Source organism: Trachypithecus francoisi, unplaced genomic scaffold, assembly GCF_009764315.1.
Source record: "Trachypithecus francoisi isolate TF-2019V2 unplaced genomic scaffold, Tfra_2.0 Lachesis_group2, whole genome shotgun sequence".
Classification (NCBI taxonomy): domain Eukaryota; kingdom Metazoa; phylum Chordata; class Mammalia; order Primates; family Cercopithecidae; genus Trachypithecus; species Trachypithecus francoisi.
The window spans coordinates 38563191-38707369 of NW_022681465.1; the positions used below are offsets into that span (position 1 = coordinate 38563191).

At 36.9% G+C, this 144179-nt stretch overlaps 1 pseudogene; it reads right to left on the reverse strand.

Annotated features, from left to right (window-relative positions):
* Nucleotides 1-40551: 40551 nt before the first annotated feature.
* LOC117066032 lies at nucleotides 40552-107578 on the reverse strand (annotated as a pseudogene).
* Between the last annotated feature and the right edge of the window lie 36601 nt (nucleotides 107579-144179).

The following is a 144179-nucleotide window of genomic DNA, read 5'->3' on the forward strand; positions in this document are numbered from 1 at the left end:
CTAGAAGAAAACCTAGGTAATATCATTCAGGACATAGGCACGGGCAAGGACTTCATGTCTAAAACACCAAAAGCATCGGCAACAATAGCCAAAATTGACAAGTGGGATCTCATTAAACTAAAGAGCTTCTGCACAGCAAAAGAAACTACCATCAGAGTGAATAGGCAACCTACAGAACGGGAGAATATTTTTGCAATCTACTCATCTGACAAAGGGCTAATATCCAGTACATACAAAGAACTCAAACAAATTTACAAGAAAAAAACAAACAACCCCATCAAAAAGTGGGCAAAGGATATGAACAGACATTTCTCAAAAGAAGACATTCATACAGCCAACAGACACATGAAAAAATGCTCATCATCACTCGCCATCAGAGAAATGCAAATCAAAACCACAATGAGATACCATCTCACACCAGTTAGAATGGCAATCATTCAAAAGTCAGCAAACAACAGGTGCTGGAGAGGATGTGGAGAAATAGGAACACTTTTACACTGTTGGTGGGATTGTAAACTAGTTCAACCATTATGGAAAACAGTATGTCGATTCCTCAAGGATCTAGAACTAGATGTACCATATGACCCAGCCATCCCACTACTGGGTATATACCCAAAGGATTATAAATCATGCTGTTATAAAGACACATGCACACGTAAGTTTATTTTGGCACTATTCACAATGGCAAAGACTTGGAATCAACCCAAATGTCCATCTGTGACAGACTGGATTAAGAAAATGTGGCACATATACATCACGGAATACTATGCAGCCATAAAAAAGGATGAGTTTGTGTCCTTTGTAGGGACATGGATGCAGCTGGAAACCATCATTCTCAGCAAACTATCGCAAGAACAGAAAACCAAACATTGCATGTCCTCACTCATAGGTGGGAACTGAACAATAAGATCACTTGGACTCGGGAAGGGGAACATCACACACCGGGGCCTATCATGGGGAGGGGGGAGGGGGGAGGGATGGCACTTGGAGTTATACCTGATGTAAATGACGTGTTGATGGGTGCTGATGTGTTGATGGGTGCAGCACACCAACATGGCACAAGTATACATATGTAACAAACCTGCACGTTATGCACATGTACCCTAGAACTTAAAGTATAATAATAATAATAATAATAATAATAATGAAAAAGAAAAAAAAAAGAAACCAGTTAGTCATCCAAAAAATATTTTTCAAGCACTGTGGCACTGAGCTGGGATGTGAATTGTAACAGAGTGGAAGGTAAGAAAATACCAAGCTAAAATAAAAAGAATGCCATCAGTCAAGTGCCACAAATACTTAAGTAATTCAGGGATTCTTATTTGACTGATTTTACAATATATAACAGAGAAGAGTCTATCAAGTGAGTTGGTTTGAATCCCAGTCCAGACCTGGTTTTCTTAATATACCAACCTAAGGAGCATGGACTTGATTTTATAAGCACCAGGAGAAGGATTACTTTTGCACAGGGGTACTACATGCTGGGTCTTGTCTGTGCTCCCAGATCACTCTGGCAGTTGGTAATGATAGATTTTGAATGGAAGAGGTGGTGAAGTCAGTGGAGAAGCTATTGTGGTGGTTGAGGTGAGAGTCAATAAGGACATGGACAAGCAGGGTAAAAATAGGAATAAAAAGAAGTCAAGACATAGGCCATTATCAAATTTCTACAGCAACACAATTGTTTTATTGATATGCCTCATTTAAATGTTTAGTGTGTATTCAAATCTTGATATTAAATTACAACTTCCAGTTACAATGAACTGGAAGATAAGATCAATCAAAAAAAGTAATTTGATAATATATGTTTATGATCCATTTGTTGTGAGCCTCAGAAATAAAAGAATAACCTGCCATTGTGGATATAATTAGGTAATAGATCAGTAATCTTATCTGTTTTTAAAACACATAACTTTAATAAAATTGACTTCTCTCTCTTAACTGAGAAAGTTACTGACAATTAAAATACCTAGTCTTTCAGAACAGAGGAATAGAAAGAGCTAAATGTAACTAATATAGAGACAGTAGAAAGGAAAATAAAGCTAATAAGATAGGAAGGAGTTGTAAATGTGCGGGCTTTTACATGTGGCATAGTACAGGATTAGAACCTCATTAAAGGAAGAGGTCATAAAGGGCTTTAAATGAGGGGTGATAAAATCTTAGCAGCTCTGCATTGAAAAAAAAGAATCAAACCTTACTCTCCCCAAATTCAGCTCAACTTCAGTAATATATGTATCATACCAAAATTCCCAAAGGGAATCTCCACATTCCAAAAATTCTCATGTTTTATTAAAGAACAATAAAATATCCTCATATTTAAATAGTAGGACTTTATGCTTCTTATGCTAATACTGTAAGTTGATTTCTCTAAGAATTTAAAATAGGTATGTAGCTAAGAAATATTAATTTTTTAATGTTATAGTAAGAAATGTATCTAGTTATATTACATATCTAAATTTATTGTTTAATTAAAATTTGACAAAAGTAATCATTATTAAAACATTGCATACTTAAGGAATAAAGATGAAAACATCATCCTTTTCTATAGTGTATTGGTAGTTTGGTTACTTGCTTTAACCCAGTAAAAGAAAAAGGCACCATACAGAGTGCCACCTACTCCTTTGCTCTTTTCCCTTGATCCCAAAAATTTATCATCAGTCGTTTTCTGCATGGTTATTTGGGAGAAAAGATACCCGTTTTTGTTTTTAGAACTCTCTCTAGACTTTCTTTTCTTAGTAGTAAGTTGCTTCAAATATATTGGTTGGTATTTAATGCTACATTAAATAAAGTCCAAATGTGTGTGTTTAAGTGACTCATCATATTCAGTGGAAAAGGTTTAATTTCTGTCTCTAGAGAATATTGCTGAAGAGTTTGTCTTCCTTACTATTGTATCTAAATGGTTTTTCTTTTTTTTAATTGTATTTTTAATTGACAAGTAATAATTGCACACATTCTTGGGATGCATAGTGATGTTTTGATACAATAATATATAGGAATCAGATTAGGCTAATTATCATATCCATCATTTCAAACATTTATCATTTATTTGTATTGGGAGTATTCAATATCTTCCGTCTGGCTATTTGAAGCTATATATTAATAGTATTGTCTCCTATAGTCATCTTACAATAGTATAGAACACTAGAACTTATGCCTTCTATCTAGCTGTAATTTTGCATCCTTTAACAAAGGCAAAGAAGTGTTTGAGAATGCTAATATGGAAAATTTTGTAATCAAAATTGTAGTGTTGAACTATTTCTAGTGTTCATGTAGCATAACATCCCATTTTTTTGCAGCTAAAGGTAAATTGAGGCTCAGAGTATTTAAATGGCCTACAAGTTTATGCAATCAGTTTTTTCATGAACTAGGAATCAAACTCAGGTCTCAAAGTATAGTGGTTTTTTTTTAGTTTTGCAATTTGCTGATGGGTTCTACTTTATAGTATCACATAACTGTTTGACCAAAATTTGGCATGGCTCAGCAATTGTCTATTCCTCCTTCTGTAGCTCTCATCTTGAATGAAACTATTGTCTACATTGCCAGCACTTTTTTATTTCACAAAACTAACTGGCTACCATACTCTGTTAATTCTGTCTTCAAATAAAATTTTGAAGCTGCTACTTCCTCATTACCCTAAATGATGCTGATATAATTTAGGCAGCTACCATATCCTACTTTGATTACTATTATTGATGATGGCGGCAGCCTGTCTGGAGAGGCCGCTGTGAGGACACCAGCTGCAGCTGGGGAGGCACAGCTGGGGCTGCATGCTCCGTGGAGCCAGTGGAGGCGGGAACAGGTGACCCCAGCAGGAACCCCGTGCCTTACCAAGTTAGTGGGGTGGCAGCCGAAGCTCCCGGGTGCAACTGCAGCCACCCACCCGTGGCTCTGGACCTGGGCATCTCTGTGCTCTTGGGGGTCCGAGAAGCCCCCTACTCCCCGCGCTTAGAAGTGCCTGCTCCACTCCCTGGCCTCTCCCTGTTTCCAGCGCCCACTTCAGTGTGGAGCAAAGTTGTGGCTGAACCTGGGTGCTATCGCGACCCGGCCAGACGTGTGTGCACTTGGGGTGGTGCTGACACACCAACACCCTGCCACTTCAGCCCCCTGGGGACTCTGAACACCAACAAGTGCGGGAGGGAGGCCAGGGTGGCTGAGGGTGGCTTGGTACGGGCCTGCGGGCGCCCCTCAGAAGGGACAGTGTGGGTGCTGTGAATGGCACGTTAATGGCAGGGGAATGCAGACAGGTTCCCAGGTGGAAAGGGGAGGGTCCTTGGTGAAACCCCACTTTCGAGCCAGGGATTACGTGAAACCTGGGTGCCAGGCTGCCCGTTAGGGTGGAGTCCACAACCGGGAGTGAGAACTTCCTTGATGCCTTTTGGCCAATCAAGTGGTTTCTCTAGGCCCACCCATGGGTGCCCATGGACCAATCAGCACACACTTCCTCCTGCACAGAGACTAATAAGCATGCACTTCTCCCATTCTGAGCCCATAGAAACCCAGGACTCAGCCAGACTCAGATACTCTTAGGATGACCTGCTTGTGAATAGGAGCTAGCCACTTCAGGTCTCCTCTCCACTGAGCGCTATTCTGTTGCTCAGTAAAGCTAGTCTCTGCCTTGCTCACCCTCCAGTTGTCCACATAACTTCATTTTTCCTGGATGCAGGAAAACAAGAACTCAGGACCTGCCAATTAGTGGGAGCTAAATGGGCTGTAACATGTTCGTGGCTGGCTCGCCAAGCTGTGGGCAATGACACGCTCCTGGACTGTGAGAGTGAAGACTGGTGATCCTTCTAGGGGCCCAGACCTTAGGATTCCTCAAGCCAGAGCTGCTGTAACACTATAGCCTTCCTACCCTCTGCCGGAGCCCAGCAGCTGCCCCACACAATAGGAAACAACTCCGGGGCTGGGCCAACCCAGGAGCCATGGGCTGAAGCAGGGCAGCGGGACCGAAAGAGCTGTAAAACAAATGGGCTAGACCACGCACCCACGAAACACATCCCCCAGGCCGCCCCGCTGCAGGCAACAAGAAGAAGAGAAGAGTTGCGGCCCTTCTGGGAGCCCAGACCTAGGATACCCTGAGCCAGGGCTGTGACATGCTGTAACACCTGTTTGGGGGCTCTGAAGTTCCTGGCATCTCTGAGCTTTCAAGCACCACCACTTTCCCTTGTCCAGACGCTGTTGCCCACAGCAGAAGCCGTTTTTGGGAAGTCTGTTCCAGCTGCAGCCTCCCACAGAGCTGGCGCCTATGGGAGCACCTGGAGCAGCTTGTCCCCCTGCAGCAAATGGTGTGCCTGATTGCGCACAGTGGCCAGACCCTGGGCTTTCTTGCTCACACATCCCTCACTGTTCCACACCTGGCTCCTCTTTGGCAGGTGTGTTATCTGGGTCAAGCGCAAGCCAAGTACAGCCTGACAGTCTAAGTGGGCGAAATGAGCCCAGTGGGTGTGAGCAAAGCTCAAGCAGAGGTGCTGCTGGCCACAGAGGTTTCTGGCTGGCGAAGCGACACCCAAATGATCTTGAGACATTTCAATATCCTTATATACAGTTTTCCTCCTCCTTCAACCTAATCCCACACTTGTTCTAGAATGAGCTTTTAAGACTATAATTCTGATCATTATCTGCCATTTTAAAGTCATACAATGGCTGACCGTTGCCTTAAGATAAGTCCAAGAGTACCAGATATGACACAGTCTGGCCCCTGATCATATCCCCCATCATCACCTCCTTTTCCCATGAGTACAATTTCCTGAACGTGATATGCTGTCTCTTGCCTCCTTTGTTAGCTCTCCTTAGAATACATTCCTCCTTATCACATAGCTAACTCATTCTCAAATTTCAAGATACCCTCAAGTGAAACTTTCTCTGGAGCGTCTGTACTGGCATTCCTCCAACATTTGAAGGTGTTAGATGCTTCACTTCTAAGTTCCCAAAGCACCTTGGGCACTAATCAATCATGGCACTTACTCAACTGTAATATAACTGTAAATTTACATGTCTATCTCTTCCATTAATCTTGAGCTTCTAAAAAGTAGGGACCTACTTTCATCTCCACATTACTGGAACCTAGCACAATATTTAAAATTTATTTGCTGAATAAATGAAGAAATAATTTAAGATGACTAAATGAAGAATGAATAAAAGAGTCTATAAAGCAAATAAAACAGAAACCTATATATACAAATACAATTGTTATGTAGACTGCCATCAGATAAGTTAATTTGTTACACAGTCCCCATAGGTAAAAGAAATATGTAAAGTTTGAGTTTATGTTATACCCACTAAAAATAGAAATATATTATAAACAAAAATTATTTTTGTGGGAATATGTTTTGTAGTAAACTTCACCTGCATTTAAAGCATTTTGATCTTTAAACTAAAAAGCCTTTTAAGAGTGCTGAAGTCCTCAACATTAAATGCTCACTTTTTAAACTCCTGACCATGAGATTCTACTTCTACCCTTCTGATCAACTAATAAGATATCCATTAGAACCAGATATTTCATGAATAGAAAATGTTGTATACTACTTTCTGGGACTGTTGCTGTAGGCTATCATCAGTGCAAGTGCTATAAAACTTTGGTGTAGAAGGTATGAATTAATCCTAAGTAATACTAAGAGAACACAAATGCAATAGAGAAGAGCATCAATCAGCAAAAAAGGATGTGTCTCGCTTTCTATCTCTGGCTAAATGCCACAGCAAGTCTTCTCTGATCTTTTCTATGACCTTTCCAAGTACTAATTATTTTTTTAATGTTCTATGAATACAAATACATGTTTGTCATTGCCCTTCCTATGATGCATTATAAGACATTAACAAAGCAAAATAAATTTGATATTGAAGGTTTAACTGCACAGCTTTTGCATACACTTTAATAGGCAATGTAAAACCTTCTCAGCAGGTGCACTATGAGATGAAGTGATTTTTCATGAATAATTCATTTTTATTTTTTTTAAAAAGGTACTTCTGCTAAGATACAAAGTACAGTAATGTTTTTCAAGAGACATCAGTGACAATTCGAAGCTGTCATTGCCAATTTGTTTTAGTTCAAATTCAAAAGGTCACCCACTTGACACAAAGAAAATGAAAAATGCCCGTTTCTTTTTTCAAGTCAACATGCTATGCTCCATATTTTCCATCTAAAATGTTTTTGAAGCCTAAAGAGAAAAGAATTTTATGAGATCTAATAAAAATTTATACTACCACAGAAAAAAAATTTATAGAACTTCCTTCAAAAATCAGTTTCAATAGAATAATAAAAAAATGTGGAAATCATCTCAGGATCCTTTGCTGTAAAATGTCTAGAATTTATATTAAAATGCCATCTTACACTATCACGGACCAGGAAGTTCCATTATTCAAATCATGGCCTGTATAGACTATCATTAAGAATGTTTCCTTTTTTTTTTTCTTGGAAAGATAATAACTTCCCATAGAAGCTTTTACATATATTATACCTTTTCATATCCAAGATTACTGTATAAGGCAGAGCAGGTAATAATGTCATTTTTTAAGATGAGGAAACTGACAACATCAAAAATCCTGAGACAACGCACTCAGAGTCACAAAACTAAGTGGTGAGGTCAAGAACCATGAATACAAAACTTTTATCAAGTGCTACGATTGCCCAGGACACCAGAATTACTATTCCTATGAGATTTTCATTTAATACAGAGCACTTTTGAATTGTAGGTAATAGAGTCCATGCTGTAGGCCAAATGCAATAAGGATATATTCTTTCCAAATTTTAGTTTTAAGAGAGAAAAATAAATGAAAATGTAAGACATTCTGAATAGGTGTATTCTGAATTGTTTACTCCTAAAATATAAAATTTGGATAGATTATATTCTTTATTTAATAATATTAGACTATATTCCTCATGTAAGAGAAATTTTCTCCAAAAACACTTTTGTATCAATACTTTTTATCTCAGGTATTACTTAATAACAACACAAAAAGTAATCTATGCCCTAATGGTTTTCTGCAAAGCATATCTGCATAGGTCAGAGACCAAAAAAGTTAAGGAATCCTTTCCAAGATATGAAAAAGGAAAAACTGACCTTTGTTTTCATCAGAGGAAAAAAAAATGGGATTATCAAGTAATATGGCAAAACAGGTTCATATCATAATGTTCATTATAATCTTACTTAATTGGCTTTATGAAAACAAGGGTATATGAAATCCTGATGACTTGGAAATGATTTAGAAGCTCTGTTCTTCTAGGGATTGGGAGGCTGTGGTGGCCACTGGTGTTGACACCAGTGGAAGCAGCAGGAATTTAACTCAGTTCCATTAATTCTCAGTTCCAAATTAGTTTTCCATTATCAGCAACTTCAAATGATAGTAGTCATCTATCTCCTCCAGAAAGCATTTTCTCCTTTCCTTCAGCTGCAGGTCCTCCATTGAATTACTTTTCTTCATCATTCACATTTCCTACAGCCTCAGAAAGAGAGGATACTTTTCTAACAGTGACCCCCAATTTCCCTCTTCCACTTGTAGGGCACCATCAGAAGTACCATAAACAAGCTTGAAACACACATGCATCACAACATGGCAGAGATCAAAGAGGAAGCAGTCACAGTGAAGAGGAGCAAATTTGAGAGGTATCCTAGCTTAATAACAATGCGCTTTTGGGAACTTATCCATTCCCATGAAAACTAATACAATCAAGAAAGCGAAAACTCATTCATTACTGTGAGAGTAGCACCAAGCCATTCATGAGAGATTTGACCCCGTAACCCAAATACCTTTCACTAGGGCTTACATCCCAATATTCAAGATGAGCCTCGATGGGAACAGATATACCATATGCAAGCCATAACACTGACTAACCATATGCCACCATTAACAACTGACTCTGGTAGTACTTTCTTGTCAATATTTCTGAAACTTAGTGTCAATAGTCTGAAAAGCTATTCTAAGGACACAATCTGAGTTCTAGACTAGAGTGCTAAGAAGGCACTAAGGCCATAATTTTGAACTCCTTAAAGGAGATCCACAAAGTACCAAAATCTCAATTAGTCTTATAAATAAATGTACCAAGAACAAGAAAGACTAAGCAAGAGGGTACAGATATGAAGTATTGTTAACCTTCACTGGACAAACACTATATGCCAGAAACTGCGCCAAGCAATGATGATAGAATGATGAATAGGACAGAAAATGGGAATAACCCCCTCCTTACATAAAGCTTAGAGTCTAGCTGAAAATATAGACTAATAATAAAATGTTTGAAACAATGTGCAATGAGTACCTTGACAAAGAAATTACGGGTGGAACATTTACCAAGATAGGCTATATTATAGATCACAAAACACACCTTAACAAATCTCAAACAATACAAATTATACAAACTATATTCTCAGATCACAGTGTAATTAAACTGGAAATATAACAAAAAGCCAGAAAGTTCCTGAATATTACAAATTAAATGAAACACTTCTAGACAACACATGTGTCAAAGATGAAGTCTTAGAGAAATTTTTAAATATCTGGAACAAAATGAAAATTAAAATACAATTTACGAAAATGTGTAGGAAGAAGTAAAAGGAGTGCTTACAAGGAAATTTATAAAAATGTGTGAGAAGAAGTAAAAGCAGTACTTATAGGGAAATTTATATTATTGAATGCAGCATATATTAGAAAAGAAGAAATATCTATGACCAGTAACCTAAGCCTCCACCTCAGAAAACTAAAGAAAGAAGAGCAATTTATGCCTGAAGCAAGCAGAAGAAAAGAAATAATAAAAATTAGAACAGAAATCTGTTAAATGAAAAAGAAGAAAACAAGAAAAAATTAACAAAAACAAAAGTTTATTTTTGAAAAGATTAATAAAGTTGATTTAAACCTTTAGCCAGAGTAACTTGGTGGGGGGGGGGCGGGAGGCACAAATTACAAATATCAGTAAGGAAAGACAGGTCATTCCTACTCATGCCATGGATATTAAAATGATAATAAAGAAATAATACATACAATTTTATGTCTACAAATTTGGTAATGCAGGGAAGTTTAAATTTTCTTTCTAAAGTTTTGATAATTGAGTCTGCTAAGATACGCTAACAAAAGGCAAATTAACAGAGGAAATGGCAAATAAATTTATTAATGTGTAAGTACATGGGAGTCACACAAAAGATGAAAGTCAAGGAAGAGCTAGATAGTTGAAGCTTAAAAATCCTTTTCTTAGTGGGGAAGAAAGTGTGGAATGCAGGCAATTTTAAAGGAAGAGTAAATGATTTTTAGCGGAGAGGAACGGTCCTGCAGCACAGACAACAGCCTGGGACAAAGTTCCTCCAGGTGTGTGGGAGGTGGTGACAGTTATGAGAAAGTGAGGGGTAGAACTGCACTACAAACAAAGATTGCCAAATTATGCAGATAAAGTCTCTCAGGTAACAGCCTTCAGAAGAATAGATAAAACATCTGCCTAGGCGGACATGACAATAACCTTTAGTTTCATCTTTTGTGATTCATCTTCCCTGGTTAATGAGATTTCACACAGGGGATTGATTGCCATTGTGTTTGTTTTGAAAGAACTTTCCTTAGTCAAATAAAGGGAATTTCAGACAGAGGCTCTGTCTGCACTTGGGGAAAGAAACAAGGGAAGGTCAGAGAGACATTGATTGTGAGGCAGCTTCAACTGTCTTCCAATTTCTTTTCATTCAAGGTCCTCAGCATGCCAAAGCACCAAACTATGGTACTCCTAATAGTAACATAAAGAAAATGAACAAACTCCTTGACAGACACAAAATACCAAAACTTATACCAGAAGAAGAGAAAATCTTAGTAGGCCTATATTTATTTTAAAAATTGAAGCCATCAGCCCCAAATGATTTCACAAATGACTTCTACCAAACATTGAAGGAAGGCAACGTTTCACAATCCCTTCCAAAAATAAAAACAAAGAGAACGAACACATTCTAATTTATTTTTAAGACCAGTGTTACCGCCTACCAAAATTAGATAACATAAGAAATAAGAACTACACATCAATCTCTCTCATAAACATAGATGCAAAACTCCTCAACAAAATATTAGCATATTGAATCCAACAATATAAAAAAGAATGTACACATTTCAGGTAGAGCTGGTTTAACATAACAAAGATTAATCAGTGCAATCCACCACATCAATACACTAAAGAAGAAAACTTGTGTTATCATATTAATTAATGCAAAAAAAGCATTTGATAAAATTCAACACCCGTTCACAATAAACTTAAAAATAAAACTCTCAGCAAATTAGGAATATTAAAAAACTTCCTAAACTTAATAAAGAACGTCAACAAAAAGCCTATTGTGATTGTCCAACAGGTTCTTCCTGGCTGCTGCACAAATGAAATCAATTTACTGAGACTACGGCATTGGAATAAAGGGTTTCATAGACATGAGGCTGGCCCACCTAGGAAAACTAGAGTTATCACTCAAATCAGTCTCCCTAAAGGCTCAGAAGTTAGGGGGTTTTAGGGACAATTTGGTGGGTAGGAAATGGATGTTGCAGATTGATTTGGGATGAAATCATAGGGGTGTGGAAAATGGTCCTCATGCACCAAGTCTCCTCTGTATGGGGCCACAGGATCTGTTGAGTCATGAGCCACAAGTCTGGGTGGAGTCAGTCTGAAAACATCTCAATAAACTCAATCAGGTTCTATAATAGTGATGTTATCTATAGGAGCATTTGAGGAAAGTCACAAATCTTGTGTCCTCTGTCCACATGACTCCTGAGTAGTAATGGGTTATAGAAACTATGCAGAGTTCAAGACCTTCTCATAATCCTAACCTTGTGACTTTTCATTAGTTTTACAAAGGTGTTTAATTTGCGGAAGAGTTATTTTCATCTTTGTTTTAAAGTCAAACTATAAATTCTTCCCAAAGCTAGCTTTGCCTACACCTAGGAATGACCAAGGACAGCTTGGAGGTCAGAAGCAAAATGGAGTCTACTATGTCAGATTCACTTATTGTCAGAATTTTGTAAAGGCAGTTTCACTATAACTAACATTATACTTAATAATGATAAAATAGACCCTTTACCCATATTGTCGAAAATAAAGCAAGGATGTCTGCCTTCATCATTCTGATCTAACATTATACTATAAGTACTAGTTAGTACAATAAGAAAGGGAAGTAAAACAACAAGAAAGGGAAGTAAAAGAAAAACAGATTGGAAAGGAAGAAATAAAATTGTCTTAATTCCTACATGAAATGATTGATTATGAAGAAAATTCCAAAGAATCAACCAAAAAATTCCTGGATATAATAAATGAGTATAACAAAGTATCAGAATAGAAGGTTAATGTACAAAAGTCTATTGCTATTCTATATATCAGCAATGAAAAATGGGAATTTTAATTTTTAAAAAATACCATTTATAATGGCACCCAATAACAGGTAAAATAATCAGGCATATCTAATGGAAATGTACAGAATATATGTGCAGGAAAGAAAATCTGATGAAAGAAATCAAAGGAAGCTCTAATGGACAACTATTCCATGTTCATGGATTGAAAGACTCAATATTGTTAAAATGTTAGTTCTTCCCAATTTGATCTATAGATTAAATGCAATCCCAAGTATAATCTCAATAAGCTCTTTTGTAGTTGTAGATACACTTACTCTAAACTTTAAATGAAGAGAGAAAAGACCCAGAATAAAATGCAATGCTGAAGAAAAATCAAGTGGGAAGACTCACACTACATGTTTCAAGACCTTCTATAAAGCCACAGTAAGAAAGACAGCATGGCACTGGAGGGAGAGTACATTGAATGGAATAGAATAGAAAGCCCAAGAATAGACCTATGCAGGTACAATCAACTGATCTTTGACAAAAGAACAAGGGTAATTCAATGAAGAAAGGAGAGTCTATTCAACAAATGGTGCTGAAAACAATGAGACAAACAAATGCAAACAAAAAGGAGAAAGAATCTAGACACAGACTTTAGCCCTTTCACAAAAATTAACTCCAAGTGAATAATGGATCTAAATGTAAAATGCAAACTATAAAATGTCAAGAAGAAAACATAGGATATATAGAAATCTAGGTGACCTTGGGCTTGATGAAGAGACTTTATATACCATACCAAAAGCATGATCCATTAAAAAAATTAACAAGTTGGTCTTTGTCAAAATTTAAAACATCTACTCTATGATAAAAACTATTATAAGAATGAAAAGAAGAAACACAGACTGGTAAGAAATATTTTCAAAACACGTATCTGTTAAAGGATTTCTATCCAAAATATACAAACAACTCTAAAACTGAATAAGAAAACAAAGAAAGAATTAAAAAATAGAGGAAGAATCTGACTAGACACTTTATCAAAGAGGATGTTGTTGGAGTTCATAAAGATACTCCAAAGTATGGCATTTTTAAATGCTGAGCACTTTGAATTAAAGAGAATTAAAAGGCCTTAAAAGCATCCTCAGAGCCAAGGACTTTTTGACCTTCTCCTGATATTCACCCCCAAGCAAGCAGTAGAACTGTCTCCAAAGTTCACTTATCTGAGGCTCCTCCAGAAGGAAGAGAATTGCCTTTGATCCCCTCCCTAAACTCTTACTAACCAGGGAAGATTAAATTCATGTTGCAGGAAGGATGACTGAGGAATGTCACTATACCTAGGCAGACTTTGTCACAAGCTATTGTCTGTTCTCCAGAACCATTCAATTTCTAAAGAGAATCATTTATAAACTATTGTCTGCTCTTTGAGTCTATTAAACTCTCCTAAAAATCATTTAATACCCCTCAAAATTGCCCACATTCCCCCATGTCACTCTCCTCTATGAAGAGGGTTCTATTTAAGCCTCAGCCATTTGGTCCTTCTTTGTGTCTCATATTTTGGTGGTCTTGTGCATATTAATAAATTTGCATGCCCTTCTCATGTTAATCTATCCTTGTCCATTTATTTCATCAAATTCTAATCTTCAGAGAGAGGAAAACTCTCTTTGCCCCTACAATATAGATGGCAAACAAGCATATGAGAAGATTCTCAACACCATTTGTCATTAGGGACTTGCAAATTAAAACAACATGTGATAGAGTTCAGAACATATTACTCCAAAATATGGCTGTAGGTAACCAGAATATGTCCCTTTGGCATATTGATTATTTTGGACTGGTTATGTTGAGAAACTGCAGACATGGGAGTAGTTATGAAAAATTGCTCTTTTGTAAGAGAAACTTATCTCTAGAAAGAAAATCTCCATTTATATAGGTGCCTTCCTCTCTGCAGCAGGAAGAGAATAATAACTAAATCACTAGAGACTTAACCAATAGAGACGGCATATGCTTACATCTGTACAATAAATCTTACCTTTGTTTTATGGTGCTTTTCCTGGCAATCTCCTCTTAACTGACCCTTTCCTCACAAACTTTTTTGTTTCACAGGAAGTGATATTAAAGTCTAAAGTTTAAATGTACTTTTGAGTTTACTCTGGAAATTTACTCATCTCTCTGGGTTTTCTCCCCTGTATATACAGGCAGTATGTATGTTGATAAAATTCTGTTTTTCTCCTGTTAATCTCTGTTTTGCTACAGTGAGTTCCAGTTAAGAACTATTAAGTGTGGAGAGCAAATTATTTTTCATACAAATGATACCACTACATAATTTTTAGAAGTTAAATCCAAAAATTGACAATACCAATTACTGTCAAGGATGCAGAGCAACAGGAGCTTTCATTCATTGCTGGTGGGGATACAAAATGATATACTTTGGAAGATAGTTTTGATTCAGGGCAGGAGATGCCCAAAATTGGGGTTAAGCCCAGGAAGGTTTCTGGCTTCACTCAGGAAAGAATTCAAGGGTGCTTAGGTAGTAAAAGAAAACAGCTTTTTATTGAGGCAGCAGTGTTACTGTTCTGTGACTGCTCTTGCAGAGAAGGGCTACCCCATAGACAGTATGTCGAGATTAGCAGTTCAGGGGCATTTATACCCACTTATAATTACATGTAAATTAAGGGCCAGATCATTCAGAAATTTCTAGAAAAGGGGCAGCAACTTCCAGGTGTTGCCATGGAAAGGGGTGTTAAGGTCTGGGTGTTGCCATGGCAATGGTAAACTGTCATGGTGCTGGTAGGTGTGTCTTATAGATTCCCTTTGGCCAAGGTACTTAGAACCTAAAGACTTATAGCCAATTAAACATTCTAGGTCAATGGAGGTGAGGAGGCACTCATTATCTCTTAAAATATTTTTAAGAGTCAAAAACTAAAAGGCAAAAATAAGATTATATATCAGTAAAAAACAAGATTACAGAATCAAGCTATATTGGGGAAAAACATTGCTCCCAAAGACCTCTGAGACAAAACACTTTAGCATCAAGCCACAATTTTAGTCAGAATCAGAAGAGAAAAACTCACTGGAGATGATGAAAAAGGAGAGAACCATTATTCCAGGCCTTCTTAAAGGGAGATCAACTTGGAAGTAAAACAATAGTTGAATATGTTAGACATTAATCTAAGAAGTTTTAAAATAAATTGGTTATAGTACCAACAGCAAAATTTCCTCTAATTTAGGAAATCAATACCTTAAGAAAGCCTGGTTCTAATATGGAGACCATTTTCTAGAAAGTCTACCACAAATAGTTTTTCTTTAATCATAGCAAGCTTAATCCTAAACAAAATTACTTTTATAAATTCTCTTTCACAAGCCTTAGCCTCACTTATGCAGACTAGCTACATTATGCTTGGACTTTCTGACTTGTCCTACCTTTTCTACCTTTTTATTAAATAACCAACCATTTTACCTAGGACCAGGATTTACTATTCAAAATCCTTTTTCATATAAAATTACCCTTTCTTTACATTCTTCCTAGTCAAAAAAAAATGCACTTTCTTTCCATAACATTCTTTACATCTCTTTTCTACTAATTGGTTCCCTCATATTTTGAAACTCCCTTTTAATAATTTCCAAACTGACATATATATATCATATATAATACGTATTTATATATATTATATATAATATGTATTATATATATTATATATAATACATATATAACACATATTATATACATAATATATATAATACATATTTTATATATATATTTCTTTTCCCAGAGTATAAAGAGTATAATTTTTGGTATATTTTCTATATTTTCTATAAACCTAGAAAGCAAGAAATCCTGAATTGCCTACCAGACATTGACATTTTATAGATGAGAATCATTTCACAATTTAAGATTTTAACTACACAAAGCTCACTATTTAAAGTCATTTTAACCATTCTAAAGCCTATGGACATCAGTTTATTGTAAAGTTACATTTCAGAAGCCACAACATTATTTTCAAACTAAAACATTTAAACTAGCCTTATTTGTTTAATTTATGAGTTTATAAAGCAATTTGCCAGCATCCTAGACATAACACCCATCACAATACCTGTATATACACATACACAAGCATATCAAACAAAGCGACCTATGCAATACAACTGGATCCAAGTTATTTACAAAATTGGGACCTGTCTACCTGGCCAAATTTAGTTTGCCTCAATAGGTATGGAAAACAGGAAGAGTCAGGGAAGGGGATCCCATAGCATTAAGTAAGGAAGGGAGGGGGCAAAGTGTATTACTCAAAGGGAGATCCTGGAGTCCCTCAACCACTGGAGGGCTCGACAGGCAGTGGAAACACTGAAGAAAAATGTTTGAGTGGCCACCTGTTTGCCACTGCAGAAAGCCGTTCATGGAGTCAAGTGTCTAAGACCCCTAGTAAACTTACTTGAGCAAGGTAGCTTGTTGGGGCTAGTGGAAGAAGGTTGGCTCTAGTATTGATGGGGAGTTTTTTTCTCTCTCACAAGGTATGGTTAAGACAGTCTCATTGTCAATGGCCCTTTTGCTTATAGTATACACACTGATTCTAGCCCAGGGACCAGCAAGTCAGGAACTCTTCTTTGGGCATTTCAGATGCCAATCTTGTGACACTTTCTTGGGACAGGTAACCCTCAGCGGGTAGGGAGCTTAATGAAACTGTTAATAATAGCATTTTTTGGCTATTTTCTTTCTTTTTTTTAACCTCTCTTGCCCTACTCCTATTGTAAACTTTAGAGGTGATGATTAAGAGTTGACTAACAGAGGTTTGGGGTTCCAGTGCTGCTTTCTAAAGCTTCCTTCTAATATCGGGGTAGAGTGAATAATAAAATACATACCAAGGAGAGTTTTCCCTTAGGGGTAGTCTGGGTCTGTATTAGTATATTTCCTAAGTACCTCAACCAAATGACCCTGAAACAGAGCAGGATTTTTGTCTTTTCCCTGACTTATTTCTCTAACCTTGTCATAATTAACTGGCTTAACTTTTTTTCCCACAACACAGTAAGCACATGACAATACTTGCAAGTCTTGACAAAGTAAAGAACATGGTCACCTTAACAAACATCTCTATGAATTTTTTTGGATCCTCTTAAAATTGCCTATATTTTGGCTGGAAAAAGCCAAATCACACTTAGAAAATTGGACATATATTCCAAGTGTTACTTTATTTCCACCAGCTACATCCTGCAATTGACACAGGTTCAATTTTAGAGACTAATGTGGGACCCCACTCCTGGTGGTACTGTTTGAGCTTAATTTCTCAGGCAGTAGGAGCTATAAGCTAGGGCTAGTGGGTAAGGGGAAGGGGTAACCTGATGGCCTTGGGGTGGAATCCTTTATTAGAGAATGAGTGGGATTCTCCCTGACCAGAATTGAGGGAATGAGGAAGATCCAGGGAGCATTAGGGCTTCTAGGGAGAGAAGCTAGGAGGAGATCCCTTAGGGATAGCTTAGGGGTAGCTTCCTGGTGGTGGAAGTAACATAAATCAGTAAAGGACCATAAAAGCCTGTACATAAGGTATCTCCTCACATTGTCTTTATTTACAGCATGAATCTAATTGTAAAATAACATTACAACATAAAGAACCATGCCTAGGCCAGATGTGTTTGTTGGTTTTCTACTGTGTAATGGACCCAAAAAGTGTTGCAATAGAAAATGAGTTTTTCTTTAAGTCAAATTTGAATTTGCTCTAGTAGCCTAAAAGACACCCTAGTGGAGAGTCCTCTGGGATGCTCATCATTGTCCCCACGTCTAACAAGGATTTCTACAGGACACAGAAGACTTTCTAAATCTAGTAAGACAGAAAGCAACTAGGCCCTTGCTATTTTTCCCCTTTTAGTTTCTCACTTCCTGCAAAGAAGGTATAAGTATAATTAGCAAGTTATGAGAGTGGATTATAAGTGTTTTCCAGTGAACAAAATACGACAAAAGAAGTATTTTTTTAACTAAGTGTAGAAGGAAAAGTGTAAATAAAGTGACAAGAAAAAAAAATGCCGTTTTGAAAAATAATAACTTTAGAGCCCAAAACAAGAGAAGGCAAGACCAAGATTCCCCCAGGGTGGGCCTCCAACCTACAATCCTAAAAGAAATGCCAGTGCCAAAAACCCTCGAGAATCCAGGAAGCAACTAAAAATACCAAATGTCTAAAACCCGAGGTACTTGAATATCGGCCAGTGAGGGTATCTACAACTAATGCCAGAAGACCCAGAGTATCTGGGAGACAACCAATGCTGAAAACCCCAGAACATCCTGGGAGCAGCCAACAGATCCCCAAAGGCCTGGTTGGGGTCACAGAACAATGTGACTCTGGCATTTCAGAGTCCTGCAAACAAAACATTAATTTTTGGACTGAAAATAAAATGACTGGTGGGGCAATAAAACGGAGCCAAAAGAAAAAGGACCAGGGAAGGGGTAACAAGGGTGTGTTTCAGGGCATTCAAAGGACGGGACTTTAAACTCACCATTTAGCCAGAAGCTTTTATTCCCTAGCTCACCCAATATTATGGGAAGTGGGGAAGTGAGGACGTTCCTCAATCCACAGGAGCCAAAATGGAGCTGATGAATCTCCCACGTGGGACCCAGTGAGCTTTCTTCAGGTTCCCTAGGTTGGGTGGGCTCAGCTGTTACAGTGGGAGTGGCCAGTACAGGTACCAGTAACCTGCTAGCCTGCTGGTCAGAGTGGCAGGTATTGTACAAGGCAGCAGTACTATGATCGCTTGCCTGTCCACTCACCTCCACCGCCTGTCTGGAAAAATGAGGGCTCTGAAAAGAGCCTTTGCTTAGTGCTGTCACTCTTGCAGCGTCAGCAGCTCTTCAGTGTTACAGCCTCAGTGTTACAACTCTTGCAGCCTCAGTCACTAACCACTTTACCATCTCTCTCCTTCTCTTTGCTCATCATCTCACTGGTCGCTGTCTCTTGCCACAACCTTGCCAACTACTAACCACTGCTTCTCTCACCATCGTCTTCTCTCTTCAGCACCACTTTGGGCACCACTTGATGTAGTGTGAGTAAGCCCTAAAATTGGGGCTTAGCCTTGGAAGTTTCTTGGCTTTGCTCAGTGAAGAATTCAAGACCAAGCTGGTATAGAAGAAAACAGCTATATTGAGGCAGCAGAGTTACAGCTCTGTGACTTCTCCTGCAAAGCAGCACTACCCCATAGGCAGTGTGTTGAGAGCAGCAACTCGGGGACAGTTCTACAGTCATATTTATACCCACTTTTAATTATATGCAAATTAAGGGGAGAGTTATTCAGAAATTTCTAGAAAAGGGGTTGTACCTTCCTTGGAAAGAAAGGAAGGGGCAGTTAAGTTTCGGGTATTGCCATAGCAATGGTAAACTGTCATGGTGCCAATAGGTGTGTCTTATGGAAAAGTGCTTTCAGTGCCTCTTCCTGTTTCAACCAGTCTTCACTCTGGTCCAGAGTTGATTCCCACCTCCTACCTCACTTTGGCAATTTCTTACAAAGCTAAACATTATGTAACATTACTACATAATCCAGCAACTGCACTCCTAGATATTTACGAAGCTAATTTGAAAACAAGTCCCCAAAAAATATGCATATAAATGTTTATAACAGTTTAATTCATAGCTATCAAAAACCAGAAACAACCAAGATGTTTTTCTATATCTGAATTCATAAATACACTCTAGTATATGTTAATACATACAGTGCAATGCCATTGAGTGATAAAAAGAAATGAGCTGATAAGCCACAAAATGGCATTAATAAATCTTAAGTGTATATTACTATGTGAAAGAAGCCAGTTCGAAAAGGCCATGTAATATGTGGCTCCATTTATATGACATCATGGAAAAGACAACATGATAGGGATGATAAACATATCAGTGGTTGGTAGCAGTTCAGGTGGGTGAGGAGAGTTGAATAGGTGAAATTATGCTATATGACATTGTAATGTTGAATACAAGACATTAAGCAGTTGTGCGGTAGCTCACACCTGTAATCCCAGCACTTTGGGAGGCCAAGGCAAGCGGATCACGGAGTCAGGGTTTCAAGACCAGCCCAGCCAACATGGTGAAACCCCATCTCTACTAAGAATACAAAAAATTAGCCGGGTGTGGTGGCAGGCACCTGTAATCCCAGCTACTCAGGAGGCTAAGGAAGGAGAATCGCTTGAACTGGGAGGCGGAGGTTGCAGTGAGCAGAGATCACACCATTGCACTACAGCCTAGGTGACAGGGTGAGACTCCATCTCAAAAAAAAAAAGTGGGGAAAAATGGACAAATTGCCCATGCAGAAGAATTCCAAATAATTTATGTTGCTATTCTGTACCCAAGGAGGTAAAGCATAGCTCCCCACTCTCTTAAGTGTGGGCTGTACATAGTGACCTTCCAAAGAGTATAGTATGTAAGGGAAGCATGGAAAGAGTAACTATACAGTGGAGAAACTTGACAAGCTGATGATATTTAGGCAAAGATGAAGAAACTCAGCCAGCGGATGAAAGTCCACCTCAACAGTGATAAGTCACATTGAAAGCATGTACCCTGAATATGATAGAATGAAAATGGAACATTGCCTCTATGGTTCTGCTCCCAAAAACATTTAACTCAAGTCTAATCATAAGAAATACATCCTACAAATTCCATTTTAGGAACATTCCAGAAAATGCCTGAGCAGTGTTTTTCAAAACTGCCAAGGTCATCCAAAACAAGGAAAGTATTAGAAACTGTCATGGCCAAGAGGAACCTAAACAAACATGACACTAAATGTAGTGTGGTATCCATTAAATGTAATGAATAGAAAAAAAAGGACATAAGAAAATATGAATGAAGTGTGAATTTTATTTACTAATAATGTATCAATATTGATTTATTAATTATAAAAATCATACTATATTAATGTAAAATAATAATAAGGGAAATGATGTGCAGTATATGGGGGATCTATGTAATATCTCCATAAGCCTTTTCTGAATCTAAACCCATTCTAACATTAAAAGTTAATTAAAAAAACAAATTTGCCAACTTCTGGGGATGATAAAGAAACAATTCATCTTCCTGAAAACTAGTAAATTAAGGAAAATAATCATGCATTTATCCTGTCATTCCTAAATAAATTGGACCCTGAGTAATTTCAGTAGCTTTGTAATATGGCAATGTGGCTGGGATGAATTATGTACTTGAGAATTCCCTTTCCTGTGTGTTTTCAGTTAGGCTGGGTGAAAAAGATAATCAAAGGCGCATGCAGTATGAGACCTGTAGTGGCTGCCAGCACAGTGGACAGGAGAGACCAGTCTTCCCAGAGTCAGGCTGCTTGAGAATGCAGCCCAAAGCGAGTGGTAAACTTCATCTTTGGCTAAATATCAGCAAGATACTGATATTCAATAAACTAATACAATAAGGGAAAGTTGAAAATAATTTTGAAAGGAGAGAGTGAGCAAGACAGAAAAGTCTTTTATAACCTAGTTTAGAAAGTGACATCCCATCACTTTTGCCATATTCTGTTCCTTATAAGAGAGTCACTGGTCCTAGCTTACACTCAAGAGGAGGAGATTACGTCTAGTATGAATACCAGGAGGCAGGGATCACTGAGAGCCATTTAAAATCTGCCTATCACAGTTTGCCTTGTGACTCCCCACTGACTCACATCCTTCCACATACAATTCACACTTCTCCCCTCCCAGAGTCCCCAACATTCTCATCCCATCACACCATCAGCTCAAAGGCTAGAATATGACACCCTCCAAATCAGATTGTATACAGACGGGGCTCCTCGGGTATAGTAACTATTTATTTTCCTTCTTAAAAATTAAAGATGCTTAATTTCCAAATCTAAAATTTAAAAATATTATTAACTTCAAGGTAAATGCATCCTTCTTGTCATTAGCAAATTGTACACGATCCATCATATATATTCCAAAGCAAATATTTAAGTGCTAAAGAGGAGATATTTTAGGAGAGCTTAATTAACAATTGCCAGGTATATTGATTAATCTTGACAAATGTCTTTATTAAATGTTAATGAGAATCTAGAAGACTGACAACAATTTCTGAAATTAGGTGGCAGATCAAGACTCAGATACTTGATTAATCCTAATTCTTCCCTGTCCTATTTTAGTGTGTCAAAATGACATTTGTGACATTTGTCAACTGATATCAAAGAAGTAAAAAAGACAAAATGTATTATGCTCCCTAAAATAGTTGAAACTTTCATTCACAAATGACAGAAGCACACTTTAAACTAGTATAAGCAAAAATGGAATAAGGAATTTACTTGTTCATGCAACTGAGAAATGTAAGGCAGAGCTGGATTCAGATGCAAATGAGACCTCAAACGATATTGTCAAGCGTTTCTGCTTCCCTTTCTCTCCAGCTCTCAGAACTACTTTTATGAGAGTGTCAGAAAATTCTCCTCTTTAGGCTCATATCAAATGACCGCAGAACACACAGAAAAATCTCCTTTTTTCAGTTAGTATATAAAATTTCAGAGAAGGCCTCTGATTGGTCCAGCCTGGATCACATGTTCATTGGGCTGATTTTTTAATTAAGAAGAAGGGTACTGTCATCACAAACACACCAGAACTGGAGTAGAAGAGGGCCAGTCCCCTAAGGAAATGCAAGGAATAGGGTAGAGCAGGTGGGAAGGGGATCTTACCAGAGGAGGAAAGAAAAAGATAGCTGGACAGGTTAAAACAGTTTTGTTATGCTGTCTTCATAGTAAATTGAAATCAATTATTATGTGAGTTATCCAGCTACATCTAAAATGTACGAAGATACCAACATTTCAGTTCAAGCAAGTTTACCCTGGCCAAGATTTCTCTGCTTTCAAAAACTAATAATCTTCACAGTCATTCTTATCTATTATGTGTTTAAACTTTCAATTTGTTGGTATTTAATGCCACACACCATCACTAGAAGAAGAATTATATGTATTTGCTTTTTAATCTGTGTAAAGATTTACCTTATCTTAGTCTGAGTTCACTGCTGTTGTAGGAGATGTTTAAATAGTTTTTAGATATGACTCAACTGTAAAAGTTCTCTAATGTAACTCTTCCAATAAAAAACATGGTATATGCAAACACAACACATTTATAAAAGTAATCTACCTCCTAAATTTCAAATATTTTCTTTGAAAATAAAATGATAAAAAAACTGAAAAATGAATAACTTGATGAGTTACTTTAAGATGAACTCTCTTATAACTACCACGCAGATCATAAAGTAGAATTTTGCAAGCCACCCAGAAACTCCTCCATGTAACTCATCACAGTAATAAGTCCCTTATTCTCCTAAATTTAATCACTGTTCTGACATTTGTAACATTCACTTCCTTCTGTTTCATTATCATGTTATCACCTAAGTATGCATCCTTAGACACTATAATTTAATCTTGCACCCTCTTTAAGAATCTGATGTGTCTTTTAAGTCTCTTTTAATTTATAGGTTCCTCCCTCACCCCTTTCTTCTTATAATATATCTTTTAAATAATTCAGTGCATTTAAACTATAGAATATCCTAGCAGGTTCCTGTAGCAGTTTAATTATTTCAAGTCTGTTCCTTCAGTTCTCTTAATTATTGTGTAAATTGCTAATAATCCTGAATAAATCCTTTTCCGTTTAAACTAGTCAGAGTGGGTACAAATGCCCATAGCTAAAAAATACATATATAGTAGAATATAAGATGAGGATGAAAGTTATCTGTAAGAAAATTTTTATTGAAATTTTATTTAGAAATAAATCTGGCTGGGTGTGGTGGCTCATGCCTGCAATCCCAGCACTTTGGGAGGCCAAGGTGGGTGGATCATGTGGTCACAAGTTTGAGACCATCCTGGCTAACACAGTGAAACCCCATCTGTACTAAAAACACAAAAAATTAGCCAGGCGTGGTGGTGGGTGCCTGTAATCCCAGCTACTCGGGAGGCTGAGGCAGGAGAATGGCGTGAAACCAGGAGGCGGAGGTTGCAGTGAGCTGTGATTGCGCCACTGCCCTCCAGCCTGGGCAACAGAGTAAGACTCCATCTCAAAAAATAAATAAATAAAAATAAATAAATCCACATTATTAGAAGTAATATTGCAGCTTAGTTTCTTCATGTCATGTAGACACTAAGACAACTCTTTCTAAAAGTGTTTATCTTGTATTAGAGATCCATATGCAGATCTCTATCAATGGGATTATAGTAGGTAAGAGTATGTGATGATATAGGTGAAAATCTCCATGCAGAGATGAAAAAAATGTGGCAAAATTTAGGTTTGTAATATTTCAAGTAAAACCCAAATTAGCTTTAGAACTTGAAAAGCAAATATGATTTCACCTTTAATGAGCATAAACAATGTACATGATACCACCAAGAAATAAAGGTAATCACCTATCCTTTTACTTCACTGAAATGATCATATAACTTAAGGAAAAAGACAAAAGACTCAAACATAGACAATACCCTTAGCAAAAGGCAAAGTCTGCAAGTGTGAAGTGACTTTAAGTGTAATTACTACTAGATTTAATGTAGTAAAGATTAATGAAGATGCATAAGTATTCCTTAAAGCTAGCTAGAAAACAGCAAGTAAGGCATTGACAAATGGAATGTCATCATTCTAATGCAATACTTTTATTGACTACCCTTATTCAGTAGGTACAAAAGGAAATACAGAGGAAACAGCTAGATAATAATATAATAAACTTACCACATATTGTATATGTTTTCCATCTAACCAGGCAATGGTCCAAAAATAAAATTAATGTTTTAGCCAATGTATTCTTGGCATTACCCAGAGTTGTTGAAAGTTCTTCAATAACAGAAACAATAAGAAAAGAGTGTTGAGATACATAACATAGGATAGGAATGTGTAAATCATGTCATAACAGAGATACTAATCGAAATAATGCTAAAATATCTGCACATTCACGCATTATAAAGTAATATAAAGAAGGATCTATTCCAAAATCTCCAGGTTGGAATGATTCACTCTTTGTAGTCTAGGCATTTGGTTGGTCAGTTATGTCTTAATACCAAAATTCACTTATACGTTAACATATGTCTACACAATACTGAAAGACAGCAGCCTACAGTAGAAATGACAGATGTGTGGCAGACACTGTGTTATTTGCACCAAATATGTCAGGTTCTCCTAACTAATGATAGAACTCTTTCCTGAGGACATGGGCAAGATTCAGAATCTCAACTCAGGGATCCAGGCAGCTACTACTAATGGAACAAACATGGATGATCCTTGAGACTGTGTCTATTTGCCCTTCCTGGCCTGCAGTAAATAGGCAGAAGGATAACTTTGAATTATTTGAAAAGAGATAAGCTAAAAATACCTGGTAATAAGCAGTAGAAACAAGTATCATTAACATTTCCACCGAATGATGCTTCATAATGGAAAGATTATTAACTTGAGTTTGAAAAATCATGTTTCCTCGACTGGTATGATAAGTAGTCAATGATTTAAATCCCTTGTTTTTCAAATCATAGTCAACATAATCTTTTATACTCCATAGAGTGCTTATGTTAATTCTCAAAAAAATAATATTTTATAAAAAGTAAGGTACTGCTATGAGCATGTTTTTGAAGGAAGCAATGCACGTTTGTGAAGGAAACACAAATGTAACATAGACTAACCATAATGCACCAAAATTTAATATATAAAAGCATGTTTCTTTGAAAATGCAAATTCAATTTTTACCTCTTTTGAACTTCTACTATAGGTGATGCACCTTTGGAGATTACAATCCTATGCAGTAGTCCAAAATATGAGCTCTGGAATCCTAGTGCCAGGGGTCAAATCATGGCCCTCTCACTCCCTAACTGACCTGGGTGACTTCTCTAAGCCTGAGTTTTCCCATCTATAATATGAAGTAAAAATATTAGCTGTGTCATTGTGAAGTTGTATAAACTCATGATATATTATAATGTAACAGTACTACACCGTCTTCAACTAGTGAACACTCAACAAGATTTAGAAGCTATTGTTTTTATTATTGTTATTGCTATCATTGTAATACAAAGATCAATATGACCAATTTAATATTCTCAAATCCTCCTTCAAGAGTCTGGGAGCATAGGGTGGGAGGGGAGGTGGAGAATGGGGAAGTGGGAGAAAAAACAGAATACATCTAACAGAATAATATGAGAAATAGAATAATATTGGTATATTGATATAAAAACTGTTGTATCAATTCAACTGGTATCAGAATTCAAGTTCAGGTGAAAGGGCTAAGAAAGTCTTCATTGAGAATATGAAATTTTGAGAAAGGCATGAGATGGTGCCTATGATTTCAACAGACAGAAGGGTCAACATGAGCAAGCTGGGAAAGAAGCCAGAGGACATGTTTGGAGACTAATGAGTCAGAAATTAAGGAATAAGTAAGGAAAAATGTGAAAATATAATTTGAAATTTAGGCTGAACCATATGCTAAAGGGTCAAGATGCTGTGCTGAAAGTTTGAAATTGAATAAAGTGAAGTTAGAAACTCAGCATGTAATACAGAGCTGGAAGTCTGTTTACAGTAATAAATCATAACAGGATATTTTTATGGGACAATGATGACTCCCCACACACCCAAAGTCAAAGGCCAGTCAAGTGTGCTTTTTTATTCTTTTACTTTGAATTATAGTAAATATTATTTTTGTTAATATTTTTAAATTAAAGTTTTGCAAAATTTAGTTAATCTCAGAATTTGCACAATGTTACTCTAAATTGTTCGTTACCCTCTCAAATGATAATCAATGAAAATATACCATACAAAAGAAGTACACAGAACTGCTGTTTTAAAACATATATATAATACCCAGATAATAATCCACATTAAAAGTGACATGTTCAAAATCGAAAGATAATCTTCAGATATTCTTTTCTTATTACAAGGAATTATGAACCTCTGAAATTTTTATTTATCTAAGTAGCACTGGATTTGGCTTTATAAAGACTTGAAAAGAGGTGTATAAGCTTCTCTTCAATCAAGGTTATCTACATAAAGAATCAAGACACATCATTTTTTAAAATAATAAAATAAAATAACATCTTAAATGGCAAAAATAAAGGGAGCTAACCTTTTTTGAAAGCCATGTAGTTTACATCCCACATCTCACTGAATCTGCCCAGCAGCCCCGTTTTTACAGATCAGAGAGGTTATCAAGAGGTCATCTTTCCAACAGGTGAGGCTAAGCCTGGACTCCAGAACTAGAAGTTCAAATGTTAGTGCTGCCTCTAAAGGCTTTGTGATCTTAGGCAAATGCTTAAGCCTCTTTAAGTCTCAATTGCTTCATCTGTTAAACTGGGAATATAACACTATTTGATAAACCCAGATGTTGTGAAGGCAAACTAAAGAGTATGTATGAAATAATTACACCCTATGCTAGCATTTACTCGAAGTACGTTCTGAGGAATTCAAGTCCTGGAAGATTGTTGTGACCACAAATGAATCTATAGTTTTATAGATTGGCTCTTGGGAATGACTATATATAATTTTTACCCTTTGGAGATTTATAGTGTTAAGACTCTGATAAATCCTGTAGTCAAATATTTTAAAATGTAGCTTTAACTTCACTTAACCCATAATTTTTCAAATTTATTTTTACATAGAATATTATTTTATTATTTTCCCTTTCATTGCTTTTACTGTCTTTTATTCTTTTTTCTTCCTTTCTTTCTTTGTTCATTTTTATGCAGTATTTAAGCACCTATAGCCAAAGAAAATCATTCCACATGATATTTTTTCTAGGAAGCACTTTATAACACAGTTAGCTGGCATTCATAGCAGGCATGAGAGATTCAAACAATCAGTAATATAAAAGTTCAAATGTGGAAGAGATACATGAGAAATGGCATGACCATTGAGGTCTTACAAAAGAAACAACGCAGAGACACAAACTTAGACAAACAGAAAGAAAGGCAGACTTACATGGGCAGAGTAAACACAGTTTAAATGGAGAGTTCGTAAAGATAATAATATTGATGGTGATGCCAGATATGATGGCTATTACATACCAAACACATAGTATTCATCAGGCATTATTTCATTTAGCAGGTGAGAAGTCTGGTGAAGTAGACTAGCACCAAAGTTGAGAAACTCTGAGTACCATCTTAGATAGCTATCTTATTGATAAAATCCCTGGGGAATTTAAGTGTTCAATCAATTCAAAAAGCATTCATTGAAAACTGATCTTCTAAGCAATATGCTAGATACTTTGTGTAAGAGGAGTAAAGAATTGGTATGCTGAAAGCAAATTAGAAGGCAGTAAGTTGGAGGAAAGAGAATATAGGTAGGGAGACCAGATAGCAAGATACTATGTGAATCGAGGTATAAAATGATGAGGGCCTGGAGACAGTCAGGATTAAGGTAGAAAACAAAGAAAAGATTAGATGAGAAATCAGTTCTGGGTGTCACATGATTAAAAGAGTGATAATTGAGACTAAGAAAGGGTTAGCCCTCTAAAGCAGGATCTTTAAACTGCAGATTTTGGTACATTAGGGTTGGTCAAATGGGTTTAATGGATCACAACCAATATCTTACTGCATTCGAAGAAAAAGAAAATAAAACACCTGAGTGTACCTACACCCTAAGTATTGTTTCATGAAACTTTTATTTCAGAAATATGTACTATAGATGTGTGCACTGGGTCACATGTAGTTAAAAACTTCTATGCAAATAAAGAATGAAATAATGCAGTGAAATCAGAAAAATGAGAGAATTTTAAGGAGAAGATATCACATACCAATTACAAAAGAACTAAACACAATGATTACTTAGAGAAAATTCTTGGACTTACATGAAGTAGGGTCAATCAGAAAAGAGCAGACACTAGACTACTAAGAAATATCATATGTTTATTATTTTTTATTCATAGGCTATTAACTTAATAAACTAATATAGCTCAATCATGTGTAAAGATGACCAAATATTTTGAATTACTCTCATGTCTTTGATAGGCTTTTCTTAATTAATTTCAGTTAATAATAATTCAAATATTTAAGACCTGTAAACTATTGAGAAAATCTATAATTTATGAAAATATGACCCCTAACAAACAAAAATCACTAGCCATATAGAAATGCAGAAAGTGTCCTTAAAAAGATTAAGATCCAGTTCCATTCATACCAAAACCCTTTGACAAGGCAAAAGTTATGCAATTCTTCCAAAAACTGTACCTTGATTTATTGATATTTATTATCCTGTCCATTGAAATACTGCATCAAGCACAAGCTATTTTAAAACATTGAAAATACTGCTCTAGGTTAAGAAGAGATAAGGGACTTAGCTGTTACTGTCAGTTGTTTGTGCATTACTTTGACATTTTACAAGACAAGGCATTTGGCCATCTCTGGTTGTCTAGATCTGCAGTGGATGTATTTCAATGAATACTAAATTCCAAGAAAATTTATGGAATTTCTAGTATGCAGACATTTCAACAATATTGTAGTTTCTCACAGGTAAGAAATTAACAATTTCTTACAATTAGGAGTTCTAATTATATAGTGAACCACAATTAAGGCAGAATATGCTATGTGCCATACTCGAGATAAAAATCCAGGGTCAAAAGGGTTTCAGAGAATAAAGATACCTTTTATTTTTTACTATGATGATTGGTGAAGACTTCATAAGAAGCGTGACTCTTTAACTGGTTCTTGAAAAACAATAAAATTCTGACAGGTCAAAATTAGAAGTAGAGATTCATGACCTAAGAAGATAAATAAGATGAGGAAAGGAGAGATGAAGATTCACAGTCAACCAGTTTGAATACATCATAAGGTATATGTGCAGAAGGGCGGATGATGCTGTAATGAGCTACCTGGATCGCCCTCAGGAATGAAGGACCTACATTCCAGCCTCTGGAAATTCTGCCAACTTACAGCCCTTAGATGTCAGCCCTCTCCAGAAATATACTATGCCTAAAAAAAAGCCATTACTGGGTATATACCCAAAGGATTATAAATCATGCTGTTATAAAGACATATGCACACGTATGTTCATTGCAGCACTATTCACAATAGCAAAGACTTGGAATCAACCCAAATGTCCATCAGTGATTAAGTAGATTAAGAAAATGTGGCACATATACACTATGGAGTACTATGCAGCCATAAAAAAGGATGAGTTCGTGTCCTTTGTAGGGACATGGATGCAGCTGGAAACCATCATTCTCAGCAAACTATCACAAGAACAGAAAACCAAACACCGCAGGTTCTCACTCATAGGTGGGAACTGAACAATGAGATCACTTGGACTCGGGAAGGGGAATATCACACACTGGGTCCTATTATGGGGAGGTGGGAAGGGGAAGGGATTGCACTGGGAGTTATACCTGATGTAAATGATGAGTTGATGGGTGCTGATGAGTTGATGGGTACAGCACACCAACATGGCACAAGTATACATATGTAACAAACCTGCATGTTGTGCACATGTACCCTAGAACTTAAAGTATAATTTTTTTAAAAAGCCAGCTGAATCAAGGTCACTCTCCCATCATGGGCCGGCCCACATTAACGATTGACTGATGCAGAAGTACAAAGGCACTCACTGCAATGCAGAACAACTCTAACAGCCATCCCAGCTTCAGAGCTCCCCGTTCAGCTGAAGCCTTCATTGAGACTACATCACATCCCAACTTCTACTTCTGCCAAACTCTCTTTCATTTACTTCCTTGACCTCCACAAGAGTTGATCTCAGCAGTGCTTCCTAATAAACTTTCTGCACACTAATATCCATCTCAGAGTCCTTTTTTGGGAAGCCAACCTATGACAAGAAGTACTGATAGAGATTTCTGATTTTTAAGATGAAGAACAGAAAGCATTCTACTCTTTCTATTCATTTTGTCCTCCAAGATACTTCCCAGAACTCACAAGTAGACAAAGAAATGGAAATTCCATATTCATTAAAACCAAGAGATATATTGGAACTCAAAATATAATATAGAAAGAAGGAAAATAAAAACCAGTGCATTTAGCAAAATATTGGCTGATTAGACTTCAAAGCACTCAGAAGAGAATAACAAAATCGATTTGCCCCACATATCCATGAAGATTGTTTAGGGACTGAACTTTGTCCCCCCAAATCCACACGTTAAAGTCCTAAATGCCCGCCCCCCAACCCAGTGCCACAGAATGTAACTGTATTTGGAGATAGATCTTTATAGAGATAAGTGATTAAGCTCAAATGAAGTCCTAGGTGGGCCTTATATGACTGGTGTGCTTAGAAGAGGAAATAAGGACACAAACATACAGAGGGAAGGTTATGTAAAGACACAGGAAAAGATATAGTGATTTCCAAGCCAAGAGGCAAAGCCTTCAGAAGAAACCAACTCTGCCCACTATTTGATCTTGAACTTGACTCAAGAACTATGAGAAAATAAATTCTGTTGTTCAAGTCACTCTATCTACAGTGTTTTGTTATGAAGGCCCAAGAAGACTATGGCTCTTATCTCATATCTCATGCCTAAAGATCTTAAGCTATTTGAGAAAACTCAAAAGAAAAATTAAAGCAAGAGATTCAAAGGAAACACAACCAGCATAGAATATAACAGCAAGCTTCAAAGTAATCATCTTCAATTTTCTAAGAGAGATAAGAGAACAAGTTATATCAAGAAACAAGATATAGACCACTATGAAAATAACAAAAAAACCCAAACAAGTTCTTTTAAATTAAAAATGTAACAGATAGAATTAGAAAAAGTTAATAGCATATTCAAAAAATAAATTTAGAAATTAGAAAATTTTCCAAAAAATTGAATAAAAAGAAAAGAGTTAGAGAATAGGAAAGAAAAGAAAATTAAAAGACCAGTTGAAGAAGGCCAATATTCAGCTAAAAGGGAGACCATGTGACCCTGCTCTAGCTAATGAGATGTAAATGTAAGTCATTATTAGGTAGAGCTTCTAGGAAAATATTTTAAAAGAAAAAAGACTCAGAGGGCTCAAGCTTTCTGCCTGTTTTCTTTCTTTCTTCCTGTCTGAAATATAGATGAATGCTGAAAATAAAGCATTAATCTTGAGACCTAGAAGTGACATGCATGATATAAATAGTCACATGAGAAGAACTGGAAAGTCAGAATGGAACTTGGCATAGTGAAGCCTATTCATCATCACTGAGCTGCCTATCTCTGGACTTCTAACTATGTGGGTAGCATTAACTCCTTTATTTATAAGGCACAGTGTAGCCAAGTCTTCTATAATTAGCCAATGCAGTACTATTTCATTATTATAGTATACTATTTGACTCAGAAGATATTTAAAACATCACAAAAATTAAAACTGTAAATATTAACAAAAAACTATATTACCAAAAATAGTATATATTGGAAATGTGGGGATGTATTAGAGTTCTACAGAGAAACAAAACCAATTGGAGATAGATATAATAGATGATAGAAACATACATACATATATACATACATACATAATAGATTGATGTGGAGAGAGAGATTGTGAGAAATTGGCTCACATGATTCTGGAGGATAAGAAGTCCCATGATCTACCATCTGCACGTAAGTAAGTATATTCCAGGCCAAGGCAGGAGAAGATGCAATGAGAAGTTCCAACTCATACAGTGAGGCAGGGAAAAAAAAAAGGGCAAATTCCTCCTTCCTCTACCTTTTGTTCTATTCAGGCCATCAACCCTGAACAGATTAAATGATGCCCACTCACATGCGGAAGAGCATCTACTTTACTCAGTCCACTGATTCAAATGCTAATCTCATCTAGAAACCCCCAGAGATACAGTCAAAATGTTTAACCTGGATACCCCTTGGTCCAGTCAATGTGACACATAACATTAATCATCACAGGGGAGGTGCAAGACAGCATAAATCCTGATCTATGATATTCAAGCTTAAATAAATGCCTTAAACTAATGAATTGAGAGAGAGCAGTATAAGTATATACCTTAAAAATATAAAGTAACTATTATAAAAGAGTGAAAGTGGCTGCCAAAGGAAGCTGTGGTTTGAAAGTAAAAAGACATGAAGCAGGAGAATGAATTTTTAATTGTAATCCTTTTAACACTATCAGACTTTATTAAATGTTCTGCATGTATTTTTTTTATTTAGAAAGTATTTGAAGATAAGGAATGGATTCCAGTAGTCCTTTACTATGCCCTTATCCATTAGCCTTCAGACTTAAAAAATTTAATAAAGGGCATTCTCATTTTGTTAAGTGGCCAATGAACATTTTAAGTCAGCACTCCAAGTGACTTCACATATAAAATCAGAAAAGTACAAACTATTTTAAATTTCACAGTACTCTTTTAGGATGGTTGGTATTCAAACATCTACATGTTCCACATTTTAACTACCCAGTGTCCCAGTGATGGATTTCAGTTTTACTTTCCCATTGTCCCAGTGATGAATGTCCAGGCTTACTTTCCAACTGTCCCAGTGATGGGAATCTAGGATTACCTACCTATAGGCCCAGCTTGTCCATCTCTGTCCAGATGGCAGACATCCAGGCTGCCTTCAACTCTTGCCTTGATAAACATTTCTGCAGAGAAAATCCTAAATCCTCACATGTGTCTCCTCAAGCTCCCTGAGATATGTACTCAGAAGTAGAAAGGTAGCCTTGTAGGATACACTTATACTTAATCTGAGTAAGTCATGTCAGATCCACTACCACTACCACTACCACTAGAAGTGCAATAGAGTTCTTAGGCCTTCATATCTCAGTTGCTATTACCTAACTTTCAAATGCCTGCCAGTCTATAATCATGTACAGTTACAGCTGAATGATGCTTGAACTTGAATTTCTTAAATTACTCACCATTCTGACCATCTTATCACATGCCTCTTAGTTTTCTAAGTTTACTCTTCTGTAATTTCATGTTCATGTATTTTTGTCTGTTCCCTGAGGTGCCTGTTTCTAGTTGATTTTTAGGAGGTACTTGTGTAGTTTATATATTAAGCACTAGTCGCTGTTAGATTTTGAAAATGTTTTTCCACTTATTATCAGTTAATTTTATTCAATGAGTTCTTTATTGAACAGAATGTTTATTTTTACATAATGTTATAAATTTGCAATTTTAATTTTTTTTAATTTTTCAACTTTTAAATTCAGGGAGTATATGTGCAGGTTTGTTACCTGGGTATATTGCATGATGCTGAGGCTTGGGTATAAATGATCCCATCACCTGGGTACTGGGCATAGTACCAACAGTTTTTCCACACCTGCTCCCCTCCCTCCCTGTCCACTCTAATAGTCCCTAGTGTCTATTGTTGCCATCTATATGTTCATAATACCCAATGGTTAACTTTCACTTATAAATGAGAACACGCAGTATTTGGTTTTCTGTTTCTACATTAATTTGCTTAGGATAATGGCCTCCAGCTGCATCTATATTGCTTTAAACACATGATTTCATTCTTTTGTATGGCTTCATAGTATTCCACGGTGTAGATGTGCCACATTTTCTTTATGCAGTCCACTGTTGATGGGCGCCTAGGTTGATTCTGTGTCTTTGTTATTGTGAATAGTGCTGCACTAAACATGAGAGTGCATGTGCTTTCAGTAGAACAATTTGTTTTCTTTTGGGCATATACCCAGTAATGGATTGCTGGGTCAAATGGTAGTTCTGTTTTTTAAGTTCTTTGAGAAACCTCCAATCTGCTTTCTACAGTGGCTGAAATAATTTATATTTCTACTAAGAGTGTAGAAGTGTTCCCATTTCTCTGCAGCCTCACCAATATCTGTTGTTTTTTGACTTTTCAGTAATAGCTATTCTGACCGGTGTGAGATGCCATCTCATCTCATTGTGGTGTTTTGTTGTTGTTGCTGTTGTTTTTTGAGATGGAGTCTCTCTCTGTGGCCCAGGCTGATCTCAGCTCACTGCAACCTCCACCACCCTGCCCTGAGCTCAAGCTATTCACCTGCCTAAGCTCTCGAGTAGCTGAAATTGCAGGCACATGCCACCAGGCCCTGCTAATTTTTGTATTTTTAGTAGAGATGGGGTTTCACCATGTTGGCCAGGCTGGTCTCAAAGTCCTGACCTCTAGTGTTCCACCTGCCTAGGCCTCCCGAAGTGCTGAAGTTACATTATTGTGTTTTTGATTTGCATTTATCTAATGATTAGTGATATGCAGAAACTTTTTAATTTTTAAGTTCCGGGGTACATGTGTAGGATGTGCAGGTTGGTTACATAGGTAAACATGTGCCATGATGGTTTGCTGCACCTATCAACCCACCACCTAGGTATAAAGCCCAGTATGCATTAGCTATTTTTCGTGATGCTCTCCTTCCCTCTACCCCACCCCCTGTATTCTTGATTTAGCTCTCAGCTTGAACAGTATTGGTATATAGAAATACGGCTGGTTTTTGTACATTGATTTTGTATCCTAAAGATTTGCTGAAGTTGTTTATTGATTCCTGGAGCTTTCTGATGGAGTCTTCTGGGTATTCAAGGAATAGAATTATATCATTAGCAAGAAGAGAGAGTTTGACTGATTTTCCTATTTGGATGCCTTTCTCTGGCCTGATTACTCTGACTAGTATTTCCAATGCTATGTTGAATAGGAGAGGAAGAGTAGGCATTTTTGTCTTATTCCAGTTATCTAGGAGAATGCTTCGAGTTTTTGCCTGTTCAGTATGTTGTTTGCTGTGGGTTTGTCATAAGTGGCTTTCATCATTTTGAGGTATGTTGCCTAGTTTCTCGAGGGTTTTTACCATGAAAGAATGTTGGATTTTATCTAAAGCTCTTTTTGCATCTATTGAGATGATCATATAGTTTTTGTGACATGATTCTGTTTATGTGATGAATCACATTTACTGATTTGCATATGTTGAACCAACCTTGCATCCTGGGAATGAAGCCTACTTGATTATGGTCAATTAACTTATTGATGTGCTGCTGAATTCAGTTTGTTAGTATTTTGTTGACGTTTTCTGCATCTGTGTTCATCAGGGATATTGGATATTGGCCAGTAGTTTTCTTTAGTGGTTGTATTTGTCAGGGTGTTGCTAGCTTCATATAATGAGTTAAGAGGGAGATCCTCCTCCTCAAATTTTTGAAATTGTTTCAGTAGAACAAGTACTGGGTCTTCTTTGTACATCTGGTAGGATTTGGCTATGAATCCTTCTGGTCCAGGGCTTTTTTGGTTGTTAGGTTTTTTTATTACTGATTCAATTTGAGAACTCAATATTGGTCTGTTCGTGATTTCAATTTCTTCATGACTCAATCTTGGGAGATGTTGTTTTTCCAGGAATGTGTCCATTTCCTCTAGATTTCCCAGCTTGTTTGCATAGAGATGTTCATAATAGTCCTGGAGCATTTTTTTTTTTTTTAATTTCTGTGGGATCAGTTGTAATGTCACTTTTGTCATTTCTGACAGTGCTTATTTCGATCTTTTCTCTTTGTAAATCTGGCTAGTGGTTTATCAACCAAACACCAACTGTTGGTTTCATAAATTCCTTATATGAATTTTTGGGTGTCGATTTCATTCAGTTCCACTCTAATTTTAGTTATTTCTTTTATTTTGCTAGCTTTAGGGTTAGTTCATCCTTGTTTTTGTAGTTCTTTGAGGTGCAATGTTAGATCATTAATTTGAGATCTTCCTAACTTTTTGAAGTAGGCATTTAGCACTATAAACTTTCCTCTTAACTCTGCTTTTGCTAAATCCCATAGATTAGGGTAGTTTGTGTCTGTTTTTATTTAGTTGAAATTTTTTTTTATTTCTGGCTTGATTTCATCATACACCCTAAAGTCATTCAGGAGGACATTGTTTAATTTCCATGAAATTGTATGGTTTGGGGAGATTTTCTTGCTATTTATTTTTATTTTTATTTCACTGTGGTCTGAAAGTACAGTTGGTAGGATTTTGATTTTTTTTAATGTATTGAGGCTTGCTTTATGGGGGATTATGTGGTCAGTCTTGGACTATGTTACACGTGCAGATAAAAAAATGTATATTCTGTGGTTGATAGGTGGGGTATTCTGTAGATGTCTATTAGGTCCAATTTGTCAAGTGTCAAGTTTAAGCCCAGAATTTTTTTGTTAGTTTTCTGACTTGATGATCTGTCTGACGCAGTCATTGTGGTGTTGAAGGTCCTCACTATTGTGTGAATGTCTAAATCTTATAACAAGTCTAGAAGTACTTGTCTTATGAATCTGGATACTCCAGTATTGGGAGCTTAAATATTTAGGATAATTAAGTCTTCTTGAATTGAACACTTTATCATTACGTATTGCCCTTCTTCGTTCTTTTTTCCTGTTGTTGGTTTAAAGTCTGTTTTGTTCTGATATAAGAATAGCAATTCCTTCTCTTTTTCCTTTTCCATTTGCATGGCAGATCTTTTTCTGACCCTTTATTTTGAGCCTATGAGTGTCATTATGTGTGAGATTGGTCTCGAAGACAGCGGATGAATGCGTCTTTTTTTTTTATCCAGTTTGCCACTCCGTGCTTTTAAGTGGGATATTTAGATCATTTATGTTCAAAGTTAATATTGATATATGAGGTTTTGAACCTATTGTAAAGTTGTTAGCTATTTGCTCTGTAATTCTATTATGTTTTTGCTTTAGAGGGTCTACAGGCCACGTACTTAAGTACGTTTGTGTAGTAGCAGATATCACTCTTTTGTTTCCATGTTTAGACTTCCCTTAGGTCTCTTGTAAGGTTGGTCTAGTGGTAGCAAATTCCTTTAGCACTTGCTTGTCTAAAAAAGATTGTATTTCTCCTTCACTTATGAAGCTTAGTTTGGCAGAGTTCGAAATTCTTGTTTGGAATTTCTTTCTTTTTCTTTTTCTTTTTCTTTCTTTTTTTTTTTTTTTTTTTTTGAGAATGCTGAAAATAGGTCCCCAGGCCAGGCGTGGTGGCTCATACCTGTAAACTCAGCACTTTGGAGGCCAAGGCAGGTAGATTTCTTGAGGTCAGGAGTTCGAGACCAGCCTGGGGAACATGGTGAAACTCCATCTCTACTAAAAGTATGAAAATTAGTCGGGCATGGTGGTACATGCCTGTAGTCCCAGCTACTTGGAAGACTGAGGCAGGAGAATTGCTTGAACCTGGGAGGCAGAGGTTGCAGTGAGTCAAGATCATGCCACTGCACTCCAACCTGGATGACAGCAAGACTCTGTCTCAAAAAAAAAGAAAAAAAAAAAAAGGTCCTCATTCTCTCCTGGTTTGTAAGGTTTATGCCAAGAAGTCTGCTGTTAGCCTGATATGGTTCCCTCTGAAAGTGATTTACCCTTTTTCTCTAGCTGCCTTTCAGATTTGTGTTTTTTAATTTAGCATTGACCTTGAACATTCTGGTGACTATATGCTTTGGTGATGTTTGTTTCGTATAGTATCTTGCAAGTGTTCTCCAGATTTCTTGTATCTGGATATCTACCTCTCTAGTAATATTAGGGAATTTTTCTTGAATTACTCCCTCAATATGGTTTCCAGGTTGTTTACTTTTTCTACTCTCTTAGAATCCCAATAATTCATAGGTTTGGTCACTTTACATAATCCCATATTTCTCAAAGACTTTGCTCATTTTATAAAATTCTTTTTTCTTTATTTTTATCAGCCTAGATTAGTTCAGAAGACCAGTCTTCAAGCTCTGAAATTCAATCCTCTGCTTCATCCAGTGCAGTGATAAGGTTTTCGATTATATTTTGAAATTCCTTAAGATTTTTAATTCCAGAAACTCTGATTTATTTTTAAGATGTTTATCTCTTCTTTCATTTCCTAGATTGTTTAAAAGTGTCTTTGTGTTAATTTTCAACCTTGTCTTGGACCTCATTGAGCTTCCTTGCAATTCCTACTTTGAATTCTTTATCTGTCATTTGTGAATTTCAATTTCAGTTAAGGAACCATTCCTGGAGTGCTAGTAGAATCTTTGGTGGAGTCACTATGTTCATCTTCAACTAAAATTCCAGGTGGTGGTGAGTCCAATTATTTCATGAGTCCCTCATTTCACAAAACATGAAAGCTAACTCTTTTTAAATCTTTTTTTTTTTTTTTCTTGAGATGGAATTTTTGCTCTTATTGCCCAGGCTGGAGCACAATGGCATGATCTCGGCTGTCTGCAATCTCTGCTCCCTGCAATCTCCGCCTCCTGGGTTCAAGCGATTCTCCTGCCTCAGCCTCCTGAGTAGCTGGGATTACAGGTATGTGACACCATGTCTGGCTAATTTTGTATTTTTAGTAGAGACAGGGTTTCTCCATGTTGATGAGTCTGGTCTCGAACTCCTGACCTCAGGTGATCCACACGCCTTGGCCTCCCAAAGTGCTGGGATTACAGGCGTAAGCCACCATCCCTGGCTTACTTCATTTTTTAAATGGGTTTATTTTTTGTTTTTACCCAATCAACGGAAAAAAAAAAATTAGACATGGTGAAATTTACAGTCGGTGACATCATCCTTCACTCTGTCTGTACTATGAGTTTCTACACTTAAAGCTCAGCATTATTGGCATAAAACTTTAAGACACCATGAGGATTCTCCAGTGAAGAAAAAGGGGGAAATTAAAAATGATCTGCAAACAACTAAGAATAACTAAACATTGAATCAGACCTAAAACATTTTCTAATTCCTCTGCACATTGCATCCCATTACTATCCAGGCAGATCAAACAACAGGGCAGTAAGGAAGAGAGAAGCCACTTGGCAAATATTTTCAAGGCATGTTAACAGAATATTTTTAAATAAAAAAAAAACTCATGGCTTCTTATCTTTGCCATAAAGCAATAAAGGGGTGAGAAATATAAAATCTCAAATGGAGATATTAAATGACTGAATTTAAGAAAAAGACCATAATTTCTGACAAAATAGAAAAAATTAATTGGGATGTACTAGGTTTGTTTGTTTTGCCTTGTTTGTTTTTAAGGATACTTATATTTCACATTGGTCTCATTGATAAGGTGATCCAAAAAAACTTTTTTGTTTTTTTTTTTGAGACAGAGTCTCACTCTGTCACCCAGGCTAGAGTGCAGTGGCACCATCTCGGCTCACTGCAACCTCCATCTCCTGGGCTCAAGCAATTCTCCTGCCTCAGCCTCCCAAGTAGCTGGGATTATAGGCACTCACCACCATGCCTGCCTAATTTGTGTATTTTTAGTATGAGATGGGGTTTCACCATCTTGGCTAGGCTGGTCTCAAACTCCTGACCTCATGATCCACCCACCTCCCAATGTGGTGGGATTACAGTCATGAGAGTAAGTTTTTCAGTATCATTTTAAAAAGTACAAGTGAATGTGGATCCATCTGTGGAAAAAAAAAAAAAACAACTACAAAAAGACAAAGATGCAATACTCAACGCCTGCACAGGACAACACACTGGAGCTGACCAAGCACATGCTTTATAAACGCTTTTTCAAAATCAAATGTTAGAACACACAAGAAACTGGTTTGTTCTTATTGTTTATTTTGATTGTGTCATTCTTTGCACATCACCTCCTCCTCGTCCTGGCATTTCGCATAGTGAGAAAAGTCATCGAAGATGGAGGTTGTGTGCTTGTAGGAAGCAATAATTTTCAGCACTTGTTTTTCTTTTTCTAAAGGCACCTCCTGTGTTTTATGGTTTATGACTGGCTTGCTGTCATGATTCTCCAGTCTGCTGTGCCTGAGCTGGTTATTGGGCACACCACTGACAAAAATCCACTTGATATGAAACTTTCCCTTCCATTTGTCTTGAGACCAGACTCCAGCACTGGTGCTGCTGTCCATAGAGCACTTCATCTCGGCCATCCCACAGAAATACCCACTCCCACTGATAATGAAGAGCAGGTAGGCAGGCCCCTTGCTGCTTATGGAGCTGAATGCACTGTTCAAGTACATAGTACATGTTCTGTGCTACACAAAATGGAGTACCTAATGGAGTGGTGAATGTCATCCTCAGAATAGCTCTTTACAATGTACATATGTCCAGTTTTGAGATTCCAGTCAAATTCTTTTTTTTTTTTTTTTTTTTGAGGCGGAGTCTCGCTCTGTCGCCCGGACTGGAGTGCAGTGGCCGGATCTCAGCTCACTGCAAGCTCCGCCTCCTGGGTTTACGCCATTCTCCTGCCTCAGCCTCCCTAGTAGCTGGGACTACAGGCGCCTGCCACTTCGCCCGGCTAGTTTTTGTATTTTTAGTAGAGACGGGGTTTCACCATGTTAGCCAGGATGGTCTCGATCTCCTGACCTCGTGATCCACCTGTCTCGGCCTCCCAAAGTGCTGGGATTACAGGCTTGAGCCACCGCATCCAGTCAAATTCTTTAGGATTATAATTGTGGGCAGCTTTCAGTTTTTTTTACACTTGGGGCAGAATTAGTCTTGGTATTTCCAGGAGAGTTACTGTCACTGTTGGCCCCTCTTCTCTGCCCAAATGCCATATTTCCACGTGAGGAATGATCCAGTAGGTCTGAAGTGACTGCTGAGGGTTCTGATACTGTGGTTGAGCCAAAGCAGGAAGCTTCATTGGGAGAAGACGAGGCACCTTCTGGGGTTGTGAGGATAGTGTCTCCTGGGGGTCTGGGGTCTTCACCATAGGCCCCTTGTTATCCCTGGTGTCAATATCCATGTTATGCTTTATAGATGGAGTGGGCAGTGCACCCCCTATGACAGGCCCACTCTTTGTTTCCATTTTAGGCCATGGTTTTGCAGGCTTGCTGGCAATGGCAGCCCATGAGGTCAGCTTTGAAACTGCCATGTTCACATATGTCCCATCATTGCCAGAAAGGATGCCAATCAGTGCCACACTGCTGACGGCAGAGCCTACTGTCCTTGACTGCAGAGGAGCTGACATCCCCAATCTTCAGGGTGACCATGTCCTGCTACAGGCTGTTCACCCCAGAGGCCTTGCTAAAGGTGTCACTGTGAAAGCCCATCTGTCCATCAACCACTGTGCAGCCCAGGAAGCTTGGGGGTAGGTGTAGCTGCTCCCATATGTAGAGCTCTGAATCTGCTACCCTTGAGACCCACTTGTCCTCCCTGCCAAGAATACAGGGTTTGGGGGTAAAAGTTAAACCTGTGCTGATAGATTTTGCTCTCCAGACTCCAAGGCTACCCCAAAACAGAATTGTGCATACAATTATGATCTCTGTTACTGAGCTGTTCATAGGTGGTGAGATGTCGAATCAAAGGGTCCTTGCAGTGGACCACAGAGCCTCATTGAGGGATTAAGGAACTCCAGTGGATGGTGGGTAATAGCTGTAGTGAGACTGAGGGCTCACTATGTTGTCCAGGCTGGTCTCAAATTCCTGGGCTCAAGCAATCCTCCCGCCTCAGCCTCCCAAGTAGCTGGGATTATAAGCATGTGCCACCAGGCCTGGCTATCTTGCCATTTCTCTCCTAGTATCTACCTACTGAACAAAATTGTGAAGACAAAAGGGCAAGAACTGTGGTGATCTTGTTTACTAATGCTTATCCCAGTGCCTTCCATGGGGTAGACAGGTGCTCAATAAAGTCTGCAGAATCAGTAAATAAATGGAAAGAATGGGTCTTTCATACATAACTGGAAATTTATATAATAAATGAAAGCCTATGAGAAAAACTAGATTTAGTTTTAACTAGTTTGACCTTATAAAATAAGTGAAAGAAAGGGCTAATGGTGATGAAAGAATAAATAAAATATAAAACCATAGAGAAAATCAACAAGGTCAAAGTCATTTTTTAAAATTTTTTATAAAATTGATAAAGTCCTAGCAAGATGGCATAAGTAAATTACTGACAAATATGAGATAGGGGACATTATTATAGATACTATAGAAATTAATGAGATAATAGAAGATGTTATGAAAATTTTATGTTAATAAATTTGTCAACTTAAATGAAATGGACAAATTTAGAAATAGGTAAATAAATTTTGATATGTTGATACAATGAAATACTGCATAGCAATACAAATAAATGAACTATTACTAGATACAATATGCATCACAAAAACATTTTGTAAAGTGACAGAAGTCATCCCCAACATAAAACACACTGTATATTTCTATCTATATGAAGTTAAAGAACAGGCAAAAATCATCAATGGATACAAACAAAAGAATAGTGATTTTCATTTGGGGGATCTTTGGAGGTGGTATGAATGGAAAAGGAAATGAGGGAACTTTCTAAAACAGCCATTCTCAATTAGATGCTGTGAGAGAATTAGGCCTCACAGAAAATAATTTGAGACTCTACTTTCTTAATTAGTCTAATAATGATACATAGTATTCTTGATGCACAAGAGGTAAACTGATTAATTAGAAACAGTGTGTGCCTTTGGGCATGACGATTTAACTCCCTTCTGGATCCCCAGTTGAGCGGTACTGTCTGAGGCTGCACTGTTCCATATTGTAGCCACTAGCCACATGTGGCCATATGAATTTAAATTTAAATTATTTAAAATTAAATAAAATTTAAAATGTAGTTTCTCAGTCAGACCAGCCACACTTCAAATGCTCAAAAACCATATATTGCAAGAGCTACTATATTAGATAATATATATGTGTCAATTTCATCTCAAATTTTAAAAATAAGAAGTTAGCACAAATAAGTTTATATTATGTATGAGTAAGGTTTTGAAGTTTGATGACAGTAAGGCGTTACGTCTCATGAAACACAAAAAACAAAACAAAAAAAAAAACTCTTACTTTTGTCAATTTTCATAATATAACACATCTACTAAACTACAACATTTCATATTACTACCAGTCCTGAATAATCACTTTCCATGAAAATCACAATTTAGAAATGTGTATCTGGGCTTGAGTTCATTTTGAAATATAATTAATACCCCCAGGACTGGTCAGATTTGTTTCACCCAATTTGTCTTTAAAGGATTATAGAACCAGGGTATTTTGCAGCAATACATGTAACAAATGTTTAATATTCTAGATGGGCTTTAACACAGCACACTTGGTGAAAAACATCACCACTACTACAAACAATAGAACACTTTCTATATTAGCCAAGTTAAACATATCAGCATTTTTCATGAAGTCATGCAATCAAACAGACTTTATTTTACAAGTCACTGTTCATTGGACTATAAAATGAGTTTGCTAAATTAATATTTCAATGAATTACATTTAAAGGAATATATAGATTTTCAAGTGCTATTGGTTTAGACCAAAATGTCTTAGAACCCAGAAACAAAGTTATCAATAGTTGTCAGCAGTCTGTAAGTACTCAACTTAAAGAAATATGTGTAAATTATGAATTCATTCCAAACATCCAAACAAGAAAATAAAATGGAAAAAAAGACTCTGATTCCTAGAATAGCCTATAGCCAATTTTCTCCCAAAAGAATGCTTATTTTAAATAAAGTCTCAGCCCTACAAAATGTAACAGCTGAATTATGGTCTAAGGTTAAGCACATATATAGATATATAAAGTCTAGTGTGTATATAACAAACTAGCTTGCCCTAAGGCTCAGGAGGCCCCAACAATGTCCAGTTGGTGTTGGAAAGATGAGTTTTAAGCCACAGAGCTCAGTCACAGTGTGCTCCGGGCAGCTTGCCCTGTTTTTCAAGAGCCTATTGTACTCATATCTTCCCAATTCCACTTTCAGGGACATCATGTCAGTAGCTTGAATTAGGCCACAGTGGAAATTTCCAGATGGTTCTTATTTAAACACTGAAATAACGTAAGTAATAACACACTGGAAAATGACAATAATATGAAATAGGTCCTACACTAGAAATATGTTTTATGGTTTGTCGTTGTGTTGCCCCATGGCTCCTCTCACCCACTCCACAATCTTATTTAATGACATCTCCAATCTCTGGATGCTCAGGCAAAATACTTTGCAATGATGCTTCTCTTTATCTCACACCCCTTTTGTCACCTATCAAAAATATTTGGCTGCTGTTACTTTCAAAATATATACAGAATTCAAGTGTTTCCCACACTTCTCACTGCTACCACCCTAGACCAGGCCATCAACAGCTCTTTCCCTGTCTTCATCTGCTCTTTACTGCTGCCATTCTACCCCCTACCACCTAGTCTCAGAATACCAGCCCCAGGGACACTCAAAACCCTGTTGGCTCCCCATTCATAGTAAAAAATCCGAAGTCCTTACAGCAGTCTGTTGATCTGACCCCTGTTCCCACTCTGAACATAGTTTTAGCTACTTTCCTCTCACTCTCTTCACTCTAGCCACATAGACCTTTTTGCTCTTCCTTCAACACCCCAGGAAAATTCCCACTTCCATGCCTTTGCATGAATTGTCCTAGTATTAGAATGCCCTTGCCTAATACCTGCATGACTACCTCTGTTACTCCCTTCAAGTCTTGACCCAAATGTCACCTTCTTAATAAGTCTGATCACACGCTCCAATTGCAATGCCCTCTTCAGCAATTGCCACTCCCGTTTGTCCTGCTCCAGTTTCCCTTTCCTCCCATAGCACTTATTAACTTCTAACATACTATACAATTTACTTATTTTATGTAAATAGGCAAGTAAAGTTAATACTTTATGAAATCAGAATCTTTCATCAATTTTATTTGCAGCTGTATCCCATGCCTCTGGAATAGTGCTTGGCACATCATAGTTGCTCAAGAAATGTTTGTTAATGAAGGCTGGGCGCGGTGGCTCAAGCCTGTAATCCCAGCACTTTGGGAGGCCAAGACGGGCGGATCACGAGGTCAGGAGATCGAGACCATCCTGGCTAACACGGTGAAACCCCGTCTCTACTTAAAAAAACTACAAAAAACTAGCCGGGCGAGGTGGCAGCGCCTGTAGTCCCAGCTACTCAAGAGGCTGAGGCAGGAGAATGGCGTGAACCCCGGAGGCGGAGCTTGCAGTGAGCTGAGATTGGGCCACAGCACTCCAGCTTGGGTGACAGAGCGAGACTCCGTCTTAAAAAAAAAAAAAAAAGAAATGTTTGTTAATGAAAAAATGAGTGGCTATCCCAAACTCTAAAGAATGTCAGATAGTTTTGTTTCCTCCTTTGATCTGAAGATGTTTGGGAACATGATAACTGGATCTGAAAGCCATCCAAATGTGTCGTGAAAACGTTCAGAATTGTTTAATCACATCTGTGATTCTATTCTGTGAACCAAAATCTGTCAGAAATCTAATGCCAAAATTGTTATTGGAATTTTCTTGCTCACTGCATCACTTCTAAGAACAGTTTGAATCATTTCCTGAGACCCTAAAGGCTATAAATATACAATCTGCTTCTTAACTGGTGAAGAGACTCTAGATTGTGTAAAGGTTTTAAACATATTTTGGGAGACATACGTGGTTTGAACACTAAAATTAACCTATGATTTACAGGAGCAAAAAACAAACGATTTTAGCATCCAGTAAAATTTGATGCTTGAGTGCTCCATTATTTTATATCAGTATATAAAACTACTTTTCATTTTCTTTACTGGATACTACCAAGGTACAAATAATAATTCAAAATCTAGAAGTGTAAAATTCTTATAACATCAAAGAACCAGCAGAACTAGTGTACTTTGTATTGTTCAATAATGTAGGTGAAGGTACGAGAATGTATTATTGCATGTGAATACTCCAATTCCAAAATTTTATAAAATGTCTTTAAATTATACGAAAATGATCAATATATTTTGAAGCAAATTTCTCAAATGGCCTTCAGACACAATCTTCATAGCCATAGAGATGTAAAGCAACAAATAACCTACATTTGTTTTAAAAATGTGTTGCAATGCTGCATACACCTAACATATGCTTTAGAAGTTTAAATTCATTGCTATGGCAGTATACATGACTGACAGCTTTAGAATAAGTTAAATAAATGAAAAAGAATTTTTAACACTATTTTGAGTGCCTGGATGGAAAGAAGTAAAAAGAGAACAAACACAGGGAATTCCATCTTCTCTATACCTCTGGAGGACAAGAGAGTTGTTTGTTATTCATTTGTTTGTTGCTCTCTCTTAGAAACAAAGTGATGGTACATGAGCTACATTTTCACCTGTCAATTTTTGGCAGAAGCATCTAAACAAGTGGTGCAAAAAGGAACTATGGCTCCTGCTGTCATGGCTGAGATAACCATAGCCATCAGCATTGAATGGTGATGTAAGAAATGTAATCATTGCAACAATCAAAGAGCACAGGCCCTACCTGGTCCATTCATATGTAACTCAATGAGCGTTATTCTCCTTGGGCAAAATAAGCAGCCCCAAAGTGCAGGTGAACAGAAGATATGGCTAAATTTGGCATGAATCCTAGCCAGTTTCAAAGTTCATATTGGAAGGAAAACCACTAAAAAGGAAGTATTACTAAGCAGTAATGTATATTAAGAGCACAGTATTATTGTTGATTAAATTCTCAAGTATTTATTAATTTTTAATGCACTATATGCCTTCCTAAGAAAAGCTTAGACCTCACTTGCCTCTAGAATCCTTGTTTCAGTGTGTACTAAATATTTAGGAATGACATATGAAAATTTTCCAGTTTTTCTATACCTTTCACTTAAATAACAAGTATCTAGTAATTGCCTACCATTCACCAGAAACATATTGGGAGTGCAACAATAAACAAGGTAAGTGATGCTAATAATTTTTGGACATTGATTTTGTATCCTGAAACTTTGCTGCAGTTGTTTATCAGCTTAAGGGGCTTTTGGGTTGACACTATGGAGTTATCTAGATATAGTATCTTGTCATCTACAAACAGAGATAGTTTGGCTTCTTCTCTTCCTATTTAGATGCCCTTTGTTTCCTTCTCTTGCCTGATTTCTCTGGCTAAGACTTCAGTACTATGTTGAATAGAAGTGGTCAGAGAGGGCATCCCTGTCTTGTGCCACTTTTCAAGAGGAATATTTCCAGCTTTCGTCCATTCTGTATAATGTTGGCTGTGAGTTTGTCACAGATGATCCTTATCATTTTGACGTATGTTCCTTTAATACTTAGTTTATTGACAGTTTTTAACAGTAAGGACAGTTGTCACTTTAAATTAAAAGCTAGAAACGATTATGCTTATTGAGAGAAGCCAAAAGCTAGGCCTCTTTTGCAAAATAGCCAAGTTTTGAATGAAAAGGAAAAGTTCTTGAAGAAAATTAAAAGTGCTACTCCAGTGAACACATGAATAAGAAAACAAAATAGTCTTATTACTGATATTTTAAAAGTTTGAAGAGCCTGTATAGAAGATCAAAGCAGCTATAATATTCCCTTAACCCAAAGTCTAATCCAGAGTGAGGCCCTAACTCTCTTCAGTTCTAAGAAGGCTGAGAGAGGTGAGAAAGCTGCAGAAGAAGAGTTTGAAGCTAGCAGAGGTTTATTCGTGAGGTTTAAGGAAAGGAACTGTCTCCATAATACAAAAGTACAGGCTAGGCATGGTGGCTCACGCCTGTAATCCCAGCACTTTGGGAGGCCGAGGCAGATGGATCACGAGGTCAAGAGATTGAGACCATCCTGGCCAACATAGTGAAACTCCGTCTCTACTAAAATTCCAAAACGTAGCTGGACGTGATGGTGTGTGTCTGTGATCCCAGCTACTCAGGAGGCTGAGGCAGGAGAATCGCTTGAACCCAGTAGGCGGAGGTTGCAGGGAGCCAAGATCGCGCCACTGTACTCCAGCCTGGCAGCAGAGCAAGAGTCCATCTCAAAACAACAACAAAAAAGTGCAGGGTGAGGCAACAAGTGCTCACGTAGAAGCTGCAGCAAGCAATCCAGGAGATCTAGCTAAGATAATTGATAAAGGTGACTACACTAAACAACAGATGATTAATATGGATGAAACAGCCTTATATTGGAAGAAGATGCCATCTAGGACTTTTATAGCTGGAGAAGTCAGCCCGGCTCCAAAGATTCAAAGAACAGGCTGACTTTCTTGTTAGGGGCTAATGTAGCTAGTGACCTGAAGTTGAATCCCATGATCATTTACCATTTCAAAAATCCCAGGGTCCCTAAGAATTATGCTAAATCTACTCTGCCTGCTCTATAAATGAAACAAGAAAGCCTGGGAGACAGCACATCTATTTACATAATTATTTACTGAATATTTTAAGCCCACTTTTAAGACCTATTGCTCAGACCAAAAAAACAACAACAAAAAAATATCTCTTCAAAATGTTACTATTTATCGACAAAGCATGCATGGTCACACAAGAGCTGGTAGAGATGTAGAAGGAGATTAATATTTTTTGTATTTTTTCAATTTTTTTATTATTAAACTTTAAGTTCTGTGGTACATGTACACAACGTTCAGGTTTGTTACATAGGTATACATATGCCATGTTTGTTTGCTGCACCCATCAGCTCATCATTTACACTGGGTATTTCTCCTAATGCTATCCCTCCCCCAGGCCACCATCCCTCAACAGGCCCCAGTGTGTGATGTTCCCCTCCCTGTGTCCATGTGTTCTAATTGTTCAGCTCCCATCTATGAGTGAGAACATGCAGTGTTTGGTTTTCTCTTCTTGTGTCACTTTGCTCAGAACGATGGTTTCCAGTTTCATCCACATCCCTGCAAAGGACATGAACGCATCCATTTTTATGGCTGCATAGTATTCCATGGTATATATGTGCCACATTTTCTTTATCCATCCTATCATTGATGGGCATTTGGGTTGGTTCCAAGACTTCGCTATTGTGAGCAGTGCTGCAGTAAACACATGTGTGCATGTGTCTTTATAGTAGCATGATTCATAATCCTTTGGGTATATACCCAGTAATGGGGTCACTGGGTCAAATGGTATTTCTAGTTCTAGATCCTTGAGGAGTCACCACACTGTCTTCCACAATGGTTGAACTAATTTACACTCCCACCAATAGTGTAAAAGCATTCCTATTTCTCTACATCCTCTCCAGCATCTGTTGTTTCCTGACTTTTTAATGATTGGCATTCTAACTGCCATGAGATGGTATCTCATTTTGGTTTTGATTTTCATCTCTCTAATGACCAGTGGTGATGAGCATTTTTTCATAAGCTTGTTGGCTGCATAAATGTGTTCTTTTGAGAAGTATCTGCTCATATCCTTTGCCCACTTTTTGATGGGCTTTTTCTTGTACATTTGTTTAAGTTCTTCATAGATTCTGGATATTAGCCCTTTGTCAGATGGGTAGATTGCAAAAATTTTCTCCCATTCTGTAGGTTGTGAGATTAATGTTTTAATGTCCCCTAACACAACCTCCACTTTGTAGCCCATGGATCAAGAAGTGATTTTGACTTTCACATCTTATTGTTTAAGAAATACGTCTTGCAAGGCTATGGGTGCCATACACAGTGAGTCCTCTGATGGATCTTGGCAATGTAACTTGAAAACCTTCTGGAAAGGATTCACCATTCTAGAAAACAACAATACATTTGTGATTCCTGAGAGGAGGTCAAATATCAACATTAACAGAAGTTTGGAAGAAGTTGATTCTAATGTTCATGGATGACTTTGAGTAGTTTAAGGTTTCAGTGGAAAGAGTAATTGTAGAGGTGGTGGAGATAGAATGAGAACTAGAATTTAAAATGGAGCCCGAAGATGTGACTGGATTGCTGTAAGCTTAAGATAACACTAATCTATGAAGAGTTACTTTTCACAGATGAGCAAGAAAAGTAGTTTCTTGAGATAGAAACTTCTTCTGGTGAAGATGCTCTAAACATTATAGAAATTAAAACAAAGGATTTAGAATACTATGTAAACTTAGTTGACAAAAGAGTGGCAGGGTTTGAGAGGATAGATTCCAATCTTGAAAGAAGTTCTACTGTGGGTAAAATGCTATCAAACAACATAGTAAGCTACAGAGAAATCTGTCATGAAAGCAAGAGTCAAGTGATACAGCAAACTTTATTGTTGTCTTAAGAAATTGCCACAGGCACCCCAACCTTCAACAACCACCACCCTTATCAGCCAACAGCCAACAACATTGAGGCAAGACCCTCCACAAGCAACAAGACCATGACTCACTGAATGTTCAGATGATTGTCAGTGTTTTTATTAGCAATACAATATGCTTTAATTAAGGTATGTATATCGTTTTCTTAGATATAACGTTATTGCACAGTTAATATACTACAGTATGGTTAAACATAACTTTTAAATACACTGGAAAACAAAACAATTTCTGTGACTTTCTTTATTGCAACATTCATTTAATTGTGGTGGTCTGAAACCAAACTTGAACTATCTTTAAAGTCTGTATAAATGAAGCCTAGAAGGATACCATCTAAGCAGTTAATAGTGGTAGACAACAGATTCAAATTTGTACACTTGGTGTGCAATTTGAACCACTTAAATAAGCATATTTCACTTCTCTAATAAAAAACAATTTTTCATTGGATACATCTGTACAATATCTTGCTACCCACCTAATTATTAATAAATGCTTTGTGATGTAATTATCTGGGAGGCAGAGTAAGATGGCAGGATAGACAACTCCACTGATCATATCCCCCACAAGTACATCAACCTAACCACTATCTAAAAAGAAAAAAATTTTTAAAACCTTCATAAGAGCTAAAAACCAGATGAGCCCTCATAGTACCTGGTTTTAACTACACGTCACTGAAAGAGGTACTGAAGAGATAGAAAAAATGCTTGATTTGCCAGTGCCACCCCACCCCCATCACCCCAGCACTGCCAGCATATTGAAGAGAGCATCTCTGGGTGCTGGGGGAGGGAGAACAGCAATTGTGAGCCACTGGACTCAGTGCTGTCCTGGTAGAGCAGAAAGCAAAACCAGGCCAAATTCAGCTGATGCCCAACCACAGAGGGAGCATTTAAACCAGCCCTAGCCAGAGGGGAATTACCAATTCCAAAAGTCCAAACTTGAATTCCCACAAACCTCACCACTAAGGGCCAAAGTGCTCTGAGTCTCTAAGTAAACATGAAAGGCAATCTAGGACATAAGGACTGCAACTCTTAGGCAAGTCCTAGTGCTGAACCAGGCTAAGAGACAGTGGAGCACACAACCTACTGAGACATCCGGGGCAGCTAAGGAAATTCTGGCGCCACCTTTCCCCTAACCACAGGCAGTATAGCTCCTGGCTCCAAAAGAGACCCCTTCCTTACGCTTGAAGAAAGAAGAGGAAAGACAGGGGAGGACCTTGACTTGCATCTTGAATACCAGCTCTGCCACAGTAGAATAGGGCACTGCTCAGTCATGAGGACCCCCATCCTAGGTCCTAGCTCCCAGACAACTTTTCTAGACACAACCTGGCCCAGAATGGAAACTGTTACCTTGAAAAGAATAAACTATTCTTGGCACCATTTATCACCTGCTAACTGAAGAGTCCTTGGGCCCTGAACAACCAGCAGCAATACCCAGAAACTACATCAAGGGCCTTGAGTGAGCTTTTGAGATTCACGGGTTTCAGGTGAGATCCAGCATGTTACTGGCTATGGTGGCTACAGAGAAATCTCTCATGAAAGGAAGGGTCAAGTGATACAGCAAACTTTATTGTTGTCTTAAGAAATTGCCACAGGCACCCCAACCTCCTTCTGCTTGAGAAGAGCAGAAGAAAAAATACAGGGGAATTTGCCTTGCACTTTTACATACCAGCATGGCCACAGGAGGATAGAGAATACCAAGTGGGCTTTTAGGGTCCCTGATTCCAGGTCTTGGCTCTTTTCAAGTATCTCAGGACTTGCCCTGGCCCAGCGGGGAGCCTACTGCCCTAAAAGGTGAGCCCCAGGTCAGGCAGCATTCATCACATGCTTATTTAAGAATCATTGGGCCTTACGGGAACGTCAGCAGTAGTCAGGCAGAACTCCTCATGGCCTGTTGTGGCCATGACTATGAGGTGAAGCTTCTCTGACTTCAGAAAGGGGAGAAAAGAGTGGCAAGGACTGTATCTTGTGGTTGAGTGTCAGCTCAGCCACAGTACAAGAGTACACCATGTAGATTTCTAAGGTTTGTGACTCTAGTCCCTGACTCCCAGACAGAAACTGTGGATTCACTGGGGCCTGAGAGAACTTGCCACCCTGAAGGGAAGAACACAGGCTTGGCTGGCTTTTTGTAGAGCCCTGCTGATTGTAGAGCCCCAGAGCCTTGAGCAAACATAGGCAGTAACCAGGGAGTGGTTACAGCAGGCCTTAGATGAAACCCAGTGCTGTAATGGCTTCAGGTCTGATCCGGGGCAATCATAGTGGTGGTGGCCACAGGGGTACTTGTGTCACTCCACCCCTAGCTGTAGGTGGCTCAGAACAGAGGGAGACTGTTTGTTTACTAGAAAGTAAGGGAAGAGAACAAGAGTCAGCAAGGGGTAATGAGAGAATTCTCCCAGATCTTGCCCAAGACCATCAAGGTGGTACATCAGTGAGTCTACAATAACCACAGCGTTATTGGGCTTGGGGTGCTCCCTGAAGCAAATGCAGTTTAGATCACAAAACCCAAGTCCTTGAAAATATCTAGAAAGCATTCCCAAGAAGGACAGGTATAGACAAGCCCAGATAGTGAAGACTACAATAAATACCAAACTCTTCAATGTTAAGACACTGAAGAAAATGTGCTAGCATTAACGCCATCTAGGGAAACATGACCTGACCAAATGAACGAAATAAGGCACCAGGAGCCAATCCTGGAAAAAGAGATGTGTAACCTTTCAGACAGAGAATTCAAAATGACTGTCTTGAGGCAAAGGAATTCAGGATAAAACAGAGAAGGAATTCCAAATTCTATCAGATAAATTTAACAGAGATGAAAATAATCAAAAAGAATCAAGCAGAAACTCTGAAGCAGAAAAATGCAATTGTCACACTGCACAATGCACCAGAGTCTTTTATTAGTAGAATTGATCAAGCAGAAGAAATAATTAGTGAGCTTCAAGGCAAGCTATTTGAAAATACACAGAAGAGACAAAAGAAAAAAGAACAAAAAAAAAAGAAGCATGCCTAAAAGATACAGAAAATAGCCTGTATAAAAATAGCCTTTAAGGCAAATTTGAGTTATTGACCTTAAAGAAGAAGCAGAGAAAAAGAAGTAGAAAGTTTATTCAAAGGAATACAAACAGAAAACTTCCCAATCCTACTGAAAGATGGCAGTATCCGAATACAAGAAGGTTATATGAACACCAAGCAGACTTAATCCAAAGAAGATGACCTCAAGGCATTTAATAAACAAACTCCCAAAAATCAAAGAAAGGATTCTAAAAGCAGCAAGAGAGAAGAAACAACATACAATGGAGCTCCAATATGTCTGACACCAGACTTTTCAATGGAAAGTCAGAAGAGAGTGGCAAGACATATTTAAAGTGCTGAGAGGGAAAAAAAGCAAAACTTTACCCTAGAATAAATATCTGGTGAAAATACCCTACAAACATGAAGTAGACAAACAAAAGTTGAGGAATTTCATCAACACCAGATCTGTCCTACAAGAAATGGTAAAAGGAGTAATTCAATCAGAGAAAAATAGGAATGTTAATCAGTAAAAAGTAATCACCTGAATGTACAAAACTCGCTGGTAAAAGTATGTACAGAAAAACGCAGCATAGTGTAACACTTGAACTGTGATGTGCAACCTACTCTTAGCTAGAAAGACTAAAAGATGAACCAATCAAAAATAATAACTACAACAACTTTTCAAGACATAGAAAGTATAATAAGATGCAGATAAAATCAACACAAAGTTTAAAAGTTGGGGGGATGGAGGGCAAAGTAAAGGTGTAGAGTTTTTATTTTACATACACTGACTCCAGGCTTCCCAGTGAAAGTGACAGCAATTCCAGCAAGGCAGGAGGTTGGACCTCTGTACATACCCCTTTGAAGGCGACTGAATCCAGGGAGCCAAACAGTGACTGTCCCTGGGCCCCACTTCCACAGCACCACATAGGATAAGACCCACTGGCCTGGAATTTCAGCCAGTCACCAGAAATAGCAATGCATCTACCTGGGACAGGGTTCCTGTGGGGGGGAATGAGCCGCCATCTTTTCTGTTTGAGAGACTGAGCTGTTCCAGTCTCAGGGCTTTGGAGAGTCCAAACTGGCCAAGGGCAGAAGGGATCCCCCAGCACAGCACAGCTACCCTACCAAAACATGGCCAGACTGCTTCTTCACGTGAGTCTTCAATCTGTACCTCCTCACTGGATGGGACTTTCCAACCAGGGCCTCAAGACACCCTCACCAGTGTTCTCAGGCCATAGAGATTTGAATACACCCTGAGAGGAAGTTCCCAAAGGGAAGGGCAAGCCACTATCTTTGCTGGTTGGGCGACTTAGACATTTGAGTCTGTGGGCTTTGGAAATCTCAAGCTGACTGGGGCAGAAGCGGTACCCTAGCACAGCAGAGCTGCACTATGAAAGGCATGACCAGACTGCTTCTTTAAGTGCCTTCCCAATTCTGTGTCTCATCACTGGGCAGAACCTCCCAACCAGGTCCTCCAGCCACCCCTGCTGGTGTTCTCTGTCTGACAGATATTTAAATTCTCCCAGAGATGGAGTTATCAGGAAGTGGGGTAGGCTGACAGCTTTGCTGTTTGTGTGACTGAGTCATTTCAGTCTGTGGGCTTTGGAGAGTCCAAACCAACCAGGGTCAGAGGAGATCCCCCAGCACAGCACAGCTGCTCTACCAAAATGTGGCCAGACTACTTCTTTGAATGGGTCCCCAATCCTGTTCCTCCTGACTAGATAAGACTTCCCAGTAGGGGTCTCCAGCCACTTCGTACAGGTGCTTTCAGCCAGCAACATCTCCATACCTCTCTGGGCTGGAGGTCCCAGAGGAAGGAGCAGGCTGCCATCTTTCCTGTTTTGCAGGCTTCACTGGTGATACCTCCAGGTGGTTAAAAAAATACGAGGCAACTAGAGACTGGAGCAGACCCCCAGCAAACCACAGCAGCCCTATGGAAAAGTAGCCAGACTATTAAAAGAAAAAAAAAAAATCGAAAGGTCAGCAGCCTCAGAGATTTAAAGTAGATAAGCCCAAAAAGATGAGAAAGAATCAGTGCAAAAACACTGAAAACTCAAAAAACCAGAGTTCCCTCTTTCCTCCAAATTACTGCATCACCTCTCCAGCAAGGATTGATGACTGGGCTGAGACTGAGATGGATGAAATGACAGAAGCAGAACTCAGAAAATGGATAAAAACAAACTTCACTGACCTTAAGTAGCACCTTGTAACCCAATGCAATGAAGCCAAAAATCATGATAAGACATTATATGAGCTGACAAACAAAATACAGTATAGAGAAGAATGTAACTGAACTGATAGAGCTAAAAAAAACACAATAAAAGAATTTAATAATGCAATGACAAGTATTAATAGCAGAATAGACCAAGTGGAGGAAAGAATCTTAGAGCTTGAAGACTGTCTTTCTGAAGAAGACAGGCAGACAAGAATAGAGAAAAATGAATGAAATGGTCAAAACCTCTGAGAAATATGGGATTATGTAAAGAGACTGAATCTATGACTGATTAGTGTACCTGAAAGAGATAGGGAGAATGGAAAGTTGGAAATTCTATTTCAGGATATCATCCATGAGAAATTTCCCAACTTAGCCAGGCAGGCCAACATTCAAATTCAGGAAATGCACGGAACCCCAGTTAAGTTACTCCACAAGAAAATCATTTCCAAGACACATCATCATCAGAAACTCACTGTCGAAATGAAAAAAAAAAAAAATGTTAAGGGCAGTTAGAGTGAGAGGCCAGGACACCTACAAAGGGAGGCCCATCGAACTGCCAACAGTCCTCTCAGTGGAAACCCTACAAGCCAGAAGAGACTGGGGACCAATATTCAAATTTCTTAAAGAAAAGAAATTCCAATCCAGAATTTTGTATCTGGCCAAACCAAGCTTCATAAACAAAAAAGATATGAGAGCTTTTTCAGACAAGCAAATGCTGAGGGAAGTCGTTACCACCAGACCTGCCTTACAAGAGTTCCTAAAGGAAGAACTAAATATGGAAAGGAAAGATCATTATCAGCCACTACAAAAAAATGCTGAAGTACACAGACCAGTGACACTATAAAGCAACCACATAAACAAGTCTGCAAAGTAACAAGTTAACATCATGCCAGGATCAAATCTACACATATCAATACTAACCTTAAATGTAAATAGGCTAAATGCCCCAATTAAAAGACATGGAGTGGCAAGCTAGTTAAAGAACCACGACCCATTGGTATGCTGTCTTCAAGAGACTCATCTCACATGCAGTAACACACATAGGCTCAAAATAAAGGGATGGAGGAAAATCTACCAAGAAAATTGAAAACAGAAAAATGCAGGCTTGCAATCCTAGTTTCTGACAAAACAGATATTAAACCACAAAGATCAAAAGAGACAAAGAAGGGCATTCATTACATAATGGCAAAGGGTTCAATTCAACAAGAAGACCTAACCATGAACACCCAGATTCATAAAGCAATTTCTTAGACAACTTCAAAGAGACTTAGATTCCCATACAATAATAGTGGGAGATTTTAACACTTCAATGACAATATTAGACAGATTATTGAGACAGAAAAGTAACAAAGATATTCAGAACCTGAATCTGAATTCAGTTCTGGGTCAAATGGACATGATAGATATCTATGAACTCTTTACCCCAAAACAACATTCTTCTCCTCAGCACTTGGTACTGCTCTAAAATCAATCACATAATTAGAAGTAAAACAGTCCTCAGCAAATGCAAAAGAACTGAAATCATAACAGTTCCTCGGACCACAGTATGATCAAATTAGAATTCAAGACTAAGAAATTCACTCAAAACCATATAATTGCATGGAAATTGAATAACCTACTCCTGAATGACTTTTGGGTAAATAATAAAATTAAGACAAAAATTAAGAAGTTCTTTGGAAACAATGAGAACAAAAATGCAACATACAAGAAATTCTGTGACACAGCTAAAGCAGTGTTAAGAGGAAAATTTATAGCACTAAGTGCCCACATCAAAAAGTTGGAAAGATCTCAAGTTAATAACCTAAAATTACAACTAAAAGAACTAGAAAACCAAGAGAAAACAAATTCAAAAACTAACAGAAGACAAGAAATGACCAAAATCAGGCTGAAATGAAGGAGATAGACACACACACACACACACACACACACATACAAAAAAAAAATTCAAAAAATGAGCAAGTCCAGGGGCTGGATTTAAAAAAAAGAAAAAAAAAAAACTAAAACATTGACAGACTGCTAACTAGACTAATAAATAAGAAAGAAGAGAATATTCAAATACAAACAAATCAGAAATTATAAGACAGATATTACCATTGACCACATAAAAATACAAATAAACATTGGAGAATATTATAAACACCACTATGCAAATAAACTAGAAAATCTAAAAAAGGTGAATAAATTCCTGGACACATTCACCATCCAAAACTGAACCAGGAATAAATTAAAACCCTGAGTGGACCAATAATGAGTTGTGAAATTGAAGCAGTGTAAATAGCTTACCAAAAATAACAACAACAAAAATTTTTTAAAAGCCCAGAACAAGATGGATTTACAGCTGGATTCTACCAGATGTACAAAAAAGAGCTGGTACCATTTCTGCTGAAACTGTTACAAAAAATTGAAAAGGAGGGACTCCTCTCTATCTCACTCTATGAGGCCTGCATCAACCTGGTACCAAAACCTAGCAGAGATACAACAAAAACAGAAAACTTTAGGCAAATATTCTTGATGAATATTGATGCAAAAATCCTCAAAAAGTACTGGCAAACAGAATCCAGCAACACATCAAAAGCATATCCACACAATCAAGTAGGCTTTATCCCCAGGATGCACGGTTGGTTCAACCTACACAAATCAATAAATGTGGTTCATCACATAAGCAGAACTAAAGAAAAAAGATGCATGATTATCTCAATAGATGCAGAAAAGGCCTTCGATAAAATTCAACATCACTTCAGGTTAAAAACTCTCAATAAAGTAGATATTGAAGGAAGAAACATAACTCAAAGTGATAAGAGCCATCTATGACAAACCCACAGCCTCCATTATACTGACTGGGCAAAAGCTGGAAGCATTCACCTTGAAAATCAACACAAGACAAGAATGTCCTCTCTCACCACTCCTTTTCAACATAATATTGGAAGTTCTGGCCAGAACAATCAGGCAAGAGAAAGGAATAAAGGGCATCAAATAGGAAGACAGGAAGTCAAACTATCCCTGTTTTGGATGACATAATCCTATATCTAGAAAACCCCATTATCTCAGCCCAAAAGCTTCTTAAGCTGATAAGCAATTCCAGCGAAGTTTCAGAATACAGAATCGATGTGCAAAAGTTGCTAGCATTCCTAAGCACCAACAGCAGTGAAGCCAAGAGTCAAATCATGAATGAACTCCCATTCATAATTGCCACAAAAATAATAAAATACCTAGGAGTATAGCTAACTAGGGAAATGAAAGCTATCTACAAGAAGTGCAAACCACTGCTCAAAGAAATCAGAGATGACACATACAAATGAAAAAATGATTTCATGCTCATAGATAGGAAGATAAATATTGTGAAAATGGTCATACTGTCCAAAGCAATTCACAGATTCAATGCTATCCCCATTAAACTACCACTGACATTCTTCACAGAATTAGGGGGAAAAAAAACTATTTTAAAATTCATATGGAACCACAAAGAGTCTGAATAGCCAAGGCAATCCTAATCAAAAAGAACAAAGCCAGAGGCATCACACTACCCAACTTCAAACCATACTATAGGGCTACAGTAAGAAAAACAGTGTTATACCAGTACAAGAGACACATAGACCAGTGGAAGAAAATAGAAAACCCAGAAGTAAGACTGCACATCCTACAGATATCTTATTTTCAACAAACCTGACAAAAACAAACAATTGGCAAAGGGCTCCCTATTCAATAAATGGTGCTGGAATAACTGGCTAGCTATATGCAGAAGATTGAAACTAGACCCCTTCCTTACAACATATACAAAAATTAACTCAAGATGAATTAAAGACTTAAGTGTGAAGCCCCAAACTATAAAAACCCTGCAAGACAACATAGGTAATACCATCAACTATATATGATTTTGTTGAGCATCTGCCTTACATTACTGGAATCTAAGCTCCATGCAGGCAGGTATTTTTACGTCATTTGTTCATAAAAGCAGCTAGAACAGTGTATGACACATAAGAGGCATTCTATAATTATTTGGTGAATGAATGTATTAATTAATAAATTATCCCCTTGCTCTCCTACAAGATCAGGTTGCTTTTTTTTTAACTTTAAGTTCTAGTGTGCATGTGCACAACGTGCAGGTTTGTTACATAGGTATACAAATGCCATGTTAGTTTGTTGCACCCATTAACTCGTCATTTACATTGGGTATTTCTCCTAATGCTATCCCCACCCCATGACAGGCCCCTATGTGTGATGTTCCCCTCCCTGTGTCCAAGTGTTCTCATTGTGCAATTCCCACCTATGAGTGAGAAAATGTGGTGTTTGGTTTTCTTGTGACAGTTTGCTGAGAATGATGGATGGTTTCCAGCTTCATCCATGTCCCTGCAAAGGACACGAACTCATCCTTTCTAAAGGCTGCATAGTACTCCATGGTATATATGTACCACATTTTCTTAAACCAGTCTCTCATTGATGTACATTTGGGTTGGTTCCAAGTCTTCACTATTGTGAATAGTGGCGCAATAAACATATGTATACATGTGTCTTTACAGTAGCCTGATTTATAATCCTTTGCGTATATATCCAGTAATGGGATAGCTGGGTCAAACAGTATTTCTACTTCTAGATCTTTGAGGAATGACCACACTGTCTTCCACAATGGTTGAACTAATTTACACTCCCACCAACAGTGTAAAAGTGTTCCTATTTCTCCACATCCTCTCCAGCATCTGTAGTTTCCTGACTTTTTAACGATCACCGTTCTAACTGGTGTGAGACGGTACCTCATTGTGGTTTTGATTTGCATTTCTCTGGTGACCACTGATGATGAACTTTTTCTTATTGTCTGTTGGCTGCATAAATGTGTTCTTTTGAGAACTGTCTGTTCATACCCTTTGCCCACTTTTTGATGGGGTTGTTTGCTTTTTTTTCTTGTAAATTTGTTTAAGTTCTTTGTGAATTCTGGATATTAGCCTTTTGTCAGATGGGTAGATTGCAAAAATGTTTTACCATTTTGTAGGTTGCCTGTTCACTCTGATGGTAGTTTCTTTTGCTGTACAGAAGCTCTTTAGTTTAGTTAGATCCTATTTGTCAATTTTAGTTTTTGTTACCATTGCTTTTGATGTTTTAGTCATGAAGTCCTTGCCCATGCCTATGTCCTGAATGGTATTGCCTAGGTTTTCTTCTAGGGTTTTTATGGTTCCAGGTCTAACATTTAAGTCTTTAATCTATCTTGAATTAATTTTTGCATAAGGTGTAAGGAAGGGATCCAGTTTCAGCTTTCTACATATGGCTAGCCAGTTTTCCCAACACCATTTATTAAATAGGGAATCCTTTCCCCATTTCTTGTTTTTGTCAGGTTTGTCAAAGATGAGATGGTTGTAGATGTGTGGTGTTACTTCTGAGGCCTCTGTTCTGTTCCATTGGTCAATGTATCTGTTTTGGTTCCAGTACTATGCTGTTTTGATTACTGTAGCCTTGTAGTATAGTTTGAAGTCAGGTAGCATGATGCCTGCAACTTTGTTCTTTTGGCCTCGGATTGTCTTGGCAATTTAAGCTCTTTTTTTGGCTCCATACGAACTTTAAAGTAGTTTTTTCCAATTATGTGAAAAAAGTCCTTGGTAGCTTGATGGGGATAGCATTGAATCTATAAATTACCTTGGGCAGTATGGTCATTTTCATGATATTGAAACTTCCTATCCATGAGCATGGAATGTTCTTCCATTTGTTTGTGTCCTCTCTTATTTTCTTGAGCAGTGGTTTATAGTTGTCTTTGAAGAGGTCCTTCACATCCCTTGTAAGTTGGATTCCTAGGTATTTTATTCCCTTAGTAACAATTGTGAATGGGAGTTCACTCATTATTGGCTCTCTGTTTTTCTGTTATTGGTGTTTAGAAATGCCTGTGATTTTTGCACGTTGATTTTGTATCCTGAGACTTTGCTGAAGTTGCTTATCAGCTTAAGCAGATTTTGGGCTGAGACAATGGGGTTTTCTAAATATACAATCATGTCATCTGCAAACAGGGACAATTTGACTTTTATCTTTTCCTAATTGAATACCCTTTATTTATTTCTCTTGCCTGATTGCTCTGGACAGAGATTCCAACACTATGTTGAATAGGAGTAGTGAGAGAGGGCATCCCTGTCTTGTGCTGATTTTCAAAGGGAATGCTTCCAGTTTTGGCCCATTCAGTAAGATATTGGCTGTGAGTTTGTCATAGATAGTTCTTATTATTTTGAGATACATTCCATCAATACCTAGTTTATTAAGATTTTTTAGCATGAAGGGCTGTTGAATTTTGTCAAAGGCCTTTTATGCATCTATTAAGATAATCATGTGGGTTTTGTCATTGGCTCTGTTTATGTGATGGATTACATTTATTGATTTGCATATGTTGAACTAGCCTTGCATCCCAGGGATGAAGCCAACTTGATCGTGGTGGATTAGCTTTTGAACGTGCTGCTGGATTCGGTTTGCCAGTATTTTATTGAGGATTTTTGCGTCAATGTTCATGAGGGATATTGGTCAAAAAGCAGACCTAATAAACATCTACAGAACTCTCCACCCCAAATCAACAGAATATACTTTCTTCTCAGCACCACATAGCACTTATTCCAAAATCGACCACATAGTTGGAAGGAAAGCACTCCTAGCAAATGTAAAAGAACAGAAACCACAACAAAGTGTCTCTCAGACCACAGTGCTATCAAACTAGAACTCGGGATTAAGAAACTCACTCAAAACTACACAACTACATGGAAACTGAAAAACCTGCTCCTGAATGACTACTGGGTACATAACAAAATTAAAGCAGTAATAAAGATGTTCTTTAAAACCAATGAGAACAAAGACACAATGTACCAGAATCTCTGGACCACATTTAAAGTAGTGTGTAGTGGGAAATTTATAGCACAAAATGCCCACAGGAGAAAGCAGGAAAGATCTAAAATCAACATGCTAACATCACAATTAAAAGAACTAGAAAAGCAAGAGCAAACAAATTCAAAAGCTAACAGAAGGCAAGAAATAACTATGATCAGAGCAGCACTGAAGGAGACAGAGACACAAAAAACCCTTCAAAAAATCAATGAATCGGGAGCTAGTGTTTTGAGAAGATCATCAAAATTGACAGACCACTAGCAAGACTAATAAAGAAGAAAAGAGAGAAGAATCAAATAGACGCAATAAAAAATGATAAAGGGGATATCACCACTGATCCCACAGAAATACAAACTACCATCAGAGAATACTATAAACACCTCTGCACAAACAAACTAGAAAATCTAGAAGGAATGAATGAATTCCTGGACACACACACCCTCCCAACACTAAACCAGGAAGAAGTTGAATCTCTGAATAGACTAGTAATAGGTTCTGAAATTGAGGCAATAATTAATAGCCTACCATCCAAAAAAAGTCCAGGACCAGATGAATTCACAGCCGAATTCTACCAGAGGTAGAAAGAAGAGTTGGTGGCATTCCTTCTGAAAGTATTCCAATCAATAGAAAAATAGAGAATCCTCCCTAACTCATTTTATGAGGCCAGCATCATCCTGATACCAAAGCCTGGCAGAGACACAACAAAAAAAAAATCAGGTTTTTTAATTAACTGCATTATTCCCATCTACAAACTAAAAGGGCAAGGAGGTTGAGTTTTTATTCTATATGTGATGGGAAATCCTTGAAGGAAGTAATGGCAATGACATGAGCTGATCAAAATTTTAAATAAACTACTCTCATTTATTTATAGAGATAAAATTTCTAAGAAGTCTGAAACAGGAGCAGGAAGATAAAGCCCAGAAACCACTATTAAATAAGCATGAGAATTACATACATAAAACTAAAAAACCATTTGGAGAATATATTGTCAACAGACATAGCACAACAAATGTGACAAGTTGCTCTTATTGGTATTTCGTATTATGCCAAATTGTGAACCATATTTAACAATAATTATAATAGTACAACATTAATACTTATATTAGGTCATTGCTCATGGTTAATGAACATGTGAATACACCCTCTTCTGTATATTTCTCTCCAGAAAGGAAACAAACTATAGAGCAATACCATTAAAAATGGGGCACATGTTACTCTCTGAAATACAAAATATTTTCTTATATTCATATTGGAGGTATATTGCATGTTTATATGTCACTCATCTTAAAGCTATTTTAGAAGTCAGTCATAAACACCAAAAAACATAAATTCTAATATGGAAAAACTAGTCTTTAAATACAAAAACAAAATATTAAAAAGTCAATTAATGCTTTTCTTAGTAACTTCTTTTTTTATTCAGATTGCAGGTTTGAACATGTATTTCAACATTTTAAATTACTCTAACACAGTGATCAATATCATTTTTTCATAGTTGCTAATTATAAAATGGAAGTAGGAAATACTATGTACAGAAGGAATTCTTTCATGGTTCAGTATCAAAAGATTGCTGGAGTGAAGGAAGGAGGAGAAGGGCTTCACATGCTATTCTGTATTTTTCCTCATTCACTTCACTGACCTTTACTCAAAACCAACAGCAAGAGGAAACAAAGGTGGAAACAACCCCAGGGACACAGGCGGCTTGAAAATAAAACCCCTGCATGATCTTTAGATATGCAAGTAACTTTCAAGCTGCAAACACAAGGAGAATAATAAAACATTCCCTGTGCAACTATATTATTTAGCTGTCAGATACACATATGTCTAAACTACCTGAGCAGAACAGGCAAAGCACCTGAAGGGAATGGCTGATGAGAGCCTGCAACAAAACAAGCATGACAGAAGAGGCTCAATTTCAATAGAGATAATTTAAGATGAGTTCTGAATATTGTCATGTGATTAAGATTAGTCTTTTATGAAAAAATAATGGTCATTATATAAATCTTACATACTAGAAAAATATTTTCTGCTATGATTTACACAAATATAGGTGCTTATATCATTTTAAAAATTAAGCCAGTTTTATACTAAATGAAAGCAACCAAGTTATTCTTTTGTATTTTTTAAATTCCTGCATTTAGAATTTCTTCATACAATGAGGGGGTCCTATTTAAATTTACAGAACTTAGAAGGGAGGTAATCTGAAATCTTATGAACAACTTAGCACTTTGTCTTGTGCTGATTTTTGTAGTTTGTTTTGTTTGTGTGTGTTTGTTTTCAGACACGTTTTACATTTTTTCTGGCAAAAGTAAGATACACTTTCAAAAGATGGGAAACTTTAGGAAGCACATTTCCACATCAGAGATTATAACTCCTTAACTTTGACCCCTTATCCTCCCAAATTCATATTTCTCATTGTTTTTCTAAAACAATCCACTAATATTAATCAAGAACTTGCTCAGGATAACTCAGGTAATGTGATTCTTCCAGTTTTGTCATTTTTGCTCAGGATAACTTATTAAAACTTAGTTCGCATTGATAAAACAGTCATTGAACTTCTTTCTGAATGACTTTCAAATTGGAATGCCCTGAAGATGAGGGGAGATGAGAATCACATCATCATGGCCATAAGACTAGTAGAAAATGAACTCACACACTATTCAGGTTTTGCATGCACCAAAAACCTCAGCAATCACCACTAAAGAACTAATCCATGTAACCAAAAACCACCTGATCCCAAAAAATTACTGAAATTAAAAAAAAAAGAAGTCCTACAAGATCTTAATATATATATATTTCAAAAACACAAACTTTTAAATTAGTATTTTCTAGGCCATCAATTGCTATTAATATGCATCCCACAAAATACATGATCTGTACCCCAGAAACAAAGCATCAATAACAAGCATTCCCAGAGTTAATAAATCCTTACTAGGTTTGTCTCCAACTAAAAGACTGAGTCATCTGAGATCTATAATGAGATTTTTCTAAAGAAATATATTTTATCTGAAAATAGCCTAATAATCTCTATTAATATCAATATAGCTTAATAGAATTGCCACTGCATAAACATGTAATTGTATCCATTGTTATTATTTCAAAATATTATATTTTCTATTTGACTGGTATCTCATTGTAGCTTTGACTAACATTTCTCTTATGTGAATGATGTTAAGGAGTTTTTCGTATGCCTGGCATTTATATGTCCTCTTTTGAGAAATGTCTATTAAAATCTTTTGACTATTTTTAAAACAGTTTATTACATTTTTTTCCTATAGAGTTGTTTGAGCACTTTATATCTTCTGGTTATTAATCCTTTGTCAGATGGGCAGTTTGCAAATATTTTCTTCCATTGTGTAGGTTGTCTTTTCACTTTGTTTTCTTTGCCGTGCAGATGCTTTTTAACTTGATGTGGTACCATTTGTCCATTTTTGGTTTGGTTGTCTGTGCCTGTGGATTATTACTCAAGAAGTTTATGCCCAGAGCAATGACCTGGAGATTTTCTGTAATGTTTTCTTGTAGTAGTTTCATAGTTTGAATTTCTTTGATTTAAGTCTGCAATCCATTTTGATTTGATTTTTACATATGACAAAAGGTAGGGGTCTAGTTTCATTCTTCTGCATATGGATATTCGGTTTTCCCAGCACCATTTATTGAAGAGACTATCTCTTCCCCAGCTTATGTTCTTGGAACCTTTGTTAAAAATGAGTCCACTCTAAGGGTATCAATTTGTTTCTGGGTTCTCTCTTATGTTCTATTGGTCCATGTGTCTGTTTTTTGCCAGTACCATGCTGTTTTTGGTTACCATAGCTCAGCAGTGTAATTTGAACTCAGGTAATGTGATTCTTCTAGTTTTGTTATTTTTGCTCAGGATAACTTAGACAATTCTGAGTATTTTGTGGTTCCATATACATTTTAGAATTATTTTTTAAATTTCTGTGAAGAATGTCCTTGATATTTTGATAGGGATTACTTTGAATCTGTCGTTTGCTTTGGGTAATATGAGCATTTTAACAATATTGATTCTTCCAATCCATGGACTTGGAATATTTTTCCATTTGTTGATACCTTCCAATTTCTTCCATCAGTGTTTTATGGTTTTCATTGTAGAGATCTTTCACTTCTTTGGTTAATTCCTAGGTATCTAATTTTATTTGCGGCTATTGTTAAAATTCCTTTCTTGATTTCTTTTTAAGATTGTAGTTGTCATACACAAAAATTATTGATGTTTGTATGTTTATTTGTATTCTGCAACATTACTAAATGTTTATCAGTTCTAAGAGTTTTTTGGTGGAGTGTTAGGTTTTTCCCAATATAAAATCTTATTGTCTTCAAACAAGGATAATATGATTTCTTCCATTCCAATTTGGATGCCCTTTATTTTTATTTTTTTTCTCTTGTCTAATTGTTCTAGCTGGGAATTCCAGTACTATGTTGAATACCAGTGGTAAAAGTGAGTATCCTTGATGTGTTCTAGATCTTGGAGGAAAGGCTTTCAGTTTTTCCCCATTTAGTGCAATATTAACTGTGGGTCTGTCATATACGGCTTTTATCACGTTGAGGTATGTTCCTTCTATACCCAGTGTTTTGAGGATTTCTATCATTAAGCTGTGCTGAATGCTGTCAAATGCTTTTTCAGCATCAAATAAAATGATCATATGGGTTTTATCCTCTATTCTGTAGATGTGTTCCAATTGATTGATTTGTATATGCTAAACCATTTTTGCATTCCTGAATAATCCCACTTGGTCATGCTGAATATCTTTAGTGTGTTCTTGTATTAGCCTGTAGTTTTCTTTTTGATTTGTCTTTGTCTAGTTTTGGTATCAGAGCAATATTGGCCTCATAAAATGAGACTGGAAGTATTCCCTCCTCCTGTAATTTTTGAAATAGTTTAAGTAGAATTGGTATTAGTTCTTTAAACATTTGGTAGAATTCAGCAGTGAAGCAATTGGGTCCTGGGCTTTTCCTTGCAAGATGGCTTTTTATTATAGCTTAAATCACATTAATTGTTATTCGTCTGTTCAGTTTTTGGATTTCTTCATTGTTCAATCTTGGTAGGTTGTATGTGTCTAGGTATTCATCCATTTCCTCTAAATTTTTCAATTTATTGGCATGCAGTTGCTAGTAGTATCCACTAACGATCCTTTGAATTTCTCCTTTACCATCTCTAATTTTATTCATTTGGGTCCACTATTTTTTCTTGGTCTGGCTAAAGCTTTGTCTGTTTTGTTTAACTTTTCAAAAAACAAACTTTTTGTTTCATTGATCTTTTGTCTTGTTTTCTTCATTTTAATTTCATTTATGTCTTCTCTGATCTATAATATTTCTTTTATTCTACTAATTTGGGGGCTTGTTTTGTTCTTGCTTTTGTAATTCTTTAATACGCATCAGTTAGGTTGCTTACGTGAAGTTTTTCTTTTTCCAATGTAGGCACTTATAGCCATAAATTTTCCTCTTACTACTGTTTTACTGTATCCCATAGGTTTTGGTGTGTTCTGTTTCCATTATCACTTGTTTCAAGAAATTTTTCCGTTTCTTTCTTAATTTCTTTATTGACCCACTAGTCATTCAGGAGCATATTTTTAATTTTGATGTGTTTGTATATTTCTAAAATTCCTTTTATTATTAATTTGTAGTTTTATTCCATTGTGGTCAAAGAAGATGCTTAACATAATTGCAAGAATTCCCTGGATTACCAGGCAGAGACTCTTGTCCTCTCCTCTTGCTTTCTCCCTAACAAATGGAGTCCCTCTCTCAGTGCTGAGCCAACCAAAGCTGTGGATGGAGTGACACAAGCACTCCTGTGGCCACCATCACTGGGACTGCACTGGGTCAGACCTGAAGCCAGCACAGCACAGGGTCTTTCCCAAGGCCCACTGTTACTACTACCTGGCTACCACCTATGTGTGCTAAAGGCCCCAGTGCTCTATAATCAATAGTTGGTGAAGTTAGTCAGGCTTATGTCCTTCTCTTCAGGGCAGTGAGTTCTCCTGGGCCCTGGGTGGATCAAGAGATGCCATCTTGGGGCCAGGGACTACAGTCAAAAACCTTAGACATCTATCTGGTATCCTATTATACTGCAGCTGAGCTGGCACTCAAACCATGAGATGTAGCCCCTTCCACTATTTCCTTCCCTTTCCACAGGCAGAGGAGTTTCACCCTGTGACCACCACCACCACAGGCTCATGGTGAGTATGAAGACTACTGTTAATGTTCATTTAAGGCCCAAGGTCTCTTAATTTAGCTTGTGGTGAATGCCAGGCCTAAAAATCACACTTCAGGGAAGTGGGCTCCCTTCTGGTTCAGAGCGTGTCCAGAAATGCCATCCAAGAGCCAAATGCCTTGAACTAAGGACCCCAAAAGTCCACTTAGTGCTCTATACCCCTGTGGCCAAGCTGGTACCTAAGATGCAAGACAAAACCCTTTTACTTTTCCCTCTGCTTTTCTCAAGCAGACGGAGTCTCTTACCACAACCACCACAGTTAGGAATGTGCTGGGTCTCATCTAAAGCCAGAAAGTCTCAGCTTTTCCCCCAAGGCCCATAATTATTTCTGCTAGTTATTCAAGGCCCAAGGGATCTTTAGTCAGCAGGTGTTGGGTCCCGCCAGGACTAGGCCCTTCCCTTCAAGACAGAAAGTTCCTTTCTGGCCCAGTGTTTGCCTAGAAATATTGTCCAGGAACTAGGACCTGGAATGGAGATCTCACATTTCTGTCTACAGTGGCTGAACTGGTATCCAAAATGTAAGACAAAGTCCTCTTTACTCTTCCCTCTCCTCTCTTCAAGCAAAAGGAAGAAATCTCTTTTGGAGCCGTAAGTGTTGCAGCCTGGGGTTGAAGGAAGAGTGGTGCAAGTATTCCCTTAGCCACCAAGGCTATTGTCTCAGTAGGTCACATACCTTCCAAGTCCACTGGTTCTAAGTCCAGCTCACCACTATGACTCACCTAGGAGTTGCAGTCTTTGTGGCCTAGAATGTCTTTCAAGTTTATTTAGGGATCCAAGTACTTTAGTCCACAATGGCAAGGTTTGCTAGAACTCAAGTTCCAACCACTGGGATGGGTGACTCACCTTCTGCTAAGGCTACTTTATATGTTCCCTCTGTAGGTAGGCATCAGCTGAGTTCAGCCCAGTTTTGTTTTCTGCTGTGACAGGGCAGCACTGAGTTCAATGTAATGTCTCAAAATGCTGTCCTCTCTCCCTCTCCCAAAGGCATAGACTTTCTCTCAGCACCATGCAGCTGCTGCCAAGGGATGGGGGAGGGATGCTGTTGGCAATTCAGCACTGTCTTTCCTAATCTATTCAGTGCTCCTTTCAGTAATATGAAGTTACAACCAGGTACTGTGTGTGCTCACCTGATTTTTGGTTCTTATGAAAGTGTTTTCTTTTTTTTTTTTTTTATTATACTTTAAGTTCTATGGTACATGTGCATAACGTGCAGGTTTGTTACATATGTATACTTATGCCATGTTGGTGTGCTGCACCCATCAACTCGTCAGCACCCATCAATTCATCATTTATATGTAGATAGTTGTTAAATGTGGTGTTCCTGTAGGAGAGATAATCAGTGAAGCCTTCTATTTGGCCATCTTGCTCTGCCCCTCTCCTAATTACCTTTAATATTAATTTTCAAGAAAATAGACTAGATCACCAATTCCATTTTATCCATGCTTTTAAATGAAATAAAATAATTTAATGAGTATTTTCCTGCCTTCTAGATCACAAAGTTAGTTCAAACAAAATGTTGTAAAAAATAGAAAATGTTCATGTGGTATAACAGAAAATTTCAATTTGTTACTCTTAGAATTAATTTTTGTAATGATATTGTAGCATTATATATATTTTAACAATCAAGCTAAGTAGAAACTATTCCACCCAAAAAGCAAAGCACTGTTTTAAAATGAGCTAGTTCTCACGAAGTAATATCTGATTCCAATAATTACTCCCACTCACCAAATGCAAAGGTCGTGTGATTCTTCTTTTGCTTCCACGTATCTTTTCCATCAACTCTTAAAACACCTACATTTAATACTTCTCAATGGAAATATTGTAATAACAGCTCAACTCCCTTCATGTTATTTCTTTCCTTTTTTTCATTTTATTAGAATTTCTATTTTTTATTTCCTTTTTAATAAATTTGACCACTGAGTTTTAATTAAAGTTCTAGAATGCCCTGCATTGAACATGTCAATACTGTGTTCAAACCAACTTCTATGTTCCTCAGTGCCTTTACAATAAAAATCTAAATTTCAGACCAAGGCATGGAAATCTGTTGCAAATTCATTCACACTTGACTTCCAGCCATACTGTCATTAAATCTCTGAACTCTAATCAGGCAAAATGTATCATTTCCCAAATGTAAGCATGCCTATTTTTATCTCCCAATCGTTGTGCAAGTGGCTGCATTTATATAATTTGCTGGTTGATTTAATCTGTAATGTCATACATCTCAGCGTATTTAAGCCTTTGGAGAACCTATCCATCTTTCACAGCCAAACTCAATGCTCACCTTTCTGAAGCTCAATCTGTATTAGCCTTTCCTTCTTCTAAATTACCAAACCATTTTTTAAATTATATTTATTTATATATTTATATATAATATATGTTATATGTGTTTATATATTTATATATTATATAATTTATATATAATATATAATTTTCATATATTATATATAAATAGATATAATTTTATGTATATAATATATAATTATATATAAATATATTAAATATATTTATATACATTTATTTATATATAATTTATAATTATATATAATAGTATATATAAATTATATGTTTTTATATAATTTATATATTTCATATACATATGAAATATATATTATTATATATTGTATATAATACAATTATATATTAATAATATAATCATAAATATAATATATAATAATATATATAGTTATATATTATTATATATATATTATTATATATATATTTCTTACCATATTCTTCTTGAAATCCATATTATAATCAAATTTTGATTTGTGATGAAAGTAACTAATAGCGTTTTTCATAAAATAGACTCTCAATAAAGGTGTGTGGTTTCATGAATTAATTATGTGGACTAAAAATGGTTCATGGGCTGTAAAAGAAATTGTGTCCAACCAGAACTTTGATAAGAGAAAGCCTGGTGATTCTAATGAAAATGCAACTCTCATGTCTCCTTTTTTAAAATTTCGTAGTCAAGAGCTAGAAACTTATTTGATTATATTTCAACTTTAACTTTAAAATGAGATTAATTATGCATAAAAATGTAAATATATGTAATCAAACCAACATATCAAACAAACACAACAAGAAACAATCAAAATGCAGCCTTTTTGTTCCTATTACTGCTTTACCTTCTAAAAATATTTTCTTAAAAATTTAAAACACAGAAAGAAGGGGCCAGCCTTCAAGCAACAGCCACCTGAGATGGCAGCCATCACGTGCTCAGGAGAAAAAGTCCCTCGCAATTTCCAACTGTTGGAAGAACTCAAAGCAGGCCAGAAAGGAATAGCAGATGGCACAGTTAGCTGGGATCTAGAAGACATGACACTTAACAAGATGGACAGGGATGATAATTGGGCCTACAAGAACAATTTATGAAAACCAGGGTGAGTGGCTGGCAAGATGGCTGAATAGGAACAGGTCCGGTCTGCAGCTCCCAGCTACACCAATGCAGAAGGTGGGTGATTTCCGTATTTCCAACTGACGTACCCAGCTCACCACATTGAGACTGGTTAGACACTGGGTGCAGCCCACGGAGGGTAAGAGGAAGAAGGGTGGGACATCACCTCACCTGGGAAACACAAGGGGTTAAGAAACTCCCCCCTCTACCCAAAGGAAGCTGTGAGAGACTGTGCCTTGAGGAACAGTGCACTCTAGCCCAAATACTATGCTTTTCCCACAGTCTTCACAACCCACAGGCCAGGAGATTCCTTTGGGTGCCTATGCCACCAGGGCACTGGGTTTCAAGCTCAAAACTGGGCAGCCGTTTGGGCAGACACTGAGCTAGCTGAAGTTTTTCTTTCATACCCAAGTGGCACCTGGAACACCAGTGCGACAAAAACATTCACTCCCCTGGAAAGGGGGCTGACGCCAGGGAGCCAAGTGGTCTAGCTCAGCAGATCCCACCCCTACAGAGCCCAGCAAGCTAAGATCCACTGGATTGAAATTCTCACTGCCAGCCCAGCAGTCTGAAGTTGACCTAGGATGCTTGAGCTTAGTGAGGGGAAGGGCATTTGCCATTACTGAGGCTTGAGTAGGTGGTTTTCCCCTCACAGTGTAAACAAAGCTGCCTGGAAGTTCGAACTGGGCAGAGCCCACCGCAGCTCAGCAAAGCAGCTAGAGCCAGACTGTCTCTTTAGATTCCTCTTCTTTGGGCAGGGTATCTCTAAAAAAAAGTCAGCAGCCCCAGTCAGGGGCTTATAGATAAAATCCCCATCTCCCTGGGACAGAGCACCTGAGGAAAGGGGAGGCTATGGCGCAGCTTCAGCAGAGTTAAACATCCCTGCCTGCTGGCTTAGAAGACAGCAGCCCCACGTGGCATTTGAGCTCTGCTGAGGGACAGATTGCCTCCTCAAGTGGGTCCCTGATCCGCGTGCCTTCTGACTGGAAGACACCTCCCAGCAGGGGTTGACAGACACCACATACAGGAGTGCTCCTGCTGGTATCTTGTGGGTGCCCCTCTGGGACAAAACTTCCAAAGGAAGGAATATGCAGCAATCTTTGCTGTTCTGCAGCCAACGCTGGTAATACCCAGTCAAACAGGGTCTGGAGTGAACTTCCAGCAAACTCCAGCAGACCTGAAGCAGAGGGGCCTGACTGTAAAAGGAAAACTAACAAACAGGAAGGAATAGCATTAACATCAACAAAAAGGACATCCACTCAGAAACCCCATCCAAAGGTAGATAAATCAAAGACCAAAGGTAGATGAATCCATGAAGATGAGGAAAAAACAGCACAAAAAGGCTGAAAATTCCAAAAACCAGAATGCCTCTTCTCCTCCAAAGGATCACAACTCCTCGCCAGCAAGGGAGCAAAACGGGATGGAGAATGAGTTTGACAAATTGACAGAAATAGGCATCAGAAGGTGGGTAATAACAAACTCCTCCAAGCTGAAGGAGTATGTTCTAACCCAATGTAAGGAAGCTAAGAACCTTGAAAAAAAAGGTTAGAGGAATTGCTAACTAGAATAACTAGTTTAGAGAAGAACATAAATGACCCGATGGAGCTGGAAAACAATACGAGAACTTCGTGAAGTATATACAAATATCAATAGCTGAATCAACCAAGCCAAAGAAAGGATATCAGAGATTGAAGATCAACTTAATGAAATAAAGCATGAAGGCAAGATTAGAGAAAAAAGAATGAAAATGAATGAACAAATCCTCCAAGAAATAGGGGACTATGTGAAAAGACCACACCTATGTTTGACTGGTGTACGTGAAAATGACAGGGAGAATGGAACCAAGTTGGAAAACACTCTTCAGGATATTGTGCAGGAGAACTTCCCCAACCTAGCAAGAGAGGCCAACAGTCAATTTCAAAAAATACAGAGAACACCATAAAGATAATGCTTGAGAAGTGCAACCCCAAGACACATAATTGTCACATTCACAAAGGTTGAAACGAAGGAAAAAATGTTAACAGCAGCCAGAGAGAAAGGTCGGGTTACCCACAAAGGGAAACCCATCAGACTAACAGCAGATCTCTCTGCAGAAACCCTACAAAACAGAAGAGAGTGGGGGCCAATATTCAACATTCTTAAAGAGAAGAATTTTCAACCCAGAATTTCATATCCAGCCAAACTAAGCTTCATAAGTGAAGGAAAAATAAAACCCTTTACACACAAGCAAATGCTGAGCGCTTTTGTCACTACCAGGCCTGTGTTACAAGAGCTCCTGAAGGAAGCATTAATATGGAAAGGAAAAGACGGTACCAGCTACTGCAAAAGCATACCAAAGTGTAAGGACCATCAACACTATGAAGAAACTGCATCAACTAATGGGCAAAATAACCAGCTAGCATCATAATGACAGGATCAAATTCACATGTAACAATATTAACCTTAAATGTAAAGAGGCTAAATGTCCCAATTAAAAGACAAGAGACTGGCAAATTGGATAAAGAGTCAAGACTCATCAGTGTTCTATATTCAGGAGATGCATCTTATGTGCAAAGACACACATAGGCTCAAAATAAAAGGATGGAGGAATTTTTTTTTTTTTTTTTGAGATGGAATCTCACTGTGTTTCCCAGGCTGGAGTACAGTGGTGCGATCTCAGCTCACTGAAAGCTCCGCCTGGGATGGAGGAATATTTACCAATCAAATGGAAAGCAAAAAAAGCAGAGGTTGCAATCCTAGTCTCTGATAAAACAGACTTTCAACCAACAAAGATCAAAAGAGACAAAGAAGGGCATTACATAATGGTAAAGGGATAAATGCAACAAGAAGAGCTAACTATCCTAAATATATATTCACCCAATAAAGGAGCACACAGATTCATAAAGCAAGTTCTTAGAGACCTACAAAGAGACCTTGACTCTCACACAATAGTAATGGGAGACTTTAACACCTCACTGTCAATATTAGAGAGATCAATGAGACAGAAAATTAACAAGGATATTCAGGACTTAAATTCAGCTCTAGACCAAGCAGACCTAATAGACATCTACAGAACTCTACACTCCGAATCAACAGAATATACATTCTTCTCAGCACCGCATAGCACTTATTCTAAAATTGACCACATAATTGGAAGTAAAACACTCCTCAGCAAATGCAAAAGAATGAAAATCATAACAAACTGTCACTCAGACCACAGTGCAATCGAATTAGAATCGAGCATTAAGAAACTCACTCAAAACCACACAACTACATGGAAACTGAACAACCTGCTCCTGCAGGGGCCCTTGAGAGCAATATGCTAAGGATAGATAAGGCTCAAGGACATTTTCCCCAGTTGCACTTTTAATGAACTCCTGTAGGTGCCAAGAAGACAGACAAATAAGGAAGAACCTAGAGACAAGGAACTAGGCAGGAGGTTACACCCTGGTACAGAAGGTTTGTTTTACATTGTGTTATTTCTGCTGACATGGGGTTTATGGAGTATAAATAAAGTGAGGCGGAGGCTCTGCGTGCGGCCGCCATGTTCTCTGTTTGTCTTTGTCTCTTGTGTCTGTTCATTCTCCACCACCCCCACCGCGGTCCCCAATATGCTCCTGAATGACTACTGCATAAATAATGAAATTAAGGCAGAAATAAATCAGTTATTTGAAACCAAGAAGAACAAAGACAAAATTTACCAGAATCTCTGGGACACATTTAAAGCAGTGTTTAGAGGAAATTTATAGCATTAAATGCCCACAAAAGAAAGCAGGGAAGATCTAAAATTGACACTGTAACATCACAATTAAAAGAACTAGAGAAGCAAGAGCAAACATATTCAAAAGCTAGCAGAAGACAAGAAATAACTAAGATCAGAGCAGAACTGAAGGATATAGAGACAAGAAAACCCCTTCAAAAAAATCAGTGAATCCAGGAGCTGGTATTTTGAAAAGATCAACAAAATAGATAGACTGCTAGCCAGACTAATAAGAGAGAAGAATCAGACACAATAACAAATGATACAGTGGATATCACCACAGGTCCCACAGAAATACAAACTACCATCAGAGAATATTACAAACACTTCTACCCAAATAAACTAGAAAATCTAGAAGTCAAAACCAGGAAGAAGTCGAATCCCCGAATAGACCAATAAAACGTTCTGAAATTCAGGCAGTAATTAATAGTTTACCAACCGAAAAAAGTCTAGGACCAGATGGATTCACAGCAGAATTCTACCAGAGGTACAAAGAGGAGCTGGTACCATTCTGTCTGAACCATTCCAAACAATAAAAAAGAGGGAATGCTCCCTAACACGTCTTATAAGGCCAGCATCATCCTGATACGAAAACCACACAGACACAACAAAAAAAGAAAATTTCAGGCCAGTATGCCTGATGAACATCAATGTGAAAATCCTAAATAAAATCCTGGCAAAGTGAATCCAGCAGCACATCAAAAAGCTAATCCATCACATTCAACTTGGCTTAATCCCTGAGATGGAAGGCTGGTACACATTACACAAATCAATAAATGTAATCCATCACATAAATAGAACCAATGACAAAAACCAAATCATCTCAATAGATGCATAAAAGGCCTTTGACAAAATTCAACAGCCCTTCATGCTAAAAATTCTTAATAAACTAGGTATTGATGAAGCATATGTCAAATTAATAAGAGCTATTTAGGACAAACCCACAGCCAATATCATACTGAATAGGCAAAAACTGGAATCATTCCCTGTGAAAACCACCACAAGACAAGGACGCCCTCTCTCACTACTCCTATTCAACACAGTATTGGAAGTTCTGGCTGGGGCAATCAGGCAAGAGAAAGAAATAAAGGGTATTCATTAGGAAAAGAGGAAGTCACGTTATCTCCTTTTGCAGATGGCATGACTATATATTTAGAAAACCCCATCATCTCAGCCCCAAATCTCCTTAAGCTGATAAGCAACTTCAGCAAAGTCTCAAGATACAAAATCAATGTGCACAAATCACAAGCATTCCTACACACCAATAAAAGACAAACAGAGAGTCAAATCATGAATGAACTCCCATTCACAACTGCTACTGAGAGAATAAGATACCTAGGAATCCAACTTACAAGGGATGCGAAGGACCTCCTCAAGGAGAACTACAAACCACTGCTCAAGGAAATAAGAGAGGACACAAACAAATGGAAGAACATTCCATGTTCATGGATAGGAAGAATCAATATCATGAAAATGGCCATACTGCTCATGGTAATTTATAAATTCAATGATATCCCCATCAAGCTACCAATGACTTTCTTCACAGAATTAGAAAAATACTACTTTAAAGTTCATATGGAACCAAAAAAGAGCCCACATTGCCAAGACAATCCTAAGCAAAAAGAACAAAGCTGGAGGCCACATGCTACCTGACTTCAGAGTATACTACAAGGCTACAGTAACCAAAATAGCATGGTACTGGTACCAAAACAGATACATATACCAAGGGAAGAGAACAGAGGCTTCAGACGTAACACCACACATCTACAACCATCTGATCTTTGACAAACCTGACAAAAACAAGCAATGGGGAAAGGATCCCCTATTTAATAAATGATGTTGGGAAAACTGGCTAGCCATGTGGAGAAAACTGACATTGGATCCCTTCCTTAAACTTTATACAAAAATTAACTCAAGATGGATTAAAGACTTAAATGTAAACCTAAAACCATAAAAACCCTAGCAAAGAACCTAGGCAGTACCATTCAGGACACAGGAATGGACAAAGACTTCATGACTAAAACACCAAAAGCAATGGCAACCAAAGCCAAAATAGACAAATAGAATCTAATTAAACTAAAGGGCTTCTGCATAGCAAAAGAAACTATCATCAGAGTGAACAGGCAACCAAAGAGTGGGAGAAAATTTTTGCAATCTATCCATCTGACAAAGGGCTAATATTCAGACTCTACAAAGGACTTGAACAAATTTACAAGAAAAAGCCCATCAAAAAGTGGGCAAAGGATATGAACATATACTTCTCAAAAGAACACATTTATATGGCCAACAAGCTTATGAAAAAATGCTCATCACCACTGGTCATTAGAGAGATGAAAATCAAAACCAAAATGAGATACCATCTCATGGCAGTTAGAATGCCAATCATTAAAAGTCAGGAAACAACAGATGCTGGAGAGGATGTGGAGAAATAGGAACGCTTTTACACTATTAGTAGGAGTGTAAATTAGTTCAACCATTGTGGAAGACAGTGTGGTGACTCCTCAAGGATCTAGAACTAGAAATACCATTTGACCCAGCGATCCCATTACTGGGTATATAACCCAAAGGATTATAAATCATGCTACTATAAAGACACATGCACACATGTTTACTGCAGCACTGTTCACAATAGCAAAGTCTTGGAACCAACCCAAATGCTCATCAATGATAGACTGGATAAAGAAAATATGGCACATATACACCATGGAATACTATGCAGCCTTTAAAAAGGATGAGTTCATGTCCTTTGTAGTAACATAGATGAAGCTGGAAAGTATCATTCTCAGCAAACTAACACGAGAACAGAAAACCAAACACTGCATGTTCTCCCTCGTAGGGGGGAGTTGAATAATGAGAACACACGGACACAGGGAGGGGAACATCACACACTGGGGCCTGTTAGAGGGTGGAGGGCTAGGGGAGGGATAAGATTAGGGAAATACCTAATGTAGATGACGGGTTGATGGGTGCAGCAAACCACCATGGCATGTGTATACCTATGTAACAAAAATGCACATTCTGCACATGTATTCCGGAACTTGAAGTATAATTAAAAAAATAAAAAATCTCTCTACCAATTCTTTCATCTCTACACACTCACAGGTGATTTTCATTGAAGTAGTTGAAGAATCACGAGACATTTTAATATTACATATGGTTTCATCTCACTGTCTAATTTCACATCTACTATATCTGGATACCTAATTGAAACTCATTTTAATTTCCTTCAATTTAAATATCTTCTCTCGCTTGCGCTCTCTCTCTCTCTCTCACACACACACACACACACACACACACACACAGAAAAATAACTATGAATGAAACTATCCTTTGTTTATATCATCAAGAGATGACTACAATTCGTTTGAGTTAAGAGAAATTATTGGAAAATGTTGACTTTTTATACAACCTTGGTACTGAAAGTTCCCTGATACAAAAAAATAATAATAATAATAAGTGAAAGAAATAAATTGAAGAAAGAAGACAAATCTTCTTAAAGATATAGAATTAAATGATAATCCAAAATGGATTCAATTCATATTTAATCATTAATACTGTTCTTGGATAATCTATTATGTCTATTTAAGAATATTTAATAATAACATTTACACTGGCTGAGCACTATCAGCATATTAGTTTTTATAGTAAACTTACAGAAGATCAAGACCTATTCTCATGTCTATTTAATAAATATTGACTTCTTGTTTAGGTATCAGACAAGATTTATTGACATGACAATTCCATATTTTCTGAGAAGGATTAAAATTTTTATTAGGCCCCAAAACTAGAAGGCAATATCAATACTAGTCTTGTCACACTCATTTATCATAAAATTCATTCAAACCACAGATTGAGGTTTCCATAAAACAATTAGTCCTGTTTCTCGTTCCATGCAAACAGGACAGACAGAAGCTATCCAAACATCTTTCTCAAACCAGATGCGAGCAAAGAACTCTCGAGTCTAGATGAAATGTTGAATTTAGTAACAGTGCTCCTAAAACCAGCCAGATCTCTCAAAAGGCAAGGTGAGAAGGGGGAGAGGCACAGCAGTGCAGTCACTGTGCTGCCAGGTGAGGACGGGGATCATCACGGTCTGGCCTACTGTCACATTGTCAAAGTGGAAAACACTAGATTAATTTGCATGCATGAAGATTCTCTCTTAATTTGTATGCAATTGTCATCTAGGAGATAATAATGGGCAATATGAAGGGATTTTATTTAATTTTGTGTATCTATTAGTTTGTTTTTTAATTTCCCACTTAACATAGAGCAAAAGGAAAAAAATCTAAGGAGGCCCTGAAATGTAATCTGAAACAATAACCAATAATTGGATTGCTAAAAGAAAATAAGGATCCATAGATGAGCATACCTGAAAAGAATGAAGCCATCTTAGGCTTTAGTTGATTTGCTTATTTCCTTTACATAATATATGCAAAGTTTCTACATAATGTCAGCATATATTAAGTATTTAATAAATGAGCACTGTTGTTATTATGATTGATGTTATTATAATGAATTTATAGCAAAGGAATATTTGCAAAGCAAATACTCTTGATAAAGACACCACAAGCATGTTGAAAGACTAAATAATAGTTTGCTACTTATTGAAATGTTAATTTTACTGTGTTCTCTTGTTAACAAGGAAGGAGAAGATGGGGACAGGTAGGAATAATAGAACAAAATATGTATGTATTATCAGGTAAAGACTAAGCTAAAACTAATCAGTTTTTACTATTTAATAATTATAGGCTTTCAACAAAGCCAGAAACCAGATATTAAGTGCATATATATGCATTATATATATATATACACACACACACACACATACACATTTGGTTTGATATGTTCCAGAGAGGCTCCCAAATTATTCAACCCAGAAACTAAAAATCAAGATAATTATTATGCATTCAAAAATTGTCATTGCTTTAACCTCAGAATAGTAAAGTTTTACAGACATTCCCAAATCAGTAACTTGATTATCCTAAGTTATCAACACAACAGGTACTTTCATGTTATCCTAACAAAACAATTATTTACCTACAGCACTGCCTGGGACAGAGTAAGTGCTCAGTAAATATTTGTTAAATTAATGAATGAACCAGAGAAATAATGTAATGACATTTTGCAAATGATCAATAAATGAATTTTTTTTGAATGGAATAACTCTGTTTAAACATGAGAGTTATAAAACCAATCAAGGAAAGGGTCCTAACATACACTCTTCAAAATACTGATTAATCTTAGAGAGTCCGATAGTATTTAACTCTGATATGTTTTGTGATATAAGCAGAAGCATCAAAACAGCTTTACAAAATTCTACATGAGAACACCTTGGCTCATTTTCCTCTCTCACCAAATCGAGTCATTAAATATCACTTTTTTTGTATTGTGGAAACTTGTCCTTATCTGATGATGTATATATATACATTAAATTCTAACAGGAAATGTGACATGGTTTAATAATTAGTCTTGAAAACTGCTTCTCAAACAAGACATCACTCTGAAAAATACAATACAATAAAATAAAATAAAAAGACTAATGAAAAAGATTGCTTTCATTCACTACCTCTATGTTATTCATGGAAAATACAGACAGATTTTAGGTATCTGGGGGGAATGCTATTTGCTTAGAAAGATGTTTTTCAGGCAAAAAGGTAGATGTTAAAGTTTAACATTTTACTTCAGACTCTGTCATTTATCCATTTGGAAAATTAACTTGCAATATAGGTTGCCATTTTCTACATATGTGATAGGTTAACATTTGCCTCTATCAAGGTGGCATCAAGGTTTAGCAATCTCAGAATATGACAAATGTAAGTATATATAATATAACTGCAAGAATACATTACCAAGTAATTGAATTCAATTTAAAATGTAAATGGTGATTTTATTTAGGTGTAGATAAATGAATCAAGTTTATTTCTTTTTTTAAAAGTATCTAATTGCTTTAGGTCAAATCCACTCCACATAGATAATCTATCATTCAAATCAGAGGGTGATAATTTTGGTCTCAAAAATAGCAATTTTGAATTTGAAAAACATCTCTTTTTTGGAATCACTGCTGCCATGTCCACATTTTACCTTTGCAAGAGAAAGATAAATATTCAAAGATCATATAATAATTTGAATGCCATTATAAACACACATATAAAATTATTATCTGTTACTAAGAAGAGTTAAAATTAAATCATAAAAATTAGAATTCTTTATACTTAAATTTAATCTATAGAAAATACATCAAATTCTCCAGAAGAAGAAAAAGAAGGGATATTTTGAAACTAGTTTCCAAGTAATGCTGATAACCTTCCCTGACTGGAATAATCTCATAATGCTATATAGCCACAGTACAGTATTGATAATACTATTTTCCTATTTTATTTGGGTACCAGGTATTTCCATCTCAGGGTCCTGTCATAATCTCCAAATCTTACCATATCCATAGCTAAACTTGTTATCTTCCTTCCCCAACTTGAATCTATTTTCTCTCAGATAATCTCTATCACAATTAATAGCATATCCAATATCATTCTCCTAAACTATAAATTTCAGTCTTTCTCAGAGACTCCTTTCTTCTCAACCCTCTATGAATCAGCATGATCTTTCAGTGCTCTCTCTAAAATTTCTCTCAAATCTGACTGAGCTTCTTGCCTCCTTGTTACTAAAATTGCTTTATCATCTTTCAACAAGACTAATGCAACAGTCTCCTAAGTGCTGTCCCTGTCCCACTTGCTTTCAATTTAGTCCACTCTCCAAAGTGCTCCCAGAATTACATTTATTAAAAAGTACTTATTATATAATAATGTCTCTTCTCTTATTAAGGACTTCTTTCAGCTCACTATGGTCTTTAAAAGAAAGTTTCAAAATTTTTTTTTTTTTTTTTGCTTTGAGACAAGGTCTTGCTCTGTTGCCCAGGCTGGAGCACAGTGGCACAATCTCATCTCACTGCAGCCTCAACCTCCCAGGCTCAACCTCAGCCTCCCGGGTAGCTGGGGCTACAGGCACATGCAATCATGCCAAGCTAATTTTGTTTCTTTTTTGTAGAGAAGAGGTCTCATTATGTTGCCTCGACTGGTCTCCAACTCCTGCACTCAAGAGATCCTCCCACCTCAGCCTCCTGCCTCACTCAGGCCCAAGAGCCACTGTGCACACTCAAGTGTAAAAATCTTTAACATGTCATATATTGCTCTTCAAAATTTGACTACACTTTACAGCATCAACTTCGACTTCCCCAAACCTCCATACCTAATAACCTATGGATTTCTCATTTATTAGTTTAATGCTAATGAGTGGTTATACACGCTATTTTTTCTGCATGGATTACTCTTTTCTAGAAAATTCCTATACATTCTCCAATCCCAACTCAATTTTCATTTCCTCTATGAACTCTTCCCCAGTTCCTCCAGAGTAGTACACTGTTTCCTTTACAGAGCTTTCATTGAAACAAGGATGTTCACCATGACAAAGGAAAACAGAGGATTCTGAAAACAGAAAATTTAAAATCCAGAGGAGGAAAAGGGAATTCTCCAGAAACATGCTGAAAGGAATTTTCTGGAAGACAACTATGCAGTAAGCCAGGAGAAAATCAACAACCTAAAAAGCAGGAAATGGACATTGGCTGGGAGCAAAAGAAAGAGCATGCTAAAAAATTTCCAAGTGTCTTGATCTATTGAGAGGAAAGTTCACAGTTTTTTTTTTTTTTCAAAGATTTTGGAATAAAATTAGAGATAGACACCTAGAAAATCTCCTCCCCCAAAATAATGAGGCTGTTGCATCTAGGATAAATTAAAATTTGCATAAGAAAAAGAATGTAATCAGCTTCTATGTGACTCAGTTCTGAACAATAGTTACTAATGAAAGTAATATAATCCCTGAATATTAAATAAATAAAAATGTGTTAATCATAACTATATGATCCCTGAATATTAAATAAACTTAAATGTGTGATATAATTAAATCAGGAGGAATTTTATATGACAATTAACTCTTCATCCTCCATAAGAGGATTGGATGATATCTAAGACTGAAAAATCAAGAAACAGAGGTACACTCACATACCTTAGATGTAGGAGGTGAAGACCAGAAGAAACTGCAAAAGATCCCTAAGGACCAAGCAGGATCTGTGTTCCACAACTCCAGGGGCATCGTTCAGATTGGAGTGGTGTCCCCAGAGTTGTGAAACAGAGGACTTAGGATCAGAAGACCAGAGTGGAGACAGTGAGGTAGGGGAACACTGTTTTTCATTACACCCTTGTAGTATTATTTGACCTCATAAATTACGTAAGTAAGAAAAATATCTCAATGTAGGATAATAATGGCGGCAGCATTCAAAGTAATGCATCTTTGATCTTAAATATCATTTTTCAGCTGGGAGCGGTGGCTCATTCCTGTAATCCTCGCACTTTGGGAGGCCGAGGTGGGCGGATCACTTGAGGTCAGGAGTTTGAGACCAGCCTGGCGAATATGGTGAAATTCCGTCTCCACTAAAAATACAAAAATTAGACGGGCATAGTGGTGCGTGCCTGTAATCGTAGCCACTCAGGAGGCTGAGGCAGGAGAATTGCTTGAATCCGGGAGGTGGAGGTGCAGTGAGCTAAGACTGTGCTATTGCACTCCAGCCTGGATGTCAGAGGGAGACTCTGTCGCAAAAAAAAAAAAAAAAAAATTCTACCCCAACGGTAAATCCGGGTTATGTACTCCTTTAAAATCTTCAACTTAACTTTCACAAGAGACAATAGCACAGTATAATTATTATCTAAACTTAATCCTAAATTCATATTTAAATAGGATAACATCAAGTAACTCTCAAAAGTAAAGCAGTAACAAACATTTAACACCCATTATTTTAAGAGACAATTCTAACAAACAAATAGCTCAAGATTGACAGAGGTAAATATATTTAAAAATTCTAACAAGTTGGATTAAGAAATTTTAACAAAATTTGCAATAAAAATCCTAATTGTTATATGATATCATCAAGTACAGATATAGCGCTCATATCTGACACAATTAGGATATTGTGTTTAATATCCTAATTGGATATTAATCACAAAAGTTTAATCAGAAAAGTTGGCTAAAATAAAAAACAGGAATCATTAAAAAAAAAAAAAAATAGTTAAATCCTGTGGCACACAATGTTGATCCTGACCTAAAAGCCATGTGTCACTTCTTCCTCAGCTGACCCATGACAATTTTGTTTGGGTGGCAATGCTTTACCTGAAGCCTCAAGATAGAAACCTGGATCAGTCTGCATCATTTTAGCAAATCGGTTGAATATTACCATCATTTAAGGATGGGCATGTGATGCAATACTGTACCCTGAGACAAGAGAAAATCTGCTAAGGAGTAATATAAGGCCCTTCTCCATGATGATTGGAGAGTAAGATGTGAGAAGAAGCTGTGCCACCTTCCATCTGCCTAGGATGATGCCACCTAAGGATGTAAATTTATAAATGAGAGTCACATTGCTACACAGGAAATCTCAGAGAAGCAGTCCAGGAGATCCGATCATCCTTTACATGTTAATTCATCAAACCTGAAATGGTCTAAGCATGAACTAAGCATGAAATTCTTATGTGAAATAATTAAATACATTTATTGCTTGAGCAATTTTTATTAGGAAATTCTATTTCTTGACTATGAAAGCATCCTAACTGATGCAGACATACTTTAAGGTTCAACTTTTCACTGAAAGTTTATTTTACTTAAGTGGTCATTCGATACAGGGTTTGGACCTTTGAGTACAAGTCTTGAGATTCAAATTCTACTTAGTCTTTCTTAAAAGGGAGCTAAAACACAATAAATTACAAAATAGTCTGAGAAATGACTCCTGGACTTTTAAGACTTTTACAGTGTTCTTTTTAATCATTAATGTTTTTCATACACACCTACCTTAATGATAGTTTTTACTGACTTGCCTTTATCATTTTTCCAATGCTTTAATGTATAATTTTTATTTTCCTTAATCAGTAATGTCTTATACATTTGATAATATGAGAGTTATATTCAATCTAAAGATGAATAATTTTTAAATGCCTAATATAAGCCATCAGGCACACACAAAAAAATAACATTACCAGGAAGTTTGAAGCCTACGACTAGAATTGCTGGCTATGAAGGTATGTATGAATATCACCAACTTTACCAGACAGTGTCAAATTGTTTTTTGAAGTGCTTTTACCAGTTCATACCCCACCTGCAATGCAGGAGTGGTTCTCTGGCTCCATATTATTGTCAAGACTTAATGTTGCCAAACATTTTCGTTTGTGTCAATCTGGTGGGTGTGAAATGGTATATTGTTACAGTTTTTACCTAATTTTCATGGAAACACACACTTTTACACTTACTTAGTTGTTTTACACAGCATATAATTATAGTGGCAAGCATAAAGAGGTTTAGGAACAGATATTATAGACTCTCTTGGTAAACACACAACTCAGCTAAAGGGATAAGTTAAGCAGGCACACTGTAGAAAAGCCTAGTAGTTATGGGCATTTATCATGCCATGGACATCAAGTTCTCAGAAGGAATGTAGAATCCTGATAAATCTGATTAGTCCATTAAGTTGAAATCAGTTCAGAGAACTTCTGTCATTTCCAAACAGAATCCTGCTATAGTTGGGATGTCATTTCTAGGCTGGATGGAATACTGCTCAGATGCAGTGTGTGCAACTGCTTCTACTCTTAAGACCATATTTGTCATTTTTGTCTTCTACTCTGGAGAATTCTATTTTTCTTTTTAAAAAATGATGAAATATTTTTAAAATACAGCAAAATACAAATAAGAGTAATCTTAATGTAATGCTATGCTTGCCATGAATCATTTTTTTCTGAGAATCACAACATTACAGATACAATCAAATCCCTGTGGATCCAGAACCAATCATATATTTCACATTTGCCCCATGATAAACACACTGTGAATTTAATACTTACTATTCTTTTATTAGTCCAGATATTCAAGAAACAGATAGCACATTAAGAAGAGTTCAATGAAGAAAGTTTAATGAAGAGACAATTTAAAATAATGGAAAGGGTTTAAATTAATAAAAGATGGAAAAGCATCCTAAGTAAGAGTAATAAGAGTAGAAAGCCTTTCCTAATCCTAGGCCTGAAAGATAAAGATATAGATTTAGTTCCTGGGACCCAGAGCAAAGTGTATCTGTCAGAGAAGACTTCATGACAGAATCTGTGGCCTGGAGAAATGTGCCATGCCCAGTAAAGGTCTGGCAGAGCAAAAAGTAGGGACTGGACTCCCAGTGGCTAAGTTCAGCTGGAAGCAGTAGGATCAAAGTAAAGTACATAAAAGCAGATAATGGAGGTACCATAAAGCAAAAGAAAAAATAGATTAGAAGAAACAAAAAAGATGAAAATGGCTAATTTTAAAATTTTGTTCCTATGAGTGGCCAGAAAGTAGGGTAAAAATAACAAGGAAAAGGAATTTTATACTAGATTTGCTATAAAATCAATTGAAATGTTTATGATACACAAGAGGACAGAGTTAATGTGCTGTAATAGATTATCCCTAGCTATACTCATTTTATTTAGTCATTTCATTTCAATGAGGTTAGAGCTTTAAAGTTAGAAATTAAATTTTTTGTTTAAACAAAAACTTTCATAGCATTTAAGAATTGTTTAAAATACATTATTGTCTCATTCTGAAAGTGAATTTATAATGTTATATATGAACATTTTAAGTTTCATTATAAGTATATACAGCTATATATTATAGCTATGAGTAACTTTTAAATAAGTAAATTTTAATAAATAATATAAATAAATAAACTTTTCAAAATAATAAAACCACACACACACAGAACATTTGTTAGTATAAGTTACTCCAAAAGCAAAGTCTGAGTCAAGGACTTGGATGCAGTTGATTTATTTGAACAACTAATCCCAAGAACCAGAAGGCAACAGACAACACGAAATAGGGAAAGAAAAAAACTGTAGACAAGACCATAAAAAGTGAAATAACTTTAGGGGTTCACATTCATTTAGCCCATTGATATAGGCACAAATAGCTATAAATCATCTAATTTCACATTTATATCATTGGTAATTGATCTACCAATTTATCCCCAGAATGCAATGTTCAAAATAAGAAATTCAATTACATAATTTGGAATACTAACTGAAATAAAAAAGACATGATCATTTCAACTGATTTTTTAAAATAATTTTAGGTAAGTAAATAGTTGTTTGATAGAAATTTTAAAAAATAATGATAGAAAGCAATTTTTCAACATTAAAAGCAGAATTAATCAAAAACTTAGTGTTAATAGTATACCTAATAGGCTTTTGGAAGAATTCTCCTTAGAGTGTGAATACATATTAGCACCCATGCATGGAGTTCCTAGCCAATGCAATAATATAAAAAATAGAAATGAATTTCAAGAATTATAAAAACAGAGTTAAGGCTGTTTTTCTTCAGATGTTTTCACTTCCTACATACACATAAAATTCAAGAGAATTAGCAGACAAAGTAATATAGCTGTAATGCAAGTTCAGTTTGGTACAACAATCATTAGAAAAGCAGAAATAATAATTTTACTGTAAAGCAGAAATAATGCATCAGAAAGTGTAATATTAGTTTATTCAACACATTTTGAGAGCCCACTATGCGTCAGATACTATTCTAGGTACTAGGGATACAGCAGTGAACAAAATAAAAATGCCTGTCTTCTCTGAGCTTACATTCTAGTTTAAAAAAAAAATTACAGTAATATTAGAAAAAAGAAAATATCTAATTCACCATAGAAACAAAAACTATGAAGTACCTAACAATGAACTGAACAAATATAACACCAAAATAATGGATAAATATGGCGTGTTCCTAGATTGAAACAGTATCATAAAGATGTTGATTGGTCTATACATTAAATATAAATTAAATACAATTTCAGTCAAAATACAACAATTTGGAGGGGGAGAGAAGACTTTAAAATTCATTGAAAGATTTGAAGTGCTGAGAATAAACAAAACAATTTTTGAAGAAGAGGAAGGGTTCCACTTCAAAAAATCAAGACTGATATGGTTAGATCTGTGTCCCCACCCAAATGTCATGTTCCATTTTAAACCTCAATGTTGCAGTGGGACCCAGTAGGAGGTGACTGGATCCTGAGAGCAGTTTTTCATGATTTAACACAATCCCATTGGTGCTGTCATCACAATAGTGAGTTCTCGTTTGGTTGTTTAAAAGTGTGGCAACTCCCCCATCTTTCCCGCTCACCTTCCACCATGATTGAAAGTTTCCTGAGGCCTCCCCAGAAGCCGAGCAGATGCCAGCATCATGCTTTCTGTACAGCCTGCAGAACTATGAGCCAATTAAACCTCTTTTCCTTATAAATTACCCAGTCTCAGGTATCTCTTTATAGCAATGCAAGAACAGACAAATACAAAGAGTTTAATGAAAAAAATATAGTTGCAAATACAATATTGCTTTGGTCAGGGATACAAAAATGAGCCAACTGAAAAAAAATAGAAACTACAGAAATAGACTCATGTATATTTAATAAATGACTGAAGTTATATAAAAAGTCAACTATTCAATAAATAGATCTTGGTGAAATAGACTGATCTACACGTGGAAGAATATCTGTAAGGGTCAAATGTTTATTATCTTGAGGTAGGAAAGAATTTCTTACATAAGATGTTAAACAAGCAGACAACAAAGGGAGATGCTTGATACATTTGACTTCCTTAAAATTACAAACTTGTACACAACAGACATTACAAAAAGGGAAAAAGACTAGTCCACCTGCCAAGAGAAAACATTTACAGTATACAAAACATTCAAGTCATTGGCATGCAGCATATTTAAAGTACTCCCACAAATCAACATAATAAACAATCCTATGGAAAAATGAGGCAAAGATGTAAACAGGCAATTATCAGAAGAAACATGAATGACCAATAAAAGAAAAGATGCTCATACTCACTAGTAGTCAGCGGAATAGGAAATAAAATAGCTATCAGATTGGCAACAACAAAAAATTCTTTTAAGTATCTCTCAATATCAAGTGCTGGTGAGCATGTGAAGCAAGAGGAACTTCCAGTCTGCTCCAAGGAGTGTCAATCGTTAAAACCACTTTGGAGAGAAAGTTAGTATTATCTAGAAGTCATAAATACCCACCATCTGCAACCCATAAATGCTAATTCTAGGTATAAAAACTAGAAAAACTGTTACCAAGGTTCACAAGGAATCATATATAAGAATAATCATTTTAACATTGTTCATTCAAATTGTTTATACAGTCTGGGCACGGTTTATACAGTTACGCCTGTAACCCCAACACTTTGGGAGGCTGAGGTGGGAGGTTCACTTGAGCCCAGGAGTTCAAGACCAGCTCTCCATTTTAAATATTAAATACATTTTGTAAAATACACATATCTTGTGAGTATGATAATGCCTTTGTTGTCCCCATATACATTCCCACAATCATTTTCCCACCCCTCAAATTCACATTTTTGTCTTTGTGAGGCTATTTGTGTCCATGCCTGTTAACTCAGGAGCAAGGTTTTAAGACATGACATAAAAGTTTTGTTTCAACTAAGAAATAAGCAACAGTTGGAGACAAACTACCAGGGATATTGTGGTAGTCCACCCTGATCTTTCTTCAGGGTCAGGTCCAGTCATTCCCAGCCCAGCTATGAATGCCCCTCTGCTGATATAGCCTTTGGCCACAGAGAACTGCCTCACCCACTAATCTTAAGATATAAACACTAAGTCTCTTGCCCTAGTTTGTAATAACTCTAAAGAGCCAACGCAGTTCAAGGATACCCCAGCCTCAGTTTCATTGGATCCAATGAAGTCTCAGTTGCAACCACATTCTCCTGTCCAATTTGACATCCCTCACTTCTTTACAGATCTCTTTCCCAAGAGCACTCACCAATACATCTTCTACATGCAACCTCTATCTTGACGTCTAATTTCAGCTAATCCACTCTAAGACAAAAGTTCTCCAAAATAAATACTCACTTCTTAAAAAATTACATTAAGAAGAAAATACTTGAAAAGAAATATGCTTTATATATATGTAAACAGGTTTCTTATTGAATGTTATTGTAATTTTTTCAAAAGATATCTATGGTTCTTCAGTGACACAATGGTAACATACCATCTAAGCATAAGTCTACCTAGCCAAAAATCTGGGTTTGGAGAAATTTCTAAATAGTTTAAGAAAACTCTCAAGTATTCATTCATACGAAACCCTCCATTTCAGAAGCCTAAAAGTTTTACATTTTCTCAATAATTATATATTTTGGAAATAAAGTATTGAATACCCAGCTCAGCTTTATGATATAAACATAATTGTTTATATTTTCATTAAAATTAATATTTTCTTAATTTTATTATTTTTCAAAATTTAAAATTTGAAATGAAAATACCACTTTAAATCTAATAGTATCAATATAGGAGTTAAGAAGGAAGTACTTAGGCTAATAACAAGGACATGGAAGCCCTAGGTAAGGCTTTTCTTTTTTCTTTTCTTTTTAATGAAAAGCAGCCCCAAATCATTTTCTAACAAAGAGCAGCCTGTAAAGTCAGACTGCAGACACAGAAAAGCAAGCTGGCAGCTTGCATGGGTCAATGCCAGCAGGAACTAGGGACTAGCTAAGTTCAAAATGGCGGCTTCCTCTTCCCTTTTCTTTGTCAGCCAAGAGGACAGTAAAGAGTAGACAAGATGGCACCAATCAACTGGAAAGTCCATTTGCATTATAAGATTAGGGTGGGGCCACCAGCCTTCCCTGTGCACTATGTAAACATCATCTCTGATAGAACCAATCTGTGAGCCCTACATACCTCAGACACCACCTTCTCCAGTCTGCCTATAAAATTTGTTGCAGTCCACGGCTCTCCTCTCTCCTTTCTTGTGTCTATTGTTTCCACTCCTTAACCCACCCACATGTGTCCATGTCCTGAATTCTTTCTCAGCAGGCAACAATAAACCCCCAGGTGTATACCCTATGGTATATACCTGGTTGCTTGGTTGCATGGTGGCTTCAATATTAAATACCATGGCCGGGCACTGTAGCTCATGCATGTAATCCCAGCACTTTGGGAGGCCGAGGCGGGTGGATCACAAGGTCAGGAGTTCGAGACCACCCTGGCCAACATAGTGAAACCCCGCTCTATTAAAAAAACAAAAATAACCCGGGGTGGTGGTATGCACCTGTAATCCCAGCTACTCGGGAGGCTGAGGCAGGAGAATTGCTTGAACCCAGGAGGCAGAGGTTGCAGTGAACTGAGATCATGCCACTGCACTCCAGTGTGGGTGACAGAGCAAGACTCTGTCTAAAAAAATAAAAAATAAAAATAAAAAGCTTATGTATTAGAGAGACAAAAGAGGCACAGCAACATGGCCAAATAGAATTCTCTAGTGATCATCCCCCTGCAGGAACACCAATTGAGCAACTATCCACACAAGAAAGCACCCTCAGGTGAGTGATTACCATACCTGCTTTTAACAAAATATAAAGGAAAGAGGCATTAAAGAGGGTAGGAAAGATAGTCTTGCATTGCCTATCCCACCCTTCCATCATCTCATGGCAGCAAAGTGCAGAGAATTAATATGCTTTGGGGAGGCAGAGTGAAGTGAATTAGTGAAGTGAATTAGGCAGAGTGAAGAGAATTAGTATGCTTTGGGGAGGCAGAGTGAAGTGAGTGTTGGACTTTGCATTGGAACTCAGTGCTACATGTCACAGCAAAACACAATGAAAGGCAGACAGCTTTGCTGGTATCCACAGAGGAAACATTTAGACCAGCCCTGGGCCGGAGGGAAACTCTCAGCCCCAGCAGGAGGAACCCAAATCACAGCTGGTTCCACCACTGGCTTACTAAAGTGACCTAGGGCCTGGAATAAAACTGAGTGGCTGTCTGGCCAAAAGGACTACAGTCCTTGGGCAAGGCCTGGTGCTGCACTAGTCTCAGAGGCAATGAGACTTGGGGTGCATGTGACCCAGTGTTACACCAGCTGTGGCAACTAAAAGAATAAAACTGAGTGGCAGTCTGGCCAGAAGGACTACAGTCCTTGGGGAAGGCCTAGTGCTACACTAGTCTCAGAGGCAATGGGACTTGGGGTGCATGTGACCCAGTGTAACACCAGCTGTGGCAGCTAAGAGATTACTCATGTCACCCCACCCAGAACTCTTGGCAGTGCAGCTTGGGGGAAGAGTCCTGCTTGGGGAAAAGAGAGGAAAAATACAGAGGACTTTGTCTTACAAGTTGGGTACCAGTTTAGCCACAGTAAAATAAACACCAAGAAGACCCCTAAAGCCCCTGACTCTAGGCCCTAGCTCCTGAACAGCATTTCTAGACCCACCCCAGAAGAGAACTTGCCTATCTGAAGGGAAAGACACAAGCCTGGCTAGACTCACCACCTCCTGACTAAAGTGCCCTTGGCCCTTGATAAACATCAGCTTTAGCCAGGCAATAGTCACCACAGACCTTGAGCAAGACCCAGTCCTGTGCTGGCTATAGGTCAGACCCAACAGGGTCCCAGTCATGATGGCCATAGGTGTGCCAACCCAGACAGTTCAGCACAGAGACTCCATTTGTTTGGGGGAAAGTAAGGGAAGAGAACAAGAGTCTTTGCCTGGTAATCCAGGCAATTATCTCAGATCTTATCCAAACCACCACCAAAGTGGTACCACTAAGAGCCTCTGTGACTCTTGTAGAGTCACAGCATTACTGGGCTTGGGGTGCCCCCTAATGTAGATATGGCTGCACTGACCAAAATCTTAGATCACAACACTCAATACCCTTGAAAAGTCTTCCGAATATGGATGGGTGCAAACAAGTCCAAACTCTGAAGATTGGAATAAATACCTAGCTCTTCAATGCCTAGACATCAATTAATGTCCACAAACATCAAGAGCATCCAAGAAAACATGACCTCACCAAACAGACTAAATAATAAATCAATGGCCAATGTTAGAGTGACAGAGATATATGAATTTTCAGACAGCGACTTCAAAATAGCTGTCTTGAGGAAGCTAAACAAACTCCAAGATAACACAGACAAGGAATTCAGAATTCTACCAGAGAAATTTAACAAAGAGTAATTAATTTTTTAAAATATCAAGCAGAAATTTTGGAGCTTAAAAGTTAAATTGACAACTTGAAAAATAAATGCAAAGTCTTTAGCGAGCAGAATTGATCAAGCAGAAGAAAGACTTTGTAAACCTGAAGTCTTTCATAGAGATAGACTCTATGAAAATACAGTCAGAGGAGAAGACAGAAAAGAGAATGAAGAATAAGAAAGCCCACCTACAAGATCTAAAAAACAGCCTCAAAAGGTCAAATCTAAGAGTTGTTGGCCTTAAAGAGGAAGGGGAGAGAGAGAGAGACAGAGAGAGAGAGAGAGAGAGAGAGAGAAGTTTATTCAAAGAAATAATAACAGGGAACTTTTCAAACACAGAGAAAGATATGAATACCCAGGTACAAGAAGGTCACAGAATATCAATAAGATTCAACCCAAAAAAGAAGATCTCAAGGTATATAATAGTCAGACTCTCAAAGGGCAAGAATAAAAGAATCCTAAAAGCCACAAGAGAAAAGAAGCAAATAACATATGAAGGAACTCTGGTATGTCTGGCAGCAGACTTCTCAGCAGAAGCCTTATCAGCTAGGACAGAGTGAAATGACATATTCAAAGTGCTGAAGGAAAACAAACTCAACCTAGAATATTTTCTCCAGCAAAATTATCCTTCAAACATGAAGGAGAAATAAATACTTTCACAGAAAACAAAAGCTGAGAGATTTTGTCAAATACCAGATGTGTCTTACAAGAAATACTAAAGGGAATTCTTCAATCTCAAAGAAAAAGATGTGAAAGAACAATAAGAAATCCTCTAAAGGTATAAAACTAAATCACTGATAATAGTAAGTACACAGACAAATATGGAATACTTTAAAACTAAAATTGCAGTGTGTAAAATACTCAGATCTTTAGTAGGAAGACTAAAAGACAAACCTACCAAAAATTAATAACTACAAATTTTTAAGAGATTGACAATATACAGATACATAAATTGAGATGACAAAAAGTCAAAAAGCAGGAGGATAGAGTTAAAGTGTAGAGTTTTTTAGTAGTCTCTTTGCTTATTTGCTTTATTTCACTTCCTTGTATCAGAGTTAACTTGTCATCAGTTTAAAATATTTGGTTATAAGACGTTATTTGAAAACCTCACGGTAAACATAAAAAAACCTGTAATAAATACACAGATATTTTAAAAACAAGAAATTAAAGCATACTATCAGAGAAAATTACTTTTACACAAAAAGTGTTTTTCTTTCTTCCTTTCTGTCATCTTTCTGTCAGTGAAGGAATTGAGAAAGAAATTTTTAAAGTTTCTTGAAACAAATAAAAATGGAAACACATGTACCAAATTCTTGGGATGCAGCAAAAGCAATAATAAGAGGGAACTTTAAAGCAACAAACATATACCAAAAAAAACAGATAAACTTCAAATAAACAATATAACAATGCATCTTAAAGAACTAGAGAAACAAAAGCAATGAAAACTCAAATTAGTAGAAGAAAATAAATAATAAAGATCAGAGCAAAATAAATAAAATTTAGGCTAAAAAAAGCATGATCAATGAAACAAAAAGATAAACAATATCTTTTGTGAAAAGATAGACAAAATTGACAAACCTGTAGCCATATTAACTAAGAAAAAAAAAAAAAAAACAGAAAAAGACTCAATAAATAAAACCAGAGATGAAAAAGGAGACATTACAACTGATACCACAGAAATCCAAAGGATCATAGGATCATTAAAAACTATGGTGAACAACTAACTATATGCCAATAAATTAGAAAAACTAGTAGAAACAGATAAATCCCTAGGCACATTACAACCTGCAAAGTTTGAACCATGAAGAAATCCAAAACCTGAATAGACCAGTAATAAGTAAAGAGATAGAACAGTAATAAAATGTCTCCCATCAAAGACAAGCCTAGGACCCAATGACTTCACTGCTAAATTCTACCAAACATTTAAAGAAGAAAACAGGCCGGGCGCCGTGGCTCAAGCCTGTAATCCCAGCACTTTGGGAGGCCGAGACAGGTGGATCATGAGGTCAATAGATCGAGACCATCCTGGCTAACACGGTGAGACCCCGTCTCTACTAAAAATATACAAAAAAACTAGCCGGACGATGTGGCGGGCGCCTGTAGTCCCAGTTACTCGGGAGGCTGAGGCAGGAGAATGGCATGAACCCGGGAGGCGGAGCTTGCAGTGAGCTGAGATCCGGCCACTGCACTCTAGCCTGGGCGACAGAGCGAGACTCCATCTCAAAAAAAAAAAAAAGAAGAAGAAGAAAACATATCAATCATACTCAAACTACACCAAAAATTTGAGGAGGGGGGAATACTTTCAAACTCATTCACAAGGCCAGCATTACACTAATACGGAAACCAGACAAATCTCCAATTACAACAAAAAAAACCCTACAAGCCAATATTCCTGATGAACACAAATGCAAAAATTCTCAACAAATACTAGTAAACCAAATTCAGCAACACATTAAAAAGATCATTTATCATGATCAAGTAGGATTCATCCCAAAAATGTGAGATTGATTCAACATATGCAAATTTTAAAATGTGATACATCACATCAACAGAATGAAGGACAAAAACCACATGATCATTTTAGTAGATGCCAAGAAACATCAACTGATAAACTTCAGCATCAGGTCTGGCACAGTAGTAGCTCATGCTTGTAATTCCAACATTTTGGGAGGTTGAGGCAGAAGGATCCTTTGAGGCCAGGAGTTTGAGACCAGCCTGGGCAACATAGCAAAATCCTATTGCTATAAAAGAAAGGAAGATAAGAGAAACATTTGCATAAAAAAATTCATATCACTTTATGGTAGACACTTTCAAAAAATTGGGTAGACAGAAAATACTTCAACATGATAAAACCCATATATTACAAACCCACAGCTAGTGTCATTCAGAACAGGGAAAATCTAAAAGGCTTCTCTAACTTCCAAAACAAGATAAGAATGCCTACTTCCACCATTTTTATTCAGCATAGTACTAAAGTCCTAGCTAGAGCAATTAAACAAAAGGAAGGAAGGAAGGAAGGAAGGAAGGAAGGAAGGAAGGAAGGGAGGGAGGGAGGGAGGGAGGGAGGAAGGAAGGAAGGAAGGAAGGAAGGAAGGAAGAGAAAGGGCATACAAATTAGAAAGGAAGAAGTCAACTTATTTTTGTCTGCAGGTAGTAAGATCTTATATTTGGGACAATCTAAAGATTCCACCAAAAAAATAAAAACTATTATAACTGATAAACAAATTCAGTGAAGTTGCAGGATACAAAACCAACATACACAAATCAGTATATTTCTATATGCCAATACTAAACAATCTGAAAAGAAATGAAGAAACTAATATCATTTACAGTAGCTACAATTAAAATAAAATACCTAGGAATTAACTTGACCAAATAAATGAAAGAGCTCTACAATGAAAATCATAAAGCATTAATGAAAGAAACTGAAGAGGACACACCAAAAAATGAAAAGATATTTTATGCTCATGAACTGGAAGAATCAGTATTATTAAAATGTCTATACTACTCAAAGTAATCTACAGATTCCATTTAATCCCTATCAAAATGAATACATTATTCAAAGAAATAGAAAAACAATTCTAAAATTTATATGGAACCACAAAAGACCCAAAATAGCCAAAGCTATTCTGAGCAAAATGAACAAAGCTGGAAGCATTACATTACCTGACTTTATTTTATTTATTTATTTTATTTATTTATTTTTTTTTTATTATTATACTTTAAGTTCTAGGGTACATGTGCATGACGTTTATATCATGTATAACTCCCCAATGCAATCCCTCCCTCCTCCCCCCTCCCCATGATAGGCCCCAGTGTGTGATGTTCCCCTTCCCGAGTCCAAGTGATCTCATTGTTCAGTTCCCACCTATGAGTGAGAACATGCGGTGTTTGGTTTTCTCTTCTTGTGATAGTTTGCTAAGAATGATGGTTTCCAGCTGCATCCATGTCCCTACAAAGGACGCAAACTCATCCTTTTTGATGGCTGCATAGTATTCCATGGTGTATATGTGCCACATTTTCTTAATCCAGTCTGTCACAGATGGACATTTGGGTTGATTCCAAGTCTTTGCTATTGTGAATAGTGCCGCAATAAACATACGTGTGCATGTGTCTTTGTAGTAGAGTAATTTATAATCCTTTGGGTATATACCCAGTAGTGGGATGGCTGGGTCATATGGTACATCTAGTTCTAGATCCTTGAGGAATCGCCATACTGTTTTCCATAATGGTTGAACTAGTTTACAATCCCACCAACAGTGTAAAAGTGTTCCTATTTCTCCACATCCTCTCCAACACCTGTTGTTTCCTGACTTCTTAATGATTGCCATTCTGACTGGTGTGAGATGGTATCTCATTGTGGTTTTGATTTGCATTTCTCTGATGGCGAGTGATGATGAGCATTTTTCATGTGTCTGTTGGCTGTATGGATGTCTTCTTTTGAGAAATGTCTGTTCATATCCTTTGCCCACTTTTTGATGGGGTTGTTTGTTTTTTTCTTGTATATTTGTTTGAGTTCTTTGTAGATTCTAGATATTAGCCCTTTGTCAGATGAGTAGGTTGCAAAAATTTTCTCCCATTCTGTAGGTTGCCTGTTCACTCTGATGGTAGTTTCTTTAGCTGTGCAAAAGCTCTTTAGTTTAATTAGATCCCATGTGTCAATTTTTGCTTTTGCTGCCGTTGCTTTTGGTGTTTTAGACATGAAGTCCTTGCCCATGCCTATGTCCTGAATGGTACTACCTAGATTTTCTTCTAGGGTTTTTATGGTATTAGGTCTAACATTTAAGTCTCTGATCCATCTTGAATTAATTTTCGTATAAGGGGTAAGGAAAGGATCCAGTTTCAGCTTTCTACTTATGGCTAGCCAATTTTCCCAGCACCATTTATTAAATAGGGAATCCTTTCCCCATTTCTTGTTTTTGTCAGGTTTGTCAAAGATCAGATGGCTGTAGATGTGTGGTATTATTTCTGAGGACTCTGTTCTGTTCCATTGGTCTATATCTCTGTTGTGGTACCAGTACCATGCTGTTTTGGTTACTGTAGCCTTGTAGTATAGTTTGAAGTCAGGTAGCGTGACGCCTCCAGCTTTGTCCTTTTGACTTAGGATTGTCTTGGCAATGCGGGCTCTTTTTTGGTTCCATATGAACTTTAAAGCCGTTTTTTCCAATTCTGTGAAGAAAGTCATTGGTAGCTTGATGGGGATGGCATTGAATCTATAAATCACCTTGGGCAGTATGGCCATTTTCACGATATTGATTCTTCCTATCCATGAGCATGGTATGTTCTTCCATTTGTTTGTGTCCTCTTTGATTTCACTGAGCAGTGGTTTGTAGTTCTCCTTGAAGAGGTCCTTTACATCCCTTGTAAGCTGGATTCCTAGGTATTTTATTCTCTTTGAAGCAATTGTGAATGGAAGTTCATTCCTGATTTGGCTCTCTGCTTGTCTGTTACTGGTGTATAAGAATGCTTGTGATTTTTGCACATTAATTTTGTATCCTGAGACTTTGCTGAAGTTGCTTATCAGCTTAAGGAGATTTTGGGCTGAGACAATGGGGTTTTCTAAATATACAATCATGTCATCTGCAAACAGGGACAATTTGACTTCTTCTTTTCCTAACTGGATACCCTTGATTTCTTTCTCTTGCCTGATTGCCCTAGCCAGAACTTCCAACACTATGTTGAATAGGAGTGGTGAGAGAGGGCATCCCTGTCTTGTGCCAGTTTTCAAAGGGAATTTTTCCAGTTTTTGCCCATTCAGTATGATATTAGCTGTGGGTTTGTCATAAATAGCTCTTATTATTTTGAGGTACGTTCCATCAATACCGAATTTATTGAGCGTTTTTAGCATAAAGGGCTGTTGAATTTTGTCAAAAGCCTTTTCTGCATCTATTGAGATAATCATGTGGTTCTTGTCTTTGGTTCTGTTTATATGCTGGATTACGTTTATTGATTTGCGAATGTTGAACCAGCCTTGCATCCCAGGGATGAAGCCCACTTGATCATGGTGGATAAGCTTTTTGATGTGCTGCTGAATCCGGTTTGCCAGTATTTTATTGAGGATTTTTGCATCGATGTTCATCAGGGATATTGGTCTAAAATTCTCTTTTTTTGTTGTGTCTCTGCCAGGCTTTGGTATCAGGATGATGTTGGCCTCATAAAAAGAGTTAGGGAGGATTCCCTCTTTTTCTATTGATTGAAATAGTTTCAGAAGGAATGGTACCAGCTCCTCCTTGTACCTCTGGTAGAATTCAGCTGTGAATCCATCTGGTCCTGGACTTTTTTTGGTGGGTAGGCTATTAATTGTTGCCTCAATTCAGAGCCTGCTATTGGTCTATTCAGGGATTCAACTTCTTCCTGGTTTAGTCTTGGGAGAGTGTAAGTGTCCAGGAAATTCTCCATTTCTTCTAGATTTTCTAGTTGATTTGCGTAGAGGCATTTATAGTATTCTCTGATGGTTGTTTGTATTTCTGTGGGGTCGGTGGTGATATCCCCTTTATCATTTTTTATTGCGACTATTTGATTCCTCTCTCTTTTCTTCTTTATTAGTCTTGCTAGCGGTCTGTCAATTTTGTTGATCTTTTCAAAAAACCAACTCCTGGATTCATTGATTTTTTGGAGGGTTTTTTGTGTCTCTATCTCCTTCAGTTCTGCTCTGATCTTAGTTATTTCTTGCCTTCTGCTAGCTTTTGAATGTGTTTGCTCTTGCCTCTCTAGTTCTTTTAATTGTGATGTTAGAGTGTCAATTTTAGATCTCTCCTGCTTTCTCTTGTGGGCATTTAGTGCTATAAATTCCCTCTACACACTGCTTTAAATGTGTCCCAGAGATTCTGGTATGTTGTATCTTTGTTCTCATTGGTTTCAAAGAACATCTTTATTTCTGCTTTCATTTCGTTATGTACCCAGTAGTCATTCAGGAGCAGGTTGTTCAGTTTCCATGTAGTTGAGCGGTTTTGATTGAGTTTCTTAGTCCTGAGTTCTAGTTTGATTGCACTGTGGTCTGAGAGACAGTTTGTTATAATTTCTGTTCTTGTACATTTGCTGAGGAGTGCTTTACTTCCAATTATGTGGTCAATTTTGGAATAAGTGCGATGTGGTGCTGAGAAGAATGTATATTCTGTTGATTTGGGGTGGAGAGTTCTATAGATGTCTATTAGGTCCGCTTGGTGCAGAGATGAGTTCAATTCCTGGATATCCTTGTTAACTTTCTGTCTCGTTGATCTGTCTAATGTTGACAGTGGAGTGTTGAAGTCTCCCATTATTATTGTATGGGAGTCTAAGTCTCTTTGTAGGTCTCTAAGGACTTGCTTTATGAATCTGGGTGCTCCTGTATTGGGTGCATAGATATTTAGGAGAGTTAGCTCTTCCTGTTGAATTGATCCCTTTACCATTATGTAATGGCCTTCTTTGTCTCTTTTGATCTTTGATGGTTTAAAGTCTGTTTTATCAGAGACTAGGATTGCAACCCCTGCTTTTTTTTGTTCTCCATTTGCTTGGTAGATCTTCCTCCATCCCTTTATTTTGAGCCTATGTATGTCTCTGCATGTGAGATGGGTCTCCTGAATACAGCAGACTGATGGGTCTTGACTCTTTATCCAGTTTGCCAGTCTGTGTCTTTTAATTGGAGCATTTATTCCATTACATTTAAGGTTAATATTGTTATGTGTGAACTTGATCCTGTCATTATGATATTAACTGGTTATTTTGCTCGTTAGTTGATGCAATTTCTTCCTAGCCTCGATGGTCTTTACATTTTGGCATGTTTTTGCAATGGCTGGTACCGGTTGTTCCTTTCCATGTTTAGGGCTTCCTTCAGGGTCTCTTGTAAGGCAGGCCTGGTGGTGACAAAATCTCTAAGCATTTGCTTATCTGTAAAGGATTTTATTTCTCCTTCACTGATGAAGCTTAGTTTGGCTGGATATGAAATTCTGGGTTGAAAATTCTTTTCTTTAAGAACGCTGAATATTGGCCCCCACTCTCTTCTGGCTTGTAGAGTTTCTGACGAGAGGTCTGCTGTTATTCTGATGGGCTTCCCTTTGTGGGTAACCTGACCTTTCTCTCTGGCTGCCCTTAAGATTTTTTCCTTCATTTCAACTTTGGTGAATCTGGCAATTATGTGTCTTGGAGTTGCTCTTCTGGAGGAGTATCTTTGTGGCGTTCTCTGTATTTCCTGAATTTGAATGTTGGCCTGCCCTACTAGGTTGGGGAAGTTCTCCTGGATGATATCCTGAAGAGTGTTTTCCAACTTGGTTCCATTTTCCCCCTCACTTTCAGGCACCCCAATCAGACGTAGATTTGGTCTTTTTACATAATCCCATACTTCTTGCAGGCTTTGTTCATTTCTTTTTCTTCTTTTTTCTTTTGGTTTTCTCTTCTCGCTTCATTTCATTCATTTGATCCTCAATCGCTGATACTCTTTCTTCCAGTTGATCGAGTCGGTTACTGAAGCTTGTGCATTTGTCACGTATTTCTCGTGTCATGGTTTTCATCTCTGTCATTTCGTTTATGATCTTCTCTGCATTAATTAGTCTAGCTGTCAATTCTTCCACTTTTTTTTCAAGATTTTTAGTTTCTTTGCGCTGGGTACGTAATTCCTCCTTTAGCTCTGAGAGGTTTGATGGACTGAAGCCTTCTTCTCTCATCTCGTCAAAGTCATTCTCTGACCAGCTTTGATCCGTTGCTGGCGATGGGCTGCGCTCCTTTGCAGGGGGAGATGCGCTCTTATTTTTTGAATTTCCAGCTTTTCTGCCCTGTTTCTTCCCCATCTTTGTGGTTTTATCTGTCTCTGGTCTTTGATGATGGTGACGTACTGATGGGGTTTTGGTATAGGTGTCCTTCCTGTTTGATAGTTTTCCGTCTGACAGTCAGAAGGACTGTCTGTTGGTCTGTTGGAGATTGCTTGAGGTCCACTCCAGACCCTGTTTTCCTGGGTGTCAGCAGCAGAGGTTGTCGAAGATAGAATATTGCTGAACAGCGAGTGTACCTGTCTGATTCTTTCTTTGGAAGTTTCCTCTCAGGGGTGACTCCACCCTGTGAGGTGTGGGGTGTCAGACTGCCCCTAGTGGGGGATGTCTCCCAGCTAGGCTACTCAGGGGTCAGGGACCCACCTGAGCAGGCAGTCTGTCCGTTCTCAGATCTCAACCTCCGTGTTAGGAGATCCACGGCTCTCCCCAAAGCTGTCAGACAGAGTCATTCGCGTCTGCAACGGCCCGCTCTTTCCCCTGTTGGACTGCAGCTGTGCGCTGTCCGCAGAGGTAGAGTCTACAGAGACAGGCAGGCTTCCTTGAGCTGCTGTGAGCTCCACCCAGTTCGAGCTTCCCAGCGGCTTTGTTTACCTACTTAAGCCTCAGCAATGGCGGGCGCCCCTCCCCCAGCCTCGCTGCTGCCTTGCGGATAGATCGCCGCAGACGGCTGTGTTAGCAGTGAGGGAGGCTCCGTGGGCGTGGGACCCTCCCGGCCAGGTATGGGATATATTCTCCTGGTGTGCCTGTTTCCTTAAAGCGCAGTATTGGGGTGGGAGTTACCCGATTTTCCAGGTGTTGTGTGTCTCAGTTCCCCTGGCTAGGAAAATGGATTCCCTTCCCCCTTGCGCTTCCAGGTGAGGCGATGCCTCGCCCTGCTTCAGCTCACGCTGGTCAGGCTGCAGCAGCTGACCAGCACCGATTGTCCGGCACTCCCTAGAGAGATGACCCCAGTACCTCAGTGGAAAATGCAGAAATCACCGGTCTTCTGTGTCGCTCGCGCTGGGAGTTGGAGACTGGAGCTGTTCCTATTCGGCCATCTTGCTCCGCCCTCTACCTGACTTTATATTATACTACAGAACTATAGTAATCAAATCATCATGGTGCTGGCATAAAAGCAGATGCATAAACCAGTGAAACAGAATAGAGAACCCAAAAATAAATCCTTGCATCTAAATTCAACTCATTTTTGATGAATGTACCAAGAACATATATTGGGGAAAAGAAAGTATCTTCAATAAATTGTGCTGGGAAAACTGGATATCCATATGCAGAAGAATGGAACTAGACCCCTATCTCTCAACATATACAAAACTAAAATCCAAATGGATTAAAGACTTAAATCTAAGACCTCAAATTATGAAACTACTACAAGAAAACATTGGGGAAACACTCCAAGGCATTTGTCTGGGCAAAGATTTCCTGAGTAACACCTCAAAAGTACAGGCAACCGAACCAAAAATGGACAAATGGGATAATGTCAAGTTAAAAAACCTCTACACAGCAAAGGAAACAATCAACAAAGTGAACAGACAACCCACAGAATGGGAGAAAATATTTGCAACACACCAATCTGACAGAGGACTAATAACCAGAAAGCTGAGGAGCTCAGACCACTCACTAGCGAATAATAATAATGATGATGATCTGATTAAAAATGGGCAAAAGATCTGAGTAGGCATTTCTCAAAAGAAGACATACAAATGGCATTTATTCATATATGAATAAATGCTCAACATCACTCATCATCAAAGAAACACAAACCAAAACTACAATGAAATATCATTTCATTCCAGTTAAAATGGCTCATATTCAAAAGTCAGGCAATAAGAAATGCTGGTGAAGACGTGGAGAAAAGGAAACCCTCACATACTGTTGGCCAGAGTGTACATAGTACAATCACTGTGAAGAACACTATGAAGGTTCTTCAAAAACCTAAAAATAGAACTACCATATGATTCAACAATCTCTCTTCTGGGTATATTCAAAGGAAAGAAATTAGCATAACAGAGATCTGCCCTCCCATGTTTATTGCAGCACTACTCACAATAGCCAAGATATGGAATCAACCTAAGTGTCCATCAATAGAGGAATAGATAAAGAAAATATGGTACAAATACACAATGGAATATTATTCAGTCATAAAAAAGAATGAAATCATTTCATTTGCAACAACATGGATGAAAGTGGAGGATATTATCTTAAGTGAAATAAGCCAGCTACAGAAACACCAATATTGCATGCAAAAGCAAAAAAAGAAAAAAAAAAATTGAACTCATGGAAATAGAGAGTAGAATGATGGCTACCAGAGACTGGGAAGAGAAGTGCTGGAGGGTAAATAAGGAGTAGTAGCTTAATGCATTCAAAAATACAGTTAGACAGAATGAACAAGATCTAGTGTTCAGCAGCACAATAGGGAAAATAGTTATTGTATTATATATTTTAATACAATAATGTATTATATATTTTAAATAACTAAAGGAGTGAAATTGGAATGTTCCTAACACAAAGAAATCACAAATGCTTGAGGTTATGGGTACCCTAATTACCTGGACTCGATTATTGTACACTGTATGCCTGTATCAAAGTATCAAATGTACCCCATAAATTTGTACAACTATTATGCACCCATAATTTTAAAAAATGTCTAATCATATGTGTTAGGCATTCACTCTACTAGGCCATTTCTGTATAAATATTTACTCCAATATCTAGCTATCTATATTTATATGCACATTTATATATTCAACAACCATAAGCTAGATTCTTCTCTTTCTTTAATAAAACAGAAATTTGAGGTTCTTTCATGAATGTAAAAAATAAGATACTAAGTAACTTTTCCAGGGTCACATACCCGTAGATGTTAAAACTTGGATTTAAAGTCAGGTTTGTGTGGCTACTAAACCCATGCTTTTCAAAATAACATATCTTTTCTTCAAAATGAAGCATTTCAAAAATGTGTCCATGGATCACAGAGAGAGTATGATCATGTGAAAGATCTGGGGAGGTAACGACAGGGGTCAGGGACTTTAATCACTAAACTCAACTCTATTACTTAACAACCTGTATGACGGAGACAAACAAAATACCCTCTAAATTTTCATCTACTGCAATGACATTTCAATAAGCATTAATATATATGTATAATAGATACCTATTGCTGAGTGCATGCTATGGGTTAGACATGCATAAATACCTACACATATTTTATTAAATCTTCACAAGAATTTTATGAAACAGATATTTTATCCATTTTAGAGATGAGAAAACTGAATTCAGATATTCTAAGTGAATTGCTCAAAGTTATCAACTTCACAGGCTTCTTTACAGGAATTTAGCATGGTGAGTCATATTAAGATACTAAAGAAACTCTAAAATTCTATAGAAAGGCAAAGAAATTCTACTTTAACATTTTTATTTTATTTATTCTTTTACTTTATTTTATCTACAACTTATACACTCCCTATAAGGTACAAGTTCTATTGATCCTACAAGAAAAAAATGTGCTACCCCATGATAACGTCTTACTGGTTTGGCTTCTTTTTTTTTTTTTTTTTCCTTACTGAAACCTCTACGTCAATTCCTAGTGGAAGAGAGATAAGTAAATTATTGACATGAGAGTTTACAGCAAATAGATACCTAAACTTAGTGTGCTTTCTTTTTCAAAATTATTTATTTTAACAAATCTAGACAGTCATTATCTTTCCCTCACTTTAAAATCAGGCAAATCAAAATTTAGGTTTAAAAAAATTAAACACATTTTTTATTTCACATTTATTCACTACTGTTAAGCCTTAATCAAAAAGTTAAAACATTTAATGGAACAAATCTCAATGGATAGATCAGAAAATTACACAAAAATACTCTATTTAATCAATTTTACAATGGCTCTTTTTGACATTTTAATAACTTGAAATTAAGGAAATTAAGATGATTCTTTCAATCTATGGTGTGTCATGGTTACTGGCAACGTTTTGTCTTACTTTCAGGTATATAAATCAATAGTGAAACACAGAATCAACAGCAACTTAAATTTGATCAAATATAGAAGCTTTAAGCGTCATTATATTTCTCTATTCTTTTGAAACAAATTTTTACTTATTTCAAAAATAAAACCTTTCATGCTTGATGGTACCTTATTTATCAATCTGTGATGTGTCATTTTTTATTCAAACATTCATAAAACTGTAACTCTGAGATTAACTGTTTTTATATTGTCCACTATGAATTTACATTAAAATTCAAACACAAATTAAAATGAAATATGAGTCTTATATATGACTATCAGAAAAACCTTATATGTTAAAACATGTTCAGATTTTTTGAAGGATCGTAACTTATTTTTGTTATCTAGTGGAAACTTACGAAAAATAGAGCATGCCAAATTATAAATGTGCCAAATAAAGGCATACCTGACAGTTTCTCTGCAGTTCATTTTGTAGGCTCGGGTACATGTCAACATTTTATTCCTTCAGATCAGGCAAGGTTTATAAGTTGGACTTTTCTAGATGTTATGGCCTAAATGATTCCCAAAATTATGTGTTGAAACTTAACCCCCATTATGGTGCTGCTAAGCAGTACAGCCTTTTGGAAAGTGACTAAGTCATGAGGGCTACATTCTCATGAATGAATTAGTGTCGAATAAAAAGGGCCAGAGGGAGCTGACTTTGACCCCTATTGTGCCTTCTGTCATGTGAGGATATAGCAAGAAAGTCTTCAACAAACCAAATGCTGCCGTCTTCATCTTGAACTTCCCAGCCTCCAGCACTGTAAGAAATAAATTTCTGTTCTTTACAAATCACCCAGTCTGTGGCATTTTGCTATAACCGCACAAACAAAGACACTAATCAAGTAAGAATTTCTTTCTGTAAAATCGAGAGATTCCATTAAGAACATAATATGTACTTCGGGAGTTAAGATGGTAAGTACGAAATAATATATTCCAAGCAATTCAATTAGAAAAAGAATAAATTTTAAGATTATAAAGTAAGCCTTTGTTTTTCTTTAGATAAAACCAGACTTTTAAGTTCATCTCTGCATATTGCCAAAAACAACAAAACATTTATGACAAATCTATTAAGTAAAAAGTATACTTGATAAAGCTTATATTAAATGAAGTCACTTGAGTTAAAAACCAATAAATAGTGCTGCAAAAACTGGATTGCCAGATGTGAAAGAATAAAACTGGACCCCATCTCTCATCATATACAAAAGTTAACTCAAGATGGATTAAAGACTTAAATGTACAACCCAAAACTGTTTAAATAAACACTAAGAAAAGATCTAAGGATAACTCTTATAAGCATTGGTTGGGGCAAAGAATTTATCACTAAAACATCAAAAGCATAGGCAATTTAAAAAGTAGGCAAATGGGAATTAATTAAACTAAGAAGTTGCTGCACAGCCCAAGAAACAATCAACAGAGTGAAAAGACAACTTGTAAAATGGAAGAAAATATTCACAAACTATTGATTTAGTAGGGGACTAATACCAAAATATACAAAAACTCAAACAATTTAACAAATAATCCCATTAAAAACAGGGCAACAAAATTAGTCAGACGTGGTAGTGGGCTCCTGTAGTCCCAGCTACTTGGGAGGCTGAGGCAGGAGAATGGCGTGAACCCTGGAGGGGAGCTTGCAGTGAGCCGAGGTCGTGCCACTGCACTCCAGCCTGGGCGACACAGGGAGACTCCATCTCAAAAACAAAAAAAAAGAAAGAGGGCAACAATGGTATGCTGTCTTCAATAGACCCATCTCACATGTAATGACACTCATAGGCTCAAAATAAAGGAATGGAGGCAAACCTACCAAGCAAATGGAAAAGAGAAAAAAGTATGGGCTTCAATTCTAATTTCAGAAAAAAACAGATTTCAAACCAACAAATATCAAAAAAGACAGAGAATGGCATTACATAATCATAAAGGGTTCAATTCAACAAAAAGACGTAACTATCCTAAATATATATGCACTCAACATAGGACCACCCAGATTCACAAAGAAAGTTCATAGAGAACTAAAAACACACATATACTCCCATACGGTTATAGTGGGAGACTTCAACACTACATTGACAGTAATAAATCATCAGTGGAGAAAATTAACCAAGATATTCAAGACCTGAATTCAACATTTGATCAAATCAATCTGATAGACTTTTACAGAACTCTCCACCCCAAAAACAACAGAATATACATTTCACTGATTGCCACATGGCACACACTCTAAAATTGACCACATAATTGGACATAAAACAATCCTCAACAAGTGCAAAAGAAACAAAATCATAAAATCACACTTCACACTTTCAGCACAATAAAAATAGAACTCAAGACTATAAAAAACACACAACTACATAAAGATTAAACAAGATGCTCTTGAATGACATTTGGGTAAAAAATAAAATTAAAGCAGAAATCAAAAAGTTCTTTGAAAGTAATGAAAACAAAGATACAACATACCAGAATCTCTGGGACATAGGTAAAGCAGTGCTAAGAAGAAAATTTATAGCAATAAATGTCCACATTAAAAAGTTAGAAATATCTCAATTTAACAACCAGACATCACAATTGAAAGAATTAGAGAAGCAAGAACATATATATCAACCCCAAAGTTAGAATAAAAAAAAAAAAAAATCAGAGCTGAACTGAAGGAAATCAAGACACAAAAAAAAAATTCAAAAGATCAACAAATCCAGGAGTTGGTTTTCTGAAAACAATAATAAGATAGGCTGTTAGCTAGACTAACAAAGGAGAAAAGTGACAAGATCCAAACAAACATAAATAGAAATGATGATGGGAACGCTACTCCCGACTCAACAGAAATAAAAACAACCATCAAAAACTACTATGAACACCTCTATGCACACAAACTACAAAACTAAGAAGAGATAAATAAATTTCTGAACACATACAATCTTGCAAAATGAGCCAGGAAGAAATAGATTCCCTAAACAGACCAATAACAGGCTTTGAAATTGAATCAGTAATAAAAAGTCTACCAACCAAAGGAAGCCCCGGACCTGATGGATTTACAGTCAAATTCTACCAGACGTACAAAGAAGAGCTGGTACCATTCCTGCTGAAACTATTCCCCAAAAAGGAGAAGGAGGGACTCCTCTGCAACTCATTCTATGAGGCCAGCATCATCTTGATACCAAAACCTGGCAGAGACACAACAAAAAAAGAAAACTTCAGACCAATATCCTTAATAAACATCAATGTAAAAATCCTCAACAAAATATGGCAAACTGAATCCAGCAGCACAACGAAAAGCTTATTCATGACAATCAAGTAAGCTTCATCCACAGAATGCAAGGTTGGTTCAAATAAACAAATCAATAAATGTGACTCATCACATAGCAAAACTGAAGACAAAAGCCACATGATTATCTCAACAGACACAGAAACGATTTTCTATGAAATTCAACACCACTTCATGTTTTAAACTCACAATTAACTAGGTATTGAAGGAGCATACCTCTAATAATAAGAGCCATCTATAACAAACCCACAGCCAACATTATATTGAATGGGCAAAAGCTGGAAACATTTACCTTGAAAACCAGTACAAACGAGGATGCCTTCTCTCACCACTTCTATCCAACATAGTATTGGAAGTCCTAGCCAGAGCAACCAGGCAAGAGAAAGAAATAAAAGGCATCCAAATAGGAAAAGAGGAATTCAAACTATCCCTGTTTACAGATAACATAATTCTATATCTAGAAAATCCCATAGTGTCATAACCTCCAAAAGCTCCTTCAGCTGATAAATAACCTCAGCAAAAATTTCAGGATGCAAAAATCAACGTACAAAATATTCCCTTTACACCACCAACAATCAAACTAGGAGCCAAATCAGAAAGGCAATCCAATCACAACTGTCATTAAAAATAAGATAAAATACCTAGGCATACAGCTATCCAGGCAGGTGAAAGAACTCTACAATGAGAATTACAAACCACTGCTCAAAGAAATCAGGGAAGACATAAACAACTGGAAAAACACTCCATGCTCATAGATAGGAAGAATCAATATCATTAAAATAGCTATATTGCTCAAATCAATTTACAGATTCAATGCTATTCTTGTCAAACTGCCATTGGCATTCTTCATAGAACTAGGAAAAAACAATTTAAAATTCATACAGAACCAAACAAGAGCCTGACTAGCCAAGGCAGTCATAAGGAAAAAGAACAAAGCTGGAGGCATCACATTACATGACTTCAAATCATACTACAGGGCTACAGTAATCAAAACAGCATGATACTGATACAAAAAAGGCACACAGGTCAATGGAACAGAATAGAGAGCCCAGAAATAAGGCCAAAGGCCACACATCTATGAGCATCTGATCTTAACAAAGCTGACAAAAAAATGCAATGGGGAAAAGACTTTCTATTCAGTAAGTGAAGCTGGGATAACTGGCTAGCCATATGCAGAAGATTGAAGCTGTACTTTTTCCTTACATCAAATAAATAAATCAACTCGAGATGGATTAAAGACTTAAATGTAAAATCTAAAACCATAAAAACTCTGAAAGACAACCTAGGCAATTCTATCCTGGACATAGGAACAGGCAAAGATTTCATGACAAAGAGACCAAAAGCAATAGTAAAATTGAAAAGTGGGAGCTAATTAAACATATGAGCTTCTGCATAACAGAAACTATCAACAGAGTAAACAGACAAGCTATAGACTGGGAAAAGATATTTCAAACTATGCATCTGACAAAGGTCTAATAACCAGCATATGTAAGAAACTTAAACAAATTTACACACAAAAAAATGACACCATTAGAAAGTGGGCAAAGGACATTAACAGACACTATCCTAAAGAAGACATACATGCAGCCAACAAGTATATGAAAAAAGGCTCAATATAACTGACCATTAGAGAAATGCAAATCAAATACACAATAAGATACCATCTCACACCAGTAAGAATGGCTATTAAAAAGTCCAAAAATAGCAGATGCTGGCAAGATTGTGGAGAGAAGGAAACACTTCTACACTGTTTGTTGGAGTGTAAACCAGTTCAATCATTGTAGAAAGTGGTATGGCAATTCCTCAAAGAGCTGATAGCAGAACTATCATTCAACCCAGCAATCCCATTACTGGCTATATATCCAGAGGAATATAAATTATTCTGCCATAAAGACACATTCACATGAATATTCATTGCAGTGCTATTCACAATAGCAAAGACATGGAATCAACCTAAACACCCATCAATGACAGATTGGATAAAGACAATGTGGTACACATAAACCCTGGAATACTATGCAGTCATAAAAAGAAATGAGATTTTGTCTTTTGCAAGAACACAGATAGAGCTGGAGGCTATTGTCCTTAGCAAACTAATGCAGGAACACAAAACCAAATACCACATGTTCTTACTTATAAGTGGGAGCTAAATGATAAGAACTTATGAACAAAAAGAAGGAAACAACAGACACTAGAGTCTACTTGAGGGTGGAGGGTGGAGGGTGGGAGGAGGAAGAGGAGCAGAACAGATAACTATTGGCTACTGTGCTTAATACCTGAGTGATGAAATAATCTGTACAACAAACTCCCAGGAAAGGAATTTACCTACACAGCAAACCTTCGCATGTACCCCTGAACCTAAAAGTTAGAAGTATATATTTTTAAAAAGTGGACAAAGGACATGAATAGACATTTCTCAAAACAAGACATACAAATGGCTAACAGGTATAAGAAAAAATGCTCAACATCACTAATCATCAGAGAAATGCAAATTAAAACTACAAGATATCATCTTACCCCAGTAAAAATGGCTATTATTAAAAAGAGAAAACAACAAATGTTGGCAAGGTTGTAGAGAAAAAGGAAGTTTTATACACTGTTGGTGGAAATGTAAATTATTACAACCTCTATGGAAAACAGTATGGAGATTTCTCAAAGAACTAAAAGTAGAATTATCATTTGATCCAGCAATCCTACTGCTTGATATAAATTTATCAAAGAGATGCCTGCACTCATATGTTATCACAGCATTATTCACAACAGCAAAGTTATAGAATTAACCTAAGTGTCCATCAATGGAAAACTAGGTAAAGAAAATGTAGTATACATACACAATGGAATATTAGTCAGTCATAGAAAAAAATGAAATCATATTTTTAGCAGCAACATGGATAACACTGAAGGTCATTATCTTAAGTGAAACAAGTCAGACATGGAAAGTTAAATATCACATATTGTCACTCATAAGTGGGCGCTAAAAAACCATGAGCACATAGACATAGAGGGTTAGAATGATAGATAATGATAGATAATGGAGAAGACTCAGACAGGGGCGGGGGGTGGGAGGGGTGAATGATGAGAAATTACTTAATAAGTATAATTAATGAAATTTGGTAGATAGATACCGGAAAGCCCTGACTTGACCACTGCATAATCTATGCATGTAACAATATTGCACTGGCACCCCATAAATTTATACAAATTTTAAAAACTAAGTAACCACAATGTAATATGTTTTAGAAATAGGAGCTTAGGGGGGTTTGATAAATAATTTTCTCCATTAAGTTAGACATATAAAACTTACATTTTTGGCCGAGCACACTGGCACACACCTGTAATCCCAGCACTTTGGGAGTCCGAGGTGGGTGGATCACAAAGTCAGGCGTTCAAGACCAACCTGACCAATATGGTGAAATGTCATCTCTACTAAAAATACAAAATACAAAAATCAGTCGGGCATAGTGGGATGCATCTGTAGGCCCAGCTACTCAGAGACTGAGGCAGGAGAATTGCTTGAACCCAGAGGTGGAGGTTACAGTGAGCCAAGATTGCACCACTGCACTCCAGCCTAGCTGACAGAGTGAGACTCCATCTCAAAAAATTAAAAAAAAGAAAATAAAAATAAAAAAAGCCTTACATTTTTAACAAGCATGTATACAAAGCTTCACTGTAAAAGACTATCTAAAAAAAAAAAAAACTTCTCAGAACTATACATTTCTCAGAAAAATGGGGTCCAGCTGGAGCTGGGCAAATTAGATTGGATTTTACCTCCACTTCAGGTATACTTATCGCTACAATTCTGCACTAAAAAGTGGGATAATTGAAATACTTTAAAAACTAAGAGATCATTGATGATAATATAATCCTAAGGTTAGGAGAAAAGGCTGCCCAAATTCTCCTGTTTCTCCTCTCCTCATCTATTTTTTAACATCCTTTTGTTAAAAAAGTTTCCTCATAAACAGTCATAAGGCTTACATGCAGGCTTCTTTCTAAATATTAATAATAAACCCATTTCATTTCATTGCTGAATTTCTTTAGAATTTAAATAATTTTAGAAACATTGTGAAATAACCAGACAGAGGCATCCTCTTAATTTACAAAATGAGATCACTTTTTCCAAAATTTCTATCTTTTTTTTTAAATAAAGCAATCTCAAGTCACAAAATAGTCATCTATATTATTAAGGACTTTGGTGTGAGATTTTAATTAAGATTTAAGCTAATATTGCAGTTAATCCACTCTGCACACACAGTTAATGCCAGATTCTCCAATGGTTTGACATATATATTTTACTTCCATTAGTGTAGAAATAGCCAACATCTTAAAGGACACAAAAATTGGAGGAAATTAAAGCAATGTGAAGAATAAAAGATCTTAACCTCTTCTAAATTTACCATTTTAATGCAGTCCTAGTTAAAGTCAAAGATGATTTAAGATACAGAATCTATAAATATTTTAAAACAAAGAATTTTCAAACATATAAATACCCCTTTAATAAATAAAAAAATTATAATAACACCATAGAACAAATTAAACTTTATCTGAAACGTAATAAAAACTAAAGTTTGCAAAAGATAAATGAATTGTGGTCAATATTACGGCAAGAATTTGGTTGTTATGATAATAAATGAGATATGTAAAATCAACATGAAGCTATTAACAATTAAAGGGAGTATTCTGTATAAAGTAAGGTAATTATTCCAATCAGTCCAGTATTAATTAGAATGCCACTTCTAGTGGTTACTTGGAGAATGATCTGATACATGAGATAAGGAAGACCAAATGGCTCAAGACCTAAAAACTGAAACCTCAAATGGTTTAAGTTTAGTGAGGAGTAAATCTCAGCGATTATATTCAACAAATCTTAGTGATTATCTTCAACAAACACTTTAGATGAATAAGGTGACCAGGACTAAGACTTGTTTAGAAAACTTGCCATGCATGAAGCTACATAAATACAGTGGATGCATTTATGAGAAATAGTGGGAGGATGAAAAAGTTTAGTAATAAATTCCCACTTGTTGTAAAGAGTACAGAAATTTTCTGTGTCATCAGTTTGAAGACTACAACCCATTTACAAGTAAGAACATTTTACAAATTTGTATGATATAAATGGCATAGGTGATAAATAATATCCAATTTTCAAATATTTATTTATGAGAGTGTTACATTCAGGTACAAAGTATGTCAGATCATTTATCTCACACTAAAATAATTTATTTCTTTTCCACATATTTCATAAATTGGATGCAATTTACTCAAATAATTGCACCCGTATACATTGTAATTTATATTTAACTCATAGGCTGAGTTTGGTCACAAAGAGAGAGAAGAGTTAAAAGGGGAACACAAAATATATTAGATCAAGTCATTTAATTTTTTTCACTCAGTTTTTTAAGTTTTCTATGGTACAAGCATATTGACTTATGAAACATGTATTTATATTTCTAAATTGCTTAACAAATGTATTAATAAATGTTGTAAAAGTAATAAAAGGTCAAGTTTTGGAAATGTATACTTTTTTGTATCAATCTCAGAAAAAGTTTAGGAGATTCTAGTTGAGGTTAGGTATTATAATACATGCACAATATCTTTTTTTTTTTAATTATACTTTAAGTTCTAGGGTACATGTGCATAACCTGCAGGTTTGTTACATATGTATACTTGTGCCATGTTGGTGTGCTGCACCCATCAACTTGTCAGCACCCATCAACTCGTCATTTACATCAGGTATAGCTCCCAATGCAATCCCTCCCTCCTTCCCCCTCCCCATGGTAGGCCCCGGTGTGTGATGTTCCCCTTCCCTAGTCCAAGTGATCTCATTGTTCAGTTCCCACCTATGAGTGAAAACATGCGGTGTTTGGTTTTCTGTTCTTGAGATAGTTTGCTGAGAATGATGGTTTCCAGCTGCATCCATGTCCCTACAAAGGACACAAACTCATCCTTTTTTATGGCTGCATAGTATTCCATGGTATATATGTGCCACATTTTCTTAATCCAGTCTGTCACAGATGGACATTTGGGTTGATTCCAAGTCTTTGCTATTGTGAATAGTGCCGCAATAAACATACGTGACATGTACAATATCTTAAGCAAAGCATCTGCATTGGTATCTAAGTTGTCAATGAGAAGGGGGTTGCATAATGTTGAGTAAGTACAATAGTACCCACTTATCTGCAGGGGATACATTTCAAGCCCCTCAGTGGATGCCTGAAACCACAGATAATAGCACACCCTACATATACTGTGTTTTTCCCTATACATAAATAACTATAATTTATAAATTAGGCACAGTAAGAAATTAACAAAAATAATAAAATAGAACAATTTTTAACAATATGCTGTAATAAGTCATGTGAATATGATCTCTCCCTCTCTCTCTCTTTCAAAATAGCCTCATATTTTCAGATCATGTTTGTGATGAAATTAGTGTTGAAAAACAATTGCTCTGATGATGGAACGCAGATGCCATTGGATAAAGTAAAAAGTTGGAGTTGAAGAAGTCAACTATGCTCTATGCTGTCCTATACATTAGCCTCTAATCACATATAGCTACTGAGGACTGGAAATGCGGTTATTCTCACTCGAGATGTGCTGTTAAGTGTTAAATACAAACTAGATTTCAAACATTAGAACCAAAAAAAAGTAAAATATCTTAATACTTTCATTTTTTAAAGTATTTTAAAATGCTAATACTTTTGATAAACTCATATAAATAAAATATATTATTAAAATTAATTTTGCCTTTTTGTTTTTAAATGTCTACTAGACAATTTAAAGTAATATATGTTGTTTACATTACATTTCTAATAAACAGCTAGAAGTTTATTGCAAAGTTGAATGAGTGAAATGAAAAAATTGTGAACTAGCATTGTAACTGTACAAACAAAGGAAAATAGAAAAATATGTTACAAAAGAAGAAACTTAATAGTTCAACATATAAGAAGACAGAAAATAACTTCGAGGATTTTAGATTCTGTGATTAGTTTTACAATTGGCAGAAAGATGTTCATGGGTGGAAAATTGTTGCGAAGAAAATATTAGAATATTTAGTTTTAGACATGCTGAGTATAAGATGGTAGTAGAATATACAAAAGGAAAGAAGACAAATACAAAAGATAAAGGCATTGAATATAGCAAAAAGGATGTAATGCATATGCTGAATAAATAATTTCGGTAAAATTATGAGGACAAAAACAAGATTGTAAAGGGCAAGGAATAAAAAGTAAAAAAAAAATCAAAGCAATGGAGTACAGACCACTCTTTTAAAAGACTGTCAGGTAATGAAAAATGAGAAACATAGGGTACATACCCAGTAACAGGATTGCTGGGTCAAGTGGTATTTCTGCCTCTAGGTCCTTTAGGAACCACCACACTTTCTTCCATAATGGTTGAACTAATTTACACTCCCACCAACAATGTAGAAATGTTCTTTTTTCTCCTCAATCTTGCCAGCATTTGTTGTTTTTTGACGTTTTAATAACAGTCATTCTGACTGGTGTCAAATGATATCTATCACAGTTTTGATTTGCGTTTCTCTAATTATCAGTGATGTTGAGCTTTTTTTCATATACTTGTTGGCCCCGTGTATGTCTTATTTTGAGGGGAGTCTGTTCATGTCCTTTGCCCACTTTTTAATGGGAGTTGTTTGGGTTTTTTTTTTTTTTCTCGTAAACCTGTTTAAGTTCCTTGTAGGCTCTGGATATTAGACCTATGTCAGATGGATAGACTGCAAAAATTTTCTCTCATGCTTTTGGTTGTCTGTTCACTCTGATAGCTTATTTTGCTGTGCTGAAGCTTTTTCGTTTAATCACATCCCATTTGTCCATTTTTGCTTTTGTTGCTATTGCTTTTGGCGTTTTCATCATGAAATCTTTGCCCGTGCCTATGCCCTGTATAGTACTGCTTGAGTTTCTTCAAGGGTTTTTATAGTTTTGCATTTTACATTTAAGTCTTTACTTCATCTTGAGTTAACTTTTTGTATATGGTATAAGGAAAAGAGCTTCTATTTGTCAGGCACCCAAGTCCTTCAAACTCTATAATAGAAGTAGGAACAACCATAGAGAAATAAATGGTCACTTCAGCAATGCTTCAGACAGGTGGAATGAATAAAAACCACAAACAGTCCCCTAGCCTTTTAGGGGAAGTACAGGCAGCTAGGGTGGCTGAAGCAAGGAATAAGAGCATAATGAGAGCTCTAGATTGAGAAGCAGGCGGGAATCAGACCAGAGAGTGACTCAGCCACAGTGAAAACTAGTTTGCACTTCATCCTCAGAATCAAGGGGACTCATTAAAGAGTTTTAGCCAAAGAATGACATGATTAGACCTGCACTTTTTTAGTGACTTTGCCAACAGACTGCAGGATAGGCTGGAGGAGACAGAAAGCAGAAATACTAGCTAAACTATTGCAATCATCCTCAAGAAAGATAATGAAGAACTTAATTTGCCTTTGAAGGAGTTTCCCTATCAGAGCTTTATCAGCTTGCAGTGGCTGTAGTGGCTCAATTGTGGCCACTCCCTTATTCTCCATGAGTCAAAAGGCTGCAAAAAAAAAAAAAGAAAGGTTTTGAATATGTAAAGAAACTGAACCATGGAGTGACCGCATGCCACATCAAATTAGCCTCTATGAGCCAGATTCTTAAACTTTGGAGAATCTGATGAAACAAGAAGGCACAGACATAAGTCATTTTGAAAATAGTTTTAGGTAGACCCTTCATGCCTTCAATTTAATCCAATAACTATATATTAAGTTCTGTATCACTGTAACTTATAGCATAGGATGGGAAAGGGTTAATGAAAAATGAATGGGAGATTGGACAGATGCTTGTAATGAATGCTAAGGAGTTTGGACTTTGGCCTAAGTAAAGTGAGAGGCACTAAAGCATTTTAAGGAGAAGAATAACATGGTCAGATTTTCATTTTACAATATAGCAAATTCATTGAAACTGGGAAACCTAGAGACAGATAATCGATTAGAATATTTTTTCCATAAACCAAGAGAGAGATGGCAGCTGTCTAGCCTAAGTTCACGGCAATGAAGATAAAGGAATATGTACATTCTAGAAATGTTTAGGAGGTTGAATTAGCAAAGCTTTGTGGCTAATGGGAAGTAAAGTCAAAGAAGTGGAAGATGATAGCCAGAAGTCTGATTTGGTGAGAGGAATGAATGCCTTCAACAAAACAGGAAGTGGAGGAGTGAGCGGGTTGTGAGTTAAGGAAAGAAGGTTGAACTCCATTATGATTATGTTGAGTTTTTAATGCCTAAGAAACATCAAAAGGAAAGATCCCTCAGGCAACCCAGCATTGGAGTCAAATGTTCATGAGAGTTCTGGATCGAAGAAAAGTAGAAACTATTTTGAGTCAGCATGGAGATGGTAACTGAGGCCATTGGAGTGAGTGAGGTCACCCAGAAGAGTGTGTAGAGTTGGAAGAGAAAGAAGCCTAAGAAAGAACACTTAAGGATGGGCAGAAGAAATGGAAAAAGAATCAAAGAATAAGCAACCAGATAGAAGGAAAACCAACCCAATGTGTTACCAAGAAAATGAAGTATTTTGAAAAGAGGGAAGTAGTCCCAGTGTCAAATCCTGTTAAAAGGTAAGTAAATAGAGATTGAAAATGTCCATTGAACTTTAATTACAGATATATTTGATATATGAGTTTTTCCTACAGTTCACTGATTTACTGCTTTTTTTTTGTTCTCTCTTTTCTCTCTCTCTGTTTTAATCATTTCAATTGCTATGGCTTCAAGTTCACTAACCTTTTCTTCTGAAATGCCTAACCCATTGTTAATCTTATCTGTGATAGGTTATTTTATGTGTCAACTTTAGGCTATGCCCAGTTGCTCGGTCAGACAGCATCTTGAATGCTCCTGTGAAGGTACTTTTTACGTGTGTTAACATTTAAATGGGCAGACATTGAGTAAAGGAGATTATATTCCATAACATGGGTGGGCCTCATCCAATCAGCTGAAAGCACTAAGAGAAAAGACTGAGGTCCTCTGTGGAGAAAGGAATTCTATCTACAGGCTGAATTTGTACCCAAGACTGAAACACTAACTCCTGCTAGAATTTCCAGCCTACTGCTCTGCCCTGCAAATTTCAGACTTGCCAGTCCCCACAATTGCATGAACAAACTCCTTAAAATAAATATCTCCCTCCCCTCTATGTGTTTGTGTATCCCTTTCATGTATATGTGTGTATATACACACATGGGGGAGAGATTTTATTTTATGGAATTAGTATACATATACACACACACATAAATGTACATCACATCTATGCATCCTATATATACACACATATTACATACATACATTTGTGTGTGTATGTGTATGTATATCTTATTGATGTTGTTTTTCTGAAGAATCCTGACTCATACACTATCCATTGTATTTTTCGTCTCAGACACTGTTGCTTTCATCTCTGAGAATTTCCATTCAGGTATTTTCTATACCTTTCATCTACATAACTTTTTGAACATATAAAATACAGCTGCAATCATGGTTTTAATGTCCTTGTCTGGTAGTTATAACATCTACATCAGTTCTGGATTTGTTTAATTGACCTCCTTTTAGGTCTTTTCTACCTGCTGCTTCACATGCCTTATAATCTTTTTTAAAATTGATACATAATATTTGCACATATTTATGGGGTACCTATGATATTTTTTTACATGCATAGAATGTGTAAAAATCAAGTCAGGGTGTTTAGGATATCCATCACCTCAAGTACTTATCATTTCTATGTGTTGGAAACATTTCAAGTCCTCTCATCTAACTATTTTGAACTATACAATGCATTGTTGTTAGCTATAGTCACCCTATTCCACTATCGAACATTATAACTTATACCTTATATCTAAGTGTATGCTTGTACCCATTAAGCAACCTCTCTTCATTCCCTCTCTCCCACACACACCTTTCTGGTATCTATCATTCTAGTCTTTACCTCTACAAGATGGCTTGTAAGCTTTAATGGGATAACAGACTGAATTTTACCCTGTTCAGTAACTACATATTTTTGTATGTCTATAAATCTTCTTGAGCTATGTTCTGGGATGCATTTAACTTTCTTGGAAAGTTTGGTCAGTGGCAGATAGGCAATGCTATTAGGAGTCTTTGGCAGGCCCCTGTAGGTGAATGTTGGGGCAGAGGAGGGAAAACTATAAAAGATGATACTAAAGAGCTGAACATATATGAGTGGGAAATTAAAGTTCCAGAAAGAGATGATAAGAAGGATTTGAGAGCAAGGCCCTGTATCATCTCCAGATCATTACTTTCCTTTTGAGACACAGCTCTCAGCCTTAGTAGAGACTGAACACTTGACCATGGACCACTAAGTTACTATGTGACCTGAGCTGCCCATCATGAACTAGGTATTATCTGACCCACCAACCCATAAAATCAGGCATGCATTGCAACATTCTATCATCATCTGGAAGTAGAATATAGGTAAACAGGCCCTGAGTAGGGTCTGAATACACAAGTAAGTTACATAAAGAAGTGGGCCTAATGCCTATGGTCCCCACTCCTGCTACACTGCCTTCTCTCTCCAGGCCTGCACCTATGATCTCGTAGTGAGTTTCTTATGATCAGTTGACAGAGGAAGAAAAGACTTAGACCTGGTTTACCAATGATTCTGTCTGCGTGATATGAAGGAATACCAAAAAGTGAATACTTGAGGCACTTTAGTCTTTCTCTAGGACATAACCGAAGGACAGTGGTGAAAGGAAATCCTTCCACTGGGCAGAACTCTGGGCAATGCATTTGGTTGTACACTTTGCTTAGAAGAAATGGCTAGATGTCACCCACTGAAAATTGGTGACAAAGAAATTTGGAGAAGAGAGGTATGTGAAAATACTTCTCTGAATGGGTGAACAATGTGAAGTTATTTGTGCCCCATGTGAATGTTCACCAAAAGCTGACCTCAACTGAGAAGAGTTTTAATAATCAAGTGGATAGAACGATTCATTCTGTGGATATTAGTCAGCCTCTTTGTGAAGCCATCATTGTCATTCCACAATGGATTTGTGAACAAAGTGGCCATGGTGGCAGGAATGGAGGTTGTGCATGGCTCAGCAACATGGACTTCCACTCAGCAAGGCTGACTTGGCTAAAACCAGCATTGAGTGCCCAAGCTGCCAGCAGCAGAGACCAACTTTGAGTACCCACTATGGCACCATTCCCCAGAGTGGTCAACTACCTGGTTGTAGGATGATTATATTGGACTGCTCCCATCATAGAAGAGGTAGTGTTGTAGTCTTAATGGAATAGACACTTACTCTGGATATAAATTTCCCTTTCCTGAAAACAATGCTTCTGCCAAATCCACCATTAGTGGATTTACAGAAAGCCTTATCCACCAACATGGTATTCAATATAGCATTATGTCTGATCAAAGAACTCAACTCACAGCAAAAGAAGTAAAGAAATGGGCCCATGCTCATGGAGTTTATTGGTCTTACCATGTTTCTGAAGCAGTTGGCTTCACAGAATAATGAAATGGCCCTTTGAAGACACAGTTACAGTACCAGCTAGGTAGCAATACCTTGCAGGGCTGGGTCAAAGTCCTCCCCAGGAAGGCTGTATGTACTCTGAATCAATGTCCAATATATGGTACTGTTTCTCCAATAGCCAAGATTTATGAGTCAGTTAATCCAGGAGTAAAATTTGGAGTGTCACCACTCACCATTATCCCCAGTGACCCATTAGCAAAATTTTTGCTTCCTGATCTTGCAACCTTATGCTCTGCTGGCCAACTACTCTTAGTTTCAGAAGAAGGAATGCTTCCACTAAAGAAACAACAATGATTTCATTGAACTGAAAATTAAGACTGCCACCCAGCCATTTTCAGCTCCTCATGACTTAGTTAACAGGCCAAAAAAGAAGTTGTGAGGTCAACTGAGGTGGACTACTATTCCCAATAGAGGTAAGGAAGAGTATATCTGGAATACAAGAGATCCCTTAGGGCATCTCTTAGTATTACCATACCTTGTGATTAAGGTCAATGGAAAAATATAACAACCCAATCCAGGCAAGACAACAAATGGTTCACACCTTCGGGAATAATGGTTTGGGTCACCCTACCAGCTAAAATTATCAATTGAAGGCAAAGGGAGAACACAATGAGTAATAGGAAAAGATGGTTATAAATACCAGCTATGACCATGTGACCAGTCACCAAAATGAAGACTGTAAATGTCGTTAGTATTTTCTCTTTATTTGGTTATAAATAAGTTTGCATGTATATATACACACACACACGCACACACACATACACACATATATTAAACAAATATATTTGTTTTCTTTCCTCTTTTTTCCTTTTCATTTAACATAAGATGTATTGACTTTATAACAATATTTTTTAAGTGTTGTGCATTTCACATCACAGTGTTTTAGTTGTGGGATATCAGAAAAAAGTAAACATCACTCAAAGACTGAACCACTTTTTTATATTTATTTATTTATTTATTTATTTACTTTTTGAAACAGAGTCTCACTTCCTCACCCAGGCTGGAGTGCAGTGGCATGATCTTGGCTTACTGAAACTTCTGCCTCCAGGGTTCAAGTGATTCTCATGCCTCAGCCTCCTGAGTAGCTGGGACTATAGGTGTGCACCAGCACGGCCAGCTAATTTTTGTATTTTGGTAGATACAGGGTTTTACCATGTTGACCAGGCTGGTCTTGAACTCCTGACCTTAAGTAATCCACCTGCCTCAGCATTCCAAAGTGCTGGGATTACAGGCGTGAGCCACTGTGCCTGGCCAACTTCACCTCTTCTTTTAGGGAAGGAATTAGTCCACTTCTGGTTGCACCCAAATATCATCTAACCTATAATTATCATATTAGGCAGAATTATGACCTTGTTTTTATCCTATTTGAAGATTAAGTATGGCTTAAAAAGATATGGATGGGTCCCAAGTTGACAAGTGATGGACTTAAAATGATTAATTTCAAATGTCAACTTAACTTGGCTAAGGGATGCCTAGATAGCTGGTAAAACATTATTTCCAGGTGTTTCAGTGAAGATGTTTCTGGAAGAGATTAACATTTGACTTGGTAGAGCAAGAAAGAATATCACCCTCATAAGATGTATTGACTTTATAACAATATTTTTTTAAGTGTGGGTGGACATCATCCAATTCATAGAGGGCTCCCAAAAGAACCAAAAGGAAAAGGAAAAAGGTGAGTTCCCTCTCTGTTCTTGAACTGAGACATCCATTTTCTCTTGTTCATGGTCTGATTCAACACTTCTGTATCTCTGGTCTTCAGACACAAACAAAAACTTACAACATCAGCTCCCCTTGGGCCTTCAGGCTTGGACTTAAACCATACAACAGGCTTTTCTGGTTCTCCAGCTTGCAGAGAGCAGATTATAGGATTTCTCAGCCTTCACATTATTATAAGCCAATCCCTGATAATAAACCTTTTTCTATATTGCTATAAACATCTTATCGTTTCTGTTTCTCTGGGGAACCTTGACCAATATATATACAAATGTAGGAAAAAATAAAGCAAACTAGGACTTTGCTTTTAAATCTTTATAATCTTGGATGGAGCTCAATAATGGTAGCAGTTTTGGAGTAGCCATTATGAGCTATCTTCCCCAACTTTGCCACAGTTAGCCTTTCTTAAAAAGTAATCTGAAACTCCTCTAAGCACAATAATATATTGAAGTGTTACATTGCCCTAGAAGTTCTAATTAATAACTTTTCCTGAAATTCCTAGAAAGGAAGAAGAGAAGGAGGGAAATGTGGAGGCAAGATGACTGACCAGATGTAGCCAGGTGGAACAGCTGCCACCAACAGGCCAAGACAACTAACACACTCCTCACAAACCTCCAGAGGGAAGTGACCAAGAGTGGATGGAGGGAAGACACAGAAGTGGAGCTGAAGGAGGAGAAAGCTGGGAAACCTACACACCTGGACTTGTTCCTGGACCTCAAGGCTCCGGGAAAATGGGTGAGTTGAACTGACAAGGAGTAACCCACTCTTGCCACACACCTCTGAAACCAAGGCAGGAGGAGACCCCACACCCATCATGGATATGAGTTGGCAAGGCGAGTTGCTTAGAGTAGTAGTAGGGGCAGCAAGCCAGCTATGTAGAGCAAAGAAAGTTTGGTGCAGGAACGTCTGTAGCAGACCACAACCAGGGATGGCTACCACCCCAGGCTCAACTTGCTCCCATAGGAACTTTAACCCTAGAAGAACTGTCAGCTGTGAACTCTGCAGGGCAGTCTTGCCCATCAGATCTGACTTGAGCACTCCTTGGTCTGGCCTCTCCCAGGTCCCCAGCCTAACCATGCCTGCTTGCAGGGCAGCCTCGGATGCCCTGGGAGCCTGCATCATACCTTCTGCACTGGTGGACTGTGCCTGACTGGTGGAGAGCTGCAGCAGAGGCCACGCCCCTGGCCATGCACTAGCCTGCATGCTCCTTCCCCATACTGAAGCTTCCCCCAGGCCCACAGCAATTCCCTTAATTGCTTTGCTGGCACATGTCTGCATGGGTGGGTTTTGCTTTCCTTGCCTCACCAGCACATGAGTCTGCATGCACTGCACACTGCCACTCCTGTGGTGGGAGTACAGTCCACCTCCTCCCACTGCCAACTATGACCACAAATGGAGCCTTGGAGGGCACAAAGCCAGCCAACCTCACCCCCATCAATTCCCCACGGTTGCACTAGCACTATGGCAGGAGTGAAACTAGGGTCAAAGAACAGCAGATCCTCCCAGACCCTGAGCAAGCACTCCTGCTTGCAGTGCATAGAGAAGGCAAACAGACCCATACCCACCAACATCCAGCACCTGAGCCAACACCACCACCAGTGCAACCACATCCACAGTTGCCACATCACCCCAAGCTGTGTTGCCTCCACCACTGTGGTGAACATATGCAGAGAGGAAAATACCCCAGCACCCATGAGCACTCTGCTGCAGCCAATGAGTGTGTACCCCATTGCACTGCCACTACTGATGCTGCTGGTACGTGCAAACAAGGATGGATCCCACTGTCACTGCATTACAAAACACTTTGGCTAACACCACCCATCAGAGTATAGTGGCCAGCAATCCAGGAGCACCTCAGCCCCCACTCCCCAACAGAGTGAATTCCTAACCTCGAGGAGCTGGAGAACAAAGTCAGAGCCAATACAAGTCTCCCACATTTAGTCTTGGGACCTGAGTGTTGGCCCCCTAAAATCTTCTAGAAATGAAGCTACATGGCTGAAACCACCTTATACCACAATCAAGTCATCAAAGTCATCAAATAGAATAAAAGGAAAAAAACCCACCCAAAGGTCAGCAGCCTCAAAGATTGAAGGAATATAAGCTCACAAAGAAAGAACCAGCACAAGACTGATAAATCAAAAAGCCAGAATGCCCTCTTTCCTCCAAACGACCACATCACCTCTCCAGCAAGAGTTCTGAACCAGGCTGAGATGGCTGAAATGAAAAAAATAGAATTCCAGAATATGTATAGGAGCAAAGATCATTGAGCTACAGGTATATGTTGAAACCTAATCTAAGGAAGCTAAGAATCATGACAAAACAATGCAGGAGCTGACATACAAAAAGTAGCCAGGCTAGAAAAGAATGTAACTGACCTGATAGAGATGAAAAACACACTATGATATGTGATTATATTATGGACTCTAATCATAAGTATAATGTAATCACAAGTATTTCACAATGTAATCACAGTATTAATAGCAGAAAAGACCAAATGGAGGAAAAGACCAAGAATAGACCAAATGAAGGAAAGAATCTCAGAGCTTGAAGATTGGCTTTTTGAAGTAGGACAGTTAGACAAAAATAGAAAAAAAAATGAAAAGGAATGAACAAAACCTCTGAGAAATATAGGATTACATAAAGAGACCAAATCTATGACTCACTGGTGTCCCTGAAAGAGATGGGGAGAACGGATCCAACTTAGAAAACATATTTCATGATGTCATCCATGAGAACTTCCCCAACCTAGCTAAAGAGCCCAGCATTCAAATTCAGGAAATACAAAAAATCTTAGTAAGATACTTCACAAGAAGATCATCCCCAAGACACATAATCACCAGATTCTCCAAGGTCAAAATGAAATAAAAAATATTAAAGGCAGCTAGAAATAAATGTTAAAGGTAGCCAGATTCACAAAGTAAGTCAAGTCTCTGACCTTTCTCTCTAGCTGCATTTAACATTTTTCTTTTTCCTACAAAGGGAAGCCTATCAGACTAACAGCAAGACCTCTCAGCAGAAATCCTACAAGCCAGAAGAGATTGGGGTCAATATTCAACATTCTTAAAGAAAGGAAATTTACAACCCAGAATTTTATATCCAGTCAAACTAAGCTTCGTAAACAAAGGAGAAATAATATTCTTTTTAGACTAGCAAATGCTGAGGGAATTCATTACCAACAGGCCTTCCCTATAAGAGCTCCTGAAGGAAGATCTAAATATGAAAAGGAAAGACTATCCACTACAAAACACACTGAAGTACACACAGCAGTGACATTATAAAGCAACCACATAAACAAATCTGCAAAATAACCATCTAACATCATGATAACAGGATCAAATCCACACATATCCATACTAATATTGAATGTTAATAAACTAAATGCCCCAATTAAAAGAAACAGAGTGGCAAGCTGGATAAAGAACCAAGAGTCATTAGTATGCTGTCTTCCAGAGACCCATCTCACATGCCATGACATACATGGCAATGGAGGAAAATCTACCAAGAAAATGGAAAACAGAAAAAAGCAAGGGTTGCAATCCTAGTTCCAAACAAAACAGATGTTAAACAAATAAATATCAAAAAAAGACAAAAAGGGGCATTACATAATGATAAAGGGTTAAATTCAACAAGAAGACCTAATTATCCTAAATATATATGCACCCAACACAGGAGTACCCAGATTCATAATCAAGTTCTTAGCTTCAAAGAGACTTAGACTCCCACACAATAATAGTGGAAGACTTCAACACCTCACTGACAGTATTACACAAATCACTGAGACAGATAAGTAACAAAGATATTCAGGACCTGAACTCAGCCCTGAATCAAATGGACCTGATAGACACCTACAGAACTCTCCACCCAAAAGCAACAGAATATACATTCTTCTTACTGCCACATGGCACATACTCTAAAATCAATCATGTAATCAAATGCAAAACATTCCTCAGCAAATGCAAAAGAATTGAAATCATAACAGCAACTCTCTCAGACCACAACACAATAAAATTAGAAATCAAGACTAAGAAATTCACTCAAAACCATACAGTTATATTAAAATTTTAACCTGCTCCTGGATCACTTTGTAAGTAATAAAATTAAGACAGAAATCAAGAAGTTATTTGAAATGAATGAGAACAAAGATACAACACACCAAAATCTCTAGACACAGCTAAGGCAATGTTAAGAGGGAAATTTATATACTAAATGCCCACATCAAAATGTTAGAAATATCTCAATTTAACAACCTAGTATCACAACTAAAAGAACTAGCAAGCCAAGAGAAAACAAATTCAAAAGATAGCAGAAGACAGCAAATAACAAAAGAGCTGAACTGAAAGAGATTGAGATACAAAAATTCATTCAAAAGATCAATGAATCCAGGAGCTGAGTTTTTAAAAAAATATTAATAAAATAGACCACCAGCTAGATTAATAAAGAAAAAAACAAGATAAGATTCAAATAAACACAATTAGACAAAGGGAATATTGCCACCAACCCCACAGAAATACAAATAATCATCAGAGAATATTATGAACACCTCTATGCATATGAAATAGAAAATTAAGAAAAAATTGATAAATTACTGGACACATACACCTTCCCAAGACTGAACCAGTAAGAAATTGAATCCCTGAACAAACCAATAACCAGCTCTAAAGTTGGGTCAGTAATAAATAATCTACCAACCAAAAAAGCCCACGACCACACAGATTCACAGCTGAATTCTCCCAGATGTACAAAGAAGAGCTGGTACCATTCCTGCTGAAACCATTCCAAAACATTAAAGAAAAGAGACTACTCCCTAACTCATTATATGAGGCCAGCATCATCCTAATACCAAAACCTGACAGAGACACATCAAAAGAAGAAAACTTCAGGCCAATATTCTTGATGAATACTGATGCAAAAGTCCTCAAGATAAAACTGGCAATTTAAATCCTGCAGCATAACAAAAGGTTTATCCACCCCCATCAAGTAGGCTATATCCCTGGGATGCAAGATTGGTTCAATATATGCAAATCAATAAGTGTGATTCATCACATAAACAGAACTAAAGACAAAAACCACATGATTATCTCAATAGATGCAGAAAAGGCTTTAAAAAAGTCAACATTGCTTCATGTTAAAAACTCTCAATGAACTAGGTATTGAATAAACATACCTCAAAATAATAAGAGCCATCTATGACAAACCCACAGCCGACATTTTACTGAATGGGCAAAAACTGAAAGCATTCCTCTTGAAAACTGGCACAAGACAAGGATGCTCTCTCTCACAGCTCTTATTCAACATAGTATTGGAAGTCATAACCAGAAAAATCAGGTAAAAGAAAGGCCATCCAAATGGGAAGAGAGGAAGTCAAACTATCTCTATTTACAGACAACATCATTCTCTGTATAGAAAACCAAATTAGTCGCGACCCAAAAACTCCTTAAGCTGATAAACCACTTCAGTAAAGTCAGAGGATACAAAATCAATGCACAAAAATAACTAGCACTCCTATACACCACCAACAACCAAACCAGGAGCCAAATCAAGAACACAATCCCATTCACAACTGACACACACACACACAAACACGTAGGAATACAGCTAACCAGGGAAGTGAAAGATCTCTACAATAAGAACTACAATACACTGTTCAAAGAAATCAGAGATGATACAAACAAATGGGAAAAAATCCATTCTCATGGATAGGAAGAATCAATATTGTTAAAATGGTTATTCTACACAAAGCAATTGATAGATTCGATGTTATTCCTATTAAACTACCATTGAGATTCTTCACAGAACTAGAAAAAACTATTTTAAAATTCATATGGAGCCAAGAAAGAGCCTGAATAGCCAAAGCAATTCTAAGCAAAAAGAACAAGCCTGGAGGCATCCCATTACCTGACTTCAAACTATACTACAGTGCTACAGTAACCAAAATACCATGGTTCTGGTACAAAATCAGACACATAGACCAATGGAAAAGAATAGAAGATCCAGAAATAAGGCTGCACACCTACAACTATCTGACCTGTGACACAGCTGACAAAAACAAGCAATGGGGAAAAGACTCCCTATTCAATAAATGATGCTGGGATAACTGGTTAACCATATGCAGAAGACTGACATTAACCCCTTCATACACCATATACAAAAATCAATTGAAGATGAATTAAAGATTTCCATTTAAAACCTAAAATTGTAAAAGCCCTGGAAGACAACCTAAACAATACCATTCTGAACACAGGCATGGACAAAGATTTCATGTCAAAGACCCAAAAGCATTGAAACAAAAACAAAAATTGACAAATGGGATCTAGATAAACTAAAGAGCTTCTGCACAACAAAAGAAACTATCTACAGAGTGAACACATGACCTATAAAATGGGAGACAATTTTTGCAAACTATGTATCTGACAAAGGTCTAATATCTAGCATCTACAAGGAACTTAAACAAATTTTCAAGAAACAAACAACCTCATTAAAAAGTGGGCAAAGGATATGAATAGACACTTTGCAAAAGAAGACATACATGTGGCCTACAAGTATATGAAAAAAAGCTCAATGGCATTAGAAAAATGGAAATTAAAACCACAATGAAATACCATCTCACACCAGTCAGAGTGGCTATTACTAAAAAGGAAAAAAATAACTGATGCTGACAAGGTTAGGAAGAAAAAGGAATGCTTATACACTGTTTGTGGGAGTGTAAGTTAGTGTAGCCATTGTGGAAGACAGTGTGGAAATCCTCAAAGACCTAAAAACAGAACTACCATTCAACCCAGCAATCCCATTATTGAGTATATACCCAAAAGAATATAAATCATTATATCATAACAACACATGCATGCATATATGTTCACTGCAGCACTATTCACAATAACAAAGACATGGAATTAACCTAAATGCCCATCAGTGATAGACTAGATAAAGAAAATGTGGTCCACATACACCATGGAATATTAGGCAGCCACAAAAAAGAACAAGATCATGCCCTTTGCAGGGACATAGATGCAGCTGGAGGCCATTATCCTTAGCAAACTTATACAGGAACAGAAAACCAAACGCTACATGCTCTCACTTATAAGTGGGAGCTAAATGATGAGAACACATGGACACACAGAGAGGAACAGCACACACTGAGGCCCATCAGAGGGTAGAGGGTGGGAGGATCAAGAAAAATAACTAATGGGTACTGGGCTTAATACCTGGGTGATGAAGTAATCTGTACAACAAACCCCCATGACACAAGCTTACCTATATAACAAACCTGCACACATACCCCTGAACTTAAAATAAAACTTAAATTTGAAAAAAAAGAGAGAAGGAGGGAAGGAAGGGAGAAAAAGGAAAGAAAGAAAATAAGACAAATGGAGGAAATAAATAAATATAGCAGGCTCAAATTCTTAAAAATAATTATGTATATAAGTATCATTATATGATTAAATAGAGATTTAGGAATAATAAATATTTTAAAACATTTTCCTCTAATTCAGAATGACATTTTGACCATCTAGCACTTGATTCTCTCAGACAAGCACTTAGCTTTGGGTTAAGAGTTTTTCACTGCAACCAGAGCTGGAATACCAGATAGGCACTTTCAATGGATTTTGCAGTGAAGTTCATGAAAGGCGGTCAAAGGCAACATCCACAATGAGAGTGGCAAGCAAGGATGGATGAGGAGTGTAACAAACAACAAACATAGCCTAAGTACACTGCCAAATTGACACAGTGAACTGGTCAAAAGCTAATGTGGTAACAAAACCCAAACCTGGGCTCACAGGCAGCATGAGGGCTCAGTCAGGCATGAAGGAAGCACGGGCTAAGGACTTGTAGAAACATGGGCAGGCCTGGGCTTCCTTCCTCCCTTTATAAGAAAAAATGATCTCTCACCTGACTGTGGACAAGTTCCACTTGAACGGCAGGCATGGGTTACTTGGGTATTGTGAGCCTAGGATCTAGTTGCTGGTCAACCTCCTTTAAACAGATAATTCAACTCTTCTACATTTAATCATAAATGTTATGTTTATTCATATCTTAATGTCAATAAAAAAGTTCAAAACTATTAAAACGCTGAGTAGCTCTCCAAATTCCCAATATGAGTCAAAATTGAACCAGAGCATAAGATCCATTTCCTCACTCTTAGCATCATTACATCTGCCTGTTACGCTACTTCTCATCAAAATAATTTAAAGTTATTCTTTTTCCCCTAATGCTATGCCCCAATGATGCCACATAAATCTCAAAGTAATATTAGAGTTATATTTCTTTTCAGAACATAAAGCAATCTCTAGTTGATAGGGAATAGAAAAAAATATTAAATGAAGATTTTTTTTAAAAGTATTTTAAAGAAATAATCCTACATATTACTTTATATCAGAACAATGTATGTGTTTTTAAAATGTGAGCTCTTAGGAACAACATCTGGCTCCCTGCATAGACACAAATGTGTATATAAGTCACAGCATAAAGGTTAACACTGTAGGCTTTAAAGTCAAACACACAAATATTTTAATCACAACTCCAACAAACCATGTGATCTTGGGCTAGTGATAACTTCTTACATCATAGTTTCCTCATCCATAAAGTAGGCATAATAACAGTAATCCTCTCAGAGAGCTGTTCTGAGGATTAAACAGAAAATGTACTAAAGGCTTAGCACAATTCTTAGCATAGAGTTAGTGCTCAATTAATGTGTGCTAATGATAATAATAATAACAGTCCTTAGATTTATGGCAGGAAGCTCAGCAGAGGGAGCCTAAGACTCCCCTCTGGGCTCTTGGGTTATACTGGTATCCGTGACATGAAACGTATGTCATATTTGAAAGTATGTCAGGGAAGATGGCGTGCCTCCCAGTGTTTTCAGGAGCACTGGTGTTACACCACACACACACACACACACAGAGCTCTGAAAATCTAAGTAGATTTCAAAGTTGCTTAAATAGCTTCTTGGCCAAGAGTCATGCAAGTCGCCAACTGGCAATGAAGTGATTTTCCACTCAAACTTGGCAGCAGCAGGATTTAAACCGAAAACTGGGAGGAGGGCAAAGGAAGTAATATGCTTCCTTCCTCAGAGTAGTTTTAGACTTTTTGGCACCACAGAGAAAAATTGTAAAGAGAGAAATTTGTGTGAGGACTACAGTATTTTTTTATCAAAAATAAATTGAAAAGAAATTGCTAGCAACCATCATAAAAATGTCCTTTCTACTGTTTATTTTCATATTCTGTGAACTCTTTTTAGAAGATGTCAGAATTTCATTTGGATGCTCTCATTGAATAACCTTTCTGCTTAAGAAAACTTTTATCTAATATAAATTCCTCCTGTCAGGGTCTGTAACAATTTCCTTATATTTATTTGTAAAAATAGAGCACTATTATCTGGGCCATAGGGGAATGCACTTATATTTCAGTGATTTCTACTGATATATTTAGAACAAAGATGTCATAATACCAGCAAAAACAAACAAATTCGTTAGTTATGATAGAGAGAGAACAGCTAGTAAGTATATTCTGTAATATTCCCCTGAGTAATTTTTAGCAGTTAGTACTCCTCAAAAAAAAAAATCTGTAAGAAAACTTATTTGTTTTATAATGATAACATTGATTTACCATAAGATACCTTAGCTCATAGATGAGTAGTTTTATAATTTTTGGCACTATTTGACTGTGGAAGACAGAATAATGCCCCCTCCAAGAATGTTCACATCATAATCCCCAAAAGCTGTGAATACGTTACTGAACAAGACAAAAGGGACTTTGCAGTTGTACTTAAGGTAAGGATCTTGAGGTGGTGAAATTATTTTGGGTTGAGTGGGTTCAGTATAATCACAAGGGCCTTTATAAGAGTGAGACAGACATCTCAGTGTCAGAGAGAGGAGAGATAATGACAGAAGCAGAGGTTGGAGTGATACAAGGAACTAACTATGAGCCATGGAATGCAGGTGACCTCTAGAAGCTGAAAAGGCAAGAAATAGATTCTTCCTCTGAGCTTCTAGAAGCAATGCAGCCCTGCTGACACCTTGATTGTAGGACTTCTGACCTTCAATACTGTTAAGATAATAATTTTGTGGGTTTTAAGCCAATGTGATATAATAAGAAAGATTTATTCTCTGTCCCCCAGGCCTGACACAGAACTCCTAAATCCCTTGGAATTTCCTGTGTGATAGAATAATCTTTTGTTGTAATGAGGAGACTCTTAGCGGCACCCGGATAGCTCAGGATGGAAGCTGATTGTTACAGAAACTAACTGTGTGATTAGAGGGTTAGAACTTCGAGCCCCACCCCCTGAGCTCTGGGGAGAGGAGAGGGTCGAGCTGATCACCAATGGCCAAGGTGTAATTAATTGTGCCTATATAATGAAGCTTCCACAGAAACCCCAAAAGATAGGGTGTGGAGAGCTTCCCCGTTACTGAACACATAGAGGAGCCGGGAGGGTGGAGCACCAAGAGAGGGCACGGAAGTTCCTATTCCTTTTCTACAAATCTTCCCTATACCTTGCCCTTCCACATACCTTGTCTATTCCATCTGGCTATTCATCTGTATCTTTTGTAATATCTTTTGTAATATAATGGGTAGATGTAAGTACCCAGTCAGGAATTCCCTGAGTTCCAAAAGCCACTCTAGCAAATTAATTGAACCTGAGGAGGGATTGTGAGGAAGCTGATTTATCGCCAGTGGTCCAGAAGCATAAGTGACAACCTAGTACTTGAGACTGGCATCTAAAGTTGGGGGCAGTCTTGTGAGACTGAGCCCTTAACATGTAGTATCTGACCCTACCTCCAGGTAGACAGTGTTGGAATTGAATTGAATTGAATTGAATTATAAGACACCTGTTGGTGTCCTGGAGAACTGTTTGGTGTATGGGGAAAATTTCTCACATATCTAGAGTCAGAAGTGTTGTGATGTGTGAGTAGAATAAAAGTTTTTTTTTTTTTTCTGTAGCCTCCAAATTTGGGGTAATTTTTTCATGCTATTGAAACTAATACAGTAACTATGAACTAAATGTGTTACTTATTGACTCATGAATATCTAGGCATCAAAAGTAAAAAAAAAAAGTATAAAAGTTTTAGAAATAATCCTCATTTGAAAACATATCTCCTGTATTTTAAATAAACCACAAAATGAGCCCCAGGAATATTTAGATACGTGTAATATAACAATTTTCAAAGTGTGCTTTTTAGTACCCTGGTTCCATGGGTTGTGAATAAGTATTAAGCATGAAAAATTCTAACATGAAATAATATTGAACTGTACTAATTGTGGGATAATTAAAATAATTTTTGAATTAGCTCAGGAGTCTAGATTTACAAAGAAACTTTCTGAGATATCCAAAGGATCCTCATATGAAATTAATTCCACTATAAGGGGAAGGTAGAAGATAAAGGCATAGTGTAGAATAAAGGTACTAAAAACATTTCTAAATGTCTTTATATATAGTATGTATATATACTATGTATATATACATATATATAGTATATTTATATATAGTATGTACATATACATACAACAAAGTATGAAAGTGTCATTCCAGCCTTAGAAAATCTTGCTTATCAGCCCTCATCACAACTTCACACTCCTCAGCCCATGCCCATGTGGGCATCTCTGTAGACCCTGCACAGGAAGCATATAAGGTTGTCTCAGCAAACAGACTCTCAGATGACATATCTGGTCCTTAGTATCTCTGCCACCTGCTACTGATCCCAACCATGAGATATTGCCTATGCTTTTATTTGGAGAAATGACACAAGGAATACCCACCAAACTGAAAAAAACATGCTATATATCTCACTTATTTAATCCAGCCCCTTATAATTCATTGAATCTGCTCCTCCATCCCTTATCCAATTTTCTCTAGTAATAGGGGGAAAAAAACTTGTCAAGAATATAATTTTAGTAGATCATAAAACTGAAACATGGCCATTAAAGAAGTTTCAGGCCTACCCTAAAGAACAAGATTACAATACCCCCAAAGTTCCTGTGGCATAGGAAAATGGCTTCAAAGCTTGCCAACAATAGTAGAGTAAAAGCTTGGTCTCCCATTATAATGCTGCATTGGAAACTTTAACAGATTATTTCACTATAGGACTAATAGGTACCATAAATCAAGAGAAAAGGAAAACTACACAATGTTTTTCACACATACATAACCTAGAAACTTTCCTCTCTGAAGCATCTACAGTACAAAATTTTGAAAACAATTCACTAGTTACATATGAAATTTCCTACAAATCAGTCAACACCTTCGAAAACCACCATGTGAAAAGCAAAAAAAAAGAGTCAACATTCAAAAATTCGATGTAGGCAATTTGAGAACTCATTTTGGTCAAATAACTAGGTAAATTAAAGAAATTTTTTTCTAGATATCAGGGAGAAGGTTTGGGCTCTTCCTGCTGAACAGTTGTAGCCAAGATAATTGAATTTAGGATAGACAAAGAATGCCCAGTTGTCAGAAATCGAGGTTATGAGGCAAAGACAGGATGACAGTCAAGGAGATCAACATCTGGCATAAAATTAACACAGGTCAGAGAAAGTCAGATCACCCAAACTCTTCCCTACTTGCCAATTCAAACAAAAAGCTCAGAAGCTAAAATGATTCTAATTTAGTACCTCAACATAACCCCAAGTCCTAAAAGTTAAAATACAGGGAAAAAATATTTCCAGCAAAATAAATGATACAACTGTCATAATTTTTTTAAATCATCACACAAAGTAGCCATATATACCTAACAAAGGGACAATCATTTATCAGCTGGGAATTCCATAGGCCTTAGACCCAGAATAATTTCCCCACTTATAATCCCCTTATTTGTACTTAAAAATCGGGAGAGAGAAATCCTTTTGAGAACTTTGCAAAAAATGGCATAGGAATCAACCACTAACTTTCTTCCCCTAACAGAAAATTATCGACTTCTCTATTGCAAAATATTTTTAAAATAAAAATTTGGTACCCTGAGAAGAAAGGCATAATTATAAGCACAGTTTGTTTTAATCTGGAAAAGCCTTCAAATACCCAAAACACACAAAACCTAATTAGTATAACATAGTATACCATCTTTTGGAAATAAACTTTACAGCACACGACAGCCATGTGTGAGCTTATTGTCTTAGATGAGCTTATCTGTCGTCTGGTAATCAAAGTGGCGTAATTAATTTTGAAAACAAAAAAGGCATGTTCAACTTATATTTTTATGAAATAAACTTTAAATATAATCACAACAATTGATACATTTTCTCATTAAAATGCATACATTCCTTCAGTAGATACAAAAGGACTTCAAAAAATCTGTGGATAGTTGAATTAGAGATAATAATAAAAAGTACAGACTACTTCTCAACATAAGCTCCATCAAGTTTAAGGCACTTTTGTAAGTGATGATACCAGCAGCTTAGTCTACCCTTGAAGAACTGAGGGTCCTGAAAACTTAAACATGTCGATGCAGTCTTTCTTTACATTACTAACTGAAGAAAAATGGGTACAATTTTTTAAGATTAGAAAAAAAAGGCAGAAGGAGCCAAATCAGGACTGTAAGGTAGATGCCTAATGATTTCCCATTGAAATTCTCCTGCTGAGAGGAATGAACACGAGTACTGTCATGGTGGAGAAGGATCCTGTGGTGAAGCCTTCTCAATTAAAGTTGTGGCTTTCTCAAAACACTCTTATAAACAAATGTTATTTTTCTGTAGCCCTCCAGAAAGTCAACAAACAAAATGCCTTGACCATCCCCAAAAACCTGCTGCCATGACCTTTGCTCTTGATTGGTCTGCTTTTGCTTTGACTGGACCACTTCCACCTCTTGGTAGCCATTGTTTTGATTGTGCTTTGTCTTCAGGATTGTATTGATAAAGTCATGTTTCATCTCCTTTTACAATTCTTTGAAGAAATCCTTCAGGATCTTGATCCTGAAAGATCTTGATGTTGTTTAAAATTTCCACTGAAAGCTTTGCTCTTGTCTGCAGCTAATCTGGACACAATGGTTTTGGTAGCTATCAAGTAAGAAGTTTACTCAGCTTTAATTTTTCAGTCAGAACTATGTAAGCCAGACTGATTGAAATGTCTATGGTGTTGGCTATTGTTTTTGCTGTTAATCATCAGTCTTCTTCCATTAGGGCAAAAACAAGATACATTTTTTCCTCACAAATTGATGTGGATGGTCTACTGCTGCGGGTTTCATCTTCAACATCATCTCATCCCTTAAAATGGTTTATTCATTTGTAAACTGCTGATTTCTTTGAGTTATTGTTCCCATGGCCTTTTCATGAAGCATGAATTATGCCACTATTCCTTTACCCAATATTCATCATGAGTTTCATCTTTCTTCCTGAAACGAACATGATTGAGGCTCTTTTCAAACTGATGTCTTACCCTTTGTGCCTCAAGCTAGCTCCTGTTCAGAATGTTACAACAAATTAGTACAGTTTATTTTGTTGCAAAAAAAAATTTGAAATTTATGCAGTTTTTCATAATACACAATTTTTCATACTACATATTTTTATTAACTTTTTGATGTCCTCTCATAATTATTGAATATTTTTATAAACATTGAGCCAAGAATGATGAGTTTTTATCTGTGTTATAAGAGTTATGTGTGTTTATCTGTGTTATGTGTTATGACTTATTTCATAACTTCATGAAATTAATTCCTCTTATGATAAATATAAGATTACTTGTAGCCAGAAAAATAATATCTTACAGTTATGTATCTCCATAGAGATACATAAAGAGTAGATGAATTTTTTAATCTGAATCTGAATAGGTTTTTTCAATTGTGTATTCTGGCAGGTTTAACATATTTCTATGCAGAGTTGGATGGCATGCTTTCTTAGAATATTGAGTTAGTTTATCTTTTTCCCCAGGTTTATGGGTAGTACATAATTTGGTCAGGAACTTTGTGATTTAAAAAAATAAATGATTTCAAAGAGAAAAATCATCCTAATACAGCCTTTCTTAGTTAAGAGGCTCAAATTTTTCTAATTTTTTATTTTTCATTTTTGTGGGTACATAGTAGGTATATATCTTTATAGGATACATGAGATACTTTGATATAGACATGCAATATGTAATAATTAAATCATGGTAAGTGGGGTGTCCATCACCTCAAGCATTTATCCTTTGTGTTACAGACAATCCAATAATACCGTTTTAGTTATTTTTAAATGTACAATTACTGTTAACTTTAGTTATTTTTAAATGTACAATTACTGTTAACTTTAGTTATTTTTAAATGTACAAGGTACCCTGTTGTGCTATCAAATACTAGATCTTACTCATTATTTCTATTTTTTTGTACCTGTTAACCATCCCCTCTTCTTCCTCACTCAAGAACTACCCTTCCCAGATTAGCAGAGGTAATCATCCATCTACTCTCTATCTTCATGAATTCGCTTGTTTTAATTTTTATCTCCCACAGTAAGTGAGAACATGCAACGTTTGTCTTTCTGTCTCTGGTTTATTTCACTTCACATAATGACCCCCAGTTCCATCCATGTTGTTGCAAATAACAGGATCTTATTATTTTTTATGACTGATTAGTACTTCATTGTGTACATGCACCATATCTTCCTCATCCAGTCATCTACTGATGGACAGTTAGGTTGCTCCTATTTATTGTGAATAGTGCTACAATAAACATGAGATGCAGCTGCCTCTTCAATATACTGATATCCTTTCTTTTGGATATATACCCAGCACTGTGATTGCAGAATGAAATGGTAGCTGTATTTTTAGTTTTTTGAGGAATCTCTAAACTGTTTTCCATAGTAGTTGTACTAATTTACATTCTCACTAACAGTGTATGAGGGTTCCCTTTCCTCCACATCCCTGTCAGCATTTGTAACTGCCTGTCTTTTGAATATAAGCCATTTTAACTGAGGTAAGATGACTTCTCATTGTGGATTTGATTCACATTTTTCTAATGAACAACGATACTGAGCACCTTTTCAAATGCCTCTTTGGCATTTCTATGTCTTCTTTGGAGAAATGTCTATTCAGATCTTTTGCCCATTTTTAATCAGATTATTACCTTTTTTCCTACAGAGTTGTTTCAGGGTCTTATATATTCTGGTTATTAATCTCTTGTCAGATAGTTTGCAAAAATTTTCTCCCATTCTGTGGGTTGTGTCTTCTCTGTGATGTTTCCTTTGCTGTCCAGGTTTCTAACTTGATGTGTTCCCTTTTGCCCATTTTTGCTTTGATTGCCTATATTTGTAGGGTATTACTCAAGAAATCTTTGCCCAGACTAATGTCCTGGAGAGTACCCCAATGTTTTCTCATAGTAATTTCATAGTTGGAGGTCTTAAATTTAAGTCTTTAATCCATTTTATTTGATGTTGTATATCATAAGAGGTAGGGGTCCAGTTTCATTCTTCTGCATATGGATATCCAGTATTCCCAGCACCATTTATTGAAGAGACTGTCTTTTCCCCAGCTTATGTTTTTGGCACCTTTGTCAAAAACAGTTCACTGAAAATGTCTGGATTTGCTTCTGCGTTCTCTATTCTGTTCTATTGGTCTTTGTGTCAGTTTTTATGCCAGTACTATGTTGTTTTGGTTACTATAGCTCTGGAGGAACGTGATTTCTCCAGTCTTGTTCTTTTTGCTCAGGATACCTTAGACTATTCTGGGTCTCTTGTGGTTTCATATACATTTTAGGAATTTTTTTTTCTATTTCTGTGAAGAATGTCATTGGTATTTTGATAGGGATTACATCAAATCTATAGATTGCTCTGGGTGGTAGGGACATTATAACAATATTGATGGTTCCAGTGTATGAACATAAAATATCTTTCCATTTCTGTGTGTCCTCTTCCATTTCTTTTATCAGTATTTTATAGTTTTCATATAGAGATCTTTCACTTCTTTTTTTAAGTTACTTTCTAGGCATTTAACTTTTTTATGGCTATTGTAAATGAGATTACTTTATTTCTTTCACAGATTATTCACTGTTGGCATATAAAAATACTACTGATTTTTATAGGTTAATTTTGTATCCCGCAAGTTTATTGAATTTGTTTACCAGTTCTAATGTGTGTGTGTGTGTGTGTGTGTGTGTGTGTGTGTGTTTGGTGTAGTATTTAGGTTTTTCCATATAAATCATATCATCTGCAAGCAAGAATAATTTGATTTTGTTCTTTCCAATTTGGATGCCCTTTATTTCTTTTTCTCATCTGATTTCTGTAGCTAGAACTTCCAGTATTATGCTGAATAAGAGTGATAAAGTGGGCATTCTTGTCATGTTTCACAACTTAGAGGAAAGGCTTTCAGTTTTTCCCCATTCCATATGATACTAGCTGAGAGTCTGTCATTTAAGTCTTTTATTACGTTGAGGTATGTTCCTTGTATTCTGTTTTTGAGGGTTTTAATCATAAAGAGATGTTGAATTTTATCAAATGCTTTTTCCACATCAACTGAAATGATCATATGGGTTTTATCCTTCATTCTGTTAATATGATATGTCATATCAATGGATTTGCATGTGTTGAACCAAATTTGCATCCCTAGGGAAAATCCCACTTGGACTTACTGAATAGTCTTTTCAATGTATGGTTGAATTCAGTTTGCTAGTATTTTGTTGCAGATTTTTGTATCAATATTCATCACGGATATTGGCCCACAGTTTTCTTTTTTTTGATGCATCTTTGTCTGGTTTTGGTATCAGGGTAATACCTCTACTGACCTCTTAGAATGAATTTGGATGGATTCCCTCCCTCCTCTGTTTTCTGGAGTAGTTTGAGTAGGATATTGATATTAGTTCTATTTTAAATATTGGGTAGAATTCATCAGTGAAGCCATAGGGTCCCGTGCTTTTCTTTCCTGGGAGACTTTTTATTACAGCTTCACTCTAATTACTTCTTATTGGTCTGTTTGGGTTTTTAATTTATCCATGGTTCAATCTTGGTAGGCTATATGTGTTTAGAAATTTACCCAGATTTCCTAGCTTTTCCAATTTATTGGCATATAGTTGTTCATAGTGACCTCTAATGATTCTTTGACTTTCCTCAGTATCACCTAAAATGTCTCCTTTATCATATCTGATTTTATTTATTCAGGTCTTCTCTTTTTTTTATTTCTTAGTCTGCCTAAAAGTTTGTCAATTTTACTTTTTCAAAAAGCAACTTTTCCTTTCATTGATCTTTTGTATTATTTTCCTCATTTATTTCTGCCCTGATCTTTATTATTTTTCTTCTTCTATTAATTTGGGGTTCAGTTTTATCTTGCTTTTCTAGTTCTTACAATATATCATTAGGATATTTATTTGAGTTTTTTCTTCTTTTTTGATGTAGGAACTTATACCTATAAATTTCCATTTTAATACTGCTTTCACTGTATCCCATAGGTTTTGGTATGTTGTGTTTTCATTATTATTTCTTTCAATAAATTTTTCAATTTTCTTTCTAATGTCTTCATTGGCCAACTGGTCATTCCAAAATTTCTCATGTTATTAACTTCTAGTTTTATTCCATTGTGGTCAGAGGAGATGTCTGATGTTATTCAATTCTGTTGAATGTTTGAAGACTTGTTTGGGGACCTAACATATGTTCTATCCTTGAGAACTTTTTCTATCCTTGAGAATTATTCATATGCTGAGGAGAATGCATATTCTGCAGCAACTGGATGAAATGTTATGTATATATCTATTAGATCCATTTGATTTATAGTGCAGATTATGTCTGATGTTTCTTTGTTGTGTTTTTGAGAGATCTGTCTAATGCTGAAAGTGGGGTCTTGAGGTCTCCAGCTATTATTGTATTGAGGTATCTCTCTCTCTTTAGTTCTAATATTTGACTTATATATCTGGATGTTCCACATATGTATATTGGCTGCATATATATATTTGTAATTGTCATATCTTCTTGCTGAATTGACCCTTTCATCATTATATAATGACCTTCTTTGTCTCTCTTTGGAGTTTCTGTCTTGACATCTATTTTTTTTGTTTGTTTGTTTCCATTGGCATAGAATATCTTTTTCCATCCCTTTATTTTCAGTGTATGTGTATCTTGATTGGTGAAGTGTGTTTCTTGTAGGCAACAGATCAATGGATTTTATTATCCATTCAACCACCCTATGTCTTTTGGTTGGAGAGATTAGTCCACTTACATTCAATGTTATTATTGATAAGTAAGGACTTACTCCTTCCACTTCATTACTTGTTTTTTGCTAGTTTTGTGGTCTCCTCTTCCTTCTTTCTTTCCTTCCTATCATCCTTATAGTGAAGGTGATTTTCTCTGGTGATATGATTTAATTTCTTTTTTTGATTTTTTGCATATTCATTCTATGTATTTTGATTTGAGGTTATCATGAGGCTTGCAGATACTATCTTGTAACCCATTATTTTTAACTGATGGCAACTTAACACTGATTGCATGAACAAACACACAAACAAGTAAAAAGAAAACTAATAAAAACTCTACGCTTTAACTTTGTCCCCCACTCTGTTTAAGGTTTTGTTTTTCCTCTTTATGTCTTATATACTGTCTACATCTTGAAAAGTTGTAGTTATTATTTTTAATTGGTTCATTGTTTAGTCTTTCTACTTAAGATCAGAATAGTTTATA